This window comes from Haliotis rufescens, unplaced genomic scaffold, assembly GCF_023055435.1.
Source record: "Haliotis rufescens isolate VD_foot unplaced genomic scaffold, xgHalRufe1.0.p SCAF_4, whole genome shotgun sequence".
Lineage (NCBI taxonomy): Eukaryota > Metazoa > Mollusca > Gastropoda > Lepetellida > Haliotidae > Haliotis > Haliotis rufescens.
In genome coordinates, this window is record NW_025964112.1 from 51200429 (window position 1) to 51344607 (window position 144179).

General features: G+C 40.3%; 1 protein-coding gene and 1 long non-coding RNA gene across 2 annotated transcripts; both read right to left on the reverse strand.

The window, feature by feature from the left end:
* Window positions 1–44283: 44283 nt before the first annotated feature.
* On the reverse strand, window positions 44284–103124 carry LOC124150925. The gene is made up of 5 exons (XM_046523128.2): window positions 103050–103124; window positions 54837–55194; window positions 49519–49635; window positions 48469–48607; window positions 44284–44430 (listed from the first exon to the last, which is right to left on the reverse strand). The coding sequence occupies exons 2-4, from the start codon at window positions 55183–55185 to the stop codon at window positions 48474–48476; spliced, it is 600 nt and encodes a 199-aa protein (XP_046379084.2). The 5' UTR covers window positions 55186–55194; window positions 103050–103124; the 3' UTR covers window positions 44284–44430; window positions 48469–48473.
* A 12506-nt stretch (window positions 103125–115630) lies between these two features.
* Window positions 115631–125641, reverse strand: LOC124152718. The gene is made up of 4 exons (XR_006863543.2): window positions 125459–125641; window positions 120484–120579; window positions 118647–118880; window positions 115631–118130 (listed from the first exon to the last, which is right to left on the reverse strand). It is a non-coding gene; the product is annotated as an uncharacterized LOC124152718 (long non-coding RNA).
* Between the last annotated feature and the right edge of the window lie 18538 nt (window positions 125642–144179).

Genomic DNA, 144179 nt, shown 5'->3' on the forward strand with positions numbered 1-144179 from the left:
GGCACATGAGAAACGTGATTTCACGTAACTATAGATTTCATCTTCTAAGTATGAGTATATCCCCATTGACACCCTCTGGAAAATGGGACTTTTTCCGAGCAGCCTCTGTAGTTTGTCCAAGAGAGTTGCACAAACGCACTTCACTATGTCAAAGTCATGTTAATAAGGATGAAAGAGTACAGGAAGCAGGACTACTCACTTTACCGCTACGCTGGTCCAGTTAATGAAGCCTTGTGGACACACGACACCACAGAGGTCAGCACCTGTCAGTCTCATTGGTCAAGCAGGACATTGATCTCAGATATTTTCATTTTCCTCTTTCGATCTCTTCTCTACATTTTACGCCCCGCTAATTCTCTGATATGTTCACGATTATGGTGGAGTGTCATTAATTGTCGCATTAGCGTCGTGTTAGGGTAGGGGGAATATCATTGACATGGTTACATAGAAACAAGGTGAGGTGAGGTGAAATCGGGTTCCACGTGGCGTTCAAGATTATTGAACTAATGTAGAGATCTGTGTGTGCGTGCGTGCGTGCGTGCGCTAAAAATAGTAGTCCGGAATTGGGTCGGTTGTACTGCATGGGTATTATCCCCCTCTCAGACACAGTATGCTGATAATGAGCCAACCAATACTTGTTATATTTTATACCATCGAGCGCAGGCATAAAGTAAAGTAACATAAAGTAAATTTTAATTATTTAAGACCCCCCGCTCTCTATTCACTAGAGCTCGGAGGCGGTCACATGGAAATAACGCGACAAAACCATCACCACACGTCTCCACAATGTCCATTGTACGGTTCCGTTAATACCATTAGCATGTCTTCGCGAATCACTATCAAATAGTAATGCTACCAGGTGAATCGATTGTACGATTCAGACTGTACCATGAACACGTGTTAATAAATCACTATCACATACTGTGATCCCAGGTGTTCAAACACACGGGAATGTATGGTTCAAGTCAAAACAAGGAATTGCATTGGATATCTTTTTTGTCACTGAAGTGTCAAACTTAAAAATGTCAAGTTAAGAAACAGTGTAAAATATTAGAAATATCCAAGCAGAGAGGGCACTAGGTGAGTAGTGCGGCCTCTTCTCCCACATCTTCCATTAAGGACATACTTAAGTGTTCCATGTCGTACTGTAAAAGTCCACGGTAACCGTGGTGGACTGTCATTAATTGAAACTTTTTTTCAAAAAACAAATCTCTGGTCTTCCTGCAAGTAATTACCAGTCAGTGACAATCATGCTGACATGTGGTAATATATGAAAGAAAAGAAGAGGTTTGCGTGACAAATAGGTCATCAGTACCTAGGCTTGTCAGACGAGCCGACTTATGTGAAGCGGTTTGCAAAAATGTTTGACCTGCCTTTGGATGCTTGAGCGTGCTTTCGTCATTGATTTTCCTGGCCCAGACCGGGTTCATTTTACAGGCGGTAATTGAGGGTAGATTGTTATTTTTTTTTTTTTTTTTTTTAACACCGCACTCAGCAATATTCCAGCTACATGACGGTGGTCTGGAAATAATCGAGTCTGAACCAGACAATCCAGTGATTCCACGCAATTGGGATACGATGACATGCATCAACCAAGTCAGCGAGTCTGACAACCCGGGCCAGAAGAGGTCTTCAGCAACCCATGCTTGGCGTAAAAGGTGACTATACTTGTCGTAAGAGGCGACTAATGGGATTGGATGGTCAGGCTCGTTGACTTGGTTGATGCAATTCATCGATCCCAATTGCGTGGATCGATGCTCATGAGGTCAATCACTGGATTGTCTGGTCAAGACTCGATTATTTACAGACCGCCGTCATATAGCCGGAATATTGCTGAGTGCGGCGTTAAACAACAAACAATACCCACTAACCAGGACTGTAGTCGTGTGAAAAATGAGGTGTACTTTAAGAGAATTATTTCATTTTAGTCGTGTAGGTGAATTTGGTCTTGATACGATATAAAAACTAGACACAACTCAACTAAGCTGGAACCTGTTTTTTAATTTTTTACAAATGACATAAAACGTCAGTTCTTTAGACTGTCGATGCTCATATCTCTATCTCAGAAAAGGTATAGTCCCTGACAAACAGGAATGGAACTTCTAAACGAAATATCCTCACGAATCGCCTTAAGTTAGAAGTAAAAGTAGTTTCTGCTGTAGTAAAACAAGAGTGAACGTCTTACTTACCCTCATCTCCCGTCGTCGCGGTGAGGAGGTCAAGGTTACGTCCTACGTCAATCAGTTATTGTAGTTCTGTCGCATGTTATGTGTGTCTGACTGTTTTGTCGCACTTAGCGTGTACATGTTTGCAGAAGGGTACACCCCGTGCATATAACGGCGCACAATGGATCCGAGGTACCCAATGCCTGCTGCAAGATCCGGTTAATGTGGATCCTGTGTTGTTAACATATGTGGTCCGGCTGATTCGGTGTCAACGTGCCCCGACGTCGGGATTCTTGGCGTGTAATCAACTTCCGTTAACCTGACCAAGACTTGAGTATTTGATGTATCTGAGGATACGGCTTGAATACTGATAAAATGATAAATGGATCCAGTTGCCTGAAGGAATGTGACTTCGAAAGGGATTACAGTTGATATAAATACGTTCAGATGTGTTGATGCATCTGTCGCAGAAATAGAACCGAGACCGAATAGAATTTGACAAAACGTACCGTCACGAATCGCCAGTCGGGCTTCTAAGATCCAGTAATCAGTTTATCATCTACGACCAGTTGGTTGTTTGGTTGGTTTGCTGTTTGACGCCGCACTCGGCAATATTACAGCTATATGACGACGGTCTGTAAATAATCGAGTCTGGGGCAGACAACCCAGTGATTGATATCATGAGCATCGATCCTCGCAATGTGGGATCGATGACATGCATCAACCAAGTCAGCGAGCCTTACCACCCGATCCCGTTAGTCGCATTTTACGACAAGCATAGTCGCGTTTTACCGGCAAGCATGAGTTGCTGAAGACCTATTCTACCCCGGATCTTCACGGGTCTAGTAATGTCCTTGACACTGAGGTGTGTTAAAGTAGATCCCATCTTCTTTATCATTAATCAGAATAATTGGGTGATTATGCTGTCGACATGAATCCTAGAAGGGGCATTGTCGAATTGTCGCCCCTACAAAATCAAGCAAAAGTCAAAACTAACCAAAGCGCCACTAATTGTCGCATTGCCGTATTGTCGCACTTTGGTGATGTCCCTTCTAAGATTCCATAAGTAGCTGATGTCTGACAATATCAGTCGCAGATGTATATAAGCCATACTGGTAATACTATGGTATTATATTGCACACGTATTGAAAAAAACAGTTCTGCAGGTGATTGCTTCTAGGGAGAGTCTGAAGACTTGAAGCAGAAGTTATAAATATTTTCAAATTATAAGAGTAATATTTTTGTTATAGTGGTACGATATCCTATTATCCTACAAACATGCGACACTTACACGCCACCATGATCAGGAACATTTAAAAGAATTAGCATACATGGGTACAATGAGGGCGTCGCATGAGGAGAAGGCGTCAATCACAGATTAATGGCTGACCGGTGATGACCTCTGAGGTCTGTGTACCAACATCGGCTTCATTAACTGGACCAGAGAAGGAGTAGAACGAGTAATCCATCTTCCTTAACGTCATCCTCATTGATATTGGCATGAGTCATGGAAATGTGTTTTTGTTGTCCCCCAGTTTCTGTAATCCTCTTTGGATAGCGTACAATGACTGATCGGAAAAAGACACATTTTCCACCGAGAGTCAATGGGGATATATCCACACTTAGAGTATTAAACCAACAGTTACGTGGATTCGGGATTCAAGGATATGGGTTAGTCATCTCTTGAAGGGCGGAATCAAATCATTTGTAGGTCGCAGTCAATGACCTCAAAGTAAAGTTCTAAACAATCCAGGGGGCACGGGGGGCCAGTCGTCTAAGGCGACGCGATTCGCTGTGCAGAGTTGCGTCCCTTGGGCACGCCACGAACCTATGATCGTGGGTTCGAATCCCGGTTCTCCCCGATTATGTTTCTTGGTTTGTCAGCACCAAACCCGTGCTCGTGGGTTTCACCGAAGTGGTAAACGTCTGAGGCTTGCATCACTTCGGGCTTTCCTCCCACATTAAGCTGACACGCCGTGATATAACTGGAATAATGGCAAAAGCGGCGTTAAACCCAACTCACTCACTCACTCTAAACAAACTGTGATCAACTATCAACGTCGTCGGGATACGATGACACGCAATCAACGAAGTCACCGAGCCTGACCACCCGATCCATTGTGTACGTAGTTCTTAAAACTAAGACATTTTTCATCTGATGACGTAATATTTAAATCTCTCTGCTGTTACCATACTACACCATGTTTTACTGTTGAACAATTTGAACAGTTTATTCCACGGTACATCTGGTTGTTGTGTGGCTGTTCGTGTAAACATGAAGACACCCGTACTATGTGAAATTGTGTCTTAGTCCTACATGGTAGAAAAGGGGATATTTCAGAATATTTTTTAAAATAAACAGTTTGTCTTTAATGGACAGACACATTGCTTTATAAGTATGCGCCTTAAACCTTAATACAATGGACATAATATTACAAAATGACACAAATAATGAGTGAGTGAGTGAGTTGTATTTAACGCCGCTTTTAACAGTATTCCAGTTACATCACGGCGTGTCAGCTTAATGTGGGAGGAAAGCCCGAAGCTCAGACGTTTACCACTTCGGTGAAACCCAGGAACATGGGTATGGTGCTGACAAACCTAGAAACATAATCGGGGCGAACCGGGATTCGAACCCACAATCATAGGTTCCTGGCGTGCCCAAGGGACGCAACTCTGCACAGCGAATCGCGTCGCCTTAGACGACTGGGCCACCCGTGCCCCAAAACAAATAATGAACCCGACGACAACCATCGTGCTCTAAGCCATTCTAGGTTTGAGCCTCAATGATGAGAAGTTTGAGATTGAAAGATTGTCCACCAGATCCCCATCTTGAGGTAATCATCCTGTATGGCGACCATACATAAGGCGGTGTACGGGTACAGAGATGCCTAATTGTTGAATATAAACTCCTGGGCAAAAGAAAGTGAACACCCATTGTCTGTTTGATGATGGCTGCAAATGAAACCCACAAAAATGTTTTTTCGATGGTGATGTATTTGATACGGGAATCGTAGTTGTGTTTTGAGTCGCGTTTCGGCGACTCTTTTCAACCCAGTAACGGTTTTGGTTATAACGTTTGTATTTTTGGTGTAATTTTCTTAAGGATTGACTGTGTAAATTTTTAGGTTCATTGAGGTATGAATCCGCGTAGCTGTTTCATTCATTCTCGGCCTTCGGTTTCAAAGGTTTGTTTGGACAATGAATATGCATGACAGTCGCTAACTGCCCTGTGAATGACGAAACACTTGAGGAGAAAGGGAATTCCCTCGACTGTAATATTGGGATTCCCCGACATTCCGAAGTAATAAAAGTAGTGCGCATCGATGGGTGTGGCTTAATTGTTTACATTCATTGGGAAATGAATGCAATAACACGTGACCAATTCAGTTAATCAGAATACAGGAATTTCAATGAACACAACGAAAATGTAATTATAAGTGTATACTTTTGGGGGCCAGTCACCTTAGCGCTTTGACCTTTCTCAAAAAACACTCAACTGATGACATTTTCTAAAGGTATACCTCTAAAGAAATTGATTATGATTAATTGGTTGAAAATAGCTCTTTGACATTTCCAATGGAACACCTAATTTGTAACAGATGAGATAGTTTAAAATTATACCTATAACGACTTTGATTAAAACGGACATCATCCTCGTCAGCTAAATTCCTTAATGTGCCACATTAGTATGATTAGGAATAAGGAATTTATTAATTTGGACCATTAACTTCATTGCCTTTCACTGAAGTACAGCAGTGTGCAGCACCAGATTTATCAATAATCTCGAATGTTATGGTGGTATATTAACCTTATTATTGTGTGACAATAGCCCATTAGCTTGCTAAGTAAAATCCAATCAAGAGAAAAGTGTAAATGAGTGAGTTGGGTTTTAACGCCGCTTTTAACAGTATTCCAGAGTTATATCGCGGCGTGTCAGCTTAATGTGGGAGGAAAGCCCGAAGTTTACCACTTCGGTGAAACCAACGAGCACGGGTGTGGTGCTGACAAACCTAGAAACATAATCGGGGCGAACCGGGATTCGAACCCACAATCATAAGTGTCTGGGGTGCCCAAGGGACGCAACTCTGCACAGACGACTGGGCCACCCGTGCCCCCCTCAAGAGAAAAGACAAGACAACCCTCTCATGTCTGAAGCATCGGAGATTGTCTTAATGAAACGGCGACGCGAGGAGCATTGGTTATAAACACACTAATGTCCCTCGCTTTTATTGCTATCATTGTGATACGCGAACATGTTGGAATTTGAAACTGTTATTCTGATGCCACCAGAAATATCTGCATGACGTCCATTCTGGCAACGGACCAAGGGAGATTATTCTATATTACCATGACTGCATGTGGATATGTTTGAAGAGTTTGAATGTGATAAAATGCAACGTGTCGCTTGTTTAAAAGAACAGATCTTCATCACATACTGGCGAGGTGAGGTGAAGTGGGGTTTAAGGTCGCGTCCATGACTATTACTATTATCACATACTGAAACGAAGATTTCGAAGGTAAAGAACAAAAAGAAACCGTCTTTTGTCGTGAATAGTGCTAATACGCTGTGTGACCGTCCTCGGTTGTGTCTGATAACGCTGTGTGTTTAGGTTACAAACAGATCCTTACTTTTGTATGCAACATGTGTGGATGATGGGTGCTTCCGGTGGGGCAGGAAATGCTTAACCTTTTACAGTAAATAGACTATAATATGCTGTGTGGCCGTCCTAGGTTGTGAACAGACTTTAATACGCTGTGTGACCATCCTATGGTGTCAATTGAGTCCAATACGCTGTTTGGCCGTCCTAGGTTGTGAATAGAGTCCAAGTGACCATCCTATGGTGTCAATTGAGTCTAATGCGCTGTGTGGCCGTCCTATGTTGTGAATAGTTTCTTATACGCTGTGTGACCGGCCTGAGTTGTGAATAGACTTTAATACGCTGTGTGACCGTCCTATGTGTGAATAGAGTCCAATACGCTGTGTGACCATCCTATGGTGTCAATTGCGTCTAATGCGCTGTGTGGCCGTCCTATGTTGTGAATAGTTTCTTATACGCTGTGTGACCGGACTGTGTTGTGAATAGACTCTAATACGCTGTGTGCCCGTCCTATGGTGTGAATTGAGTCCTATACGCTGTGTGGCCGTCCTATGTTGTGAATAGTTTCTTATACGCTGTGTGACCGGACTATATTGTGAATAGACTCCTATACGCTGTGTGACCGGCCTATGTTGTGAATAGACTTCTATACGCTGTGTGGCCGTCCTATGTTGTGAATAGTTTCTTATACGCTGTGTGACCGGCCTATGTTGTGAAAAGACTCATATACGCTGTGTGACCGGCCTATGTTGTGAATAGTTTCTTATACGCTGTGTGGCCGTCCTATGTTGTGAATAGTTTCTTATACGCTGTGTGACCGGACTATGTTGTGAATAGACTCCTATACGCTATGTGACCGGCCTATGTTGTGAATAGACTCTTATACGCTGTGTGGCCGTCCTATGTTTTGAATAGTTTCTTATACGCTGTGTGACCGGACTACGTTGTGAATACACTCTTATACGCTGTGTGACCGGCCTATGTTGTGAATAGACTCCTATACGCTGTGTGACCGGCCTATGTTGTGAATAGACTCCTATACGCTGTGTGACCGGCCTATGTTGTGAATAGACTCTCATACGTTGTGTGATCGTCCTATGATGTGAATAGTTTTTTATACGCTGTGTGACCGGCCTATGTTGTGAATATTTTCTTATACGCTGTGTGGCCGTCCTATGTTGTGAATAGTTTCTTATACGCTGTGTGGGTGTCCTATGTTGTGAATAGTTTCTTATACGCTGTGTGGTCGTCTTATGTTGTGAATAGTTTCTTATACGCTGTGTTGGTGTCCTATGTTGTGAATAGTTTCTTATACGCTGTGTGGGTGTCCTATGTTGTGAATAGTTTCTTATACGCTGTGTGGGTGTCCTATGTTGTGAATAGTTTCTTATACGCTGTGTGGTCGTCTTATGTTGTGAATAGTTTCTTATACGCTGTGTTGGTGTCCTATGTTGTGAATAGTTTCTTATACGCTGTGTGGGTGTCCTATGTTGTGAATAGTTTCTTATACGCTGTGTGGGTGTCCTATGTTGTGAATAGTTTCTTATACGCTGTGTGGCCGTCCTATGTTGTGAATAGTTTCTTATACGCTGTGTGACCGGCCTATGTTGTGAATAGACTCCTATACGCTGTGTGGCCGTCCTATGATGTGCATTGAGTCCAATACGCCGTGTGGCCGTCCTAGGTTGTGAATAGAGTCTAAAACGGCGGCAAGGGGACAACGCAACATTTTTCAAGGTCATACAATTTCATCGAATCGACCCGCTTATCTTAAATTACTGAGTATTTAAAAACAAACAAAGTATGATCTGTAATTATAGATAAATAAGCCCAGAATTGAACTCAGTCACAACAATTACAAACCCGCATGCATATACGTCCGTAACGAAGGAGTAACGCCGGTTATATGAAGGTTGTTATATTAAGTACATGTATGTAAACATCGTTAATTTACCAAGCTTCTTAAATGTATTTTCGTAAACAAGGATACCATGAATGCTTAACGCAGTTTAGTTATTTCACGGCGGCATGGTCAATTTGATGTATGTGTGTGGAGGGGGGGAGAGAGAGACCGAGGTGATGCAGTGACTTAAGCACTTTGGTGAAACCCACACGCATGGGGTGCTGACAAACCTAGAGATTCGAACCAGCAACCATAGGTTTCTGGCACGGCTAGGGGACGCATCTTTTCACAGACAAGACGACTGAGTCAGTCGTGCCCCAATTACTTTGAAACGTTGTTGGTGGCCGGGATTAAATGAAATTGAAAAAAAAGAGTTGTTTCTATCTGTCGAAACATTTTAGTTGCTGATACTTTTGTTTTAGAATCGATGGAACTGAAAAAGACCAGCGGACTATGAAAGGCGTTTACTCGTAGACGTACCACACATTAATGGAAAAGGACGACAGTGCGACATTATTTATATATCGCCTTATCGCGCCTTTTAGCGCTTTTTCACATTTTAGACACAGCATAGCTTTACCTTGAAAACATTCGCGTTGTCGCATTGATGCCCTTTGGCAAAACCAAACTTATTTTTCAAAGCAAGACCAGGCGATCATTGGTCAAAGTTCGCGTTGTGGTATTGTCTGGATATCGCGCTGTTTAATTTTGACAGTGTACGCTTGTATTGTAAGGGGGGACAATGCGACAATGTCCTTTCTGGGATTCCTTTGTAGCTGATGTCTGACAATACCAACACAAGGCGAAATTCCAATATATACAAAATATACAATTTTGTATATATGGTATATCCAAAAATATACAATTTTGTATATTTGGTATTTCCAAAAATATACAATTTTGTATATATGGATTGATTTTACCTCTGCTTCATTCAGTTTCTTTACATTGCAGACATTAATGCTCACAATATGTGGTTGCTATTGAATATATTACTAAGAATACCGGACAGTATTATTGTATGTGACAAGTGTATACTATTGGCATTATGACAACTCTATTTGGAGTGTTATGAAATAATTTGTATTTATTTATGTTGACAGCATTTTACGTAATAAAGAAATAGAACACTTGAGCAGACAGTTACATCAATAATATATATAATAAGTGCGCCATCTGTTTACAAATAAGAAGATCTATACATACAAGTCGTTCAGAGTAGTTTCAAACAATGACGGTAAAATTAATATATCATGAATATCGGCAAATATGAATATATACAATTTAATATATATGTTTCTGTTATGTCATGGTATGGTGATTCTAAAATTAATCTAAAAAGTTGCTTGATATTGTTTTGACAAACAGTTGTATGCACTGTCCAATGTGATACTCATACGTAAGTATATAAAAAAGGATGTTCGTTTAGTCAATTGACATATTAGTGGGATTAGTGTGACAGGATAACTAAGTTTGTCATCTGGTATAATGCACTTCCTCGATTAGCATAATTAGAACAGAGTTTGTAAATAGTTATATGCGGACTCCAGTTAGCTAAGGCAGCCAGCATCAGTGGAGAGTGTGAGCAGCTCGAGAAGAGGCGAGCAACTCAATGTGATTTATGAATTTGTGGAATTTTAATAAATAAACGAACGCCTGTCACAAAAATGTAGTTGAACATAGAACACACAGAATCGCAGATTTTTCTATCGTACATTTGAGGGTGAACGAAGCCGTGCAGGGTGCCTTACATCGATTTTACTTCAGAACACACAGTGAGCTCAGGTAAGTTTATTAATGATGTCATTGATATTTTCATTCATTCGTGCAATAGATATGGCAATCATGAGCGCTGACTCTGTATGTGTTCGCAATAGAACATTTGGAAGAAATAAAAAAATGACTTACAAGTCTAGTACACAACAAAGCCATTAAGTGAATATCAAATAAATTGATTCACAATGTGACAACCTCTCATCCAAAATTTGTTTAATGCAACAGGTTTAAAGCATTCAGAAATGTACAATCATTATTATAAAATACAGCATGTTTATATATATGTGTCGCTACCTTTCTCATGTTAAATACATAAATGTATAAAAAAAATTTAATATAATTTAATATTACTATTAGTTTTCAATATGAGTAACATTATGGACCCTAGCATGTCGAGCCAAGAAACAATTGTATATATTATTCACCTTGGAATGTCTGTTTACTGTGTTTGCGGCGGGGTCCAGGCAATTCCCTAAGTGGACAATTCCAACTACTACTGCGTAAAATATTAATGCCGATTTGGAGAAAATTACTAAATGGATGAAAGCAAGTAAAGTATAATCTAAAGAAAACAGAAACTATTCAATTTCACGTTAAAGTCAATCTAAATGCAATACCTAACCGTAAAATGAAAAGATTTTTTATCAATGATTTTTGGTTAAATGTTTCAGTCAGATTGTTAATAGCATTCTGATAATGTCGATTAGTTAAAAAGATTGTGGGTATATGTGTAGGTAATTCTCTCACGCTGATGGCAGAAAGTCACTCAACCAGTTCATGTATTCTACGTCAAAGAAGATCAGAACCCGTGTATAATTACAACATCCTCAGAATACCAATAACAACGAAATGTAGAAATTAACAAACATGACCAACATTATTATTTCATGTTAATCTTTGTGCCATGCATGTAGCTAGATAAACATATGTATACTTTTTCAGTCTGTGTGAAGTCGTGCATAAATACAGTTGATTTTTAAGGGTGTGTTTATGTACTGTCATCCCTAAACAAAAGTTTCACTTTTATCCTCAAAAGCGCAATAATATTCATGTTATAACCTTTTAAATCAACTTTTGATTTAATACGAATTACGTAACATTCATGTTACTTTGATTTTATAATGTTGTTACAAACCCATGGACTGACTAGGTTCATTAAGTGTCATAACATTGCCGGGACATAATGTGGTGGCAATACATTCTCTAATTAACACCTGTCACAAAGGGACAGGCCATTTGGGTTTGTGCTCTGTGTTACGCAATATGTGTATTCACGAAATAACATTCAACGAACTATGTATGAACATGTAAGTAGATACAACGCGGGCGGATTGATGCATTCGTACTTGGTATGAATAAATGAATTACACTTCGTTCTTAACAGTGTGCGAAATACGCATAATGTCGGAAAGCGCAAGTTAAATTCCCAATTTCTGACTTCGTTCTTAAATCAATCACAACCATTGATAGTTGTATCACTGTGTAGATTCTTTTATATTTTAACGATGTAAATCACGCCACTTTTAATGTAAAATATGTCACTAAACCAGTTCATGTACTCAACCATTTCCACTATTATTTTCACAAAAGATCAAAGATTAAAAACAGTTATCAAGATATATTGTACAAATCTTTAGAAAATGTAATACATAATCTTTAAAGGGAAACTGCCATCTTGATCTACTATTCTGTATTGTATGACATTATATATATATATGCTCATGTACCGCCGCTGGTGGTTTAATTTATGACAAATAAACATAATTTGGTTTGAACCCAACCATGCGTGTTCTGAATTATACAGCGCCAAGCGTTCTGAGCGCCAACGAAGTTTTTCAAAGTAGAAATTAAGCAAAACGAATATTTATCAAATTTCTTATTGCTAGAACATATGCATGAACAACAAGTACCATGATCGGAAATATAGTACATGTTATATAGGCACCCGGATGCTCAAAATCACAATACAATGCTAATATCCAATATTTGTGTTTCAGCGAGTGAATACCAAATAGACAAGGACCAAACCAGTTCTACAGACACAGACTCTCTCAAAGGCAGCAAGGTGCATTATACAGTTAAATGAAAATTGGTCTGTATCGCATCCGCTCGTGACTTGATAAAAATGTTGTATAACTATAACATACATTAAGGTGTATCGTCTGTTATTTCAAAAGACATGATTTTATTCTACCAAAACATGATGTGTCAGTTGTGATGCATCTCATTCGTGGCAGGCTATATAATGCAGGGACGGCCCTTTATGTATCATTCAATCTTTAAAAAATACGAAACGAGCCATAACACCATGTTTTATGAACCTAGAAAACTAAACAGTTGATACTAAACTGTTCACTCGTTTCCAAGAAATCGTACGGCACGGGGGATCATTTAGTATCCTATTTACGAAATGAGCGATACTGTTGTTCTCTCATCTAAACTGACGTCCACAAGAAACTTTACCAACTGAAAATATAAATTTCAGACAAAGTATAATTTTTTTTCCATGAAGTCTATCAAAAACACATACAACAATAGTGTATGCAGAAAATGTTAATCGTCTGTTACAGGTTTGCGAGATAACACGCGAAAAAGTGAAAAACACGTGCAACACGGACAACTGCAAATGCACGTGTGGGTAAGGGTATAAAACGATTGCAACGGCAAGTCAGACATCCACAGTGATAAAAAAACACAAAAGAAATGCCACGACTCACAGTCGAACAACGTGAACGAGCCTTGGATATGGTACAGATGGGAGCCACCCACGCCCATAATGCACGAACCTTCGGTTGCTCCCGTGTTGCCGTTACCAACTTGATGCAACGTTACAGACAGACAGGGCGGACCGCTGACAGGCCAAGAACAGGCAGACCCAGGGTGACCACGCCCCATGATGACCGGTACTTGCGTACCTTGCACCTCCGAAATCGTTTCCTGACAGTGACGTCATCGGCGACAAATGCCTTAGGTCACAGGGTTAGTCGACAGACAGTGGTCAGGAGACTCAGGGTTCATTGAATCAGGGCTTTTAGACCATATAGAGGACAGCTATTGACAGCGCAACATCGTCGTCTGCGATTAAGATAGGCCCGGACTGTACGACGTTGGCAACAACTGGCAGGGGGTTGTCGTCACTGACGAAAGTCGATTCTGTATGTTTAGGGCTGATGGAAGACAACGTGTTTACCGCCGAAGGGGTGAACGAACGGCGGCGTGTTGCGTGCAGGAGGTCGTACCATATGGTGGAGGGAGTGTCATGGTGTGGGGAGGGATCTGTGGGCAGGAGAGGACACCGCTGGTCATCGTTGACGGAAACTTGACAGCTCAGCGGTACACGGATAACATTCTTCGTCCAGTTGTCCTACCATTTCTCCAACAGCAACCACATGGGGTCATTTATCAGCATGACAACGCTAGAGCCCATACAGCCAGAATTGTCACTAACTTCAGACGACTGACTTTTTCTTTGCTTTGAAGAGTTTTTTGCGTGTATTGAGGCATTTGGTGGTCACACACGCTACTAATGACTTGTTATTGAACGTGAACGATTGTTTATGTACTCTGCCTATTGTCCATGATTCTGAAAGCTCGAGTTTTGTACCACACCCAACTTTGGGGGGCTCTGACGTCATTCTCGGTCGCGGTATGATTGTCACTTTCAGTGTTGATTATGTTGATATATTGATCTTCTCCATACTCTTTACTTCATGCATGTATGTTTTGTTGTTTTTGAGCAAGAGTGATTTCAAACTCTGGTAAAGTTTCTTTTGGATGTCGGTTTATTTTAATCATACACAATACATCTCATTTAATATCTTGAAGCTGCCAATGAAAGCATGAACTCAATTACTGTGCAAATATAAGAGTTCATTTTGTATAAGTATAAGTATGAAGTTTTCATTTTTTAACTTCAAAAACTACGATGTGCCCACTGATACCGTCATTATGTTGACGGTCTGATTATTAACAACCATGAGTTGCAATATGTTATATGAAATCATTGCTTTGTAAAACATCGGGTCATGGATGCTGTTCACTTTCATTGGTACTGGATTCTTCTTTGCGCAATAACCAGAGTATCTCATTGACTGATTATTTCTTTTAAATTTAAGCAAGTTTTGTGCTTTGTGGAATTGTAGATGAAGAAACAAACAAAAAAACAATTCGCATTGACATAAGTAAAGAAAATATCAATTAAATCTGAATACGTCAATGTGTCAATTTCTTTTCCTAAAAAGTACAGGTATTAGTACTCATATTCCACTTGTTAATAATTTGTATTTGTAACATTTTTTTTATTTTCTTGCATCGGTTGTACAATACATTTACAGTCGTAGTCTGTTGACTTTGCAAACGATATTAGGCTGAGCCCCCAGACATTTTTTTAAACATTGCATATTTAGCAATTTCGTGCCGTTTGGACAATATTCATATCAACAAATGTAACAAGTCAGTGGCAAAAGTAAATAAGTCAAAGATGGCGGATGCAGTAAAATTTCAAAGTTAAATCAGTACTTTTAAAAAATTGGGAATAGCTTCAGGTCTGGGAGCAATACTGCTACAAACGTGCAATGTCTGACTCTTTTCCCATGTTGAAGCATATTGAGAAAAGCTTACCTTGTACTTACTTACCTTTTGTAAAACATAAGACATTAATTGCAACATATATCCCCGTGTTATGAGTTTTGGATGCTGAATAAACATTCATGGTGTTTTCATATGAACAACTGTAAAACATCTCATTGACTTATAAAAGACAACGTTATCATAAAAACAAGCCATCATCAGAATACTTCTGTGTGATGCCACACCCCTCGTTATAGTGCAAGTATTCGTGATAGAAAATGTATGATGTCCGAAAACTTAAGATCAGACAATAATAGTATTGTGTTATGAATAATAATAAATGCATGTTTGATGCTGAAAGCTCTGATCGCAAAACAGAACAATCCGCGACGGTTGTCCGGAAACACGATATTTTTCGAACTATTTTCTTTTAAATCTTTGATTATATTTTTACGCGGAAGATGATTTTTCCAAGGACTACTGTTTTAAAAAACGCGATTTTCCGCGTTTCCGCGGATATTTCACATCATATCAATGTATACCGTTCAGTTCAACCGTACAAACCAAATTCAACACTTTTAAGTAATAATGATTAGCTTTCATCCTCTGTGTAATCTGTTGGCTAATCTACTATGCGCACGAGAGCATGTTACAAATCACATCGCGGCATCCCGTACAAACCAATCCAAGCTCAGCACAAATCGATTTCAACACTTTCAGGTGATTATAATAAAGAAGTCACCGCCAATGCAATCACCTCCGACTGCTAATCCGCTCTGTATATTTGACAATAAAGTCTACCCAAATACCAAGCGCCGCGCCAGGAAAAGTACCAGACGCCTCAATCGCTTACCCGTTAATATCATTGCAAGGAGAGTATGTACTCCCGCTAACAGTGTGGAGTACTAATTAAACATCCCAATAATGTTACATGACACTATATCAGTTTTATTTGTAACTTGCTAATAATATTGATCGGCATTTGCACATACAAAACAATTATAGAACAATACCCAGCAGTTACCCCCCTTTATCAACATTAACAAAGAAACACAGTGCTCAACTTAAAATACTTCATTTTGCACATATACAATAATTATACACGAATACATTACAATTATCTCCCTTTACTAATATATACAAAGAAAATAAATTTTGGATACATCATATATACAAAATTGTATATTTTTGTATATGTCATAAATACAAACTTGTATATATTGTATATCTCATCATTCCAAACTTGTATATGCTTTGGATATACCATCTTCTCAAAGCATATACAAGCTTGTATATGTGGATTTTTTTTGCAGTGCAATCGTGGTTGGTTTGGTTTGGTTTGTTGTTTAACGCTTGAGATCGTTGGAGATGTTAAAATCTGATAACGTCGTGTGACCATCCGATAATGTGAATAGTGTCTAATAGCTGTATGTATCTGAGCGAGTGATTCCAGATCTATATTTGTCAGAATATATATGATTTTGTTTGGTTTGGTTTGTTGTTTAACGCCGCACTCAGCAATATTCCAGCTATATGACGACGGTCTGTGAATAATCGAGTCTGGACCAGACAATCCAGTGATTGATATCATGAGCATTGATCCACGCAATTGAGATCGATGACATGCATCAAACACGTCAGCGAGCCTGACCACCCGATCCAGTTAGTCGCCTTTTACGACAAGCATAGTCGCCTTTTACGGCAAGCATTGGTTGCTGAAGACCTATTCTACCCCGGATCTTCACGGGTATTATATAAGCCATACCGGTAATACTGTGGTTTTATAATCTGTGGTCATATAATCGAGGCTGATAAATCTCGGGCATTGACGTTTGGACTAAAATAATCAGCGACAGGGATTATTTTGTTTTAGCGTGGGTATGCGCAAGGATACACGTCTGTGTGCGCTCCTGCTTGACGCTCTCCGCTGCACTGAACGCGACCAACCACCCAACTCTTAAACTAAAGGTTTTACAGGTTTATTTCTAGTGAGTTATTGTACATTTAAAGGAGAAAGTTTTATGTCGTGTATTTACCATGTTTTATGTCAGTTAAATAAAACTGACCCTTTCCCCGAAAACCGTGATCATTATTTACATGTGCTTGAGATCGTTGGAGATGTTAAAATCTGATAACGTCGTGTGACCATCCGATAATGTGAATAGTGTCTAATAGCTGTATGTATCTGAGCGAGTGATTCCAGATCTATATTTGTCAGAATATATATGATTTTGTTTGGTTTGTTTGTTGTTTAACGCCGCACTCAGCAATATGACAGCTATATGACGGCTGTCTGTAAAAAAATCGAGTCTGGACCAAACAATCCAGTGATTAATATCATGAGCATCGACCCACGCAATTGGGATCGATGACATGCATCAACCAAGTCAGCGAGCCTGACCGCCCGATCCCGTTAGTCGCCTCTTACGACAGGCATAGTCGCCTTTTACGGCAAGCATGGGTTGTTGAAGACCTATTCTTCACGGGCCAGAATAAATATGACAATGTGAGTGATCAAGTTTTCAACTCCACTTTCAAATATAAACGGCGTGGCAGCTTTATGTCATGGAAAGCCCGAAGTAACACTGGTCGTAGACGAAACCAACGCCAACAGCAGCGGATCCTGTATAACCAAGGTACCCAACTCAACGAATTGCGGTTGCCTTAGACCACTGGACGTCCATACATATATATATAGTCTTTCATTTTATGCAAATACAGAGGTAACAGACATTTCAGCAAGAACGGTGTGTGTGTGTGTGTGTGTGTGTGTGTGTGTGTGTGTGTGTGTGATCGTACAAGACTCGGGTTTGTAACCACCATATCCATCCTCAGTTCAGAAACATGACTTCGTGAATTTGCGCCTTCTGAGTCAAATCTGTTGTTGTTTATCATTTTTATTGTGTATTTTGGGTTTTTTAATTTCATTAAGTTTGTTTTGAAATAATTTTTAATTTTATCTCAGTACATTTTATTTGAAAAACATGGATGGAAGGGAGATCATTTCTAAATACGATTTGCGTGGTGTACCCCTAAAAAGAATTGATAAATTCAAAAATGATATGAGTTTCCGTGTTGATAACGATTGCATTCGAGGAGTAATTGGAAGAGGACTTGGGTACTATTTAGAATGTGAATTTGTAGTGAATAAATCACTGATCGTGACTGACTTTCGAACTAAAGAAATTGGTAAATACCTTATAGACACTAACGAAGGGACCAATCGAATTATTAACCAAAATTCTTACATCTGTGGCAATTGTTCCTCAACTAGTGTCCAAAAGAAACGATACCAACTTATTTTCAAAATTGTTTTTTACTAAGTGAATTGTCTAGTATGAAAACATGCCAATTCGTATTGCACATCCCAAACACAGCATAGTCGATAAAAAATACCGGGAACACGTGATCACTTCCGGGAAAAAACGTAAATTTCGTGAAAGTGACATTTCCCTCTCTAGCATGTTCTGCACGTGCAGAAAAACTGTATAAAACGGCTGATCAGACACGTTGATATCACAGCAACAAAAAGAACACAAGATATGCCACGTTTGACAGCCATCGAGAGAGGGAGAGCCGTTGGAATGGTCCAACAAGGAGCGTCACACGTCGACGTCGCCAGAAGGTTGGGCTGCGCACGCATCACTATCACCAGGTTGATGCAGCGGTTACGTCAGACAGGTCAGACGTCAGACAGGCCCAGGAGTGGAAGACCACGAGTAACCACGCCCCGTGAAGATCCGGGTATTACACCTGAGGAACCGCACCGTAACAGCGACGTCCACGGCGGCTACAGCACTGGGACACAGGATCAGTCGACAGACCGTCTACAGGAGACTACGGCAGTATGGTATCCGGCCACGTCATCCCTACCGCGGACCGCTCCTGACGCCTCGACACCGGAACAACAGACTGATCTGGGCCAGGCGAGTTCGACGTTGGCAACGGCGGGACTGGGCACGTGTTATGTTCTCTGATGAGAGCAGATTCCTCATCTTCAGAAACGATGGACGGCAGCTTGTATACCGACGATTCGGTGAACGTTTGGCGCCTAACTGTATCCAACAGGTCCGGCCGTTTGGAGGTGGAGGGTTAATGGTTTGGGGTGGCATATGTGGTGACGTCAAAACGATGCTTGTCGTAATTCGTGGAAACCTGAATGCACAGCGTTATATTGATGACATCCTACGGCCTGTTGTGGTGCCCTTTATTCAGCAACAGCCTCGTGGACTCCTTTTCCAACATGGCAATGCAAGGCCACACACAGCAAGATTGACACAGACCTTCCTTGCCAACGCCAACGTACAGGTTTTGCCATGGCCCGCATGTTCACCGGACATGAATCCCATCGAGCACTTATGGGACCACCTCGATCGGCAAATCGGACGTCGCCGTGTGCCTCCAGTCAACGTCCAGGACTTGGAACGATGTCTCCTCGAGGAATGGCAACGCATCACTCCCAACGTCATCAGACGTTTGACGTCATCAGTCCGTAGGCGTGTTCTGGCATGTATTGATGCTCACGGTGGACATACCCGCTACTGACTTGACTTTGAGACGTGTGGTGTGACATTTCCCGTTGTTTCTGTGATCATTGCTCTAACGAAATGTTCATTTTTCGACCCCACCCATCTTTAAAGGCTTGTCATATTGGTTGTACAGATTTTATTGAAATGAAATTTTTGTACAGATGTTGTGAAAGGATTTCTCAAAAGCATAACACCAATCCTAAACTTCTGCATTGTTTAGTTTTTCTTTTATGTCGTTGCAAACAGGTGGTATCGTTTCTTTTGGACACTAGTTTATATATAAGAAAATTCAAGACTTCCTCGACAATAATGTAAACAACATCAGCAATCGACAGTTATAGAACATTATGGGAAACATGTGATGGATCCAGGGACTTAAAAGTGTCACATCATATTTGGAGAGCGGGATTTTCACCATGAGATGAAGGTAAGACATTTTATTGTTCAATTATACAAACAAAATCTTTGCTTCTTACTATAGAAGTTTATTAGACTATTGTAGGATAATCCGATTCTGTTGCTAAGCCATTTGAACCAAAAAACAATAACGTTTCTCGTGTCTATTTTCATTGTACGACACGCCTTTTGAGATAATACTTTCCTTCAAACAAGTGTTTGATATGAACCAAACATTTCTTACACATTTATGTCACTAAAATCTGATTAAATAATCTTCGTTTTTTAATTTTAGTTATTGAAAGCATCAAACATTAGAAAAGAATACCATTACAAATACAACTGTAATTAAATCTTCATTTTAAATAGTGGTAAGGGAAATAGTCTTATCAATAGACCATCGCTCACACTCCGGCGCAGTGGTGACTCAGCATAACACCACTGCCACAGCCTAATTGGTATATCACGTGATCGGACTTTTCTCTTGTTTGTAAACAAACATGCTTTTTCAGAAATCAGTATAGAACGGGATTGCCTCAAAGTCGGGCCAAGAAAAGTCGGGCCGGGCCAGCGGGTAATACTAAAAATGGATTGCAGAATAATAAAACGAAACGTGCATATCTATGCAGATCTCAAACGTATAGTTTTGCTCATTTAATTGAGTTTGAATCAAAATGCATCTTTAACAATGTAATCAACTGATAAGTATGACTACATACAGTGAGTCCTCGTAAAAGTCAGCGTCTTGACCGTGTGTTTTCTTTGATGAGAAGGTTTTTCACCGACCTTAGCGTGTAGGGGTCTGATGTGCTGGGCGGAAAACGACAGTGTTTTGACTACTCATCTTTCATTAATTAACGTGTTGGGCATCCCTAATTAACCTTTACTAATTCATGTTAAACCAACACAGGATGTTTTCTGGAAGTGGATATTCGCGAATGTCATAGGGCTGCTGTGACACGTGTTAATAACTTTCCTAGAGACTAGTATTATATGTTGTTGTTGTTGTTGTTGCATTAGGTGTTTAAGAGGTCGCCTTCTGCCTAGGCAATTTCGGCTGACCTGTCCCTCTTTGGGACTCCTGTGTGTGAGAAGGGTTCAATTATCTATTGTGAGTTCGGTGTTCACATAATTTCTGTTTTTGCATTGATATGATTTCTATTTTCTTATATTCATATGATTTCATTTTTATCCTTGGCTGCTCTGTTTATATACGTTCGAGCAGCTGTCCATCTCTCAGAAATAGAGTTAGTTTGGCCTTCGCTATTGCATCTCTTGGCTTTAGGAGATCTATGACAGATAGCGGATCTAACTGCAATTCTTGTTTTAACCTAGCCCGGGCTGGGGCATGGTCTTGACATTCTAGTAACACGTGGTCAATGGTTTCAGCCTGATTGCAAGATGAACAAACCTTGTCATAGTGCTTTCTGCGACCAAGTCTGAGGCGTGAGATAGCAATTTCAATTTTCCTTTCATTTGAGTATGAGTTTGGCTTTTGTTGGACCTTGGGTTGAATTTTGTATAGCCATTTGCCGATCTTACTTGCGTCCCATTCGGCTTGCGATCTTTCTGCTATGGAGGCTTTGATTTTGCTTTTTAGTCTAGTTTACTAAAGGGAATAGGCTGTATATCCGCTTTGTCTAGAGCTAACTTCGCCAGTGAGTCTGCTTTTTCATTTCCATGAATATCTATGTGAGAGGGGATCCAACACAGCTCCACCTGTTGCCCTTGGTCCGATAGTTTTGTATATTCGTATAGAATATTGTTGACTGTGTTTGGCCTGGAGTTTGAGTTTCTGCCAGTGATGGCCTGAAGTGCACTTAGCGAGTCTGATAGGACGACTGCCTTTGCTTCCGGGAGTTCCGGTATGAGTTTGAGTGCATGATGAATTGCCTCCAATTCAGCCGTGAATACTGACTGACCATCAGGCAAGCGAACTGAATGTGCTTGGGGTTTGGAGCTGTGGATATGGATCCCGTAACCAACACTGTTGTTGATAGGATTCTTGGATCCATCAGTATATATATGGGCCCAGCTGTCCCAGGTAGTTTGAATTTTAGTGATAGCTACTGATCGTAGTAGGGTTGGGTTTTCTCTTTTAGTGACTTCTGATGTTAAAGCAGTGTCAACTTTGGGAGTTTTTAAAGTCCAGGGAGGGTGTAACCCTTTGTAGTGACTTTCTGGAGGCTGAATGTCATCGCAATTGTGACTTCGAATGAGTTCACGTACTAATATCCCAGATGGTTTTAGTGAGGGATTTTTTCGAGCTAGGGCTTCATCTCGAGTGTTTTTGTCTTGCCATATCTTTTTAACCAAAGGGTTTGATGTTCGTCCCCAGAACGATAATATTGCCTGCTCTCTTCTTAGTTTCAATGGGAGTTCTCCCGTTTCTACTTGTAGTGCTTCTAGTGAGGTGCCTGTGGCTAGCATTAGGGCTTTGTATTGTATTCTGTCTAGGCGCCTCAAGACAGTATTATATCTACCTATATGCCACTTTATAGTGTGCTCAAAGTGAATCAGGAAACCAAATGACTACATCTTGTTCCGGAACCGGGTCGGTTTGGACTTGGCTGGTGTTGAGGGAGGGGCCTGGTGTTGTGGCGGTCTGCGTTTCCGTGGTCTTGCAGGTTGGAGGTGATGGGAGAAGATACTTTTCCTCTTTCTCTTTTTCCTCCCTGGGCCAGTCCCTACCGGCTCGAGAGGAGCGAGTTCCAGTGCAGCTATCGGTGGCGGAGGGGATGGTGGGAAGGCTCTCCTGGATCTCCATGGTGGTGATTGGTGGAGCCTTCTTCACTGTAGGCGGCCTGACCTTCTGTACCGGGCGTGGTGCAACAGGGGTAGGGGCCGGGGTCTTCTTCTCCTTAGGCTTGGTCTTGGCCGGAGCCTTGACCAGAGGCCTTTTCCTTTGGCCTAGGTCAAAGGAGATGGAGAGGGTGGATGAGTTGGACTTGTACGAAGTCCGGAGGGAGTAGTCCCCAACCCTGTAAGCCAGCAAGGGCTCCAGGATGGCAACTAGCTCCCTAGGTAGCGATAGAGCGATATCTCTCATGGTAGAGCGTGGGTTGCGAGCTAGGAAGGACACGTCTGCACGGGGCGAGTGTCCAAGCCGAGATTATCTTCAACAATGTAATAACTCACTTACTTTGGAGATTTATCGTGCGCTTTCCGACTGATGCGTATTTCGTACACGGGCCCGGCCAGGCCATTTAATGTGTTTCCGAAAGGGGCGAAAGTGGTCTGTGCAGCCCAAGAGGGGGCTCTAGGGGTTGCTGATATAGAATTGGGGAATTTTGAGATTTGGAATAGATGCCGATGGGGTTGGGGAGGAGAACTAAGGGAGCTGGGTATGGTGGATGTTTGTTTATGTGGTTTTGATTTGGTAGGTTATTGTGTTTTTAGATGCGTTTTATTAGTTCCGTTTTGATTAAGAATACGCCTAAGGCCTTGAAGTTTTCTAGTTTATTTTGTGGGTTAAGTATTGCTTCTAGAGTGAGAGTCTTGTTTAGATTGAGGGTGGTTTGTAATGCGGTTCGATGTGTTAGGTAGTGTGTGCAGTGGATGATTGCGTGTTCTGGGGTTTCTGGTTGTTTGCAGTGTGGGCAGTTACCTGTAGTGTGTTTTTTTTTAAAAATTAAGTGGTTATTAAGGTTGGTGTGTCCTGTTTGGAGTTTAGTAATTACTCTGTCGATTTTTTTTGATGGATGGAGAATTTTTGGTTTGGTTAGTGGTTTTCTGAGCACTTTTTTAATTTGGCTATTTGAGTTTAGATATAGGTTATGCCATTTTTGTGATTTTTGCTTGTTTACACTTTTAATTTCTGATTTTGAGATGGGTAAGTTTAAGCTAATTTCTGGGATTTTGAAGGATAGTTTAGCTGCTTTATCGGCGTTTTCATTACCGAATATTCCTACGTGGGCGGGTGTCCACAAGAAGGTTATTTGTTTGCCTGCCTTAGTTAGGTCGTTGGAGCTTTTAAGTATTTGATTTATTAATTTAGGTCGGTTTTTGGTATTTTTGTTTTGGAGGGCTTGCAGTCCACTTAGGGAGTCGGTAAGTATTAGGATTTTTTTGTGGTTTTTAGATTCTTGATTATGGAGGGCTGAGGCCATGCCCATTAGTTCTGCCGTGAATATTGATTGGTTGTTTGGGAGTCGGAAGGATTGTGTGGTTTTAGTTGGTTGTGTGGTATGGACTCCGAAACCTGTGTGTTTGGAGGTCGGATCTGAGGATCCGTCCGTGTAAATGTGACACCAATTTGGCCAATTTTCGTGTATGTATGCTAGTGTGGTAGTTTTAGCTATGTTTGGGTCGGTTTGTTTATTTATTTGGCTAGCTAGTGTTGTGTCTTTTTTGGGTATTTTAAGTTTAGGGGTGAAGATATTTGATTGTTTGCAGTTTTGTTTAAGATTTTTAATTTGGTGTTCATTTAGGTAGGTTGTTATTCTTTGGAATATTGGGGTAAGTAAGGGGTGTTTACGAGCTAGAGCTTGGTTTTTGGGGCTGATGTTTTGGTTTATTAAGTTTTGGATGAGAGGGCTTGATTGGGACGCGGCCCAGATATTTAAGCTTAGCTGTTCCCTGCGTAGACTTAGAGGCATTTCTCCTGTTGAGGCCTGAAGTGAGGTGTAGGAGGTGCCATGTTGAGTGCGTGTAATTAGTGTGAGAGCCTGATATTGTATTGAGTTTTTTAGATAGAGAGTTGTTTAGGGTGTTGTATATGGCGCAGCCGTAGTCTAGTTTTGATCTAATTAGTGATATGTAGAGAGAGAGGAGGGTATCTTTGGAGGCTCCCCAGTTAGAGCCAGTTAGGCATCTTAGGGTGTTTAGGTCTTTACTGCATTTAGTTGTTAGGTTTTGGATGTGAACATCCCAGGTGAGATGTTCATCGAAAATAAGTCCTAAGAATTTGGTTTGTTTTTGAAATTTGATTGTTTCATGGTTTAGCTGGAGAATTGGGGAGGCGGGTTTCATGTTTTTATGTTTGAATACTATTCCTGTTGTTTTTTTCTGAGTTAAGGGAGAAGCCCCATTTGTCAGCCCATTGTTGTATTTTATTAAGAGATTTTTGGAGTAAATTTTGGACCATTTTCATGCTTTTAGTGCGAATTTTGATGTGTTTACTTTAGGGATAGGCCCTCGAATAGATCGTTTATCATTATATTGAAGAGGGTGGGGCTGAGTATACTGCCCTGCGGAGTGCCATTTTCTAGGGGACATTGGTCCGATAGAGTTTGGTCTATACCCACGGTTATTTTACGATTGTTTAGGAAGTCCTGGATGTAGTTTATTATCTGACCTTTGAGTCCTATTTTTTTAAGTTTTTGTATTAGCCCATCGTGCCATACCATGTCGAAAGCTTTATAGAAGTCTAAGAAGATGCCTGTGGTATATTGTTTATTTAGTTGTCCTGTCTTAATATCTTGTTCTAGTCGGGCGAGGTTATCTAGGGTTGAGCGGCCAGGAGTGAAACCGCTTTGATCTGGGTTTACGATGTTATTTTGGGTTAAGTAATGTTGTAATCTATTTTTAGCCATTGATTCCATTACTTTACATAAGTTTGAAGTTAGGGATATTGGTCTATATGAGTTAGCTTGATTAGCTGGTTTAGGGATTGGTATGACTAGGGCTTGTTTCCAGGGAGTAGGAACCTGTCCGTTTAGGTAGATGAGATTGTATAGTTTGAGTAGTGCCTGGAGTAGTTTTAGGGGGAGTTTTTAATTATTTGGTAAGAAGTTAGGTCTAATCCTGGGGCTGTGCCCTTTTTCCTGTTTTGGATTACGTAGAGGAGCTCCTCCATTGTGTAGGGTTGATTTATTTCTAGATTGTTATTTTTTGGTTCTTTTGTGTGTTTGTTTTCTGTTTTAAGTTTTATCTTGGAATTTTTGACTGAAGTTCGTGTTACTGCTAACGGCCGAAAAGTGGTTGGCGAGATTATTTGCTTTTTGGGCGGGGTTGGATAAGTTGTCAATGTTAGGGTTTTTTTATGTCGTTTTAAGCCTCTGATGGCGTGGATTTTGTGCCAGACCATTCTGGCATCTGTACGGTTATTTATACCTTCGTAGAAGTTTTTCCAGTCTCTACTTTTGGCTATTTGGACTAGTTTTTGAACCTGGTGGTTTAGTTCGTGGGCTAACTTTAGATGTTTGCAGTCGCGTTTTGCATTATTGAAGGCTGATTTACGTTTTCGTCTAGTCTGTTCAATTTCCTCATTCCACCATCGGTTGGTTTGGATGCCTTAGATGTTTTGAAGGGGATGGAGGTTTTGGCTGCGTTTATTATATAGTCTGTTTTTACAATAGGTTTCTGGATCATTATTTTCTATTTCGTTTTAGTTAGCTTCGTTGCAGATATCTTGGAATTGGTCCCAGTTAGCTTTATTGTAATGGAATTTTGGTTCTTGGTTTTCTGTTTGGATTGGTACGTTGGTATTTCCTATGGTTATGTTTATGGGGAAGTGGTCACTACCTAGCGGGACGTCGTGCACTTCCCATTGAGTACTTTGGGCTAGATCTGCGGTGCATGTGGTTAGGTCGATAGCCGACATTTTTGGGGTTATCTTATCGTACCTCGTGGGTTGGTTGCTATTAAGGAGTACTAGGTCGTTTGTTTCTATCCATTCGGAGATTAATTTGCCATGATTATCTATTTTATCATCTATGCTCCATGTAGGATGGTGAGCGTTAAAGTCTCCTAGGAATATAGTAGATTTATCGCTTATTTGGAGTAGTTTGTTTAGATCCTCAGGTTGGACTTTTTGTTCCGCCCAGTGGTAAATATTTATGATGTTTATGTTTCGGTTATTTAATGTGATTTTTATGCCGTTGGCTTCTAGGTTTGGCGTGTCTATTTTTATTTCTTCGTAATTTATATCTTCCCTGATAAATATGATTAGTCCTCCTGCGGCTCTTCTTGTTTTCGGTTTAGCTCTGTTAGTTCTAACTGAGTTGTAGTTAGGTAGTGTGAATTTGTTGTTTTTTTGAGAATTTGGTTTCCTGTATACTAGCAATGTGAGGGCCTAGTTTAAATTTAGTTTTTAGTTCATGGCCGTGGGAGGTGAGTCCGTTGGCGTTCCACTGAAAAATATTTAGTCCTTCCATTATTGGGTTCAGATGATTGGTGATTTAGTTTTTAGTTTTTAGTTTATTCGGTGAGTTCTTTTAGATGGAGGTTAAAGAGGAAGAAGGGAAGATCGGTTAATTTTAGATTGAAAGCTACTTTGTGGAAGGATTCCATGCCAGTTTTTGGTGAGTTTTGACTATGCATGTATGCTAGGAGTAAGGTGAGGTTATTTAGGTTTTGGGTGTTGGCTGGTTGGGGAGTTTGGTTTGTTTTAGTTGGAGAAGTGTCTATTGTTTCCTCAGTAGTGGAGAAATCTTCGTCATCGGTTAGATTAGGTTTAGCTGATTGAGTTTCCATGGGGGAGGCATGTGATGTGGAGGGTTGTGAAGGTGTTTGCGGGATGGGTGTAGCTGATGATTTCTTAGTGTTTGTGTTTTGTTGTTGTGCTTGCTTGTGGGAGAGTGTTGTTGCCATATGGGCTGTAGGGTGCTTGGATGAGGGTCGTGTTGTGGTGGTCATTTTGAGGTTTGTTATGCATGCGGGGGTTGATGTTTTGGCTGTGTTAGATGTGGGAGGGTTCGTGGTTGGTTGAGTGGCTGCTTGTGTGTGTGAGGTGGGTGCGGTTTCTCGGTAGAGGCCCCAGGCAGAGCTGTCGGTTATGGGTGTGGTGTTTGTTTGTGGGATGGTGTTTGGGTGTGGTGTAGGGAGGAGTGGTTTAGATGCAGGTGTAGCAAATTTTCGTGTTTGGATTTTAGCCGTGTCTATGTTTATGTGTTTGTTGGCCTGCTGGGTGAGTGTGTGTCTCTGTGGGTATTGGTTTGAAAGTGAATGCAGTGGATGCACCAGGGTGTGCATGTGCCTGGGCTGTCTGTTTGTGCGCATTTTTTACATTTAGTTTTACGGTATGTGCATTGGGAGGCAGTGTGGTTGTATTTGAGGCACTTTGAACATTGCTTAACCTGCTTTATATAGGGTTTGACTTCTAAGTTGGTGTGGGCTCCGAAGGATATGTGTTTGGGGGCTTCAGAGAATTTAGCGGTCTTTTTTAAGTTGATTATGACAATGGAGGTTGGGACCGTTTTTCCGTTTCTAGTTGAGGTTATTCTACGCGTGCTGGTGATTAGGGGTTGAGGGTTTTGATCTTGGTTTATGTTAGCTTCTAGAGAGTATAATTGTAAGTCCTCAGTTGTTTCCCTTGGGTCAACCCTAATTACGCCTCGTGTATATTGTTGCCAGTTAGGTGTATGTTTGATTACCGTGACGTGGAATATTTGAGTTATTTTATTTGCTGCGTTGTAAGATTCTCGGTTAGGGAAGAATATCTGGTATCCTTTGTTGGCTTTTTTAATATTGTTGTAATTTATTTTTTCTCTTTTAAACCAAAGTCCTATTTTATCTGCCGAAAGTTCTAGTGAGAGAGTGGTGCCTGAGCCTGCTGAGAAGAAGTAGAGGGCGAAGGTGGTGAGGAATGCGGCCGGGGAGGGTGTGGGAGATGGAGGTGGGGTGGATGTGTTGAGTTTGCGTTTTTTGGTGTTTTGAGGTGGCGAGTTATCTGGTTTGGTGGGGGTGGCGCGTGTCATGTTTTCGCCATACTCGGTCGGGACGATGTTTTCGAGTGACCTCCCGGAAGTGTTGTGCGCTACCGCAGGCGTGGGTGAGTAATGAGCTGGAATGTCTGCGAGTGTGGCGTTGCGGGTGTCAGTCATGTTGTTTGGGTGTTGTGTTGGAGAGTTGGAGAGCGTGTATTGTGGTGAGTGGTGGTGGAGTGGGAGTGGAGTTTTGGGGAGGTGAGTTGGTTTGTTGTTTTTACTGGGTGAGTTGTGTTTAGGAGGCGGAGGAGGTTGCGGTGGTTATTTGTTGTTGGTTTTAGTAGGAGGGTTTGGGAAATGGATTAATTATTAAAGATTTATCTTGTTGCTGGAAGGCTGGGATTAGGTGAGACAAGTGGAAAGCGGGGATTAGGAGATATTTAGTCGAAGGAGTGGAGGTATGTGATTGGTGGGCGTGGGTGGTGAGTAGGAAAGAGCGTGCGTTGTGTTAAGGAGAAGGGGGGATTAGGTGTTTTTTGTTTTTAGGAGTTGGGTCAAAGGGTGTGTTTGAGTGGTGGGCGTGGGTAGTGAGTAAAAATGAGTGCGAGCTGTGTTAGGGAGATGGGGGAGGATAAGGTGTTGGTTATTTATAAGAGTTGAGTGTTGTTGTTTTTAAGAATTTAGGGGTTTTGTGATTAATTCGGTGAGAGTGATTTTAAGAGTATGTGAATAAGGATGAAAAGATAACGGGCCGGGCCCAGCGGGTAATACTAAAAATGGATTGCAGAATAATAAAACGAAACGTGCATATCTAGGCAGATCTCAAACGTATAGTTTTGCTCATTTAATTGAGTTTGAATCAAAATGCATCTTTAACAATGTAATAAACTGATAATTATGACTACATACCGTGGAGTCCTCGTAGAAAAGTCAGTGTCTTGACTGTGTGTTTTCTTTGATGAGAATGTTTCTCACCGACCTTAGCGTGTAGGGGTGTGATGTCCTGGGCAGGAAACGATAGTGTTTTGACTACTCTTCTTTCATTAATTAACGTGTTGGGCATCCCTAATTAACCTTTACTAATTCATGTTAAACCAACACAGGATGTTTTCTGGAAGTGGATATTCGCAAATGTCATAGGGCTGACACGCCATGTGTTAAAAACTGTCCTAGCACTTCTAAAGTTACTAAACATTCTTTATATCTAAAGAGTAGTATTATATCTAATTTTATACCACTTTATTGTCTCATATTGCGGTAGTTAAAGAAAACAAGGTGCTCAAAGTGGAGCCCTTTTCCCTCTACATTCTCAACATAGTCTCTATCAGAAGTGTTTTGTCTGTGTTGGGTCCGACTTGGCCCGGGCTGTCAAAATCAACTTTAAAAACACAAATGTATCATCAAATGTGTTTACATCTATAGATTAGTATTATATCTACCAGGTATACCACTTTATAATGTCACAGTACATCGTTCTTAAAGAAAACAAGGTGCTCAAAGTGAAGCCTCTTTCCCTCTACATTCTCAACATAGTCTCTATCAAAAGTGTTTGTCTTGTGTTGGGTCCGACATGGCCCGGGATGTCACAATCAACTTTAAACAGACAGATGCATCATCAAATGTGTTTACATCCATAGACTAGTATTATATCTACCTATATACCACTTTATAATAATGTCAGACTACGTCGTATTTAAATAAAACTGGTCCGTTAAAGTCAAACACTTTTACTGTATTTTCTTAAGAAAATCTCTGTCAGAAGTGTTTGGTCCGACTTGGCCCGGGCTATCAAATTCAACTTAAACCTCACAGATGTATATTCAAATATATTCACATCTATCAACGAGTATCATATCTACCTATATACCACTTTAAAGTGTCTCAGTTCGCTGTATTTAAAGAAAACAAGGTGCTCAAAGTGAAGCCCTTTTCCCTCTACATTCTCAACACAGTCTCTATCAAAAGTGTTTGGCTTGTGTTGGGTCCGACTTGGTCCGGACTGTTAAAATCAACTTTAAACACACACATGTTTCATCAAATGTGTTTACATCTATAGATTAGTATTTTATCTACCTATATATCACTTTATAATGTCACAGTACATCGTATTTAAAGAAAACTGGTCCGTTAAAGTCAAACACTTTTACTGTATTTTCTTAACTAAATCTCTATCAGAAGTGTTTGGTCCGACTTGGCCCGGGCTGTCAAAATCAACTTAAACCTCACAGATGTATATTCAAATGTATTCACATCTATAAACGAGTATAATATCTACCTATATACCGCTTTAAAGTGTCTCAGTTCGCTGTATTTAAAGAAAACAAGGTGCTCAAAGTGAAGCCCTTTTCCCTCTACATTCTCAACATAGTCTCTATCAAAAGTGTTTGGCTTGTGTTGGGTCCGACTTGGCCCGGGTTGTCAAAATCCACTTTAAACTCACAGATGTATCATCAAATGTGTTTATATCTATACCTTGTTTTCTTTAAATACGATGTACTGTGACGGGAACATAAACATTATAATTATGATGATAGTTGTTTATGATGAGGATGATCACCATATTTTAACGTTTATGGTGTGATTAACAAGGAGGCCTTTCATGATTGAATTTAATCGTGCACTATTGCACATATTTATTTATCTGAAGATCCTCTTGTGAAGCATGTCAAGACTGAAAACAAGTCATTCAATGGATTTTCCTAAACGACCCATTGATGCAGTACTGAATATCAATGTTAATGTTTATTTTGTTGATGGTGCTGGACGGTACAGAAATGAGTGTCAATCAAGCGAAGTGCCATATCAAATCGACCCAGAACCAGTCACTTGCCACTCGAAAACGTCAATGTGTGATTTTATGTCAAAGTTGATGTCCAGCTTGACACAAACACAGTATCTTTGGCATGGTTCGATCCTCTTGTTACCGTAATGTGTGGTTTTGACTCCGAGACCATCAATGGTACGACCCAGAATATGCAGAGGGCGTCGTGGGAAATGATAATTACATATAAAATTCTTTGGAATACCCCCACATACAGAGTCAGACGTATCCAAGCGAACAAACCTGTTATGGTCCTTTTTGATAAATCCAATGAAACCATTGTATGACCGATTTATCTGTTTCTTTTGAAACTAATGAGATTCAGGAGAAACAAGGCAAAGACAGTATGAGGACCGTACTAACGAAATGTCAAGCTAGCCTCCCAAGTTGTTATACTCGCCATTCATGACAAGAAAAATCCCTTTTCCTGACGCTTAAAATAGTGTTTATATTAATTAGAATGCACACATTTCCAAATATTCGAAATATTCCAGTGTCCATACCGTCCACTTTCCTTGAAAGATAATGATGACGTAGATGACAAAAACGACAACGACAACAACGATGTGCTGGATTGACTTTCAGAAAGCATATGATTCTGTCTGTTTGGGAATGTTTGGACATGTGGTAGAAATTTACGTCAGTGTCCACATCGTCCACTATCCTGGAAGGTGTATCTTGCCACATATGTTAGCGGGTAGAGACACAAAACCAAATAAAGACATGACACATGTGTATGCATACAATTTGGAATAATATGGACAGTTTACAATCCTAGACACATTCCACATTAAGCCATGTTAGATCATGTTTTCACTGCTGTTTTATGTATGAGAACACAAGAAAGTACGTATTTGTCATTCAAATCTCGGGTTCAGCAAAAGTTTTCGTATCTATTTTTAGTAAAAATCGTTAGGAGTTTTGCGATCAGGGTGTTAGTTGTCAATTTTAGGTGCTTAAAATGCACTTTAATGAATCCTTGGAGTCTGTAACCTTGAGAAACGTTGTAATGTTATTAATACAAAAATCAGTAAAAGGTAAAGCATATATTTTGTGACCGGAACTAGCATGTTCGAGGTAAAGCTTACGTTTTGTGTACCATCAAAAGCATGACAGTGGTGACACTTCTTTAAAACATGACAAAATCCCTATCATCCACAACATGAGAGATATTTACCACGAATGTGTGTACCGAACTCTCGAACCTATGCTCCGATCACGACCGCCTCACCATAAAAATACATATAGATTTGGACCTGTGAAGATCAGGGTTAGAACAGATCTTCAGCAACCAATGCTTGTATTAAAAGGTGACAACGGTTGTCGTTAGAGGCGACTAACGGGATCGGGTTGGTTGTCAGGCTCGCTGACTTAGTTGATTTGATGCATGTCATCTTATCCCAATTGTGTGGATTGATGCTCGTGATGTCAATCACTGGATTGTCAGGTCCAGACTTGATTATTTGCATGATCTCCGTCATATAGCTGGCATATTGCTGAGTGTGGCGTTAAACACACACACACACAAAAAAACATATAAATTTAACCGCTTATTTCAAATTCGAGATAAAAATACAGAGCGCCATCTCGAACTCCCAATCTGACTTTACAATAGAACTGTGTACCATGATATCGAAGTTTTAATTTGCCACCGTGACAGCTTTAAGAAATCTTGCTTAGAATTTTACTTAACTGTAAACAATTCTCCTCGATACAGTTTGAGGAATCGGTAATGAAGTCAAAGAAGTGATCATTTGCAACATTGTCAAACTTAGTTTTATCCACAGAAACCACGGACCTTTTTCGCAAAACTAAAATTCAACTCAATCCTTCACTTGTTTTTTTGTCACAATGTTTATTGATTATTACCTGCGAAATTAGTCATCGAGATACATTTCAATTAGCCACACCCTGCACCTGTTGTATTCTGAATTGATCGTCTATGCAATCGTATTTCTAAAGATCTATAATACACAATCTGTTACTCAGTTTTACTTCGCTTATTGACTTTCTACATAGGTGAACAGGGACATTTATTTTACATGCAAACAACATGTTATTCAGGAAAATATAATTACATGATAGGGGTTTGTGAACACACAAATAATTATTTATTCAAACACCTCTTCCTTTAAAAAAACATATATATTAACACATACAAATGGTTTTTACAAACAATAGTTGATTTTATGCTTCCAAACAAACCACACGCAAGCTATTGTTGAATTTTAAAATATAGCCAAGGTAAATGTATCCACAATCATATTTAAATATCACAAATATCGTTCTGTTCTATATAAATGTAACAAGTGAACTAACCATTTCAGTGGATCTCAACAAGGACAAAACTGTTGGAGATGTTCAATGAGTGAATGTTTATTTAATGAAGTAAAAACATAGATTCTTTCTTTTGGTAAATACATGTAGCTGTACATCTTATAGATGTTCCAAGAGAAAATAATATAATATCTACCTATATACCACTTTTTAGTGTCTCAGATCGCGGTATGTATCACTTTGAGCACCTTGTTTTCTTTAAATACGATGTACTGTGACATTATAAAGTGGTTTATAGGTAGATAAAATACTAAGCTACAGATATAAACACATTTGATGATACATCTGTGTGTTTAAAGTTGATTTTGACAGCCCGGGCCAAGTCGGACCGAGCACAAGCCAAACACTTCTGATAGAGACTATGTTGAGAATGTAGAGGGAAAAGGGCTTCACTTTGAGCACCTTGTTTTCTTTAAAAACCGCGATCTGAGACACTATAAAGTGATATTTAGGTAGATATAATACTTGGACACTCGCCCTGAGCAGACGTGTCCTTCCCAGCTCTCATAACTCATTAGAAACTATGAGAGACTTCGCTAAGTCTCTGCCGAGGGAGCTTGTCTCCATCCTGGAGCCCTTGCTGGCTTACAGGGTTGGGGACTACTACCTCAGGACTTCCTACAAGTCCAACACCTCTACCCTCTCCATCTCCTTTGACTTAGGTCAAAGGAAGAGGCCTCTGGTCAAAGCTCCGGCCAAGACCAAGCCTAAGGAAAAAAACCCACCCCGGCCCCTACTCCTGCTGCACCACGCCCAGTACAGAAGGCTAGGCCACCGAAAGTCAAGAAGTCTCCGTCATGGAGATCGAGGAGAGCCTTCCCACTACCCCTCCGCCCCCAACAGCAGCATTGGAACTCGCTCCCCTCGAATCCAGAGGGGAGGAGCCCTTCGCACGCCCGAGGGGACATGGGAGGAAGAAGAGAAAGAGGAAAAGTATCTTCTCCCCCGACGCTTCCCCCCTCCCATCTCCAACAGCCAACAAGCCCATCGAGTGCAAGTCCACGGAAACTCAGACCGCCACAACACCAGGCCCCTCCCTCAACACCAGCCAAGTCCAGACTGACCCGGTCCAGGAACCAGTTGTTGAGGAGGATGTCCGTGTGGAACTTAAACAGCAGGCCAGCCTCATCCTGGAGCAGCACAAGATTCATCCGAACCCCTGCTACCAGAACGACAGCGGCAAGGTGTACCCAAGCAACCGCCCGCGATTTACTCCGAAATACCTAATTATGTTTCACGTTTTTGGTTGGTGATTGTTCAGTAATGTCTTGTGTGTATGTTGCATCAATAATATGTAGGTATGATCGCCGATAATGAAGTAATTAGCCAATAACACTTTGGCCCGTCTTGGCCCGGCCCGGCCCGACTTTTACGCAATGCCGTTGAAAACATAGACGATTCCGACTTGCCACTTGTTATTCATGCCAGAGAACTTATTTATGAACTGTTGCTGGATACTAGTAAAAACTTCACGTCAGTGATTTTCTACAATGCAGTGATTAAGGGTGTGTTGGAATCAACAAACAGCAAAACAGTGGAAGACAGTTCTATTTTAGAATTTCTGGAAGTTTTGTCCTGTTTCTGGCGCAATGGACCAGCTTGAACTCCAACTCCATTAGTATTCACTAAAATGAATAAAATTCTTTTTTCATAGTTATTCTGTTCACCAATGTTATGGTTTTGATGGTGCTGAAAATGTCACTGTCGCCTTTATCATGCTGAAGAGCAAGAGGTCCCAGGTTCGAACCCCGTTAGTGTTATTTAGAATAAAGATTTATTACCCCGAGGGAAATTTGGATTATATTTGAAGTGAAAAGAGTATACATACACTCATTACGAACAATACAATTTCAGACCAACACATATATCTACACTCATACATAGCACTCAATGCAAACTTACATAACACTCCATGCATACAAAGATACACACAGAACATACATGCATAACATAAAGCAACAAAATATGCGCTATTAAAGAAGATAAAATATGAATTAACACAAGCACATAAGAATTAAACAATGATTAAGAGACAGGTTGACTTGGTTCGTCATTTAAAAATAAAATACTAACGGGAACAAATGAAGATTTGGCTCTATTTTTTTTAAAGCAAGGTACACGATATCTTCTTCCAGATGGTAAAACGTCATAACAAGGGTATAAAAAGTGATTTGGTTGGTCTAAAATTCTGTTTGCAAGCTGTAAAACACGTTGATTGTAAAGAGAGTCCAGACTGTTGAATTTGCATCCTGAGATTTTGCTAGCCACAGTAGTTATTTTAGTTATTTAACCTAAGGGCTGACTTTAGTACAGGTCCTAAAAGTGTTGTCGCAAGCATAGCCTGCAGTTCACAACCCTGTGCACTAAACAGAATCCGCTCATCAGTTGGTAAATGAACAGGAAACAGTACTCACGTATATATCTTCCACTGAAACACGAGTTGAAAAAATTGCGGCGTCACCTTTGGCAAGTGATCTTGTTCATGCATGCCTCTGTCCACAAACAGTAAATGGGTACCAAAGAGTTAATGTGGTAATGGTAATGTGAATTGGTAATCTTCTAGCGCCTGACAGGCAGCTTTGGTTGCATATTTCACATGTAGCTGGGAAGTTCTGAAATGCAAACTATACGGACTTCTGATCGGGGCAAGAAACTCCATGAGCACGCACAGATATATGCGCTATATACGTTGTAAATATACTTTATAATATACTTGGCAGTGAGCGACTGAGGATTCTCGATGACAGAAAAGTGATATGTCACTGCAACCATGATAAGGAGAACGACTGCCGTTCAAGATTACAGTGCAGACCTGATAGAAATCAACTAGCAAAGTGTGTTTCAACTAGCAATGTGACGTATTGTTACTGAAGACAGTTGGAAGTTTTTAGATTCGTTGATTTACCTCAAATACACAACAACAAAATAAAAAATAAAAAACAACACATACCCTACTAAATAAATATATAATAAATAAAACATTTCATTTCGTCAGTGACAAAAGGCTGAGCTGATCTGTCGAGTGACAGATCCGCCATATCTCACTGTCGAAATGAACTATCCTCTATTTATTAAGATTAAGAATGTATGGCGCAAACAAACACAAGATTTTAATCATGGTTTCTCTTGTAAGTTACTCCATCAGCCAACTGTACATCTAGGTACTTTTGATAATAGACATATATTTAATCATGGGGGAAATCTGACTCCAAAGCGGAAAATTGGCTATATAGTGTGTTTTCCGGGTGGGACATATGGCCATATAGTGTGCTTTCCGGGGGAAGTATGGCTATATAGCCAGTTTTCCGGGGGAAATTTGGCTATATAGCCCCTTTTCCGAGGGGAAATTTGGCTATATAGCCCTTTTTCCGGGGGGAAATTAGGCTAGGGGGGAAATTCCACTCTCTGACACCGAGTCTTTTATAAGCGCCGGGTCTCTCCCTAATAAGCAATTTGAATAGTGTTTGTGTCCGTTTTAATTAGATGCTGTTTCACAAAGCCGTCATAATGCTACGACAACATGATAAACTATGTCAATGGGCCAATGAATTCGGCTTACAAATACCAAACTTGTTATTAACTGTGCACTTTTAAAATAAGAACAAGTTCGATTTTAGCATTTGTAAACCAGACCCATTGACCCAATATATAATAATACGTCCTTATTACATTGGAAGGTGTCTGTAGTTGTCACAGAAACATAAAAAAGGAGGGGGAGTATATTTTTCCTGTGCACACCAAGTAAAATCATATCTCACCATACAGTTTACACGAAAAGTGAGTAGCAATTTGCGAAACTGCTTGTAACCTCGCTATTACCCTCACTATAAGACGCTTAGCATTAATTTCAGAGGTGTTAGCTGGAAACCTCGTCTCTGTGCGTTATAACAAAATCAAGTGGGAAACATGATATTCGGTGGGAGAATACAGTGTTTTTGCACGAGAAATTAAAGTCGGAGAGAGGATGTCTTCCAAAGTATGTGTCTATTAATGTTTGATTCAGAGTATTTGTAATTAAAGGAGAAACCAATGACTATTTCACGAGTTGAAATTCGAGCATTTTACTTCAAACACTGCCCGAATGCACCTGACCCTTGACCTACTTACAGTATGAGTGTATATTCGTGTTAATGTGCAGTTATAAGAATAATTTTTACCAAATCAAAACTTCTTAAGTTTATTGATACCAATTATTGTATATGTTTTCTATTATTTCACCATGTCACATCACCATGTGTTCATCACCTTTAACTCGCAACCTCTTGCAGCGAATATCACAAGGTTTATTGACTGTTTTGTATCAGGTTTTGGTATATGTTAAAAAAAATTAAAAAATGACAAAGCACTCATGATCATATCAAGAATATTTATTCGTTGCATGTATAAAAACGTGATAAAACAATAATATTTAACACTAAACAGTTTTACAAAGATTCCAATTTTCTAAAGTCTCCGGCACGCAAGATTCTCATTTAAATATAGTTTCAAAAGTTTAACCCCTTGAGCTGTACATTTGTTCGTTTTAACAATCAAATTTCTGCGTAAATAGGCTATTGAAAACCTATCCTGTGACAATTTGTTGAAAAGAGCTCTTTTTTGTAAGTGCTGACGTCAGAGCACCTCGAATGAGGTGGGATACTTATTCAATACCAAGGATCTATGATGTGAATCTGTACGGAGGGGCGGTCAGGTAGCCTAGTGGTTAAAGCGTTCGCTCGTCACGCCGAAGACCCGGGTTCGATTCCCGACATGGGTACAATGTGTGAAGCCCATTTGTGGTGTCCCCCGCCGTGATATTGCTGGAATATTGCTAAAAGCGGCTTAAAGCCATACTCACTCACTCACTCACTCATTGTAGGTTCACGGTTCTCGTTGAATTGAAGTGTTAACAGTGTGATTTTACGACAGACAAGTTCGTATTGGTAAATGTATGATACTAAAAAAAAACACACCAGCAAACTATCGTGTGATCGGCTTGCAGAGATAATTGCTTTCCAGAGGCATATTGACCATATGTATGACATAATAGAAATATGAATTAAAACAAGAACAAAATATAAACTGTAATAAGGGTTTTATTAACAGCACAGGGTGTGTGTCTTTACAAGTGTAGAGTTCGAGTGATTTCAACGATTTTCAACATAATTAATAACCTTGACGGTTCAATGATTTTAGAAAAGTTTAAAGCGTTTATTCTCAACATGAAATACACCACTCGGATGCACCTGATGGAGACGACCATCTTTGTGACATTTATAGATGTTTGCGTACCGGAGGTCCCAACTTGACCGGTCTCCTGATGTATACGACCAGGAGTTTCTTTGACGCCAGGAAGCTGTCATTTAGAGAAATCTGTTTTGACGTAATGACAGATCGTGTTTTTAATACATGGATAAGTCCAAATCTTCTTCTTTTACCTCGACTTGGTGACCGATTCTTCCGCGTCATTGCTGCGGGTAACACAAAATCTCGACTGAAGGGTTGTAACACGAGAACAAGGTTTTTATTCTTGCTCGCTCTGCTCGTCATCGCAATCATCGGCAGCTGAGATAGATTCAGTGTCACTTTCTGCTTCGGGTATGTCTACACGAGTCAGAATGTCTTTCATCACAGTTTTCGTGAAACGAGCGATCTTGTTTTTGATAATAGATTGATCAGTGCCAGGATCCATATCGCTCAGGCTGTCTAGGATTGGTTGAAATAGAGGCGTGTTACGACATAAATTGTAATAAAAAGGTAAATTGTAATACTTGCAGCAAATTGTAATAATTTTGACGTAAATTGTAATAACAACGTAAATTGTAATAATATTTGACGTAAATCGTAATACGCAAATTGTAATAAAAATTGACGTAAATTGTAATAATATCTACTTGCGGTAAAATGTAATAAATTCTTACGTAAATTGTAATAACTTTACTACCGTAGTGTCCAAGACGCCAATTGACTAGAAATGATCTTTGTCAGTTGAGCTTGCGTTTCACATGTACATTTCGAGAAAACAAACGATAACAAACGTAACTGTTAAGTTAGGGATGGTTGGTATAGGCTATATCGTACAATCGTCATTAAAGGGTGGTGTCAACATAGTGAAAGACATTTATTGGAAGTGATGTGATGAGTGTGGCATGCTATCATTTACGTAGAAGATACTACCATCTACCTAGAAGATACTTTCATCTACGTATATGGTAGTATCTTCTACGTAGATGATAGTATGCCATCTAGATACTATCGTCCACTTACATACTTTCATCTGCATGATACTGTCATCTAGAGTATGTAGAAGTGCAGTCATATATGTGATACCGATGACATAGAGCTCACATTTACTGTCATTTTATACACACCTACATGCGCGCACGCACACACACACACACACACACACACACACACACACACACACACACACATGTATACACACATATAGTGTTTGTGTGTGGGTGTTTTTGTATGGGTATGTAGTGTGTGCAACACGTGTTTGTTTCTGTATATATGTGTGTGTGTGTGTGTGTGTGTGTGTGTGTGTGTGTGTGTGTGTGTGTGTGTGTGTGTGTGTGTGTGTGTGTGCTGATGAGGGCATAGTATCGGAGATAAATATAATTTGGTTTCTTAGTTAGTCACTATTCTTTTCATTGGAATGTTAAGAAGGTATGCTATAATTTCAATATTTTATTACAGTGCTTGATGTTAGCTGGAATCATTTTAATCCTCTTAAACCCCCAGAGAAGATTATCCTCTGAGTTAGTTTTTGTCCGTATATATGTCACAAATTAGTGATAACTTATGAAAAACGTAATTATCTGTTTCGAAAAGTATGTACCGCATTATACGTGAGGTACCAAATTTGGTATCAAGGTTGCTTGGCGCAATCCACCAACGATTGCCGAGTTTAATGATCTTAGAATACTCTTCGTATAAGGTCAAAGAGAATATTTACGTTAGTGACAAAACCCTTTTCATCATAGATTTTCCATCCTTTCAATTCTGATCAAAACAGATATATTTCAGCAATAATTGATGGCAACAAATTTATTATACATTCTGATGCTCTTTGAAACTCAACAAGACATGCCCGAAGATACCGGATATTATTTGTGTATGCTTTGAATTATGATTTCGTGCCGTTATCATGAGTTATAATGTTTTTGTTGTTGGGGCAAGGAGTTATTATCCCAGCAAAAGTTGTCAGTAAGTTGTTGTTAGTTCTTCATGACATATGAAAGGAATCCAGACAGTTACATTTATTCATTTATTTCATCAAATATACTTCTTCCTATGAAAGGAAATATTTTATATTATATTAATGATCCATATGTTAATCATACATTGCTACAAATATTGCAAAAGTTAACATGGTTTGCATTTATTTTTTATTATTTCTTTATCTGTGAGAAGTTCACAGAGATCGAGAATACACAATATCTAATAGTATATGCAATGCAGGTAAAGAATATCCACGCCTCTCTTTTGATATTAATAAAAACATAGTATATAATATTATGTATTAAGTATTCTCCATTCCCTTGTATGGGAAATCTATGCTGCATTTGCTGACGACTGTTTCTTTTCCTTTGACATTGCACAGGAGATCTGTCACCCATTTGTTGTATTTGAAATCTTCGTCAAAATATAATACAAAACACACAGAGTATTTCTCAAATAAATAAGAAAACTAAGTTCATTCTAGTTATTAATCCTCTTCTGGACAACCATAGAAATGAAATTCCAATGCGTTTATATATGCATATAATTATACAACAATGTACGATAACGACCTCAATCCTCCCCAACACTCATACTTTAATGACGATTGTACGATAAACCCTGTACCAACCCTGATAAGGATAGGTTCTAGTCATTTAAAGCCTTTGACACATAACTTATAAGGTTATTACAATTTACGTAAAAAGTTATTACATTTTACCGCAAGTTGAGATTATTACAATAAACGTCAATTTTTATTACAATTTGCGTATTACAATTTACGTCAAATTTTATTACAATTTACGTTGTTATTACAATTTACGTCAAAATTATTACAATTTGCTGCAAGTATTACAATTTACTTTTTTATTACAATTTACGTCGTAACAAGGCGCCTGTCTAAAATATTGGGCGAACTCTATGACACTTTTGAGGCTGTCGGTCAATTCACTTTCCCGCATCTGTTTCATTTTTCTGTCAATTCATTCTTCTGTTCGACCCTGTTGTCTGTACTTTTTCCTCTTGAGTTTCATCGCGTCGTGCTTGATGTTGTTCACACGATGCGTTGTAAACTAACATTTTGCCACTCCTCCACATCCACGTCGGTCTTTGGCGGCTTCCTGCGACGATTTTTGACAGTGAGACCTCTTCCTTTCTGTTCAGGAAGTCGTTCCTCATCGTCGTCACTGTTGTTGTCACTCTCGTATCTGAGACGTTTTCTTTTGCATTTCAAGTCGTCGTTTGCTGGACACCACGATCTGATATGTCGCTGTAGATCGTGCATATTGTTTATCAATACACCGCAGTCAGTACACGCAGTGGCCATGGTAAAAGGTCCTGTGTCGTCCCCTCGAGATGGATGCTGTTTCAACGTCGTCGTCATCAAAGCCGTGATCAGGTTGATTGTCGTTGGTTGTCAAGACGTTGACATGTAATCTATTCTTCTCACTTGTGCCGGGTTTGAGATCCACTGTGAGGTGTCCGTAAGGGGGTTTCAACAGCCCTTTCAGAAAGAGTAAATTTACCAATGTCTTCAGGAAATATTCTTCTGGCGAATAACTTCACCTGCTGTCTGTCCACTGGCGAATTGAAAAGTGTGACATAATGAGAATTTAGAGCAATGTCCCTAGATTCCTTCAGACAAAAAGTCATCCAACACCATCATGTTCTGGTTACAGGCATCGAAGAGTTTTCAGATTGTAAGGTATTCCTTTAACAAACCATACTTGGGTTAAAGTTTGAAGAATGCTATCGTAAAGAGGTTGCCACGCAGTATAACACCAGACAATACAGTCGGGCAGGGGTTGGACGAATCCACGACGTAATAGGTTGAAGACAAACACCGACTTTCCGCATCCACTGGGTCCAACAACGATGCTATTGGAGGGTATAAGGAACTTGAATCGTTTGTGTCGCTGGTGCTCCCGAGATGAAAGCAAACGAGGAGATATATTTCCTGATGAGAAGGAGGAGGAGGGTGTTTATCCGGAGGAGGAGGAGGAGTAAGGTGTTTATCCAGAGGAGGGAGAAGAGAAGGCGAGTCTTGAGTTTACCTATGCACCTGCTCTTGATGTCTCTGTAGATTATCTTTTCACGTAAAACTCTTGCCACAGTCTGGACAATTTTCCATATAAGGACTTTCATTGCTACATTGTTAGATTTTGTTGTTGACAAGGTTAATGTTTGAAATATCAGTCCTCGTGTTACAAATATGTAATGAAATTAGAAAAAGACACACAAGCACAAAAAAAACACTTTCATTTTGAACAATAACCTCACTGTTTTTTCAAAGTTGAGTTAATAGTACGAGACTTCCTTATATGTGAGATTGGGGGCGTTAACTCATTCGCCTTTCAGTTGTGTAAACAAACCCATACACTTATTTCCGGGCTGATAATCTCAGCAGACGCAGCCCCGAAATGCGCATGGAGAAAAGGCCAAAAAAGGAGGCCAAAATGCAGTCGCAATAACATTCCATTTCGCGTGCATATAAGGATATTCATTACTATCCATTGTTCCAATGGTCCAGTAATTAGTTGCATGATTACATCTGGCCAGTTGACCCTGTATTCATCTAATTAACCTGATACATCGCTTATACATTTACATATTAATGAGTATTCTTGCCTATTAATGAGGGATTGGTGACCTTAGTTTCCATATAAGGATATTCATTACTATCCATTGTTCTTTGTTAATGAATGCTCGAGTAATTAGTTACATGATTGCATTTGGTCAGTTGACCCTGTATTCATCTAATTAACCTGATACATCACTTATACATTTACATATTAATGAGTTATCTTGCATATTAATGAGGCATTGACGTGGACAACACCCAACACATCCTCCCCCACCACACGTTTCAAAAACGCCCTCGTTTATTTAAGTATTTCCTTTCAAAACAATCTCATGTTTACACAAGTGTTTTGCCTTTCAACTGTCCGGAAACGCTTTGTTGATACAACTGTTATACGAGGTTATTGGTCAAGGTTATACGAGGTCATTGATCGCATGACAACCCCCCACCCCTCAAGGTCAAGGTTATGTGACGTCATCAGTCACGTGAGGTTACTAGGAGCACTTGTGACGTCATCAAATGTGGATGTGTGGATGGATACATCTTAAATATCTACTACTAACGTACATCACACTGGCTACATAATGATGTACGAAAAGTTTGTTACTATTTTTCATGATATCTACACTTTAAGAACAGCACGTCATGAACCCTTAGAAACCTCAGCTGCAATGCTAATGTATCATACTTCATCTGTTTGTCATCCGAACCAAATGTTCTAAATGATACATATATTATCAGAGAACAAGTCAGATACAAGAAACGTAAGACCGTCTTGATTTATTTTATTGTTTTGAAGACAGAAAGCAAATTGCTCCACGATCAATTTATTTTCATTTCGAAGGTTTGAAAATACATATTAGTCAATTGATATATGATCTTTGACAAGCAACCATTTTGTCTTAATTGTACACTTTTTTGATATGGTGGAGTTCAGGATCCCCTGTTGATATGTCCTCTGAAAATCAAAATAAATATTTTATATACAAGCATCAGGGTGGCACTGTAGCTCACCTGGATTGAGTTGAAATATTTGGGCCATGTTAAATTCGGTGAGGATTTTGTGAGCAGTTTTAGATACACCATAGGTGGGATCATTCATACAAAGTTTCATCACCGTTTTCAGCCTTGTAGTTTCAGTGGGAATGTAACACAATAAAAAGTGTGAATTTATCGAAAAAAATAAATTGACCCCGAAAATTCTTTAATAAAACAATTATGCTTCAGACTGTTGAAAAAAAAGAAAGAAACTTCCCCCACCAAATATACATTGTTGCAAGGCGTTTTTCTTTAAAACAATTCACTGGTTTTGTTCGTAGCTGTAGCTGTAAACGATCTAATGTCGATACAAAATCACAGGCAAAGCGCCCAATGGATGCTTTCATGTCAACTGTAGGCGTTTTGACCCATTCACTTCTATGTCTCATTTTGGACTGTGCACCTTAAATACGTTTTCAAAGGGGTGAGAAATCTGTTTCAACCTTATCCTTATCATGGTTATCCTTCTAATTGTCAAGCCGTTGACAGTTCTGATGAGTCACCGGATGAATTAAACTATTAGAAACCTCTTCATGGTCACGGGAATGTAATTGTGTATGGTTAATTCCATTTTAGTTTGTTACACCTTAGAAGATAGACAGAACTCCGTCATTCCGCATAAGGATTCTCTTCTTTTTTGTGTTCGTCTTCTTTGAGTGTAGTCACTTACTATAAATGTATAGGTCTTATGATTTCCTCTAGATTGTCATGGTCTATGGCATGGTAAGTTTGCCTAAAACAAGGCAGTCCTTGGTGAAACAGGACGTAGTGATCTTTTTGTAGCCAGCCAATTAAGGTTAGTTAAGTATTGGCTTAAGTTACTTAGAATGGTGCCTGGTATATAACTATATCAGTGTTACAAAATGGTTTCAGATGTGAGAAATCTATTATGTATAAGGCTTTTCATATGCATGAATTTCCCAAGAGACCCGCAGTTATTTCTATATTCATTTAAGCAGAGACTAAAGGATAACACTGCTAAACTTCCTGATATGATCTATGATGAGAAGTGTGTAACTTAATTTAACATCCAACCATGTACATCACGTACCAAATTATGCCTATGTATTATGTATTGAATAATCTGTCTAACGCCGCACTCAGCAATATTCAAACTGTATGACGGCGGTCTGTAATAATCGAGTCTGGTCCAGACGGTTTCCTCCCATTAGTAAGACAGCCCAGTTGTGAGACACCTTAAAACAACAATGTCAAACCTGGTTGCACATGTTGTGTACAGTGAAATTTCTAACAAAATTTCCAACTGTTGTACATTTGCCAAGGTCTTAACGGTACATCGCCAATGAGTACCAGTTTGTCTTACTTTGTTCTTGTAGTGGAGATATCCCTGAAAGAGGACCTGGAGAGTACCTCTTTGACTGGTAATGAACTCAACCTGCTGCAAACCTGCCATGATTGTGCATGAAATGTTCACAGACTAGGGGGAATTTATATGTGTAATAAGTAAATTTTAACAAAACATGCATCTCAACATTTTGAGTAAGCTCCTACTAGCTCCTAACTCATTTATTTCCTGAGAATATTCAAACAGAATTACTGGCCTACTCATTAATTAATCCGCTGTGACCATTGTTAAGTGGGTAGACTGGTTGTGTTTGTTTAATTAATCCCACCTACTCCACTGTCTTACAATGGGTGTCTCACTAATGGGATGTCTTACTAATGGGATGTAACCGTCCAGACAATCCAGTGATTTACATCAGTCGTATCAATCCACCCAATTGGGATCGATGACATGCATCAACCAAATCAGCGAGCATGACCGGTCGCCTCTCACGACACACATAGTCAGTCGCCTTTTACGGTAAGCATATGTTGCTGAAGACCTATTCTACCCTGGATCTTCACGTGTCTTCTACATTTTAATAACCTACATTTTAATAAACCATGTACTCCATCATAGTAATTTGAACTATATTAATTGTTCTTTATATATACTCTTAAAAAAGAGAAACTTGACACACTTTCAAAATGTAATATAATGTGATTGTTTCAAAATAGGACACAGAAACCATAATTGAAACACTGTTTGAAGATCAATGTACACAATGTTCAAAACATTAATCGTGTCACCTAGACAGACACACGTATACGATACAGTTAATGTCACAGGGGTACAGTAACTGTCAGTATCGGTTGTGCCCACCACGTGCATTAATCACCACTTTACACCGACGATCAATAGATGCAATCAAGTTGTCAATAACACGCTGTTGGATGTGCTGTCATTCATGCTGAAGTGCATCAAGAAGCGCCGGAAGTGTTTGGGGCGGTGGATTCCTTCTGCGAACGCGTCGATCCAACTCGTCCCACAGATGCTCAATCGGGGACAAATCTGGTGACCGGGCTGGCCAAGGTAATGTCTGGATGTTGTTGTGGTGTAAGAAGTCCTGACAAACACGTGCAATATGCGGTCGAGCCTTATCCTGCTGGAACTGTCCGCCATGAACGTTGACGTGAGGAAGAACGTAAGGCTGTAAGATCAATTCTCTCTGTAACGCACACCTGTCAATGCACCTGCCACATGCACGAGAGGCGTCCTACCACCGTGATAAATTCCGGCCAATACCATGACACCCCCGCCGCCAAATGGGACAACCTGCTGCACACAGTTGGGGGCGTAACGTTCACCCCGACGTCTGTAGACACGTGCGCGCCCATCAGCACGTGTGAGTAGGAAACGGGACTCGTCAGTAAACAGTACATTTCTCCAACTTGCACGTGCCCATCTAACCCTCTGTTGGCACCAAAGCAGACGGTCCGCCAGATGACGTGGGGTCAATACATGACATCGAACAGGTCTTCGTGCAAAAAGTCCAGCCTCCCTCAGTCTGTTGCGTACCGTTTGATCTGATATTCCGTGTACCCCAGGGATCTGTGTGGTTGTAGACGTGGCTGTGGCTGTGCGGTCTCGGAGGTGTCGCAGCCGGATGTATCGATCTTGTACTTGGGTTGTCACCCTTGGTCTTCCTGACCTTGGTCTGTCGTCAACTCTGTTGGTGTTGTTGTATCGGGTCCACAGTGCGGAGATTGTCTGTCTGGATACGCCAAAGTGCCTGGCCACTTCTTGCTGAGTTGCTCCAGCTTGTAATCTCCCAGTGGCGTTGTTCCGTTGAGCTGCATTCAGTCTTGGCATTCTGTCACCGCCTCTACTGCCGTTATAAGGACTGTATGAACAGCCGTTGATGTGGATTTTTCTACCCATTCAGCAGGGGGCCTGCATGCCTAAATGCAGAATCCTGTGCTGCACGATTTTTACAGGCGGTTGCGTTTGGATGAAGCTGTAAAATTGATCCCTAAACGCTACGTTTATGTGCTTTGCATGTGTTTTCGCGAATTATAGACACATCATCTTTCTGTTTGACTTATTTGGTTCTCATTTAGTGTAATTATTTTAGATATTTGGCAAAAAGTGGTTTTACATCTATGTCAAGTTTCTTTTTTTGAAGAGTATATTATATCTTGTGGAAATATTTACTCTAATTGTTATTATAACGAACATGCTTATAACGAACTGACCGATATAACAAACATATATATGCTTATAACGAACTACGGTTATTACGAACTATACGTTCTTTTGAGTTCGTTATAACCGTAGTTTACTGTATTTGAATTCAAAGTGGTTACCAGACCCGCTCTCATTCATGTGTAGTGTTCGGTTAATTCATTGGCGAAATGCGAGTTGAAAGTTGAGAAGCTGCTATAAACAAAACCCAAAATAAAAATAATGTCCCGTACGCTTTAACTGGATTTGCTTTCCAATTCGTTGCTTGACAGGACATGTCAGCAGTGCGAATAGTATGAACATGAGACTGATCCAGAGCCACACTGTCTATCGTCTTTGTCGAATCACAAAAATAGTAAGTCTGATTTACGAAGGGAAATTTGTTAAATGGATCTTACAATAAACCTTTACATGAAGTGTATTCCATACCTGTATTAACCTGTACAGCAGGTGTATTGACCATCTAACGAGGAATCCTCGAGCATGGTACACGCTTCGGGCAGCGTTGAAGCACCGCATACTGAGGCCACTATGTCGTTGCGGACACACCGTTGAGTGCAAGGGGTCCCTGAGAATGAAGACCGTACAAACAATTTTACAACTCTCAGTTTTAACTAAATTAAACTTTCAATCTCCTGACAGTAATATCATTTTATTTGTTTGTTGTTTAACGCCGCACTCAGCAATATTCAAGCTATATGACGGCGGTCTGTAAATAATCGAGTCTGGACCAGACAATCCAGTGATTGACATCATGCGCATCGATCCACGCAATTGGGATACGATGACATGCATCAACCAAGTCAGCGAGCCTGACCACCCGATCCCGTTAGTCGCCTCTAACGACAAACATAGTCGCCTTTCACGGCTAGCATTGATTGCTGAAGATCTATTCTACCCCGGATCGCGACTTAATATCAAGTTACCTCTCAAAGGAAGCACGTTCTATTGTTAAATACATTTACCAATCTACACAGCAGGTTATTTTTGTCTAAAAAACAACCTTCATTGCATTAGACCAAATACACCGAGTTTTTATACTTTAGCAACAACACTCTAGCACTCTTGCACGACACTGGCACTCTATGTGATCCCATATTAAGTGACGCCCGGACCAAAACAGATGGTTTAGGGTACTTGTTACCCTGCCTGGCGTTCGGCATTCAGGGTCTAAAACAAGGACTGGTCGGCTAGGAGTCAGTATACTGAAGCAGAGTGGAGTATTCATGCTTAACTGCGGCATAGTATCTAAGTGGGTAAGCACAAGCAACCATACACACTCACGTGCGTGCACGTCGCTATATAAGTGCAATAATTTTGGACGCGACCCCATTTCACCTCACCTCACATATAATGTGATGTATCGATGACCGGGCAAACACGAGCACGTCCACGTTTCAGAGAATATCTACGATCAAACACGAGCTCTAAATGCACAGAATAGGTAGCGCCAAAAAAGATTTGAAAATAGTCGCATACTGAACGTTTTGGGGGCGACGTCTGGTCCCTGAATTGAAGGCATGGTTGTTGTAGTCGTTGTAAGCACCGTAGTTGTAGTTGCCGTGGGCGTAGTTGCCGTGGGCGCAGTAGGCTCCGCTGAAGGAAAACAACCTTTAACGTTACTTGGTTGTACATTTAGGCATTTACAAATACATAATTGTGTAGAAATTATAAAGTATACATAACCTTGCCATTCGTCACCACTCGCCCCTTTCCGTAACCTGCAAGAAGACTCGTCCCCCTCTCGATGAATGTTATGTGCGAAAATACGCCAAACCAATCAGAATGCGCGTATGATTTCGAGTTCTTTGTCAAATAATCCCTCAGAAATAATTTTTGATTTTACATATGTCTTGCATCTATAAATATACCCAAGACACAGTTATATGTGTTCAATCATACTGTATAATTCCGCACGTCCCGATGTGCTTTAAATTGCATCTGAAATATATATAATATATAGGGAAATATATGTGAACCATTACGCAACGAGTTGATTTTAGGTATGCCCGTTTGCGCTAAGACGGAACCTAGTCGCAAAAAAGGCCATGAGAGGGGCACGAGTCGCTATTCGGCTTGTCCCGGAATAACACGAGTTGGTCACGAATGATAACTTTGCGTACGAGTTTGTAAGATATGGCTGAAGATGGGAAGATGTTTGCCTGATCCTGTTATTGGTCTTGAGCCTAGCACTTCCGAAAGTACTAATAATCTTGAAAAAGAAATTCAATGCATAAGAGTGAGTGAGTATGGTTTTACGCCGCTTTTAGCAATATTCCAGCAATATAACGGCGGGGGACACCATAAATGGGCTTCACACATTGTACCCATGTCGGGAATCGAACCCGGGTCTTCGGCGTGACGAGCGAACGCTTTAACCACTAGGCTACCCGACCGCCCCTCAATACATAAGACCTTTGTGTGTTGTGACTTGTGCTATGTCTGAGCAAAGTTCCTCTGAGAATGATTCCAGTTATGATTTGGCTGGCACTGTTATGGACCTTCTTCGAGGGAGAGTGTAAGGGGCGGTCGGGTAGCCTAGTGGTTAAAGCGTTCGCTCGCCACGCTGAAGACCCGGGTTCGATTCCCGACATAGGTACAATGTGTGAAGCCCATTTCTGGTGTCCCCCGCCGTGATGTTGCTGGAATATTGCTAAAATCGGCGTAAAACCATTCTCACTCACTCACTCACTCGAGGGAGAGTGCAAACATTCTGACAGTTTGGCTGTTGAGGAACCAGTTCTGGGTAGGGAGCTGTAAGTTAAGTTAAACGGGGAGGGCCCATAACTCAAATCTTTTGCCAACAGGGAACTTACTCTCTTTAGAAGAAGCTGACATGGTTCCACTTTGCTATTAATTCCAGGGTATCGTTTTGATGAGGACATGGAGGCCCCAAATGTACGTGCTGATAATGAACGGAAGGTCGTCCATCAAATTGTCCTTCCAAATTCATATCGATAGCATGTTTTGAGTTTGGCACATGAAACTCCTTTGGCAGATAAACAAAACTTGTGACAAAATTCTGTCCCATTTTGGCCTAATTTGCGGCATGATGTGACTGAATTTGCAAAACATGCCATGCGTGTCAAATGTTTGGGAAACCTAATCAGAAAAGATCCCAATAGCATCTTTTGAACCCATTCCAGCCTTTGAAGAACCTTCCAGCAGGGTTATCATTGATTGTATTGGTCCCTTGCCTAAAACTAAGTCAGGAAATGAGTACATGTTTACTATCATGTGTGCTTCCACAAGATTTCCATTGGGAAACTTACAGCTCAGGTTATAATCAAGGCTTGGATAAATTTCTTCACCATGATTGGTTTGCTAAGATTATACAGTCAGATCAGGGCTCTAATTTCATGTTAGGTGTTTTGCAACAAGCTATGCACCAGTTAGGCATAACTCAGGTTAGGCCTCGTGCCTCGTACCAGTGATTGATATCATGAGCATCGATCCACGTAAAAGGCGACTAACGGGATCGGGTGGTCACGCTCGCTGACTTGGTTGCTGCATGTCATCGTATCCCAATTCCAGACTCGATTATTTACAGACCGCCGTCATATAGCTGGAATATTGCTGAGTGCGGCGTAAAACAACAAACCAATCAACCAACCAACCTCACTTGTTCACGGATGTATCTGGCCGTACGGATGTAGTATGTCATGATGTAGATGTAGGTGACGATGTGCCTGTGAAACAACACCCCTACCGGATGAATCCAATCAAGCTTTAAACTCTGTAGAAGGAAATTCAATACATGCTGGACAAAGACAGCCAATCTTCTGGGTGTCAAAGCCTATGCTGACGATAGTATGAACAATTCCATGGGGTGGGACGAACACCTGAAGAGGATCCGTGCTTTCTTCGAGAGACTCACTGCAGACAAGGTGACTATAAGTTTAGTGAAAAGTGAATGTCCATAGGCAAAGGTCAGCCACAGCCCGTACAATCAAAGGTAGAAGCTATTTCAAAATTCCAAGTTCCACAAAAAACAAACAGGAACTTATGAGATTTCTGGGTATGGCTGGTTACTACCATAAATTTTGTCGAAATGTCTCACATGTGGCAGCCCCTCTCACTAACTTGCTGGGCAAAAACGTGAAATTTGTTTGGGACGCATGGAGCGTCATGAGCGTTCATTTGGCGACATCAAATGGATTGTGCATTTGTGTTGATGCAGATTATGAATCCGCGTTTTTCGTTCTGGTTTGCCATCTAAATAATTTTGACGATCTCTTTTCACATGAAAAAGTAATTGATTATTTTCTTGGGTAAAATTCATTTTGCAATGCCTGTCACAATATCAATACAATTCAATAACCACATACTTAAAACATTTATAGTCTTTGCCTTATCCTAAATTACTCATATATGGTATATGATATTCAATTAATATCACATATTCTAAATAAAATTAAACTCTCAGACTAATCTGGACAACTGAGTGAGTGAGTATGGTTTTACGCCTCTTTTAGTAATATTCCAGCAAAATCAGGCGGGGGACACCAGAAAAGTGGCTTTACACATTGTCTGGACAACTGAAAGAAATGGAACACAGCATACTGTATATTTCCATGTGCCATTAAAAACGTATCCTGTATTAATTTTCCAACCAGACACAGTTGTGTTTGCTTGACATACTCATATCACGACACAGAGACACCGAAATCTTTTATGTTATGACATGTTTGGGCAATGTTCTTTGTCAGTAGTTGTGTGTCTACAATTTCAATTACTTGCTCACTGCATCGTACGACACGATTTACCACATGCGACCACGTGGAGAAACAAACATTGTTCTAGTCAGCAGGTAACGTCGGGATATACAGAATATCTGTATCTATAAGTTTACATTTGTGAACCAGTCTTATACATTTGAGATTGGAAAGCACGAGTGATTCTATGTATCACGCAAAGTAAATCTTCCAACAATTTCAGTTTGTAAACAATAACAACCAGTGTGTGGAGTTAAAAATGTAAAGCTAACAAACGCAGGGGCAGAGATGTTAGTGATGTCATTTGATTGTGACGTCGTACTAGGAGACACCGCGTGATCTCAGCAACGCGATATCACCTGTGGTCGTAGCTTTCGTAACGAAGGGTTGCAGCTGGTGCTTAACTTATTTCTAGCTCTGTGTGTGTGTGTGTGTGTGTGTGTGTGTGTGTGTGTGTGTGATTCATGCCATATTAGACATATCTTATCTCAAGTTGTTTGATCAAGTTACAACATTGAAGGCCTCTGCAAAGTTTTCAAAAATTGTATGATAGGACATTTCCATATTTGACGCATCAGTGCAAAAAGTTATGACTGATGCAATTCCCTGTTTTGACTTTTCACCATGTGTCCCAATGTTTTGTTTCAGGTGAACAACTGACTTGCCTTTGCATGTGTTTCTGATTGGTTTGTCTGTTTTTTTGTTTAACGCCGCACTCAGCAATATTCCAGCTATATGACGGCGGTCTGTAAATAATCAAGTCTGGACCAGTCAATCCAGTGATTGACATCATGAGCATCGATCCACGCAATCGGGACACGATGACATGCACCAACCAAGTCAGCGAGCCTGACCACTCGATCCCGTTAGTCGCATCTTACGACAAGCATAGATGCCTTTTATAGCAAACGTGGGTTGCTTGGTAATACAGGTGGGGCAGGATACACTCGCCTTTTCACGTCTGTTTATGTCGTTTTTATTAACCCACTGTCAAGTTCGTTGCAGAAGTAATGGTTTTGATATACGTCCACATCGAGACATTCGCAAGAATACACGACAAGCGTCAAGGGCAATAGAAGGCAATAATAGGGAATGCTCTTTATCACGACTCGAAAATTCCATGCAAATCTAAAATAACAAACACTGGTATTTTGCAATATATAATTATTTCATGTCTGTATTTGTGAACCTTTTCGTCCAAGTTTAACAACAGGAAATCCCTGACACCGACCTAATATAGAGTTTATCAAGTGACTTGTCAACTGGAACGCAGTTCCTTCTTCCGGCCAAACTTACATTTATCGAAGTACGAATTTTGTGCATTCACCGGATTATATGCGCAGGTTTTCATATTCCCACTGCCAATTAGAATTGCTTAAATTTGTGAAACTAATTCATTTCGCAATTATTCACTGTTAAAATGATATATGATACTAATACTAATTCCAGCTTTATGGAGGTGAGCATCGATCCACTCAATATGGATCGATGACATGCATCAACCAAGTCAGCGTGCCTGACCACCCGATCCCGTTAGTCGCCTCTAACGACAAGCATAGTCGCTCTTTACGGGAAGCATGAAGACCTATTGTACCCCGGATGTTCACGGGTTGCATACCTATACGACACGTCCTGGATGCCAAACCGCGGTAAAATTCAACATGGCAGTCCGCGTGTTTATTTTTTTCTCGGTATTTCCTGACCATGAATGGATCGTAACTGTCATAGAGTTGCATGAGATGCATTCCAGTGTCGTATATAACAAAACGAGCAAACACTGTGGCGTACGTACATTGGTCTAATATTCCACATACACAGCATTATCCAGCATGCACTCGTCATCAGGCGAACCAGAACTACAACATTGCCTTTTACGTCAAGCATGGGTTGCTAAGGACCTATTTTACCCGGATCTTCACGGGTCCATAAAGACTAGATGTTACTCTTACATTTATCGAAGTATGAAATCACATTTTCACCGGAGTATTTGCGCAAGTTTTCAGATTTTCTCATGTATAAGGTATCTAAATAAACCAAATATATAAAATATGGGTTTTTTTTAAAGAAATAAATAATACTTACATGTTACAAAGCAGGAAGCAGCCAACTGAGCAATGGGACACACGATCTGATGTACCCTGGTGTTGGGCGCAGAACAAGACTGGCTAAAGAAGGTCCTGATCTTCGAACATGGGAAATCTGAAAGAGCCAGGCTGCAATCACTCGGGCTGTTACGTACTCGGCACAGGTCTTTCACTTTCAAGGAAAAACCGTCTTTCCTCACAGAACACCAGTAACAGGATGTACACTGGCCCTGTGTCCCGACTGCAGCGCAGATGCTGGTGATGTCGTCGTTGGTAAGAGTTTGCGAGGAAGACAGGGTAATGGCACACGTAACCAAGAGTGCACTAAGCATCATCTTCATCGTCATATCGGTTCGCTGGATATAGATATACGTACATATCATTAATAAATATATTTTGAAGGCATCTTAGAAACATGCATTAAAGATCAATTATAAGAATATTTAATGTTTGTTTGTTTCTTGTTTAACGCTGCACTCAGCAATATTACAGCTATATGACGGCGGTCTGTAAATAATCGAGTCTGGACCAGACAATCTCGTGATTGACATTATGAGCATCATCCACACAATTGGGATATGGTGGCATGCATCCACCAAGACAGCGAGCCTGAAGACCCGACCACCCAAACAAGCATAGTCGCCTTTTACGGCAAGCATGGATTGCTGAAGACCTATTCTACCCCGGATCTTCACGGGTCGAATATTGTTCGGTGGTCTTAAATGTGAGTAATTGAGTACGGGTTGCCCAGTTGTCTAAGGTGGCGCAATTCGCTATCCAGAGACCTATGATTATGGGTTCGATTTTCTGTTCGTACAGATTATTTCTTGGTTTGCCTGGGCTTCATAAGTGTAAACATCTTAAAGAAATACATGAATGGTAGTGAGGATATCGTCACTCATTACTCCGCAAGTCTACAAACAATATTATGTTTCGTAGCTCAGCATAGTGTTGTTTTGAAGACTAAATAAGCTGAATTAAGCGGACACCCCATAACATATCCAAAACAAGGTTCCAACGGCGGTAATCCAGTCGCAATCATTCATCCACCCAAGTAGCACACAAAAGTGAGTGATTGTGTGAGTTGAGTTTAACGCCGCTATTAACATTACTCCAGTTATATCACGGCGTGTCAGCTTATTGATGGAGGAACGCCCGAAGTGATGTAGGTCTCAGACGTTTACCACTTCGGTGAAACCCACGAGCACGGGTATGGTGCTGATAAACCTAGAAACATAATCGGGGCGAACCGGAACTCGAACCCACAATCATAGGTTTCTGGCATGCCCAAGGGACGCAACTCTGCCCTACGAATCGCGGCGCCTTAAACGCCACCCGTGCCTTCAGCACACAAAAGACAAAAGGGGAAATGAAACGTATACTAAATAACTGGAGATGCATTATTGCACCAATGTATTGCAATTAACAGAAACGTGAGGTGGGTATTATCCCAGCTTTGAACGGTTTTTCATGGCGTGTGTGTGTAATGTGGGGGAAAATATCAAATTGACGTAGACGTTTATCACAGATATACCCCAATGAGCGCAGAAATGTGTTGACAAACCACGAATCATTACCAAGATGAATCTGGGATTCCAACCAACGATAATCTTGTTCTCTCATACGACTAATGGACGCAACACTACACAGCAAACTCCGAAACATTAAACAAGAAGTCCGTTTATGTCCTGGAATATTGGAACTTGATCTAGACAGTGGCTTCATAACAATGTAGGTTAACGTGCCATAGGGCTTGTGCGCATAGAGCATGCATAGCACGTCTGGTCGAATACCTGATGTGAATGTTATCGCTAGCTAGGTATCTCTCCTGCGCACATTCATACCAAATTCCCTAGTTATGCCCAAAGGCATTCAGATTTAGCCAGAAAATATACAGGTGTAGCGAAGATCGTTGAATATTGCGTTTTATTACCCACGTGGTGAAGATACAGGTGGTAAGACACTAAATCCGTACGTCACACGTGTGTCGTACAAGGTTGACCTTGTTTTATTCGTTTTGATTGGATAACCGTGACCTCTGTCACACCGGGACTACTTTTTTCATTCATAAAAAATCGCGAGACGTCATTCATTTTGCGATTACAAGGCAGAACTGAAGAAATTCATGAGAACTTTCAATTTGATTTAACGTAAAAGGATAGGCGTGGTGAAATGAAGTCTGTTTAAACTATCTGGACAGATATCTAGACTTACTTGGGATGATCCGGTTGTGCCATCGGTGTCCCCCTTGAAGCGTATTTTGTGGCGCTGTTTCGGGAGGTGTTGTTCATGAATGAACGAACACGACAGCACGACCAGATCACTTAAAGTTCACAGTTCCGATACAAATCATTCGAAAACTCCGTGGAAGTGTGCTTGACTTCTGATTTTGTGGCCCCAAACATCCCAAATGTGAACAGTAACATTCCCTATCTCTAGCGTAAAACGCTGTGAGTGGATCGCGGTTGTCTTTTCTTATTCTGGTAGCGACCTTGCCCTTCGATCGTTCGAAGCTGTCACTGACATGCAAGCAGATTTGAGTTTGTTGATTTTCACGTCTTCAGTATATAGGGTGGTACAGTTAACATGAATGTCTTTGGCGAACAGTCTGATTTCCCTCTTCCAAAATGGTACGGACATGATATAAATTCAGCTGATAGATCAAGGAAACCAACCATTTTGATTGAACAGACGGGACCCCGGCAGTGTGATGCGTGTGACTGTTGGTCCGATATTCAAAGCGCGGCGCTAATGTGACATTTCAAATTTTCTTATCGGTGTCCTGCGTACTAACAACATGGCGCTTGAATTACCATAAGTTGAAGACTTTCTTCCAAAAGGATCTTGAGCGTCGGTGCTGGTTTGTTTGCAAACAGAACAGCAGGCGCATGTTGTTAATGCGTATGCATAAACATGTCAACAATGCCCATATTTGGTCATATATCAATATTCATGCGCAACCAGATTTTTCAACCGGTTTCAGTTTGGTCTGTCAACGAACGAAAGTTGTTATGTATTTACACCTAAATATATATTTAACGTGGGTAATAAATAAAATACCACTCTCATTCTCGTTAGATACCAATTTTACGAAACTCGTGAACTTTCTATGGTATCTGACCTCGCTTTCGCTCGGTCAGATACCATAGAAAGTCCACTCGTTTCGTAAAAATGGTATCTAACGAGAATGAGTGTAGTATTCTCTATATATTTAGGAATAGGTTAGGTGAAATGGGGTTTAACGTCGCGTCCAAGATTATTGCACTTATATAGCGACGTGCATGCACGTGAATGTGTGTGTGTGTGGCTGCTTGTACTAGTCCGGACTGATGCCGAGCACACTGAGATACCATGCCGCAGTTTAACATGAACACCCCACTCAGACACAGTATACTGACTCCGAGCCGACCAGTCCTTGTTTGAGCCCCTTAATGCCTAGCGCCAGACAGGGTAACAACAAGTACCATCTTTTAACGTCTTTTGGTATGACGCGGCTTGGGATCGAACTCCGGACCTTCCGCTCTCCGGGCGGACGCTCTACCATTAGACCACGGAGGCGGTCATATTGAGGAATAAAATATGAAAAGAAGCAATTAGTTAATGTAGTTTACACCAGTTGGTCGAGGGAGAATAGACAGCACATCAGTACATGCAAAAAACATTCCTTTACTTGAACGCCTTTATATTGATATTGTCCTGGGTGATCTGATTGGCAACCTGCTCCAATAAATGCAATTAACTTTTCTCGAATTTGCTCGAGGAAGCTGGTTTCTATGGTAACGAAACATTTTAAACATTAACGCCTGATAATGAACTATGCATTAGTTATATTTTGTGACACTTATTACTACACATTGGATGAAATACCGTGTGTGCACATCAAAGGTATTCAACAATAACACAAACAAACTCATAGAGTTGATAGCAGCTGCCCTTATCATTAGGTAACCCACTGCTAAAAACTACCGAAGTCTTGCTCACATGTCCATAGTGTAACAAAAATGCTTCTACAGCTGCCTCACAGCCATTCACAGCCTAAAGTAAACCCCAAACCCATCATTTAAACGCAAATTACAACTTAGCCCCATGACCAATGCAATTCTCTCGAAGCATGCGGGCATTAGCTAAAGGCACGCATAGCCCTAAACAAACACCAGCCACTTATCATAGCACTGCAACAAACCCGCCTACCCTTTAAAAGTGCCCTGAAATTACCAGGCTTCAATTTCATTCGGAAAGACAGCCCCCTTAAAAACCCAGGGCCTCCCCATAGGAGCCTTTGCATATTAGTCAAATCACTCTAAATTATGATATTATTGATATTCCTACCACTAATCTAGAAGTCCTGGCACTAAATAACACTATACATAAAACAAAACTAACTATAATATATATTTATCATACCCAAACCAAACCCTTTAAGGGTGACCTTAACATTCTTACCAACTACATAGAACCAAATACACATTTCCTCGGGGATTTCCACGCGCAACACCCACTCTTGGGCACAACAATTTTCAAACAATTTACCCAACTAGCTATCACAAACATCCAACTGAAGTGAACAGTTCACTAACTACAGTCAAACTTTCCAAAACGACAAGCTGGGAAGTTCATAATGACACCTGGGCCAGTGATGACTGCCCCATCAAAATATCCTCAAATTTACTAAATAAATCTTCCCAAGCTAACGACAAGTTTTTAGACCAAGATACCCTCCTAACACATTTTAATTGTAAAACAAATCAAACTGGCAGCTGTTCATAAAACTCTGCAACCAAACAGACACAACAAAAATACAATATAACAACACAGACACCTTCAATTAAAACTTCACAAATAAAATGAAGCATGAAATTGCCACTTAATGTATCCCCGTCTCTGAAATAAACCACTCACACAACCCAGTACCAGCAACGAAATAATAAAATCTAAGAGAGACCGTTCTAAATTGCCTTTAGTTAATTAACTCAGAAATAATTCCAAACAAATTATCATGGCAGCAAAGAAAAATCACTGGCAAATCTTTTATAAGACCTTAAAAATTGGCAAACGAAATACTAGAACGCCCAAGCAGCTCCACATACCCAGCACAAAAATTATATATATATAACCACAAAAACAAACAAACAAAACAAATTAAAACAAAAATATTAAAAATACTATCTGGAACTAAAGACTAGACCGCACGCACCTACCAATCAACAAAACCGTAACCATACAAGAATTATGAACAACTCTTAAAAAAACAAAACAAAAAACATAGCCACAGCCATAGGCCTACATACCATCAGTTACACTATTCCAATCAAATCCAATGAAAATTCAGACACTATTATTACAACTTTTTAACCAAATACGGAAAACCGGCAAACTACCCCAACAATGGAAAAAGGCTAAGGTGGTACCGGTCCTTAAACCGGGGAAACCCCACAATGAGCCGGACTCCTGACGCCAACATCTCGCTTCCCTCCCACATTTGTAAAATTATGGAATCTATATATATATAATAAATACCAATCAGTCCTGATCGGTTTTACATCCAATAGACAAACTTTAATGAAATAGACATATTTAATTTTACATATAGAACAAGACACCAGAAAGCACAAGCACAAAACACAATACATTCTGGCCATATTTATAGACTTGGCACAATAGCCTCATTCAAAAACTGGAAAAAAAGCCATTTTAAATTCATCCCTCCTTTCTGACAGAAACATAACAGTCAAATCTCATAATACCCTATCTGATGCATTAGAAAATGGCAGCCGTCAAGGTAGCACCCTGTCGCCGACCCTTTTTAACTTCAATCACTCACAAAAGGCAACAAATCCGCTTAAATTACAGGGCTGATGTACTATATAACCCTATCTGCAAACAAATCACAACAAAATACAACACAAGAAAATCTACACTCAAATATTCAAAACCAACCCAAGTAAGCCCCATACGTAAAACATCTCCATAAACTTCTCCAAACACACAACCCGAATAACATACAACATGCCCCCTAGGCAAATGAATGCATTCATGACAAAACTCCTCCTGAAACAGACACCTCGCTTCACAATACACTACAAGCTCCACCTAACGTAACCAAAACAGAAAAACAACAACAGTACTCAGTTTCATAAAAACAAACTGGCCAACACATACCCATATTTATAGCGATGCATCACAAACAAAAAACCAAACCACCGTCATAGGTATCCATGTAGACCAACCTATCTAAATAACCACAAACAACCATAATGAAAAATATAATCACTCTATTACAACACTAGTTACTAGCCATCTAAACAGCACACAAATACAAACAAATACAAATTTCTTATAATTTCACACTCTTTTCGGTCCATAAAAAAAATTCAAAACAAGCATTCAAACATCCGACCTGATTTAATTAATATTCTCGTTCATATAACATCAGTACTAAAATCACTTAATGAATCAGTAACTATTCAGACAAAACAATTTCAAGAATTATCACTGGCTATACAAAACTGATTATACCCTTTTCAAATAAAACAGACATCTTAAATGGCAAATACAATCATTGTAACTCACCAGAGGACCTAGATCCTGTTTTAACCAATGTCTCTTCTATAGCAACTCTCACGCTCAACAATATCAGTCTACTCCTTTCAATATAAAACAAAATATCTCTTCTTTTCAGCCCATACAATCTTCCGACAGTCTTTAACTCAATGTTCAGCTTTATTAAATATACAAACATCCATAAGTAATACCTGGCAGGTAGGGGTTAAGACCATAATAACTGTGGACTAACATATATTATCATCCAAAACTGACTCCCACATGAGATATCGCTTGGATGAGATCAAGCGATATCTACACTGTAGATATCACTTTTGCGATATCTACACTGTAGATATCGCTGCAATAAAATTACATCACAATGCTTTGCAGACCATTGTGACATCACTGGTTACCATGACGTCACAATCAAATGACATCACTAATGGCTCTGCTACTGAAGCTGTTTGCAGTACTTTTTACACTGAAGACACTGCTAATTACTGTCTACAAATTGAAAAAGTTGAAAGAATGATGTTGGATGATAAATAAAATCTCACCCTCGTGTCTTTTGATATCAAATATATCAACACTCGTTGATAAAAGTGGCAAAAATCCTCGGCAAGCCTCGGATTTTTCCACTTTTATTAACTCGTGTTGATATATTTGATATCAAAAGACACTCGGGTGAGATTCTCTATTTCCGCAACCCAATTACCTTTATACCACACAGCTGGCTGCTAAGGTAGGCGAGGTACTACAGCATCACTTTCGTACAAGAAAGGAGATACAGCATGGCAGTGAGCACTAAAGGTTACATTTATTAGTATCTGACAGAGCAGACAAAATTTGAAAGATACATTTGAATTACAAAAAAAATATGTTTATCCCAATCTAGAAAGTCAGAACATGTAACCATAATTTACAGATTGAAACTGGCCGTTGGGATAATGTAAAGAAGAGGATTGTGTATGTGAACTGTGCAACTCTCCTTCAGTTGCACTCGAGTTTCATTATCTGTTAAGATGCCAGGCTCTGGTAAAACATAGATTTGAATACTTACCAATTGCTTACGAGAATAAATGGTCTAATTTGTATACATTTAATAGGTTATTGTTCAGTCAAAAAGCTTAAGATCCAAAGAACCTATCGGGATTTATCGATGAAATATCAAAAGCAGTAAGAAAACACAAAACAGTGCAAGATATAATATATCCATGCATGACATGCTGTCATCTTGTCACATACTAATACTTTATGTGTATATGCTTATTCTTTTGCACTCTTTCATACCACCCCCGGTTGTTTGGAGAGAATAAACTGTTTCTGTTTCTGACAATTAGTTTGTCTGACTAAATAAAGGAGGTAACCTTTACATTTGGCTGATCAGTGTGACAAGACGCGTTCCTTTGACCACTGCAGCGTGCACAATCCTTTCATGTAGGAAACAGTGGCAGCTACTTAATCCGGGATAGACTATTGTTATCAAACGACGTGGAATCTAATCCAAGTCCAATCTCAACGGTAGACCTTAATGCTGGTTAATCGGCGATCTTGAATGAGCTAAAGGACTTAAGAACTTCAATGCAGACTGAAATAGACTCAACAAAAGCCCAGTTGACTGATGCGACAAACAAATGTGATCATTTAGAAACAGTAGTTAAAAGGTGCAGAGTGACATGGAAAAGTGTGCAGCACCTGCAGGATATTATTTTTTATCATATAATGGGCAGGTTTCTCGGCAGGATAAAGCCAACGGATAAAAACGATATCCGTTGGGGTCATATGCGGATAGAGATGCAAATATCAAAGGTCAAGTAGGGACTACTTTCACTGTTTATAAACAAACATGGCGTCGCCCTTGTCATTCGGCGATGGGGTCAGAATTAACCATCGAGAATCTGTGTAAACCACTGGGATAATTGCTATCATTATTAGAAGAACAGTCTAATATACTGAAAATCTGTGTCCAACTGTGACGTAGCGAAGGCATTTTATAAGTTTTGGCAACTTTGGAGAAACAATTTTGCCAGGGCACGAGGCCTAGCCAAGCGGGATCAGTATCCATATCTGTGCTTGTAGACCTCTGCGGCTTAAAACCTTCTCCACAAATTAAAATAGTTGGATTTGGCCGAAATATGTTTGAATTGTTACCTTGTTTCGTTTTGTCGCTGTGTGTACATCTAACTACACTGCTTAACGTTATGACAGGACAGACCGACTGACAACAACGTCTGACTGTGGCCGTGACGTCTCGTAGACTAGGTTTAGAGTAGCTTCCCTTTGTCAAAGGGCAGTTACTCTAGCGGACAGACCGATGGATTGCCGCGAAAGGCAATTAAAAACAATTGTTGTTTTGCGTATATGTTGCTTCGCCACTGTATAAGAAACATATTTCAGTTGGAACTATATTGGCTACTGTCCGACTGACACACCACTTACCCTGTGACGTAATAAATATTAATGCGCGCATTCCAGGAAAACTCGCAATGTTTCGGTAATGTTTATGAGAGAGGGAAAGCGATTTTGAAGCACAGAATTAAAGAATGACATTATATGATAAAGAGGTTATCACGCTTGTGTGTTTAGGGATGGTAAATATCCTGTATTAGGAATAAACACTATGTATTTAGCTCGCCAAGGCTCGCTAAATACAATGTTTATTCCTAATGCAGGATATTTACCATCCCCAAACACACTCGTGTGATAACCTATTTAACTATCACCTAATCCAAACGCCTTGAACGCGAACTAGAAAAAATATAATCATGCACAGACTAGAGTCGTTCAGCCGCAGTGATCATGTTGTATATAATGGCGTTACGGAAAGTAATCAAGAGAATTCTGATTCATGCAAAGATGTTGTTGTATCCTTGACAAACACATTAAAGATAGAGCTTGGACTCGCATATATATTGTACGGGGGTATTATGTAGGCAGGAAACGAGACACTGATGGCCCACGCCCAATTATTGCCAAATTAGTATTGAGTGAGGACACAGTTGAAGTACTGAAGATGAGACCTTACCTTCAGTTGGATTCCGTCAGTGTCTAAGATTACCAAACTAAACGTCAGCGAGACAAACGTTGGAGAACAAACAGAGGGGACTGACAGCTTCAGTGCAAGAACACAACTGAACCAAATGACCGTACTCACGAGAACTTAATAAAACGGTCACAGTACAGACTACTGGAAGAAAAGACTTTCCCGCTCTATTGAAACTCCAGGCTTCATCGACTCCTAAACAAAGTCAGACGAGCAATGCATCCAAATAGGAATATGACCGGACCAAGTCATAAATAAATCATCCCAAAATAAATAATACACTGTAATCAATTTTCTTCTGTCATGAATATGCACATGGAACACAGATGGCGTGATTGATTTTCTAGACAGTATTAGGTAACATGATATTACATGTTTATAAGAAACTTACGTGGTGTATATAGACAAATATTTAGCTAGCCCTCAACTTGCCAAGTGTGGTTGACAGCTGGGGCATATGCTTTTGTGTTAAGAAGTCAATCATGCCTTATTGTACGAGTGTTGTTATGGATATTCTGAATGTAGTTTGCCTGGGGTTAGCCAAGCGTACTGTGAATACATATTTAGATTGCATAAGCTCAATGGTCTTGTTGTCGGAGACAGTGGTGGTTCTTTTAACTACATCTCTGAACAAGGATGTAGAGCCATCGATTATTTCATGTCCTATGTTGTATTTAAGCTCATACCAAAAATAACAGTAGACAACAAAATTGAGAGTAAGCATATGCTTGCAGTCTTACAGTTCAAAGATAATGTAAAGGATGCCGTACCAGTAGAAAATATAGCATGTCCTGTCACCCACGGATGAAATACATCGCATGCTGACATATAGCCAGCATGATTTCACCAAAGCACAATGTAACAGCCCTTGTTAATGATACTGTACTGTTTGCTAAATCTACACCTACATTTCAGGATACTTGAAACTAATTTCGAATTTACTGTGAAATTAAATGCGAACATGCACAAAACAAAAATACTTATCTTTGGGAGCGGTTAATCAGGGAATAGTAAATTATACTTCCACTTTGGAAACTCTGAGCTAGAAATTGTGAACGATACATATCTGGGCTTTTCCTTCAGCAGAAATAGAAATTTTAAGACGGCAATATAAAGTTTGACAGAAAGCGCATCTAAGGCTATGTCCTGCCTCCTTGAAAATCCGAAAATTACAATTTGCCATTTGATTGTCTACTCAAAGCTTTTGATGTTTGACGTTTACCTGTTCGAAACATAGTGATATGGACACATGGATGTTATTGAAAAGATTCACATCAAATTTCTTAAGCTGCATATTTTCAGCACATAAATAGCACTTATGGTAATGTTTGGATCAAGAATGTTAAAACTATTCTCGATAACAGCTTTTTATATATATTAACCGACCAATAGAGTGTATCCAGATAGTGGGTAATCACTCGGGTAGAAAATATTCAGAAAGGTCAATTTTATTGGAGGGCGGACATTGAACGGAGTTCAAAAGGAAATTACTATAAATACCTAAAACATATACTGTCATTTGAAAAAACTACTCCTACTTCCTAAACACATTTACAACCCTATTTTGAAATTCCGAACATGTAACCATCATTTACATATAGAAGTTGGCCGCTGGCTTGGCATAAACAGACAGCTACGGACGTGTTAACTATAGCTATAGCTGGTGAATTTCATTGCCTATTTAGATGTGAAGCATTTAATGAATATGAAACCTCTCTCATGGCCGATAAATGCACATATTATTCTAATATCACTAAATTTAAAAACCTCCTTTCTTCCCAAAAAGTAATAGATCTTAAGAAGCTCGCAAATATTTCCTCAATCATGGAAAGAAATATGAAATAAATACCTAATTTATATATGCTCGTGCATGCCTTTATAGTATACGAACTAGTGTGTTCCCATGTACACTATATTGACTTTTCTTATGATTTATTGTTATACATTGTAAATAATCATGTGGGTGCATTACCATGAGTGAATGATCATTCAACGACATGTATTTAGTGATTTACTCTTGGAGGCATTATAGGCGAGTCTCCATTTGTTGGCATATAAACGAACTGAATCAAGGGAAGACTGTAAGCCCCGTGGGGTTGTAGACAAGAGCGTTGTGTCATCGGCCAATAACACACAGGGTATATAGATGCCATAAACAGAGAGGCCATCGTTTGCTTTCCTTAGTTCACATATAAGGTCATTTATGAAAACGAGAAAGAACCATGCTGACATAACTCGACCTTGCCCAACACCTTGTTTAATGGGAAGCTCATCAGATCTTTCTCCGTTGTAGGATATAAAAGCACAGCTGTCTGTATAGCTATGGAAAAGTAAGTTCCATAATTTACCTTTCACACCAAGGTCATGTAATTTAACAAATAGACCGTCGTGCCAAATACGATCGAAAGCTTTTTCATTATCTAAAAATGCAGCAAACACTTGTGATTCTCTTTCTAGGTAAAAATTAACACATTCTAAAACGGTGAATACAGACATGATTGCTCCGTGTTCTTTTCTGAAACCAAATTGTAAAACATCGGGGAATGATTGGAGATTACTTGGTGTATATTTTTCTATTCTACTTAAAATGATTTTCTCTAGGAGTTTAGATAGACACGATGTAAGAGTTATGCCCCTGTAGTTACGTGGATCATGTTTGTCGTTTTTGCCTTTATAAATAGGTATTATCATACCTTTTCTGAAGGCACATGGATAATACTGGGATGCAAGTACTTGATTAAATAGGTGTTTGAGGGTTACTACAAGCATCTCCAAAGTAAGTAAGTAAGGGACTCTTGCTAATATGTTAAATAAGATTGCAAGATGCAATAAGGTGTGTTAGCACTTACCGTTCCTTCTTTTCTTCATCCCTGATGTAGAAGCGTTCTAGTAGTTCAAAATTCACATGCAGCTTCAATATTTCGAAGTTGAATTCGTTAAGATGGAAGTACAGGTGTCTAAAAAGCTTCCAGTTGATATACATTTCTACTGCGAGATAGCATAGGATTCTGTGTGCAACTGGATACATGAAGGTGCGGTTGAGGAAGCAGATTGCTGCAGATTGCAGCAGATTGCATTGTATGGTGGTAGGCTGGACGGTATTTGCACATAGACCAGTATTGATTTATATAGATTGTTTAGATACGGTTTTATGCAATTAAGCTAGATTTACGCGGTGTGGTTGCATAGAATGCGACTCTATAATTTTGTACTTAGTTAAACTTTATGACACTCACCAGGTGAGAGGAAGTGAAAGGTGCCAGGTAATTAAATTAGCCGCGTGCAGTGTTAAACTGTGCGAGACTGGACATTATGGGCCTAGATGTAAGGACATATTTGCCGTATGTGTTTGGAGAATGACACTGACATGGTAAACCCTTCTGTTAACAGATGCTAAATAAAAAACCGTTGATGGGTTTATGTACATAGGTATATACCAATTTGTTAGCGGGTGGTTCTGTTTAATACTACTTGGGTGCCATGTTTATGGATTAGTGGAGATCAAACGATAATTGGGGTGGCATGTTTATGGATTAGTGAAGATCAAAAGATAACAAAATCAGCATGTGGTAGTTTGATAAATCACTTTTTAATGAGGCAGATGTACAGGGTGATGGGTTACGTAATAGTTCGCTGTAGTGGTAACCTAGCTGGCCATGTTAGATGATATAACCAAAATCCAGGCGCTCCGGCGGGGGACTAACTGGTCTTGTTATTGTGTGGTATGAGCTGTGACGTAAAAATGAGACCAACTCAAGTCTATAATGATTGGGAAAGTCTAGATTTCCACAGCTCTAGTCTGAAATTAAGAATTGTTCTGTGCTCCTTTTTAATTGCATTAGACATGGATAGACCAACCAGGAAAGAAATAGATGGAATATTAATATCACATGTTACCACTGATCCAGTCAAATTCATCACATAATAATATATTAGTATTTGATATTACGACATTTGATTATTAGGGCATGATCATGTACATGTTCACTGTAGTAATGTACATACTAGTCAACTTGATTATAATTTTTATTATAGTGTAGCGCGGCATTAACGATTACTATATCATCCTCACTTGTCATTGATGTATTGACAGCGAACAATGGACGACAATTCGAAATTCTTATTTGAGCTATAAATAGCTTCAATAGGGACAGTGCCGGTGTCACGAAATATATTCGCCCCCAGAATAAAATCTCCCCCCCGCGAATTTATACCGGTACAGTTCCGCCCCTCTCGAAATAAACTCTCCCCCACCCTACGAAATAAAATCTCCCCCCAGAATATTTCCTCCCCCGGTCGTTTTATAAATACTTGCCATGCAGTTGCCAATAGTTTTAATGTTAATTTGTTTATGTGTTTTTTTATTCATTTTTTTTATCTCCTTTATTTTTTCTGAATTATACATTTAGTTACTTGTGTGGGGTGTGGGGTGTGGGGTGTGTGGTGGGGGTTGGGGGATGTCCCACCATTCCTTTCGTTTTTCATAATAATATATTTTTAAGCTGCATATAACGTATGAATCCCTTCTCAGATTACTTTATCTCAGTTCTATATGACGTACTATTTTACTTTTCTGTGTCGTTCTTGTTTTCTCTTCAGTGTGAGGTTAAACTGTATCATTTTTACTATTTTGATATTTTGCAATATGTTGTGGTCATCAGTTATGCAAATCAGTTTCGGTGTGTCTTTTTAACAAGATGTCCTTCATTAATATTCACCGCCAGCCCCATTGTAACAATTACATGTACACTTTGCTTTGACGATGCCGGTTGATGTTGTTCAATACAGGTGTTTTTGAATCTATTCTACATGCTAATCATTTCGGGAAGATGATACACATTATCTATATTTTGGGTTACTTTGCTTATAAAGATTATACATGTAAACGTGCGCAGTCTTAGTAGATTTAATCAGTGCTGATTTAGATAGTTATGATGTTGTATGTTTAACAGAAACCTGGTTGCACCATGATATTCTAGCCCCTGGTATTACACTGATACCATTTTCAAATGGTAGCCTGTATTAAGGAATATATTTTAGATCTTTAATCAGAGTATAACGGCGTGGATATGTTGACAGTTTTTACGTAGTTAGTGTTAAAACCGAATGTTTGCGAGGATTAATAAGATCTCTGAAATCAGTTACATCAGTAGTTCCGGTGTCACGAAATATATTCGCGCCCAGAATACCCCAGAATACAGAATAAAAATCAATGCTGATTAGTCAAACCGCTATGTTGGGCTTACCATGCGGTTCAAGATAATCGAGCACTGTTCGACTTGTTTTTAGCCGAGCGGTCCTAACAGCGCCAATGGAAATACTACACCATAAATGAACTGTTTTCGATTTGCCAATGGAAATACTACACCATAAATGTACTGTTTCGATTTGCGCGGTTTCACCAACCGTTCAAGATAACTAATACTCTCTGTCAATGCGTTCAACGTGTAAATGCATTTCATACCTGATATACTGACATGGTCCCAGCTGGCAAACAAGACTTCTAAGAGCTTACTGTTTCGGCATAACTTCATCTATTCATCGGAGGCAACAGATTTTTGCAAACAATTGCGTCATCACTGATTTTCAGTGATCCATTAATATATTTGTACCGCTATTGTCAACGTTCACGCCAAAAGGAATTTTTTCGTTGGAAAATCGAACTTGGTTATTCTCTAGCATTGATGTTTCACATTTCTATGGTTGTTTACGACATGAGTATTGGTTGATAACAACATCTGGTGTTACATGACATCAAATAAAATGTGTATGCCTGAAGTAGATAATATTTTATTCAGGAAATAATAGCTAGAATTGGTTACCCGAACAGACTAAATGGTTATATTTCCCTTTAATATAACAGTGTTTCAACACACAAAAATGTTAAACAAACACACGTTTGTGTTTACCGTTATACTTGCCCATGTAGCCGTCGTATACATGTAAATATATAAATGTTGTGTACAGTCATGGGTGGAATTGAATACAATATTGAAATAAGGAACGTGTTCATGAGGCGAGACATTTCAAAACAATATACAATCTAAAGTGTTGAATATCTTCTTTGGTTGACTACAAACTACAGTTTTTACACGTGCACATACCTTAGCTACATCATAGATAATATATATTTCATATTTTTTTGTTATCTATAAATACCCACATCTAAAATCAACCAACATCCCAGAAATACAATTTCACGTAGTTAAAATTATAAATCTACTCAATAGAATACAAATGGATCCCAGAACGATGCTTGATTTCAGGACCAGAACTTAGGCAATCTAGACTTGTCAAATCATTCTTTACTTGGAGTCCGTTTCAAATATATTCTCTAGGATCTGGGGACAGATAGAGTAACACATAGTCAATGAAAACATTTCTTTAAAATATATTTTTTTTATTCGGAAGAACCTTTCTCCTTCTGCTGTTATGGAATCAACTAAACTAGACTTGGTTAGTATGATCTAGACTTGCCTAGGAATTTAGTAAAACAGAATACCTAAAAAATATAAATTCCACAGTCATGGCGCAGGACCAGGCCTAGGAGACAGACTACCGCGTGAGTATTGCATTGAGAACTGACGGAATCCCGCTAGGGTCAGCCTGGGCCAAGTGTAATCGGATATGTTGCTAGGTCTCGAGTTTGAACTGTTGGCATAATAGAACAAGCTTGGGCACAGTGGTGCAATAAAGGGGTTAGTTTTCTTCCGGGATTGTTAATGTAGAGATTAAAGCATTATCAACGCACAATTTGTCTGTTTTAAAAAGAAAATGTGCTATTGTGATTTCATATTCATAATAATGCTATGCTGTACCAGTACATGGATATTACTTGCTTGTACTCGAGGTACATTGATAACGTATGCTTGTAAAGGCTGGCATGGGACTCGGTGTAGCCGGTGTTGGTTTACTATCAACTATAATCGCCACGCCTATCGTACTTGACATGGAAATAGCCGCTGGAGTCTCTGGACTGGCAGGAATAGCGATAAAATTTATTTCTCGTAAGTTGCGAAAGAAAGCATTAAAACATGATAATATTCGGATACTCGCCGAATGAGTGAGTGAGTTGGGTTTAACGCCGCTTTTAAAAGTATTCCAGTTACATCACGGCGTGTCAGCTTAATGTGGGAGGAAAGCCCGAAGTGATGCAGGTCTCAGACGTTTAGCACTTCGGTGAAACCCACGAGCACGGGTATGGTGCTGACAAACCTAGAAACATAATCGGGGCGAAGCGGAATTCGAACCCACAATCATAGGTTTCTGGCGTGCCCAAGGGACGCAACTCTGCACAGCGAATCGCGGCGCCTTAGACGACTGGGCCACCCGTGCCCCCGATACTCGCCGAAGCAAAGTTGAACAGCATTGAGGATCATATTTCAACAGCACTGGCTGATTGTAAGATATCCGAGGAGGATTTTCGTTCAGTGTTGTCAGAACTCACCAAATAAAACACAATAAAGCAGGAGATTCGATCTTAATATCGTAAGATCAGTCGTATTAGCGAAGACGAGAAAAAAAGTACATAGAACACGGGACACAAGCGCGTCAATTATTCCGTGCCAAAACCAAAGAACTGGTTGGAGATTAAAAATAGATTGTATCCTATCATTGGATCGCACCGCATAACAAATCATACATTCATTTAAACGAATGCTTACATAAATATATAATAATGGAGAATTACAAACCAACAAAGGAAGAACTCGAAAAAGCTATCGAAGCATTTATGCTCAGGGACAAAATTATCAAATGGAGAGAATTACCACAAGGTATATATTATATCAATGATGTCAGACCAACCAAATACGGTCATCAATTGTTTCTTTCCAATTACCAAGAAGAGTATATAGTCTGGTCTCCTAGTAAAATGAACGAAGAACTGAGTAAAAATGTTGAATATCACTTTGTTAAAAAATTATGGTATGCGTATGAGTAAAAATAATAGAGAATATTTTCATTACAATTTAGTTTAGTCTCATCATCGTTTTTGTGCTAAAAATTCCCTCTCTGGTATCATTGATTGACTCAAGGTAGTGGTGAGCTAGAGTCAATTTAACTTAATCTCATGACGATCGTTGAATCGCATCAGCGTTTACACATAAAAAATTCCCCCTGTAGTAGCAGTATAGGTATATAAATCTGGCTCCAGTGGGGTTGCGGCAGAATCACCATTACCTAAACTACTTTCTGTGACGTTCCTTGTAAGAGCTGAACATTTAATATTGGAAAAAGGCTCAGGGTAGATGAAATGGAAATTTGCAATAACATATTGTGTGATGCATAAATTGGGAGCTTATTGCAATTGCAAATATCGTCTTTCTTTTTTGACAATAAATAACAACAAATTCAATCAAACGAGTCACAGCACGACTGTATGTGCTCATATTTCAACGCCATCATCACTGTTCGTGTGATGATTAACATCATTATTCACTTATCAACACTGACTATTGGGCAATCTTTTTGTTCCAAAGGGAAATAACTCTCCTTTTGAAATGATATAAGCGACGGTCCAAACTGTCACTTCCGGTCTGGTTCCCGGATCAATGCGCGCTGCGACAACTACACTCTCCAACCCAGAGTTCCATGCGGCCGGTGTCATTTATACCGGTACAGTTCCGCCCCTCTCGAAATAAATTCTCCCCCACCCTACGAAATAAAATCTCCCCCAGAATATTTCCTCCCCCGGTCGTTTTATAAATACTTGCCATGCAGTTCAATAGTTGCCAAACACTTCTGATAGAGACGATGTTGAGAATGTGGAGTGAAAAGGGCTTCACTTTGAGCACTGTGTTTTCTTTACTACCGCAATATGAGACAATAAAGTGGTATATAGGTGGATATATATATTAGTCGTTAGATATAAAGAATGTTTAGTAACTTAAGAAGGTCTAGGACAGTTATTAACACATGTCGTGTCAGCCCTATTACATTCGCGATTGTCCACTTCCAGAAAACATCCTGTGTTGGTTTAACATGAATTAGTAAATGTTAATTAGGGATGCCCATAACGTTAATTAATGAAAGACGAGTAGTCAAAACACTGTCATTTCCTGCCCAGGACATCACACCCCTACACGCTAAGGTCGGTGAGAAACATTTTCATAAAAAAACACACACACAGTCAAGACTGTAGATTCCCGTCGTCTAGCTACAAATCCCTGTGATGTATTAAAGGTTGAAGAATTTTGAACTGAACTGTCCGAAAGTTTATAATTATCTAAAATGTTGGAATTGGATACAGTGATAAAGTCTTATATCAATATGTAGACTCATAAATATTGGTTTTATGTTTCAACGGAGATATGATATTTTCTTATGAAATATCGCGTATTAGTGTAATTTGCATGCTTTATTCATTGTACCATTCTAAACCATGTGAATGTTGTAATATCAGGCCATCGGATGGGAAAACAGCCCAATCCTCGCTCTATAAAGGACCATGTCAATCATTTTGTAAGTTGAAATGACCCCTGATACTTTATGAATACTTTATAACAGTTTATTCATAAACTTAATGCTTCGTACTATAGGCCTGTGGCCTCTTCAGTGCTGAATAAAGATTGAAAATACATCAGTCAATCAAAGATGAAGGTAACTTTATACATCAGAGTTCTTTAGAATTAGTTCATGTTTTGTTCTTAGACTAACATTTCAACCATCGACTGTGTTTACATGTAGACTCAAACTGGTATATTAACAAAATGTATACAGACAACAACAACTGTATTAGAAACAACAAGTTCTGTAGAGACTCATGTCTCCCATCCTTTGTTTGGTATGATTGTGTCTTATAATTATTTTAGGATGGAAGGTACAGTTACCAAATAAAATATTCTGAAATATCAATTCATTATGACCATATTTCATAATCTATTTTTTAAAGTAACCCTCCTTACATTAAAGATAACTATTTAAAGAATATAGTACTTAAAGACATTGCAACAAACTGAATAATCAGGGGGGAGACTTTATACTGAGGGGGGCGCGAAATATATCCGCCCGGGGGAGATTTTATTTCAGAACAGATTCGCCGGGGGAGAATCTGTACCGGTATAAAATCTCCGGGGGGAGAATTTGTACGGGGGAGAGTTTATACCGGGACACCGGTATCAGTGCAATTTTCGTAGTTAAAAATATGTATCTACAAAATATAATCTGAAGCAGCCAACAACAATATTTTTTATTAACGCTTACTTTCATGGATAGAATTGAGGCAATCTAGGTCGACAAATAGTTCTAGGCTTGAGTTGGATTCCTTTTAAATTTATTCTCTATGGACTGGGAGACGTACAAGTGCGACAGTATCGCATGGAGAACTGGAGAACTGGGTCAGTGTAATCGGATATGTTGTGGAGTTTCGGGTTTGGGCTGTTTGCTAAATAGAACAAGGGCTCACGAACATGGGCACAATTTAGAGATTAAACCATTAGCACCTCTGTTTATATAAGATATGTTATTGTGATTTGAAATCTCCTTGAACAATTGCGAGTTATTGTATACTCTGTATTCTTTCGTTATGGTAGAATATATATTTTCTATGTTGCTTGTTGAATTATCCACAAATAATGGGAACTATAATGTAAACCTCTCTCTGGAGATATACAATAGTACTACTGAAGGGCATATCTGAGTAATCGACTAAATCTCTTTCTTAAATACTGTCCGTTACAGGAATTATCATCATTATATTATACTTTGTATAGTTTAAAAGTCAAGTAATGGCAAATTGTGTATCTCTCTACATTTTGAATTCATTATAATTTCTGCAATAAAACCTTAACATCAGATAGTGATATAAACGAATATGATCTATACTGTGATAAATGAATTATTAATTTCGTATTATGAATTAAATAAACTGAAATATGATAGTAAAAACAAATTATTTTAATCTGTTCGTGTGAGAAGGTAACGAGAGATCTAGGCAACTCACTTACCTAACCATTTGTGAAAACATCAAATATTCAAAGTTTAGGGGTTTGAACATGTACATTGAATGACAGACAAGAAAGCAACGCAATAATTAAATTATAATCAAATTATGTTATAAATATAACAGAATATATAGAAAATATAAGTTTAATTTCTCATTGTTGGAAGGTGTTTAATGATAGTTTTTGTTTGAGTGTTTGTTGTTAAACGCCGCACTCAGCAATATACCAGCTATATGACGGTGGTGTCTGGACCAGACAATCCAGTTATCATCATCAAGAGCACCGATCTACGCAATTCGGATATGATGACATGCATCAACCAAGTCAGCGAGCCTGACCACCCGATGGTGTGAGTCGCCTTTGTACAAGCATGGGTTGTTGAAGGCCTATATTCAAACCCCGATCTTCACGGGTATTTTTTTAATAATAAGGTACAATGAAATTATGTATATGTATAAGTGTGTATAAGTAGATGGATAATATGTCCATACACGGCAATTAGATGGGTTAGACTGCAAATGGTTCAATAATGGGTTCTGTTACAAGTCCATATTTCAAGACATGTATTTGATATTCATAGCAACTCCACAAAAGCTACACAATGACGACAAAACGGTACCAGCACCACAGATACCAATACTACATTTTTTTAACATGAGATACATATAATTACTTTAAAGTTAAAACATGTATCTAAATAGAAAATTAGAAGGATTAAGAAGAAACACTCCCGACATTTTTCGTATTTTATTTTCGTTTGGAGAGAGAAGTAGTGACTTGAATCTGATGGGTGTAAACAGGTTTTCCCTTCCGCCCTGGCCTCACTGCAATGCTATAGCCCCAAATGAAACAAGCCTAGATGTTCAATAGGTTCAAGCTTAGAATTTCCATCCCACTGCGGCTCCTTTTAAATTTAAATATAGTTTCTCGTTTTAATCAAAATAATATATTTTCAGAGACTAAGCGTTAGTCTAGCCGTGAAGTACAAGTATCCAAAAGATCCCATGCATGTCTATATATCTTCAGACAGACTCTCCATGTTCCTATCGATATGTGTCAAAATACAAATGAATTAAATATTACAGCACTGGTGAATAGGTTATATGCGCATGTCAGCGTCGATCCTACAATATCCTTGTGCGCAAAATACATATATACTGATGAATTAACGTAGTAATACTACGCAAATATATGTCCAGATGTATGTACATCAGTATCATCTCGTGATCTTTTTTCGTGCTTTAAGCTCTTTTTCTACAGGAGATTATGGGGTGTTACATCACACCAGAAAGCCAGTTCCAAATTCAAGTCATTATTTCATGGCCCGTCTTGTATGTTGGAAACCAATATCGCAATATGGCTGAATATTGTTAAACGTGGTATTAACCCGATTACTCACACAATTATTCCATTTTCTTCATGCACGGTCTACAATCATCTACGAACACTATCTATAAGGAGGTATATCTATGTTCATCCAAATGTCCATACATATATGTCCAGATATATATGTATAAAACAAGTCGTCCTGCACTCTTCCTTAAAAGATAAATGCTAAGCATTTCCTCTGTATGTATTAATTTTATATATGTTAATATCGTTTTAATGTCAACGCTGATGCAGTGAACGCTCCACAGACCTGATGCTAGAATAACATCTAATCCCTGAAAGGAACATATTTGACAGAAAAAAAACAGTTATTAAACAATAGTTATAAAATATAATAAAAAAGAGCCGAGAGACCTCCTTCATTTTGCCAATTATTGGGCTATATTGGATATATTTGTTTCGGGGTCTGTATGACAGACAAACCTGATGCTTTTAAGTATAAAGATAAGCAAGTACAGCTGTTGTATATATTCAAATATGTTCGTGATAACCCAACCTTGAAAAATATTGAAAAATGAGTGGTAACTATTTATGTCATTATTTCAAATGAGAATGATAACACATCAGGAAAGCATGGCACTTTAATATACGTATCTTGTTAACCCAATAGTTTTTTTAAGTAAGCGCAGCATGTATATCGAGAGTGTAGGTTTGGTGCGTGACTTATCACACATTACTTTCAGAAAGTGTGCATATTCTGTTTATCGGCAATAAATGACATAAGACGATTCATACGGGTAAATACGATTTACTTCAGAACTAGTATATATTACTTAAGGTTAGGGGAAAATGTAAAAACTATGTAATTAACAGAACTTTGGGCGGGTTTAAAAGATAAGGGTCCTTGCTTGGGCTTTGTGTTGGACGTGTAGACGACATTTCCAAGTTTGACGTATCAATGACCAAAATGATGTCTGATGCAATTCTCTGCCTTTTCGGGTGAACAATTTGCTTGCCTTTGCGGGTGCCACTAGTGGATCGGAATGAGCTCGCGTTTTTACGAGCACCCAGTGTCATTATTTTTATGGTGAATCATGAAACATGCTCCTGGTCTTGTCGTAATTGTGCAGTTGGCGCTACTTTTGGCAATGGTTTCTTATGGTAATGGAAATACTTACGTCTATCAGCCAATACTACATTATATTAATTATTGAAGTGTGAGTCTACGGTGATTTTTGAAAGGCTACTCTCATAAATGTCATGACGCATTTTAAGCCAGGGTTCTATACTCGCATTAATGTGCTGACTTATTATTGCGTTAATTTCACGATTTACAGTATTCATGAAGAACATTTCACTTTGGACTAACAGTGGGAATTATGACTATAGACTTGCTAAATATTTTTGATATTCATGCTAGCTCAAATGATCTATTGGTTTGATTTATTGTTATGGTATCCACAAACTAAGTAGGATTTTTTTTCCGTTTTTGTTGAAATAAAACTCAATTATATTTGCTGTTTACATATCAAAGTTTGCCAAATTGTTAAAAAATGTTTGGCCACAGCAAGGCACCACAACATATTGTGCTAGGCACGGTACAACTGGAATGAGGGAGGGCCGTATTCCTCCTTGTGGGTGACCTGCTTGGCAATATGGAACGGGAAAACTGCAGGGGGTGAGGGCACAATTGATGGTACAGACAGATAAGAGAGATCATTTTACAAATGTGAAACCTAATTCCACAAAGGAAGAGGCGAAAGCTGAAACTTGGTGAGATTTACAGAACAAAGGCAGTTATTTCTTATTTTTTTACTGATACTCGATGATACATTTAATGAAACAATTAGTGTGTGTGTGTGTGTGTGTGTGTGTGTGTGTGTGTGTGTGTGTGTGTGTGTGTGTGTGTGTGTGTGTGTGTGTGTGTGTGTGAAGTAGAAGAATTGTAAGCATAAAAATGGCTACGTAGTTCGAATAGATATGTAGATTGCCCGGTCAGTATGACCTTTGAGACGCTACATTTTCAGTCATTAAAATCCGTAACACATTTTTTTGAGTAAAAGAAAACATGTCCCCCAACCCCAAGTCTGCATGTATCAATACTCATACCTGACACATCCTCACCCACTTAACTTACTTACACAATCATCTCTGAACATGTATCGTATCACAACGCATGCACGCACGCACGCACGCACGCACGCACGCACGCACGCACACACACACACACACACACACGCACAGCATTCTTCTTTCCCAACCATTATATCTACGTCAACCATCATGGATCCATGCGCATGCTTACATACATAATCCATCTTCCCACCATTCCCCAACATCCATCGAACAATAACTATATCCGCCCTCATGTATCGGTATTCGTGCTTACATACATTCACCCTACTAACATTCCCCCTATCCATCGCACTATAACTATAACTATAACCGCCTTCGTGCATCCGCACTTATGTTTACATTGCATTACGAATTACACGTTTAAAATATCGTAAATATTTTACCATATGTACATATTAAATATCAGCAAACAGAGATTATCATAACGCAATAAATTTCATTCGTCAAAACATCACAGAAAGAAGGGCAGCCTGGAATTTTCCAATGGCATCAGAATGCACTAAGAAGTTCAACTGGTCAGAAGGTGAGAGTTGCGGAAGATTACGATAAACTTACAGATCTCCATTTCGAATATCTAAAGTGTGAATAAAGATCACAGCTTGCTATGACGTGTACTGCATTCCTGCAGATTTAGCAATGTCATCAGCTATAAAATTTATGTCTAAATGCTCAAGTAGACAAAGACCCAAATGTTTATAGGCATGACCATATTATATTCTAAGCAAATATCTCCACATTAAAAAAACAAAGCTAGATTGAGTCTTTGAAGGGCATTAAGAAGTGATACACATAAGGAAAAAAATATGAATGTCAACGTCTTTATTATGAGGAACACAACGTTTCGGTGTATATACTCACTCCTTCATCGGGTGAATAAATGCTGTGAGGCAGAGAACATATATATGTACCTGTAAGAACAACAAAAGTAAAAAGATAGCAAAGAAGGAAAAGCAACAAGTGAAGCCAACAGATAATTAGCGCTGATTACCCCGGCCTCCCGTTTGCCCATTGTCCATTGCCTATCACCAATCATTCATAAGTTAAGTTTTGGCTTTAATTTGTCCATCAACGTTTATTATCTCAACCCTAAAAATTACGAGAATATGTAGTTTACTGAGAATGGGTTAGATCGCTGACTTGTGTGCTGGCTGACTCACTCACAGCGTGGGCTCAAATTCCGGACGGGAGTCAACCCAAAAAAGTACGAGAATCTGTACTTTACTAAGAAAGTGCCCAATTATGATATTTGTCGTCAAGAAAGCACAATAAATATATTCGGCTTTGGATGGGTAATAATATCACAGATATTTACGGATATTGATGACGACTTGGAGGAGCTTCGTAAAGCTCGTCTTCTCAATTCAGGGATTGGTAAATCAAAATTCATCTTGGGCGGGATGGTAGTTCGAGTTTGATAAGCATGTTAACTATGATCTTCTTAAGGTAAAGAATGCCGCGCATGTATGTATTAATGAAATTCCCAGGTACATGGGTCCTTTTCGTCACCAGGAATACGCACAATGGAGACTTAAATGGGGATGGGGTGTACACAATGTCATCAAATCAGACAACGTTGGTCTTTGACTGATTATGGCGTACTATGCCGTGCACTGTATACAGCTTACTACACAGTCTTTTCTTTCACGGGGCTACTACAGACTGACAAAGACCTCTATGAGATGAGGATTTTCCGTGAGGTGAACAATGATGTACACATACACACCCAAAATTCTTTCACCGATTTATGGATATAGGTTATGTTCTGATTATACTAAATCGGGACGTTCAAAGTATGTGGGAACCCTTTGCCCCATGACTTAGAAACGTGTTATGAATGTATTTTATAGAAGGTGTAGGTTCATATTTTGTCAACATACAGTAAAGTACGGTTATAACGAACTCAAAGGGACTACTAATTTTAGGTCGTTATAACCGTAGTTCGTTATAAGCACATATACAGCATAACTACAGCAAATAATCGAGACCAAAAAAATAAGTTCGTAATATCCGTAAGTTCGTTATAAGCGTGTTCGTTATAACCGCAGTTTACTTTATTTTGTAACTTCTTTGATAGGCATTGAGAAGTTGGGGCACTGAGTAAGGATAAGAATTTATTAAGAGGAACGTTTCGGTGTAGCTTCTAAGCAAGTGATAACGGTGTTAGAACCTACACAGAAACGTCGCTCTAAATTGTAATAAAGTTGTTGTTTATCCATATATTTTTATTCTTACTTAACATATTTTGTAATGACTTCATATCATCTAACGTAATGTTGTCATTGTAAAGCATGCGTTTGTTTACTTGTAATAAACATGTTCATGTATAGCCTTGCGAACTGACAAGGCAAAAGGGTTGCTGAAGCATACTTTTATGTTAAACATGTTAACATTAAACACATTAATGCATTATCTCTCCCAATTAGAGTAGAAAAGCGTTAATGTGTTTGGTTCAAGTCCATATTTTGTATAAGTAAGAAATAATGACTCGGGTATGGGTACTGATGAAAAAGATCCAGATTTTTAAGTTTTCCAGTGCTCCTGCCATTGCCGTTACATGAACCGTTGGATACGGTTATATTACATATCGCTTTCGCAAAAAAACATAAGTGTCAGCATATATCTATCCAAGTTACCTACATGCAAACATACTACTATATACGGTAATCATACATACATGCAAACACATATAGCGTCATGCAACAGGCATGCAAACACATATAGCGTCATGCTACAGGCATGTAAACATATATACCGCCCAGACACAAGCATGTAAACATATGTACCGTCCAGACACAAGCATGTAAACATATATACCGTCCAGGCACAAGCATGTAAACATATATACCGTCCAGACACAAGTATGTAAACATGTATACCGTCCAGACACAAGCATGTAAACATGTATACCGTCCAGACACAAGCATGTAAACATGTATACCGTCCAGACACAAGCAAAGAAACATATAAACCGTCCAGACACAAGCATGTAAACATATATACCGTCCAGACACAAGTATGTAAACATGTATACCGTCCAGACACAAGCATGTAAACATGTATACCGTCCAGACACAAGCAAAGAAACATATAAACCGTCCAGACACAAGCATGTAAACATGTATGCCGTCCAGACACAAGAATGTAAACATGTATACCGTCCAGACACAAGCATGTAAACATATATACCGTCCAGACACAAGCATGTAAACATGTATACCGTCCAGACACAAGCATGTAAACATGTATACCGTCCAGACACAAGCAAAGAAACATATAAACCGTCCAGACACAAGCATGTAAACATATATACCGTCCAGACACAAGCATGTAAACATGTATACCGTCCAGACACAAGCATGTAAACATGTATACCGTCCAGACACAAGCATGTAAACATATATACCGTCCAGACACAAGCATGTAAACATATATACCATCCAGACACAAGAATGTAAACATATATACCGTCCAGGCACAAGCATGTAAACATATATACCGTCCAGACACAAGCATGTAAACATGTATACCGTCCAGACACAAGCATGTAAACATATATACCGTCCAGACACAAGCATGTAAACATGTATACCGTCCAGAAACAAGCATAGAAACATATATACCGTCCAGACACAAGCATGTAAACATATGTACCGTCCAGACACAAGCATGTAAACATATATACCGTCCAGGCACAAGAATGTAAACACATATACCGTCCAGACACAAGCATGTAAACATGTATACCGTCCAGACACAAGCATGTAAACATGTATACCGTCCAGACACAAGCATGTAAACATGTATACCGTCCAGACACAAGCAAAGAAACATATAAACCGTCCAGACACAAGCATGTAAACATATATACCGTCCAGACACAAGCATGTAAACATGTATACCGTCCAGACACAAGCAAAGAAACATATAAACCGTCCAGACACAAGCATGTAAACATGTATACCGTCCAGACACAAGCATGTAAACATGTATACCGTCCAGACACAAGCATGTAAACATATATACCGTCCAGACACAAGCATGTAAACATGTATACCGTCCAGACACAAGCATGTAAACATATATACCGTCCAGGCACAAGAATGTAAACACATATACCGTCCAGACACAAGCATGTAAACATGTATACCGTCCAGACACAAGCATGTAAACATGTATACCGTCCAGACACAAGCAAAGAAACATATAAACCGTCCAGACACAAGCATGTAAACATGTATACCGTCCAGACACAAGCATGTAAACATGTATACCGTCCAGACACAAGCAAAGAAACATATAAACCGTCCAGACACAAGAATGTAAACATGTATACCGTCCAGACACAAGCATGTAAACATGTATACCGTCCAGACACAAGCATGTAAACATATATACCGTCCAGACACAAGCATGTAAACATATATACCATCCAGAAACAAGCATGTAAACATGTATACCGTCCAGACACAAGCATGTAAACATATATACCGTCCAGACACAAGCATGTAAACATGTATACCGTCCAGACGCAAGCATGTAAACATATATACCGTCCAGACACAAGCATGTAAACATATGTACCGTCCAGACACAAGCATTTAAACATATATACCGTCCAGGCACAAGAATGTAAACACATATACCGTCCAGACACAAGCATGTAAACATGTATACCGTCCAGACACAAGCATGTAAACATGTATACCGTCCAGACACAAGCAAAGAAACATATAAACCGTCCAGACACAAGCATGTAAACATGTATACCGTCCAGACACAAGCATGTAAACATATATACCGTCCAGACACAAGCATGTAAACATATATACCATCTAGACACAAGCATGTAAACATATATACCGTCCAGACACAAGCATGTAAACATGTATACCGTCCAGACACAAGCATGTAAACATATATACCGTCCAGACACAAGCATGTAAACATGTATACCGTCCAGAAACAAGCATAGAAACATATATACCTCCCAGACACAAGCATGTAAACATATGTACCGTCCAGACACAAGCATGTAAACATATATACCGTCCAGGCACAAGAATGTAAACACATATACCGTCCAGACACAAGCATGTAAACATGTATAACGTCCAGACACAAGCATGTAAACATGTATACCGTCCAGACACATGCATGTAAACATATATACCGTCCAGACACAAGCATGTAAACATATATACCGTCCAGACACAAGCATGTAAACATATATACCATCCAGACACAAGCATGTAAACATGTATACCGTCCAGACACAAGCATGTAAACATATATACCGTCCAGACACAAGCATGTAAACATATATACCGACCAGACACAAGCATGTAAACATATATACCATCCAGACACAAGCATGTAAACATGTATACCGTCCAGACACAAGCATGTAAACATGTATACCGTCCACACACAAGCAAAGAAACATATAAACCGTCCAGACACAAGCATGTAAACATGTATACCGTCCAGACACAAGCATGTAAACATGTATACCGTCCAGACACAAGCAAAGAAACATATAAACCGTCCAGACACAAGCATGTAAACATGTATACCGTCCAGACACAAGCATGTAAACATGTATACCGTCCAGACACAAGCATGTAAACATATAAACCGTCCAGACACAAGCATGTAAACATGTATACCGTCAAGACACAAGCATGTAAACATGTATACCGTCCAGAAACAAGCATAGAAACATATATACCGTCCAGACACAAGCATGTAAACATATGTACCGTCCAGACACAAGCATGTAAACATATATACCGTCCAGGCACAAGAATGTAAACACATATACCGTCCAGACACAAGCATGTAAACATTTATACCGTCAAGACACAAGCATGTAAACATGTATACCGTCCAGAAACAAGCATAGAAACATATATACCGTCCAGACACAAGCATGTAAACATATATACCGTCCAGGCACAAGAATGTAAACATATAAACCGTCCAGACACAAGCATGTAAACATGTATACCGTCAAGACACAAGCATGTAAACATGTATACCGTCCAGAAACAAGCATAGAAACATATATACCGTCCAGACACAAGCATGTAAACATATGTACCGTCCAGACACAAGCATGTAAACATATATACCGTCCAGGCACAAGAATGTAAACACATATACCGTCCAGACACAAGCATGTAAACATGTATACCGTCCAGACACAAGCATGTAAACATGTATACCGTCCAGACACAAGCATGTAAACATGTATACCGTCCAGACACAAGCAAAGAAACATATAAACCGTCCAGACACAAGCATGTAAACATATATACCGTCCAGACACAAGCATGTAAACATGTATACCGTCCAGACACAAGCAAAGAAACATATAAACCGTCCAGACACAAGCATGTAAACATGTATACCGTCCAGACACAAGCATGTAAACATGTATACCGTCCAGACACAAGCATGTAAACATATATACCGTCCAGACACAAGCATGTAAACATGTATACCGTCCAGACACAAGCATGTAAACATATATACCGTCCAGGCACAAGAATGTAAACACATATACCGTCCAGACACAAGCATGTAAACATGTATACCGTCCAGACACAAGCATGTAAACATGTATACCGTCCAGACACAAGCAAAGAAACATATAAACCGTCCAGACACAAGCATGTAAACATGTATACCGTCCAGACACAAGCATGTAAACATGTATACCGTCCAGACACAAGCAAAGAAACATATAAACCGTCCAGACACAAGAATGTAAACATGTATACCGTCCAGACACAAGCATGTAAACATGTATACCGTCCAGACACAAGCATGTAAACATATAAACCGTCCAGACACAAGCATGTAAACATGTATACCGTCCAGACACAAGCATGTAAACATATATACCGTCCAGACACAAGCATGTAAACATGTATACCGTCCAGACACAAGCATGTAAACATATATACCGTCCAGACACAAGCATGTAAACATATGTACCGTCCAGACACAAGCATTTAAACATATATACCGTCCAGGCACAAGAATGTAAACATGTATACCGTCCAGACACAAGCATGTAAACATGTATACCGTCCAGACACAAGCATGTAAACATGTATACCGTCCAGACACAAGCAAAGAAACATATAAACCGTCCAGACACAAGCATGTAAACATGTATACCGTCCAGACACAAGCATGTAAACATGTATACCGTCCAGACACAAGCATGTAAACATATATACCGTCCAGACACAAGCATGTAAACATGTATACCGTCCAGACACAAGCATGTAAACATATATACCGTCCAGACACAAGCATGTAAACATATATACCGTCCAGACACAAGCATGTAAACATGTATACCGTCCAGACACAAGCATGTAAACATATATACCGTCCAGACACAAGCATGTAAACATGTATACCGTCCAGAAACAAGCATAGAAACATATATACCGCCCAGACACAAGCATGTAAACATATGTACCGTCCAGACACAAGCATGTAAACATATATACCGTCCAGGCACAAGAATGTAAACACATATACCGTCCAGACACAAGCATGTAAACATGTATACCGTCCAGACACAAGCATGTAAACATGTATACCGTCCAGACACAAGCATGTAAACATATATACCGTCCAGACACAAGCATGTAAACATATATACCATCTAGACACAAGCATGTAAACATATATACCGTCCAGACACAAGCATGTAAACATGTATACCGTCCAGACACAAGCATGTAAACATATATACCGTCCAGACACAAGCATGTAAACATGTATACCGCCCAGAAACAAGCATAGAAACATATATACCGCCCAGACACAAGCATGTAAACATATGTACCGTCCAGACACAAGCATGTAAACATATATACCGTCCAGGCACAAGAATGTAAACACATATACCGTCCAGACACAAGCATGTAAACATGTATACCGTCCAGACACAAGCATGTAAACATGTATACCGTCCAGACACATGCATGTAAACATATATACCGTCCAGACACAAGCATGTAAACATGTATACCGTCCAGACACAAGCATGTAAACATGTATACCATCCAGACACAAGCATGTAAACATGTATACCGTCCAGACACAAGCATGTAAACATGTATACCGTCCAGACACAAGCATGTAAACATATATACCGACCAGACACAAGCATGTAAACATATATACCATCCAGACACAAGCATGTAAACATGTATACCGTCCAGACACAAGCATGTAAACATGTATACCGTCCACACACAAGCAAAGAAACATATAAACCGTCCAGACACAAGCATGTAAACATGTATACCGTCCAGACACAAGCATGTAAACATGTATACCGTCCAGACACAAGCAAAGAAACATATAAACCGTCCAGACACAAGCATGTAAACATGTATACCGTCCAGACACAAGCATGTAAACATGTATACCGTCCAGACACAAGCATGTAAACATATAAACCGTCCAGACACAAGCATGTAAACATGTATACCGTCCAGACACAAGCATGTAAACATGTATACCGTCCAGAAACAAGCATAGAAACATATATACCGTCCAGACACAAGCATGTAAACATATGTACCGTCCAGACACAAGCATGTAAACATATATACCGTCCAGGCACAAGAATGTAAACACATATACCGTCCAGACACAAGCATGTAAACATGTATACCGTCCAGACACAAGCATGTAAACATGTATACCGTCCAGACACAAGCATGTAAACATGTATACCGTCCAGACACAAGCAAAGAAACATATAAACCGTCCAGACACAAGCATGTAAACATATATACCGTCCAGACACAAGCATGTAAACATGTATACCGTCCAGACACAAGCAAAGAAACATATAAACCGTCCAGACACAAGCATGTAAACATGTATACCGTCCAGACACAAGCATGTAAACATGTATACCGTCCAGACACAAGCATGTAAACATATATACCGTCCAGACACAAGCATGTAAACATGTATACCGTCCAGACACAAGCATGTAAACATATATACCGTCCAGGCACAAGAATGTAAACACATATACCGTCCAGACACAAGCATGTAAACATGTATACCGTCCAGACACAAGCATGTAAACATGTATACCGTCCAGACACAAGCAAAGAAACATATAAACCGTCCAGACACAAGCATGTAAACATGTATACCGTCCAGACACAAGCATGTAAACATGTATACCGTCCAGACACAAGCAAAGAAACATATAAACCGTCCAGACACAAGAATGTAGACATGTATACCGTCCAGACACAAGCATGTAAACATGTATACCGTCCAGACACAAGCATGTAAACATATATACCGTCCAGACACAAGCATGTAAACATGTATACCGTCCAGACACAAGCATGTAAACATATATACCGTCCAGACACAAGCATGTAAACATGTATACCGTCCAGACGCAAGCATGTAAACATATATACCGTCCAGACACAAGCATGTAAACATATGTACCGTCCAGACACAAGCATTTAAACATATATACCGTCCAGGCACAAGAATGTAAACACATATACCGTCCAGACACAAGCATGTAAACATGTATACCGTCCAGACACAAGCATGTAAACATGTATACCGTCCAGACACAAGCATGTAAACATATATACCGTCCAGACACAAGCATGTAAACATATATACCGTCCAGACACAAGCATGTAAACATATGTACCGTCCAGACACAAGCATTTAAACATATATACCGTCCAGGCACAAGAATGTAAACACATATACCGTCCAGACACAAGCATGTAAACATGTATACCGTCCAGACACAAGCATGTAAACATGTATACAGTCCAGACACAAGCATGTAAACATATATACCGTCCAGACACAAGCATGTAAACATATATACCGACCAGACACAAGCATGTAAACATGTATACCGTCCAGACACAAGCATGTAAACATGTATACCGTCCAGACACAAGCAAAGAAACATATAAACCGTCCAGACACAAGCATGTAAACATATATACCGTCCAGACACAAGCATGTAAACATGTATACCGTCCAGACACAAGCAAAGAAACATATAAACCGTCCAGACACAAGCATGTAAACATGTATACCGTCCAGACACAAACATGTAAACATGTATACCGTCCAGACACAAGCATGTAAACATATATACCGTCCAGACACAAGCATGTAAACATGTATACCGTCCAGACACAAGCATGTAAACATATATACCGTCCAGGCACAAGAATGTAAACACATATACCGTCCAGACAAAAGCATGTCAACATGTAAACCGTCCAGACACAAGCATGTAAACATGTATACCGTCCAGACACAAGCATGTAAACATGTATACCGTCCAGACACAAGCAAAGAAACATATAAACCGTCCAGACACAAGCATGTAAACATGTATACCGTCCAGACACAAGCATGTAAACATGTATACCGTCCAGACACAAGCAAAGAAACATATAAACCGTCCAGACACAAGAATGTAAACATGTATACCGTCCAGACACAAGCATGTAAACATGTATACCGTCCAGACACAAGCATGTAAACATATATACCGTCCAGACACAAGCATGTAAACATATATACCATCCAGACACAAGCATGTAAACATGTATACCGTCCAGACACAAGCATGTAAACATATATACCGTCCAGACACAAGCATGTAAACATATATACCGTCCAGACACAAGCATGTAAACATATATACCGTCCAGACACAAGCATGTAAACATATTTAACGTCCAGACACAAGCATGTAAACATATATCCCGTCCAGGCACAAGAATGTAAACACATATACCGTCCAGACACAAGCATGTAAACATGTATACCGTCCAGACACAAGCATGTAAACATGTATACCGTCCAGACACAAGCAAAGAAACATATATACCGTCCAGACACAAGCAAAGAAACATACAAACCGTCCAGACACAAGCATGTAAACATGTATACCGTCCAGACACAAGCATGTAAACATGTATACCGTCCAGACACAAGCATGTAAACATATATACCGTCCAGACACAAGCATGTAAACATGTATACCGTCCAGACACAAGCATGTAAACATATATACCGTCCAGGCACAAGAATGTAAACACATATACCGTCCAGACACAAGCATGTAAACATGTATACCGTCCAGACACAAGCATGTAAACATGTATACCGTCCAGACACAAGCATGTAAACATGTATACCGTCCAGACACAAGCATGTAAACATATATACCGTCCAGACACAAGCATGTAAACATGTATACCGTCCAGACACAAGCATGTAAACATATATACCGTCCAGGCACAAGAATGTAAACACATATACCGTCCAGACACAAGCATGTAAACATGTATACCGTCCAGACACAAGCATGTAAACATGTATACCGTCCAGACACAAGCAAAGAAACATATAAACCGTCCAGACACAAGCATGTAAACATGTATACCGTCCAGACACAAGCATGTAAACATGTATACCGTCCAGACACAAGCAAAGAAACATATAAACCGTCCAGACACAAGAATGTAAACATGTATACCGTCCAGACACAAGCATGTAAACATGTATACCGTCCAGACACAAGCATGTAAACATATATACCGTCCAGACACAAGCATGTAAACATATATACCATCCAGAAACAAGCATGTAAACATGTATACCGTCCAGACACAAGCATGTAAACATATATACCGTCCAGACACAAGCATGTAAACATGTATACCGTCCAGACGCAAGCATGTAAACATATATACCGTCCAGACACAAGCATGTAAACATATGTACCGTCCAGACACAAGCATTTAAACACATATACCGTCCAGACACAAGCATGTAAACATGTATACCGTCCAGACACAAGCATGTAAACATGTATACCGTCCAGACACAAGCAAAGAAACATATAAACCGTCCAGACACAAGCATGTAAACATGTATACCGTCCAGACACAAGCATGTAAACATGTATACCGTCCAGACACAAGCATGTAAACATATATACCGTCCAGACACAAGCATGTAAACACATATACCATCTAGACACAAGCATGTAAACATATATACCGTCCAGACACAAGCATGTAAACATGTATACCGTCCAGACACAAGCATGTAAACATATATACCGTCCAGACACAAGCATGTAAACATGTATACCGTCCAGAAACAAGCATAGAAACATATATACCGCCCAGACACAAGCATGTAAACATACAAACCGTCCAGACACAAGCATATAAACATATATACCGTCCAGGCACAAGAATGTAAACACATATACCGTCCAGACACAAGCATGTAAACATGTATACCGTCCAGACACAAGCATGTAAACATGTATACCGTCCAGACACATGCATGTAAACATATATACCGTCCAGACACAAGCATGTAAACATATATACCGTCCAGACACAAGCATGTAAACATATATACCATCCAGACACAAGCATGTAAACATGTATACCGTCCAGACACAAGCATGTAAACATGTATACCGTCCAGACACAAGCATGTAAACATATATACCGACCAGACACAAGCATGTAAACATATATACCATCCAGACACAAGCATGTAAACATGTATACCGTCCAGACACAAGCATGTAAACATGTATACCGTCCACACAAAAGCAAAGAAACATATAAACCGTCCAGACACAAGAATGTAAACATGTATACCGTCCAGACACAAGCATGTAAACATGTATACCGTCCAGACACAAGCAAAGAAACATATAAACCGTCCAGACACAAGCATGTAAACATGTATACCGTCCAGACACAAGCATGTAAACATGTATACCGTCCAGACACAAGCATGTAAACATATAAACCGTCCAGACACAAGCATGTAAACATGTATACCGTCCAGACACAAGCATGTAAACATATATACCGTCCAGGCACAAGAATGTAAACACATATACCGTCCAGACACAAGCATGTAAACATGTATACCGTCCTGACACAAGCATGTAAACATGTATACCGTCCAGACACAAGCATGTAAACATGTATACCGTCCAGACATAAGCAAAGAAACATATAAACCGTCCAGACACAAGCATGTAAACATGTATACCGTCCAGACAGAAGCAAAGAAACATATAAACCGTCCAGACACAAGCATGTAAACATGTATACCGTCCAGACACAAGCATGTAAACATGTATACCGTCCAGACACATACATGTAAACATGTATACCGTCCAGACACAAGCATGTAAACATATATACCGTCCAGACACAAGCATGTAAACATGTATACCGTCCAGACACAAGCATGTAAACATATATACCGTCCAGGCACAAGAATGTAAACACATATACCGTCCAGACACAAGCATGTAAACATGTATACCGTCCAGACACAAGCATGTAAACATGTATACCGTCCAGACACAAGCATGTAAACATGTATACCGTCCACACACAAGCAAAGAAACATATAAACCGTCCAGACACAAGCATGTAAACATGTATACCGTCCAGACACAAGCATGTAAACATGTATACCGTCCAGACACAAGCAAAGAAACATATAAACCGTCCAGACACAAGAATGTAAACATCTATACCGTCCAGACACAAGCATGTAAACATGTATACCGTCCAGACACAAGCATGTAAACATATATACCGTCCAGACACAAGCATGTAAACATATATACCATCCAGACACAAGCATGTAAACATGTATACCGTCCAGACACAAGCATGTAAACATGTATACCGTCCAGACACAAGCATGTAAACATATATACCGTCCAGACACAAGCATGTAAACATATGTACCGTCCAGACACAAGCATTTAAACATATATACCGTCCAGGCACAAGAATGTAAACACATATACCGTCCAGACACAAGCATGTAAACATGTATACCGTCCAGACACAAGCATGTAAACATGTATACAGTCCAGACACAAGCATGTAAACATATATACCGTCCAGACACAAGCATGTAAACATAAATACCGACCAGACACAAGCATGTAAACATGTATACCGTCCAGACACAAGCATGTAAACATGTATACCGTCCAGACACAAGCAAAGAAACATATAAACCGTCCAGACACAAGCATGTAAACATATATACCGTCCAGACACAAGCATGTAAACATGTATACCGTCCAGACACAAGCAAAGAAACATATAAACCGTCCAGACACAAGCATGTAAACATGTATACCGTCCAGACACAAGCATGTAAACATGTATACCGTCCAGACACAAGCATGTAAACACATATACCGTCCAGACACAAGCATGTAAACATGTATACCGTCCAGACACAAGCATGTAAACATATATACCGTCCAGGCACAAGAATGTAAACACATATACCGTCCAGACACAAGCATGTAAACATGTATACCGTCCAGACACAAGCATGTAAACATGTATACCGTCCAGACACAAGCATGTAAACATGTATACCGTCCAGACACAAGCAAAGAAACATATAAACCGTCCAGACACAAGCATGTAAACATGTATACCGTCCAGACACAAGCATGTAAACATGTATACCGTCCAGACAGAAGCAAAGAAACATATAAACCGTCCAGACACAAGAATGTAAACATGTATACCGTCCAGACACAAGCATGTAAACATGTATACCGTCCAGACACAAGCATGTAAACATATATACCGTCCAGACACAAGCATGTAAACATATATACCATCCAGACACAAGCATGTAAACATGTATACCGTCCAGACACAAGCATGTAAACATATATACCGTCCAGACACAAGCATGTAAACATATATACCGTCCAGACACAAGCATGTAAACATATTTAACGTCCAGACACAAGCATGTAAACATATATCCCGTCCAGGCACAAGAATGTAAACACATATACCGTCCAGACACAAGCATGTAAACATGTATACCGTCCAGACACAAGCATGTAAACATGTATACCGTCCAGACACAAGCAAAGAAACATATATACCGTCCAGACACAAGCAAAGAAACATACAAACCGTCCAGACACAAGCATGTAAACATGTATACCGTCCAGACACAAGCATCTAAACATGTATACCGTCCAGACACAAGCATGTAAACATATATACCGTCCAGACACAAGCATGTAAACATGTATACCGTCCAGACACAAGCATGTAAACATATATACCGTCCAGGCACAAGAATGTAAACACATATACCGTCCAGACACAAGCATGTAAACATGTATACCGTCCAGACACAAGCATGTAAACATGTATACCGTCCAGACACAAGCATGTAAACATGTATACCGTCCAGACACAAGCATGTAAACATATATACCGTCCAGACACAAGCATGTAAACATGTATACCGTCCAGACACAAGCATGTCAACATATATACCGTCCAGGCACAAGAATGTAAACACATATACCGTCCAGACACAAGCATGTAAACATGTATACCGTCCAGACACAAGCATGTAAACATGTATACCGTCCAGACACAAGCAAAGAAACATATAAACCGTCCAGACACAAGCATGTAAACATGTATACCGTCCAGACACAAGCATGTAAACATGTATACCGTCCAGACACAAGCAAAGAAACATATAAACCGTCCAGACACAAGAATGTAAACATGTATACCGTCCAGACACAAGCATGTAAACATGTATACCGTCCAGACACAAGCATGTAAACATATATACCGTCCAGACACAAGCATGTAAACATGTATACCGTCCAGACACAAGCATGTAAACATGTATACAGTCCAGACACAAGCATGTAAACATGTATACCGTCCAGACACAAGCATGTAAACATATATACCGTCCAGACACAAGCATGTAAACATATGTACCGTCCAGACACAAGCATTTAAACATATATACCGTCCAGGCACAAGAATGTAAACACATATACCGTCCAGACACAAGCATGTAAACATGTATACCGTCCAGACACAAGCATGTAAACATGTATACCGTCCAGACACAAGCAAAGAAACATATAAACCGTCCAGACACAAGCATGTAAACATGTATACCGTCCAGACACAAGCATGTAAACATGTATACCGTCCAGACACAAGCATGTAAACATATATACCGTCCAGACACAAGCATGTAAACATATATACCATCTAGACACAAGCATGTAAACATATATACCATCCAGACACAAGCATGTAAGCATGTATACCGTCCAGACACAAGCATGTAAACATATATACCGTCCAGACACAAGCATGTAAACATGTATACCGTCCAGACGCAAGCATGTAAACATATATACCGTCCAGACACAAGCATGTAAACATATGTACCGTCCAGACACAAGCATTTAAACATATATACCGTCCAGGCACAAGAATGTAAACACATATACCGTCCAGACACAAGCATGTAAACATGTATACCGTCCAGACACAAGCATGTAAACATGTATACCGTCCAGACACAAGCAAAGAAACATATAAACCGTCCAGACACAAGCATGTAAACATGTATACCGTCCAGACACAAGCATGTAAACATGTATACCGTCCAGACACAAGCATGTAAACATATATACCGTCCAGACACAAGCATGTAAACATATATACCATCTAGACACAAGCATGTAAACATATATACCGTCCAGACACAAGCATGTAAACATGTATACAGTCCAGACACAAGCATGTAAACATATATACCGTCCAGACACAAGCATGTAAACATGTATACCGTCCAGAAACAAGCATAGAAACATATATACCGCCCAGACACAAGCATGTAAACATATGTACCGTCCAGACAGAAGCATGTAAACATATATACCGTCCAGGCACAAGAATGTAAACACATATACCGTCCAGACACAAGCATGTAAACATGTATACCGTCCAGACACAAGCATGTAAACATGTATACCGTCCAGACACATGCATGTAAACATATATACCGTCCAGACACAAGCATGTAAACATATATACCGTCCAGACACAAGCATGTAAACATATATACCATCCAGACACAAGCATGTAAACATGTATACCGTCCAGACACAAGCATGTAAACATGTATACCGTCCAGACACAAGCATGTAAACATATATACCGACCAGACACAAGCATGTAAACATATATACCATCCAGACACAAGCATGTAAACATGTATACCGTCCAGACACAAGCATGTAAACATGTATACCGTCCACACACAAGCAAAGAAACATATAAACCGTCCAGACACAAGCATGTAAACATGTATACCGTCCAGACACAAGCATGTTAACATGTATACCGTCCAGACACAAGCAAAGAAACATATAAACCGTCCAGACACAAGCATGTAAACATGTATACCGTCCAGACACAAGCATGTAAACATGTATACCGTCCAGACACAAGCATGTAAACATATAAACCGTCCAGACACAAGCATGTAAACATGTATACCGTCCAGACACAAGCATGTAAACATATATACCGTCCAGGCACAAGAATGTAAACACATATACCGTCCAGACAAAAGCATGTAAACATGTATACCGTCCTGACACAAGCATGTAAACATGTATACCGTCCAGACACAAGCATGTAAACATGTATACCGTCCAGACACAAGCACAGAAACATATAAACCGTCCAGACACAAGCATGTAAACATGTATACCGTCCAGACACAAGCATGTAAACATGTATACCGTCCAGACACAAGCAAAGAAACATATAAACCGTCCAGACACAAGCATGTAAACATGTATACCGTCCAGACACAAGCATGTAAACATGTATACCGTCCAGACACAAGCATGTAAACATATATACCGTCCAGACACAAGCATGTAAACATGTATACCGTCCAGACACAAGCATGTAAACATATATACCGTCCAGGCAAAAGAATGTAAACACATATACCGTCCAGACACAAGCATGTAAACATGTATACCGTCCAGACACAAGCATGTAAACATGTATACCGTCCAGACACAAGCATGTAAACATGTATACCGTCCAGACACAAGCAAAGAAACATATAAACCGTCCAGACACAAGCATGTAAACATGTATACCGTCCAGACACAAGCATGTAAACATGTATACCGTCCAGACACAAGCAAAGAAACATATAAACCGTCCAGGCACAAGAATGTAAACATGTATACCGTCCAGACACAAGCATGTAAACATGTATACCGTCCAGACACATGCATGTAAACATATATACCGTCCAGACACAAGCATGTAAACATATATACCATCCAGACACAAGCATGTAAACATGTATACCGTCCAGACACAAGCATGTAAACATATATACCGTCCAGACACAAGCATGTAAACATATATACCGTCCAGACACAAGCATGTAAACATATGTACCGTCCAGACACAAGCATTTAAACATATATACCGTCCAGGCACAAGAATGTAAACACATATACCGTCCAGACACAAGCATGTAAACATGTATACCGTCCAGACACAAGCATGTAAACATGTATACAGTCCAGACACAAGCATGTAAACATATATACCGTCCAGACACAAGCATGTAAACATATATACCATCTAGACACAAGCATGTAAACATGTATACCGTCCAGACACAAGCATGTAAACATGTATACCGTCCAGACACAAGCAAAGAAACATATAAACCGTCCAGACACAAGCATGTAAACATATATACCGTCCAGACACAAGCATGTAAACATGTATACCGTCCAGACACAAGCAAAGAAACATATAAACCGTCCAGACACAAGCATGTAAACATGTATACCGTCCAGACACAAGCATGTAAACATGTATACCGTCCAGACACAAGCATGTAAACATATATACCGTCCAGACACAAGCATGTAAACATGTATACCGTCCAGACACAAGCATGTAAACATGTATACCGTCCAGACACAAGCAAAGAAACATATATACCGTCCAGACACAAGCATGTAAACATGTATACCGTCCAGACACAAGCATGTAAACATGTATACCGTCCAGACACAAGCAAAGAAACATATAAACCGTCCAGACACAAGAATGTAAACATGTATACCGTCCAGACACAAGCATGTAAACATGTATACCGTCCAGACACAAGCATGTAAACATATATACCGTCCAGACACAAGCATGTAAACATATATACCGTCCAGACACAAGCATGTAAACATGTATACCGTCCAGACACAAGCATGTAAACATATATACCGTCCAGACACAAGCATGTAAACATATATACCGTCCAGACACAAGCATGTAAACATATATACCTTCCAGACACAAGCATGTAAACATATTTACCGTCCAGACACAAGCATGTAAACATATATCCCGTCCAGGCACAAGAATGTAAACACATTTACCGTCCAGACACAAGCATGTAAACATGTATACCGTCCAGACACAAGCATGTAAACATGCATACCGTCCAGACACAAGCAAAGAAACATATATACCGTCCAGACACAAGCAAAGAAACATACAAACCGTCCAGACACAAGCATGTAAACATGTATACCGTCCAGACACAAGCATGTAAACATGTATACCGTCCAGACACAAGCAAAGAAACATATAAACCGTCCAGACACAAGAATGTAAACATATATACCGTCCAGACACAAGCATGTAAACATGTATACCGTCCAGACACAAGCATGTAAACATATATACCGTCCAGACACAAGCATGTAAACATGTATACCGTCCAGACACAAGCATGTAAACATGTATACCGTCCAGAAACAAGAATGTAAACATGTATACCGTCCAGACACAAGCATGTAAACATGTATACCGTCCAGACACAAGCATGTAAACATATATACCGTCCAGACACAAGCATGTAAACATGTATACCGTCCAGACACAAGCATGTAAACATGTATACCGTCCAGACACAAGCAAAGAAACATATATACCGTCCAGACACAAGCATGTAAACATATATACCATCCAGACACAAGCATGTAAACATGTATACCGTCCAGACACAAGCATGTAAACATGTATACCGTCCAGACACAAGCATGTAAACATGTATACCGTCCAGACACAAGCATGTAAACATATATACCGTCCAGACACAAGCATGTAAACATGTATACCGTCCAGAAACAAGCATAGAAATATATATACCGTCCAGACACAAGCATGTAAACATATATACCGTCCAGACACAAGCATGTAAACATGTATACCGTCCAGACACAAGCATGTAAACATGTATACCGTCCAGACACAAGCATGTAAACATATATACCGTCCAGACACAAGCATGTAAACATATGTACCGTCCAGACACAAGCATGTAAACATATGTACCGTCCAGACACAAGCATGTAAACATATATACCGTCCAGACACAAGCATGTAAACATGTATACCGTCCAGACACAAGCATGTAAACATATATACCGTCCAGACACAAGCATGTAAACATATATACCATCCAGACACAAGCATGTAAACATATATACCGTCCAGACACAAGCATGTAAACATGTATACCGTCCAGACACAAGCACGTAAACATGTCTACCGTCCAGACACAAGCATGTAAACATATATACCGTCCAGACACAAGCATGTAAACATATATACCATCCAGACACAAGCATGTAAACATGTATACCGTCCAGACACAAGCACAGAAACATGTATACCGTCCAGACACAAGCATGTAAACATATATACCGTCCAGACACAAGCATGTAAACATGTATACCGTCCAGAAACAAGCATAGAAATATATAAACCGTCCAGACACAAGCATGTAAACATGTATACCGTCCAGACACAAGCATGTAAACATGTATACCGTCCAGACACAAGCAAAGAAACATATAAACCGTCCAGACACAAGAATGTAAACATGTATACCGTCCAGACACAAGCATGTAAACATGTATACCGTCCAGACACAAGCATGTAAACATGTATACCGTCCAGACACAAGCAAAGAAACATATAAACCGTCCAGACACAAGCATGTAAACACATATACCGTCCAGACACAAGCATGTAAACATGTATACCGTCCAGACACAAGCATGTAAACATGTATACCGTCCAGACACAAGCAAAGACACATATAAACCGTCCAGACACAAGCATGTAAACATGTATACCGTCCAGACACAAGCATGTAAACATGTATACCGTCCAGACACAAGCAAAGAAACATATAAACCGTCCAGACACAAGAATGTAAACATGTATACCGTCCAGACACAAGCATGTAAACATGTATACCGTCCAGACACAAGCATGTAAACATATATACCGTCCAGACACAAGCATGTAAACATGTATACCGTCCAGACACAAGCATGTAAACATGTATACCGTCCAGACACAAGCATGTAAACATATATACCGTCCAGACACAAGCATGTAAACATATATACCATCCAGACACAAGCATGTAAACATGTATACCGTCCAGACACAAGCATGTAAACATGTATACCGTCCAGACACAAGCATGTAAACATGTATACCGTCCAGACACAAGCATGTAAACATATATACCGTCCAGACACAAGCATGTAAACATGTATACCGTCCAGAAACAAGCATAGAAATATATATACCGTCCAGACACAAGCATGTAAACATGTATACCGTCCAGACACAAGCACGTAAACATGTATACCGTCCAGACACAAGCATGTAAACATATATACCGTCCAGACACAATCATGTAAACATATATACCGTCATGCTACAGGCATGTAAACATACATACCATCCAGACACAAGCAAAGAAACATATATACCGTCCAGACACAAGCATAGAAACATATATACCGTCATGCTACAGGCATGTAAACATACATACCGTCCAGACACAAGCAAAGAAACATATATACCGTCCAGGCACAAGCATGTAAACATATGTACCGTCCAGACACAAGCATGTAAACATATATACCGTCCAGGCACAAGCATGTAAACATATATACCGTCCAGACACAAGCATGTAAACATATATACCGTCCAGACACAAGCAAAGAAACATATATACCGTCCAGGCACAAGAATGTGAACATATATACCGTCATGCTACAGGCATGTAAACATATATACCGTTCAGGCACAAGAATGTAAACACATATACCGTCATGCTACAGGCATGTAAACATATATACCGTCCAGACACAATCATGTAAACATATATACCGTCCAGACACATGCATGTAAACATATATACCATCCAAACACAAGCAAAGAAACATATATACCGTCCAGACACAAGCAAGTAAACATATATACCGTCCAGACACATGCATGTAAACATATATACCGTCCAGACACAAGCAAAGAAACATATATACCGTCCAGGCACAAGCATGTAAACATATATACCGTCCAGACACAAGCATGTAAACATATATACCGTCCAGACACAAGCATAGAAACATATATACCGTCATGCTACAGGGATGTAAACATACATACCGTCTAGACACAAGCATGTCAACATATATACCGTCCAGACGCAAGCATGTAATCATATATACCATCCAGACACAAGCTAAGAAACATATATATACCTTCCAGACACAAGCATGTAAACATATATACCGTCCAGACACAAGGATGTAAACATATATACCGTCCAGACACAAGCAAAGAAACATATATACCGTCCAGACACAAGCTAAGAAACATATATACCGTCATGCTACAGGCATGTAAACATACATACTGTCTAGACACAAGCATTTAAACATGTCTACCACTATGATCCAAACTTGTAAACAGTTTTCTCACATCCATGTATATATACATTTCGAGATCTGATTGACTCACGTGATCTATGTATCCCGCCGGGTAGGGAAATAAATGTGTGAGCGAGAGAACATATCTCTTTTCCCCTTTTAACTGTGTGTAGGTTACGCATTAATGAATGTCATGTGACACAGCACAAGTTGACCAGCTGTTTCTATCAATTTTCAATATTTAGGGCTTTTTTTACAATTTTCGATTGAAACATTCGTTATACCAGTATCACTCGGGGTATGTGTGTTTTTATGTGTCCTAGGTTAGGTTTCATATCACGAGCCGAAGGTGAGTGCTATAATCTGACGATGGAAGAATAAAACAACATACACCCTGCCGCAGGTGATACCGCTTGAACTTATAATATACTGTCCTTACATTAGCATGTAAACATATATGCTGTTATGATACAAGCGTGAAAATAATGTACTGATACAATACCTTACGGACACAAGCATATAAAAATATATACCTCGTGATACAAACATGTAAATATATGTATCGTCCTGATACAAACATATATACCATCCTGATACACACATACACACATACATTGTATATACCGTCGTGATACTAGCACGTAAAATTGGACACTAAAATGACGTTATGATACAAACATGCAAACATATATACCGTCTTGATGCAAACATGCAATCATGTATACAGTCGTGACACAAACATGCAAACATATATACTGTCTTGATACAAACATGTACACTTATATACGGCTCTGATACAAGCATGTGAAAATAAAACCGGTCATGATACAAACATGTACACTTATATACCGTCCTGATACAAACATGTACACTTATATACCGTCCTGATACAAACATGCAAACATATATACCGTCTTGATGCAAACATGCAATCATGTATACAGTCGTGACACAAACATGCAAACATATATACCGTCTTGATACAAACATGCAATCATGTATACAGTCGTGACACAAACATGCAAACATATATACCGTCTGGATACAAACATGTACACTTATATACGGCCCTGATACAAGCATGTGAAAACAAAACCGGTCATGATACAAACATGTACACTTATATACCGTCCTGATACAAACATGTACACTTATATACCGTCCTGATACAAACATGTACACTTATATACCGTCCTGATACAAACATGTAATACTATACTTATATACCGTCCTGATACAAACATTTACACTTATATACCGTCCTGATACAAACATGCAAACATAATACCGTCGTGATAGAAACATGCAAACATGTATAGTTGACCATATTTACAATGACGCTGCTGCAAATTATTCAAATTGAGTTATTAAAGCAGTGAAAATGCAATTGGTTGCGTATTTCATTCCGGAATTCTGAGTCCTTCTATTCGCAACCACCGTGCCTATATAACGTACCTGAACAGGCAGGAGGACACCGAAGTACGCACGAGAGACGCGTGGTTCCAAGTAGTAGACAGTCTCAGTGTGGTGACTCTTTTCAACCAAACATATACAAGGGCGTATAACATCTTTATCAGCCACCTCTTTCTATTGATGGGCCCTCACTTTGCCTACAGTCATAACACAGATGAATACATCTTTGTTAGCAATCTAACCTTAAGGCAAGATGAGGGACCATATTATAACCATTGCATTGCATCTTCTTTATAACGAGTCAATTTACTAAGTCTTTATGTTGAGCAATATTCCAGCAGCTCCAGCCTTTGGTGTCTACATTTCACAACGTTTTAGGTGCAATCGAGCATGCTCTTTTTACCAATATTTCAAACAACGTCATACGAGTCTTACAAAAAGATTGGTTGATCAGGGCTAGAGCAGTCAAGACAGCAGTAAAGATTTCAAATAGCTTTATGGTAGACATGTGGAGAACATTTCCGGATGTGGCGCATCAGTGACAAAAATTATGTCGGATGCAATTCCCTATTTTGACTTGTACCCTATTTGTTTTTGCCTCGACCACCTGGTATCTTCAATATTTGAGAGTGATGTATAAGCAGATGTTCATGATATAGCCGGAATCGTACATTGAACTCTGCTTGAAGTGGAGATTTCTTATGATATTCGCATTTATTTACCAATTGATGGTGGTAGGTTACCCACTATACTTATGGATCATCAGCTCAGTTAAACGTACCACCCAAACATGTACATAATCAAGGCATCATTGTGTATCAGTTGAATCCATCGTTAGTTGTCTTTGTTGATAGAAACTAAAACGTAACTATGAACAACATTTACTACACGTTATAGGGTTTCCCAGTCATAATAAGTTGAAGGTCAGTGATCTACTCAGCCTAGTGAATCTGGGTTATCGAGATGTGCCGCTCCCGTCTTACGCCCCATTAACCTAGCCTCGGGTATGTGATCCCGCATTACGAATGTCTAAACACGGACGTTTTCCGCAAAGAAATCCGAAACAATGTTTTCTACTTGTAATCAAATTTGTATTTATATATTATGAACCATGATATTTATTTTTCTCTTTTTATTTGAATATTATTTATAAAAACAGATGCAGATGTAAGTTGCATCATTTCTTGAACATGTGTCTTTTAGGAGCACTGCTATGTTAGTTAAATAAACCTTCATCTGGCTTAATTAGAACAGGTCCACCCCCTTGTATAGCCCTAACAACTGCGAAAGGAGGCATGTGATGTCTTAGAGTAATGAAGGAAGTCAAGAAAGAATCATGTGTCTGCAAAGTAGGATTTCCTAACTTCAAAACATATAAACAATATTAGTTTCAATGTGTGTGTGTGTGTGTGTGTGTGTGCGTGCGTGCGTGCGTGCGTGCGTGCGTGTGTGTGTGTGTGTGTGTGTGTGTGTGTGTGTGTGTGTGTTTGTGTGTGTGTGTGTGTGTGTGTGAGTGTGTGTGTACGCTTTTGTGAGCAATCCGTTGACAATGAAAGGGGGTTAGATATACGCACTGACATATTATTGACATGTGAACTCGCTGGCTTTTATTGGCAACATTAATTTCGAACAAATATGAATAGAGACGCGCAACACTGAATCAGTATTCTATACGAATAGGCGTTGCCACCAACATAGCAAGCGCTAATTTATGAAAGCCTTTATGTTTTCAATACATGTTGTTTTATGGGTTTCATTGGGGCTAAAGGGATTATGAATGAAAACTTATGTACACATATATTTTTTAGAAAATGTAGTTTTAATCATTATGCAGAGGAATGCCGTATATTAGGTATGTATTTAATAAACCTGCACACATATAAAAGTCGCGGTCCGAATACTATCTACCGTGGGACATATTTTGCAATAAATCACTTCGGTTTGTAGGTACCAGTTCGCGATGACAACGATGAGTAACAGGGTGTTTAAGGGGTTGTACCCCTTCACATACATTCTAAAACACGGGAGCCGAAGCGTCATCGACGCATGCAAATAACGGGTATATTAAGGACATATTACTTATCAATTAATGCATTATTCTTCAGACAAAAACGTCGAAAGAGCAGGATGAAATGTTTTGCGTCGATTATTTTGGCTGCAGGAAACTGTCCTGGAACTTCACCCAAGACGCTTTCACTCGCTACATTTGTTCAGCACACCAATTGACCATTTTTGTTTGTTTGTTCTTTAACGCCACAATATTCCAGCTTTACGCCGGCGGTCTGTAAATAATTGAGTCTGGACCAGACGATCCAGTGACTGACATAATGAGCATCAATCCACACAATTGGGATACGATGACATACATCAACCAAGTCAGCGAGCCTGACCACCCGATCCCGTTAGTCGACTCTTACGATAAGCATAGTCGCCTTTTACGGCAAACATTGGTTGCTGAGGACGTAGTCTAACCTGGATCTTCATGGGTCTCAAGCGATAATGTAACTTACCACAATTTGAAGAGGTCTGACGCATAGAGCCGTTTTGATCAGTTCGCGACACTCGGTATCATGTAGATGACGGAACGTGATGAGTGTGTTAAATGGCATCGGGATCACTCGTTGGTTGACCAAAGTTCTATTCTTACCCGCAATCTTCAAAAGTGTCCGTCACGACTTCCGCTTAGTCTGACAGTGTGGAACAGTGTCGGGCTAACAATCCGACGGATTCTCACAAAAACCTGGTTGCTTGTCTTAGAGACATGTAATCTTCGGTGCTAAATTCTAAAGGTGTTCCTGTAGAATCATGACAATCCAGACTACACAAGCCAGAGTTATCTGTATAATTTTAAGGTATTTCATTAAGAAGGTATTTCACTGACATTGTATCTTAAGTGTCTAATGGTTGGTCCAGACATCTATACTATACACATACGAGGTTGTTTAAAGAAACAAAGTACGTCTTATCTTGTAGTGTCTTGAGTGTCATCAAGAGTTCTGTGGTGTGGAAAGTAGTTTGTATTTTAGTGGAAATATTGCAAGAGGACTAGCAACCTAGTATATAAACTGACCACCAAAAGAACCACAAAAGATAGATGCATGAAGTAAAATGTAGAAATAGTGGGGCAACCGGAAGACGTCATCCATCTATTGCTGAGCTGTCAAATTTCTGTTAATGATGACCATTGGTGTTCTCTCCTGCCCACAAATTCCTCCCCACCCCATAACACCCCCTCCACCATATGGCACGACCCCCTGAAGTTAACATGCCGCCGGTCGTTCTCCCCTTCGTTTGTAAACACGCTGTCTTCCATCAACTCTGGAAAGACAGAATTGGATTTCATCAGTGAAGACAATTCTCTACCAGTCACAGCGCTGACAACAACGTACAGTCATCTGACGACGATGTTGCGCTGTCTATAACTGTCCTCTGTAAGGTCTGTAAGCCCTAATTCCTTTGAGCCATGAGTCGCCTGGTCACTGTCCGCCGACTAACCATATGCCCTAAGGCATTCGTCGCTGATGACCTCACTGTCAGGAATCAATTCCGGAGATGCAAAGCACGCAAGTACCGGTCGTTATTGGGCGTAGTTACCCTGGGTCTGCCTACTGGCCTGTCTGATGTCTGCCCAGTCTGTCTGTAACTTTGCATCATATTAGTTACAGCAACAAGGGAGCAGCCAAGATTCTAGCAATGTGGTCATGGTTGGCTCCCATGTGGATCATATCCAGGGCCCGCTCGTATTTCTGTGGTTATATATTTTTTATCAGTGTGAGTGTCGTACGTACCTTCCGTATCATTTATATACCCTTATTGCATGTGTAGTTTCGGTTGCCCAAGCGGCACATAATTGTCATTTTCTTTTGCATTTTCTGCAAAAATACGTTACGTGGACGTGTATCACTTTCTGACCAGTGCATAGTTTTATGATATGTGTACAGTGTAGTGTGCAAACAAGCATGTCAAGCATGTAGAGAAACAGTCTCTACGTTCCACAAAGCAGTTATTGTTGTGTATGTAATTAAACATCCGGATGTTGGGGTCGGTGTTCGTTTTCTGATCCATTACGTTGCCACGTCAGATGGGCAAGGAGAAGTTTGTGGTCGGTATACTACGATACATTAAAGACATATTTCACTCTGGAATTTGAAAACTCCATGATTTTTTGTAAAAGCGGGCTGTCGTATAGTCTAGTGGTTAGAGCGTTCGATCGTCACCGACGTTGGGAAATGCGTGAAGCCCATTTCTGTTATCCAGCGCCGTGATAATGGTAGTACATTGCTAAAAGCGCCGTGTTAAGTTAAAACCTGACTCACTGTTGTCAAACAACCGTCAGAAGTCTCTAAGACACGTGAAGATCCGAGTTAGAATTGATCTTCAGCAACCCATGTTTGCCGTAAAAAGCGTCTATGCTTGTCGTAAGAGGCGACTTACGGGATCGGGTGGTCAGGCTCGCTGACTTGGTTGATACATGTCATTGTATCCCAACTGTGTAGATTGATGATCAAGATGTCAATCACTGAATCGTCTCGTCCAGACTTGATTATATACAGCTCGCCGTCACATAGCATTAATATTGCTGAGTGCGGCATTAAACAAATACCCACCTTACCCGGTCTAAATGCACGTAATGACACACATTCTGAAACACTAGACAATGACATATTTGTCGAGAACACATCCCACATAAATAATCTACAACAATATCCCTTATGTCTTTTTGATTTTCTTGTTATGTAAAGTGTTTTCATAACATTTTAGGTTAATATGTAACTTCAGGTCTCATTTTGGGGTAGACCTGCGTCGAGAATCCAGCTTGTCAGGACAGTCTTTACATGGCAACCACGCGTCTACAATCAGCAGACTACAGGGGGTACTGTCGGTAAGTCACAGACCTAGTCACAACTGTCTACAGTCTACAGACTACATGTATATTCGATACTGTCGGTGAGTCACAGACCTAGCCACAACTGTCCACAGTCAGCAGACTATATTCGATACTGTCGGTAAGTCACAGACATACCCACAACTGTCCACAGTCTACAGGCTATATTCGATACTGTCGGTAAGTCACAGACCTAGCCACAACTGTCTACAGTCTACAGACAATATTCAATACTGTCGGTAAGTCACAGACCCAGCCACAACTGTCCACGGTCTACAGACAATATTCGATACTGTCGGTAGGTCACAGACCTAGCCATAACTGTCCACAGTCTACAGACAATATTCGATACTGTCGGTAAGTCACAGACCAAGCCACAACTGTCCACAGTCTACAGACTATATTCGATACTGTCGGTAAGTCACAGACCTAGCCACAACTGTCTACAGTCTACAGACAATATTCAATACTGTCGGTAAGTCACAGACCCAGCCACAACTGTCCACGGTCTACAGGCTATATTCGATACTGTCGGTAAGTCACAGACCCAGCCACAACTGTCCACAGTCTACAGGCTATATTCGATACTGTCGGTAAGTCACAGACCTAGCCACAACTGTCTACAGTCTACAGACAATATTCGATACTGTCGGTAAGTCACAGACCTAGTCTACAGTCAGAAGATTATTTGAAGTCCATCTTTAGCATATACTCACATCTATTTGTAGTGTTGGGGTATGTACATAAAATCTAACTTCTCAAGTGAGCTTTTCATTTGTTGGCATGTCAAAGTAAGATACATAATCATGCATATGACTAATATTCCCCAGACGTGATAAACCTGTGATGTTTATTTTAGGACATGGAGGCACGACGTCTTGCTTACGTTAATATCCTTTCTACCCCACGTGTCGCCAGCTGTTGTTTACTTTCTCTCATTTCAGCCACTCGGAGACGTATGTATTGTGTTTGGAAGCGGCTCTCACTGGCTGTAACACAACAACCCCAAACTTACTCAACCACACCCGAAACACACAAGCTGTTTACTGCGCCAGTGGTACGTATATCAGGAGTGGACAACCCTCAACACAAAGATATGCAAGACTATGTAATACATGGCCTGTATGTAAGATGAGTGTGAGTGCTTGTAAAAAGCTGTAGACTTTCACCACTTTGGTGAAACCCACGAGCACTGGTATTGTGATGGCAAACCTAGAAACACAATCAGGGTAATTTTCTATTAGAACCCACAATCATTGTGTCCGCACGACTAAGGGAAAGCAAGCCTGTGCAGCGAATGGTGGTCTCAAGACTACCTGGTCCCCCGTGTCTCACATTTTATACCGTTGCATACACACCGTCTCAAGACCACTTACTGCACCAGTACAGCATATATCGCAATTCTTCATTACCGGACGAACAGGTTTGGACGTAAACGCATGCCTTTAAATCAGTCCTTATATGTTTGCGGGGGCACGGGTGGCCCAGTCGACTAAGGCGCCGCGATTCAATGTGCAGAGTTGCGTCTCTTGGGCTCGCCAGAAACCTATATATGATTGTGGGTTCGACTCCCGGTTCACCCCGATTATACATATATACGAGATCCATCAAATGAATACACCTTCCAGTATCAGAGGCGATATATATATAAGTACACAACGTCGTAATCGACTATTCGAGTTAAAGGAGTTAACAACGTTTCGGTGTACGTGTACACACACATACGCAGACGAAGACGTAGACGCAGACGCACGCGCACGCGCACACACATCGAAACGTTAACTCCTTCACCTCGAATAGTCGATTATGACGTTGTAAGTTGACGGTCCCGGCAGAATCCTTACCAGTTGTCCGCTTGTCTAGATCCACAGATAACCCAGGTTATGTTCTCGAACGTCGAGTTAACGGCGTTTCACTGTATATATGTATCTTTGTGAAGAGTGGTTGGGTGTGGTATGAGCAATATTCCAGCACTATAAAGCAGGGTACACCAGAAATGGGCTTCACATTTTGTACCCATGTAGCGAATCGAACTAGGGACTAAGGATTGACAAGGGAACGCCTTAACCACAACGTTAGATTGTAATGAACAAACGATAAAAACACACCCACCTCACAGGTACTGTGTCAGTAAGAGCTAAAACAACTGTTGAATAATGGGTCTTTGTATCTTCCAGGAAATAATCCTGACTACCAGCCTGGCGATAGACGACCGGTCCCAGGCAGAAGAGTGAGTGAGTGAGTGAGTGAGTGAGTGAGTGAGTGAGTGAGTGTGAGTGAGTGTTAGCAGTGTTAGCAGTGTTTCAGTTCACGAGGTGTCAGTTTGAAATAGAAGGAATTTTTAAGAGTTTTAAGTAGTAGACATTTATTTCTTTTACGGAATCTACGGCACACACATGTATTGTCATGACCTCGCCAGATGTATATTACATCACACACAACACACACCGTTACAGCCTGATTCATATTATTCTCAACAGCAATCCGGTCAACCAAATCACCATTTATTTCGTTCTGCCATGAAACTGTATTAAATATTCTGCCCTGAACCTGTATTAAGTATTCTGCCATGAAACTGTATTTAGTATTCTACCCTGAAACTGGATAACGTATTCTGCCCTGAAACTGCATTTAGTATTCTTCCCTGACACTGTATTTAGTATTCTGCACTGAAACTGTATAAAGTATTCTGCCCTGAAACGGGATAACGTATTCTGCCCTGAAACTGCATTTAGTATTCTGCCCTGACACTGTATTTAGTATTCTGCACTGAAACTGTATAAAGTATTCTGCCCTGAAACGGGATAACGTATTCTGCCCTGAAACTGCATTTAGTATTCTGCCCTGACACTGTATTTAGTATTCTGCACTGAAACTGTATAAAGTATTCTGCCCTAAAACTGTATTAGTTATTCAGCCCTAAAACTGTATTTAGCAACCTGCACTGAGACTGTATTAAGTATTCTGCGCTGAATCGGTATTCCGTCCTGAAACTGTATTAAGTGTTCTGCCCTGAAACTGTATTATGTATTCCGCCCTGAAACTGTATTAGGTATTCCGACCTTCATATTGAAGTACGGGTTTGGTTTTTATTAGGGTTAGGGTAAGGGTTAAGTTTATATTAGAGTAAGGGTTGGGTTTATACATGTATTAGGTTAAGGGTAGTCGTAAAGTTAAGACACCAGGCTGAAACCTTATTTTAGAACTTGTCGCAATTGTATGATTGATGAAAATATACTTTAATAAGCATACAGAAAACAATATGAAAGTAATCCGGACATAATATGTTATTTCGCCCAAAAGTGATATCCACTTCATATTTTAGTCGATTATAGTATGTTGTCCCTAAACACACAAAAAACAACTTCATGGACCGTTCTTGTATAGAAATGAAGAATTCTTTTGCCCAATTCTTTTGCTTGCTCCGAAGTTTAAACATTTACCGGTCTTATACCTAAAAGTCATTATAGTATCGATGGATCAAACAACGGCAATATATACCATTTCAATTGTAAATGGTGTACAAATCGAGGATGTACACGTGTCATTGCTTCTCCTCCCATGTTGTGATCTTTGTAGAAACTGGGAACACATCGTGCGCTGGCCAGTACATCACGTGCCAGACTACGTCACTCCTGGTCACCCAGAGTTTGGAGGAGAAGAAATGGGATGACTTTTGCAGGTCAGTCTAGACGTGAGGCAACACACGGGCACTTGCTACATTATGAAACTAATGTGAGTGGCAGGAGCTACTGTGGAAGAGGACACGTTTACCCTTTTCGCTGACACCGGGTGTCATTACTGATGTTCAGTGATCCATTCATATCATTTTCATCACTATTTTACGCCCAATTGAATCTGTTTCGGCAGATGCCTGTTTTCTCATAACACAGATATATGTTTCAGGATTGACATGTACACTTAGTCTTGAACATCCAATATCGTTACTTTGTAAGAAAACGGACAGATTTATGGATGACAACTTCTGGTTTATTGTACGTTTTCTTACTAACTCACCAACTGTAAGAATGCCAATCAAACAGATCGCTACTTTGGCACACATCTGATGTCATGAAATAATCCAGATGCTGTGTCTTTCTGAACGTTATTCGTAACATGACGTGATATCATCTTAACAAAAAATAAAAGCGACAAAACCATTAATGTATAAAGGCAACAACATACTCACTTACAACTGTTTGCCTGAAAACACTAAGAAAGTCTGCTAAATTACACCTGAGGGTATAGGAATGAAAGCTATGTTAGCCTCCACCTTTATTCCCACAGTGACCTCACATAGTGGACCGAGTACTTCTGTCATTCGAGGCGCGGAAGGTCATAATGAGCCTGTGGCGAAATCTTGCAAGAGATTAGCCTATAAATAAGCGTCTTTAAATGTGTCTCCGAGTTCTAATGAAACATTTGTAGTGTTGTAATACAGCATCCCTGCTTCTGTCTGGGGTGATGGTAGCCTATGGGAGTTCAAGTTCATGTCATAGTTTTGGGACCCAGACTCGGCCCCAGCAGTTGACACACTAATGAAACGAGGCCTCTGAAGGGTCTGACCCGTGTTGGCTGATGTGTGCTCCATCGTATTCCCGGCCTCTGATACTTCAGTCAGATCAGGATTCCATTCCTCTGAAATGTCAGCGTGTATCTGGGCTTCGGAGATAAACTGCCGGACAAAAAGTACGCTTTTAAAAATTAGATTTGACCCAACAATAACAAACGTTATCTAATGTTATAAGCTGAAAACAGTCACGGAAACACTGCAAACTCAAGGTCCGAAACACGACTATGATACTCGTATCAAAATGGGTGCATACTTTCTTTTGTCTGGTGGTTTACATTGTGTTTCTATGTATTTCTATACCAGGGGCGCCACATGTGTGCTGAATTGGTAGGGCGAATACATGACTGTGAGGTTTCATCAAATATGTGGTTCCCCGAGGTCATTCCGTAGGGGAGAAAGTGTGCATGCATTTCTTAGATATTTGCCGGGAGTGATTGTTAGCATGCATTTCTTGGGTATTTCTCTTAGGAAAATTTGTGCATGCATTTCTTGGATATTTTCCAGAGGTGAGTGTATGCGTGCATTTCTTGGGTATTTCTCTTAGGAAAATTTGTGCATGCATTTCTTGGATATTTTCCAGAGGTGAGTGTATGCGTGCATTTCTTGGATATTTTCCAGAGATGGGTGTGCATGCATTTCTTGGATATTTTCAAGAGGTGAGTTTATGCTTGCATTTCAAGGATATTTTCCAGAGGTGAGTGTATGCGTGCATTTCTTGGATATTTTCCAGAGAAGGGTGTGCATGCATTTCTTGGATATTTTCAAGAGGTGAGTTTATGCTTGCATTTCAAGGATATTTTCCAGAGGTGAGTGTATGCGTGCATTTCTTGGATATTTTCCAGAGATGGGTGTGCATGCATTTCTTGGATATTTACAAAAGGTGAGTTTATGCTTGCATTTCAAGGATATTTCCCAGAGATGAATGTGCATCCATTTCTTGGATAATTTCCAGAGGTGAGTGTGCATGCATTTCCTGGGTATTTCCCAGAGATGAGTGTGCATGCATTTCCTGGGTATTTTCCAGAGATGAGTGTGCATGCATTTCCTGGGTAATTTCCAGAGGTGAGTGTGCATGCATTTCCTGGGTATTTCCCAGTGATGAGTGTGCATGCATTTCTTGGGTATTTTCCAGAGATGAGTGTGCATGCATTTCCTGGATATTTCCCAGAGATGAGTGTGTATGCATTACTGGATATTTTCAAGAGGTGAGTGTATGCGTGCATTTCCTGGATATTTCCCAGAGATGAGTGTGCATGCATTTCTTGGATATTTTCCAGAGATGAATGTGCATCCATTTCTTGGATATTTTCCAGAGGTGAGTGTGCATGCATTTCTTGGATATTTCCCAGAGGTGAGTGTGCATGCATTTCCTGGATATTTCCCAGAGATGAGTGTGCATGCATTTCCTGGGTATTTTCCAGAGATGAGTGTGCATGCATTTCCTGGGTAATTTCCAGAGGTGAGTGTGCATGCATTTCCTGGGTATTTCCCAGAGATGAGTGTGCATGCATTTCCTGGGTATTTTCCAGAGATGAGTGTGCATGCATTTCCTGGATATTTCCCAGAGATGAGTGTGTATGCATTACTGGATATTTTCAAGAGGTGAGTGTATGCGTGCATTTCCTGGATATTTCCCAGAGATGAGTGTGCATGCATTTCCTGGGTATTTCCCAGAGATGAGTGTGCATGCATTTCCTGGGTATTTTCCAGAGATGAGTGTGCATGCATTTCCTGGGTAATTTCCAGAGGTGAGTGTGCATGCATTTCCTGGGTATTTCCCAGACATGAGTGTGCATGCATTTCCTGGGTATTTTCCAGAGATGAGTGTGCATGCATTTCCTGGATATTTCCCAGAGATGAGTGTGTATGCATTACTGGATATTTTCAAGAGGTGAGTGTATGCGTGCATTTCCTGGATATTTCCCAGAGATGAGTGTGCATGCATTTCTTGTATATTTTCCAGAGATGAATGTGCATCCATTTCTTGGATATTTTCCAGAGGTGAGTGTGCATGCATTTCTTGGATATTTCCCAGAGGTGAGTGTGCATGCATTTCCTGGATATTTCCCAGAGATGAGTGTGCATGCATTTCCTGGGTATTTTCCAGAGATGAGTGTGCATGCATTTCCTGGGTAATTTCCAGAGGTGAGTGTGCATGCATTTCCTGGGTATTTCCCAGAGATGAATGTGCATGCATTTCCTGGGTATTTTCCAGAGATGAGTGTGCATGCATTTCCTGGATATTTCCCAGAGATGAGTGTGTATGCATTACTGGATATTTTCAAGAGGTGAGTGTATGCGTGCATTTCCTGGATATTTCCCAGAGATGAGTGTGCATGCATTTTTTGGATATTTTCCAGAGATGAATGTGCATCCATTTCTTGGATATTTTCCAGAGGTGAGTGTGCATGCATTTCTTGGATATTTCCCAGAGGTGAGTGTGCATGCATTTCCTGGATATTTCCCAGAGATGAGTGTGCATGCATTTCCTGGATATTTCCCAGAGATGAGTGTGTATGCATTTCTTGGATATTTCCCAGAGAAGAGTGTGCATGCATTTCCTGGGTATTTTCCAGAGATGAGTGTGTATGCATTACTGGATATTTTCAAGAGGTGAGTGTATGCGTGCATTTCCTGGATATTTCCCAGAGATGAGTGTGCATGCATTTTTTGGATATTTTCCAGAGATGAATGTGCATCCATTTCTTGGATATTTTCCAGAGGTGAGTGTGCATGCATTTCTTGGATATTTCCCAGAGGTGAGTGTGCATGCATTTCCTGGATATTTCCCAGAGATGAGTGTGCATGCATTTCCTGGATATTTCCCAGAGATGAGTGTGCATGCATTTCTTGGATATTTTCCAGAGGTGAGTGTATGCGTGCATTTCCTGGATATTTCCCAGAGATGAGTGTGCATGCATTTCTTGGATATTTTCCAGAGATGAGTGTGCATCCATTTCTTGGATATTTTCCAGAGGTGAGTGTGCATGCATTTCTTGGATATTTCCCAGAGGTGAGTGTGCATGCATTTCCTGGATATTTCCCAGAGATGAGTGTGCATGCATTTCTTGGATATTTCCTAGAGAAGAGTGTGCATGCATTTCTTGGGTATTTCCTAGAGGCGAGTGTGCATGCATTTCCTGGGTATTTCCCAGTGATGGCGTTTTCCTTGAGTGAATGTGTGCATGCATTTTTGGTGTTTTCCTCGAAGGTGAGTGTGTGTTTGGTATGTCCCCTGGTTGAATGTGTGCATGGATTTCTTGGGCATTTTCCTGGGTTAAATGTGTCCATGCGTTTCTTGGGCATATCCCAGGGTTTAATGTGTGCATGCATTTCCTGGGTATTTCCCAGAGGTGAGAGTGAATGCATTTCTTTGGTATTCCTAAGGGTTGGGTGTGTGCATGCATTTCTTGGGTATTTCCCAGGGTTTAATGTGTGCATGCATTTCTTGGGTATTTCCCAGAGGTGAGAGTGCATGCATTTCCTGGGTATTTCCCAGGGATCAATGTGTGCTTGCATTTCCTGGGTATTTCCCACTGTTGAATGTGTTTATGTGTTTCTTGGGTATTTCCCAGTGATAAAATTGTGAATGTATTTCTTGGGTATTTCCCAGGGATGAATGTGTGCTTGCATTTCCTGGGTATTTGCCAGGGTTTCATGTGTGCATGCATTTCTTGGTTATTTCCCAGATGTGAGTGTACATGTTTTTTCTGGGTATTTACCAGAGGTGAGTGTGCATGCATTTCTTTGGTATTTCCCAAGGTTTCGTGTGTGCATGCATTTCGTGAGTATTTCCCAGTGATAAATGTGTGCATGCATTTCTTGGGTATTTCCCAAGGTTTCGTGTGTTTATGCATTTCCTGGGTATTTCCCAAGGTTGAATGTGTGCATGCATTTTAGGGGCAATATCCAAGGGGTTAATGTGTTTTGCAGCGGTGACAATGTGCGTATATATTCTTTGAAACGAAAGTTGAATTATCTTCGAGGAACAATGTACAAGTGTGTCCTAAGGCGATACTCAGCTTGTATTTTTGCTTGTAGAAGTATTTTCCTCAGATGGCAATGTACACATATACCCAGTGGTAACAATGAAAATGTACACAAGGATAACACACCAGCACACGAGGAACAAATCATATCAACACAAATACGACACATCGGCGCCAACACAACGCGCCAACACAAGTAAAACACATCAGGAATAACACAACGCGCCAACACAAATACGACACTTCAGGACGAACACAACGCGCCAACACAAGTAAAACAGCAGCGCCAAAACAAATACGACACTTCAGGACGAACACAACGCGCCAACACAAGTAAAACAGCAGCGCCAAAACAAATATGACACATCAGGACTAACGCAACGCGGCATCATAAATACGACACATCAGGACTAACGCAACGCGCCAAAACAAATACGACACATCAGGACAAACGCAACGCGCCAACACAAATACGACACATCAGGACAAACACGACGCGCCAACACAAATATGACACATCAAGACTAACACAACGCGCCAACACAAATACGATATATCAGGACTAACACAACGCGCCAACACAAATACGACATATCAGGACTTACACAACGCGGCAACACAAATACGACACAACAGGACTAACCCAACGCGCCAACTCAAATAACACAGCAGCGCCAACACAAATATGACATATCAGGACTAACATAACTCACTATATTTGTCAAATAATACAAAGTTGTACAAATACATCGCAGATGTAATTACACAACATGGCAACATGTGTGCGTATTGAGTGCAATATATCAGCACACCACGGGAACATCAACACAAACTGGGCAATGGTAATAACTGGACACGGAGACTGTTGCACGCATAACATATAATAGCTTATACAAGCGTTACTAACTGGCCACTGTGAGTGGGAGGCACCACAGCGCCAATCTGACCTTTTGTTCAAATAACAGGAGATGATATGAAAGTTTAATGTCTTTTTTAACTTTCGGTATCGTGCCATGTGGGAATATTCAGATCTGTCATCATTGCTTGTAAAGTGTGTTTTTTTTCTATATCCCATGGTGTTATCTGTTTCCTCACAAAACGTGTCCATTATCTTCAGAACCTCCGTACCAATATTCAATCTCCATTAGAAAGATGTGTAGACAGAGTCTCGTCTAAAGGTGTCATCTGACTGATCACTTCCTCGTGAATGCGTTATTTCGTTTATGCGATTATACCTTGACCGTTCGGTATGGATGAATACACAACCTTTCATTGTGCACCATTGACAGTATGCCATGTTCTTTTTCAGCGATCTTTTTCAGAATGTTGACCACTTCGTTTCCAAATATACTACACGTGTTAGTTTCTTATATATCATTCGCCTTGAAAAACCGTGAATACAAGCACTCATGGCAGCTACTTATGTGTATTGTGGGCATGCGTCTCCAGACACACTGTCAATGCGAATACTCTTCACAGTCTTTTACTTAACACATTATTTCAAACCTTTTCACACATGCCTTGTTAAACAGACATGGAAATTCCTTGTGCGAGTGTTGCGTGCCATGAATTCGTGTTTGGGAATTTCAAGTGCAATGGTTCGGATAGCACACTGGAGTGTTATAAGGGTAGTGTGGCCACATTCTTTGCTGTGCCTCACTTCATCAACTTCGGATCTGGAATTATAACGTAGGAATCTTCAAAGCAATTATGTTCACATTAAGAGGTATCACCATGTGAATGCTAAGTATAATTAATATTCTTGATTTACGACAATGAGCAGAGGGCGAGGGAGGGGGGGGGGGGGATGTCACAGCTTCAGAAGTGAGGGGGTATGGAAATGCACAAAAGGTTTTGAATAATTGATTCATGGAAATAACATGTGACAGTTATTTGTTCGTGAATTTAGACTTGTGGTTCTTCAGCTGTGAACGTGCATGTAAATGAAACACTCATAAAATATACCCTCTCTCTCTCTCTATCTACCTCTCTCCCTCTCTCTCTCTCTCTCTCTCTCTCTCTCTCTCTCTCTCACACACACATACACACATCACTATACCGGACCACACACCACATGCACACACACACACGTCACTATACCGGACCACACACCACATGCACACACACACGTATATTTATACACACACACCACGTACACGTGTTTGTGGGACTTCAGAGTTGACCATTCTTACCTACGAGATCATTAACGGCGTGTGGGGGCGTGACGTCAGGGTGGTCGTCCTTGCCAACGTCACCACTGACATCGCGCGGCGGTGTGACGTCAGGGTGGTCAATACGGCCGACTAAATCCGAAGCGTCGATAACAAGTTTACCGTCGTTGTAATGTTGCTGTATGATGACGCTGGCAAGGAACGTCAGATCTCCCTCCTTCTCGTGACCGTCTCGGATTTCAATAAAAATATGTCCTGAAATAAACATGTACAGCTACAATTTGACTGCAGTAACGATAATACAAGTGGTAGAAATGACACCAAGTAAAGCAACAATAATCTTATCTTTTTCAGATATTCCCCAATGAATGAATGAGAGTATTCGCGTCTTTGCGGTATTATAGTTCACCGTGAGACAGATTATCATGGCACATTGAAGACGCAAAGACCACTCCAAAGAACATAACACATTTAGTCTTTTTTAAACTGCGCACATCCCACCTCCCGATGTTTTATGTTCTTGTATGCAAAACAAATCCCAGTGTTCGAAATACCTGCCTGCCCGACCGTCCGAGACGGGTTGATTTCAACTCGGGCTGCCAGATTTTCAAATCCCCCTGCCCGACGGTCGGGTTATATTTCATATGTGAAAATATTCAAAATATTTCCCGATGATAAGCATTAATTCACATGTAAAGATGAATGATAAAATGTAACCAAAAAGAAACCCCGTTAGCTTATCCTAAGAAACATATGATTATAGTGGGCAGGCAGGTTTTGGTCAGGGCTGGCAAGTATTTCAGCTAGCCAGTCCTGTGGCCTGGCTGAAATTTTTCTGGAGTTTCATACCCTGCAAATCCATTGGTTTAACCAAAAGGAATAGTGAGTGGGTGAGTGGGTGGGTGAGATGGATTTAACGCCGCTTTTAATAGTATTCCAGTTATATCACGGCGTGTCAGCTTAACGTGGGGGGAAAGCCTAAGTGACGCAGGCCTCAGACCTTTACCACTTAGTTGGAAACAAGAGTATGGCGCTGACAGACCTAGAAACATAATCGGGACGAACGGGGATTCGAACCTACGCTCCTAGGTTTTTGGCAACTCTGAACAGCGAGGGGTTTTTTTTCTCAAGTGCGTGAATACAGAAGATACGGTCCGCTATTTACCAGGAATGTGGTGATGTTAGAAATGTACATGAACGTTCACTCAAATGTCAGTTAAATATGTCGGGTGTCGGTTGACGAGTCGCAACCAGTTCCAACGCGTGACGTTTCGGGATGTCTGACAGCCGACACGCGATTGAGTGACACATCGGGAAGTGTTAAATTAACCCCCACATTGCAACAGAGCGTTTTGCCATGGGTTTTGAAGATAAACACATTTTATTATAAACCACGCAGGGCCGACTCAAACTGAGAAAACACTACGTGTTGCACAAACCAATGTTTTGTCAAATTATAAAAATGGAGATCTAGAGGTATTTCAAATTGTGGGACATCCGTACTTCTCGGCCCCCGTCAACATTATTTTTGACCGAAAGAGTTTTAATGACTGTAAAAATCCTAACCCCGGATAGTCAAGCTTTCTGCCAACATCTTAAAACAGTAATTGACCGACAACCGATAGTTTAATGCATTTCAATTTTTGATAGGGGCATTTCTATCATTCCACGATTCAACAATGTGATTAATTCTAATTTAGAGTGAGTGAGTGAGTTGGGTTTAACGCCGCTTTGAACAGTATTCCAGTTATTGCACGAGTACTAATTTGGGAGCGTTTGCCCGAGAAAGATTCCCATTGTTCAGTACCCCTGTCAAATGTTGAGCGGTATATTTTTGCAGGATTACGCAGTGTTGCACCTTGTTTCCACCGGTACCAGACATAACACGTTGTCCAGAGAATGACCAGCACCAACAGGACCTTGACCCCTGTGTTCATGCCTCGTCAGTTGATATCTGGAAGCATTGTAAAGATATCAGCAATGTCGGATTATTGATCAGTTATTGTATACATCGGCATACACTTGTATACATGATACATTCATTTGGGGCAGTAGTAGTTTGCTTGTTGTTGCTTGGTTAACGCCGCACACTATATGCAATATATGACGCCTGTAAGTAAATAATAGAGTCTGGATCAGACAATCCAGTGATTGACATTATGAGCATCGTTCCACGCAATTGGAGCACGATGACATGCATCAACCAAGTTACCAAGGCCAAACCTAATCTATTTCGTCGCCTCTTACGAGGTTTCTTGGGACCTATATTCTTACTCATATTCCCACGGGTCTTTGGGGCAGTCAGTCTTCTTAAATTGATGATTTTTAGTTGTTATTTTATGTGTCGTGCGCAAATAGATCTTCCTGAAGACGACACCGCCCTGTTTTATTGTCAATGAAAGAAACAATATTTACAGTGATGCAATACTGTGTTTCCACTGCTAGACATGAACTGTCCCGTGCTTGTCGTAAGAGGTGACTAACCGGATCGGATGGTCAGGCTCGCTGACTTGGTAGATGCATGTCATCGATCCAAATTGCGTGGAACGATGCTTATGATGTCAATCACTGGATTGTCTGATCCAGACTCGATTATTTACAGACCGCCGTCATATAGCTGGAATACTGCAGAGTGCCGATCCCGTTACTCGCCTCTTACGGGAAGCATGGGATGTTGAAGCCCTATTCTACCCCGGATCTTCACGGGTCTCTATTCTGTCCCGGATCTTCACGGGTCTCTATTCTATCCCGGATCTTCACGGGTCTCTATCCTGGTGAGAGAACCCCGTGAGTGGGTGAAAGGCTACAGAAGCGCTGATAAATCACAATGATTTTTTAAAATCTCTTTTTCATGACATGAACGCCAGCAAGAGATATATTACGTCCGTTTCTTAAGTGTGTTGAAAACATTAAAAAAAATAAAATGTTTCCTTTTTTCTTTCGTTATATAAGACAGATAAAACATTCCTCGAGTTTAGTACATTTTTTCTACGTTGTCGAGGCAATCCCTCGGCCTTCGGGCCTCGAGTTTGTCCCTCTCCATCACATCTTCAACCAAACTCTCCGGAGCTTCAATTACCCTTTACTTGTTTGTTTATTTCTTGTTTAACGCCGCACTCACCAATATTCCAGCTATATGACGGCGGTCTGTAAATAATCAAGTCTGGACCAGACAATCCAGTGATTGATATTATGAGCATAGATCCACGCAATTGGGATCGATGACGTGCAACAACCAAGTCAGCGGGCTTGACCACCCGATCCCGTTAGTCGCCTTTTACGACAAGCATAGTCACCTTTTATGACAAGCATGGGTTGCTGAAGACCTATTCTACCCTCACATCCATCGTCCTGTGGGTAGACTAATCCATTTGCTGAACTGTTTTTGCTCATAATAGTTTGCAAGTCATGTATTTGGGTGTCACCACCCCTACCGCTTCCCACTGGACCCCCCACCCCCACCCCCAAAAATACATAACTGGCTCTTTCTACACTGACGAATTACCGCGTGTTTCCTCGTTTTGAGTTGCGATATGTGAGGTGGTGAGGTGAAATGGGGTCTAACGTCGCGTCCAATATTATTGCACTTATATAGCGACGTGCATGTACGTGTGTGTTTGTGTGGCTGCTTGTACTAGTCCGGACTGATGCCTATTTATAGTGACATACACTGAGATAACACTGATATACCATGCCGCAGTTTAACATGAATACCCCACTCAGACACAGTATACTGACTCCGAGCCGACCAGTCCTTGTTTTAGCCCCTTAATGCTGAGCGCCAGACAGGGTAACAACAAGTACCATATTTTAACGTCTTTTGGTATGACGCGGTCCGGGATCGAACCCGGACCTTCCGCTCTCCGGGCGGACGCTTTACCACTAGACCACGGAGGCGGTCAGTTGCGATATGTATATTTAAGCGACACCTCAAAGGTAATACGGATTTTAACACTCGGGGGGGGGGGGGGTCGCTACCCTTCTTTCACCACCACGTGTACATAGAGGGAAAATAAGAAAAACACCCTGCTAAAACAATGGACATGACACACCCTACATTGTCGTGGTGTGGGGCGGTAGGGTAGCCTAGTGGTTAAAGCGTTCGCTCGTCACGCCGAAGACCCGGGTTCGATTCCCGACATGGGTACAATGTGTGAAGCCCATTTGTGGTGTCCCCTGCCGTGATGTTGCTGGAAAATTGCTAAAAGCGGCGTAAAACTATACTCACTCACTCACTTGTCGTTGTGTTAAGGTGAAATGTTGATGAAGTGTCGTGTGTGTGTGTGTGTGTGTGTGTGTGTGTGTGTGTGCGTGTGCGTGTGCGTGTGCGTGGCTACTTGTACTAGTCGGAACTAAAAATACTCACGGAAATGAAAAAAAACTTTTTTCGATCTCAGATTTTAAATAAATGCAGTTAACATACAAAATATATAAATATTCAAACAACTCAATTAGTACTAATTGGGCCTTGGCACAAATACAGCGTATCAAATGTGTTTATGTCTTTTGACACGTAAAAGTGTGTAAAAATATGAACAAAACAGACTATTGTGAAACTGAGCATAACCAGGTGTTAGTAGATCAAGGTGAATGTCCATGACCTATGACACCTTGACGACAGGTGAAAACAGGTGCTTGAAACCGACGTGCATGTGATTTGTCAGTGGTTAGTGATTTGTCAGTGGCATTGTGGGATAGTGAATCATCGTCAAAATATCAGAACGTAAAAGGAACATATTCCCTTCTCAAACAACAACTTACATGTCATTATTATTATGTACATAAACATAGCTGTTTTTTTTATTGCTGTTTTGATAAAAAAAAATTCCAGGCTAATTTCCAGAATGCCTATAGCCTGTTTCTGCCACGTCAATTTGGAACTAGTTTTATTTTTGAATGTTGAAAGTGCCTACAAATTTGCTCCTGTAAAGTACATTTTGTATTGAGCACTGAGATAAAAATAGCAAATCCAGACTAGTACTTTTCCAGTTGTTTTGTTATTTCGTATTTACATCTACGTAATGCTTTGTGTCGATTATTAAATCCAGCAAAACAGGTTTTTTTCTCCATTTCCATGAGTACTTTAATGCTGAGTTTATAGTTCTAGCCCACTGAGACATCCTGTCGCAGTTGAACATGAAAACCCCACTCCGACACAGTACACTGACTCCGACACACCAGTCGTTGTTTTATCCCTTAATGCCGAGCACCAGGCAGGAAACAACAAGTACCATCTATTAAAGTCTTTTGGTATGACGCGGCAGGGAACGAACCCCGGACCTTCCGCTGACGCTCTACCACTAGACCACGGAGGCAGTCCAACAACATTGTACTCTCACCGAATGAACTCACTATAACACCAGCGCTTTTCACTGCATGTGGCGAACAACAATCGTTAGCTCCAACTGTGTGTGTATATGTATTGACATTTGTCGACAAACGCTGTAAGCGGAAGGAAGTGGGAAACATCAGCGGTAACGGGACTTCATTGAAGCTTAAGATCTCATCCCCGTTATACCGCGCATAACGTTTACATACATCGACCTGGGCTTTCTTGAAGAATAGTTTGTGAAAGAGAAAGTTAACGTGATATTACGTCATAAATTTTAGAATTATAAATTCAAAACAAGACACTGTATCGACCTCATTTCAACCTTCGGCGTCATTCGTAAAACGGCTGACAACATATGGTTGATTATAGTGAGTTGGGTTTTTATTATATTTTCGTAAAGTTATCTTAAATAAATGTAGCCCTTAATCTGTAAATGACCTGCGTCGTCGATGTTTGAGTTAGGACATTTCTCCGCCAACGACCGCATATATGGCATTTCACCAAAAAAACAGAAGGCGGCGTTCTATAAACAGCTGTACCTTTGATAGACAATGACCCTTATTGACAGACGGGTCATGGTTCGAAGAAATTTAAAATTTAAATGGACAATTTAAGTACCCCTTAAGGTTCTTATCCAGATAGTGAGTGAGTGAGTATGGTTTTACGCCGCTTTTAGCAATATTCCAGAAATATCACGGCGGGGGACTTATCCAGATAGAGATCGCGTGCTGATTACGAGCGGTGTGAGTACACCATTACCGCTGATACATTATGAAGGTTGTTTGGTGAACGTGTTTTCTATTCATTTCGTTAAATTTGGCTTCGCTCTAAGACTTAAACATTATTTATGTCACATCGGCATGATGATTGAGACACGTCTTGCAGTGTTGAATCACATAGGCATGGGGAATGTCAAACCAAAGAATCTAGTTGAATCTGGGATCCGAACCCGTGATCACAGGATTCTGACATGCCAAAGGGACGCAACTCTTAACATATAAGGCGAAGAAGCAGCAGAAGAAGCAATGGAAAGAGTAGTCAATAAAATATCGCCATGGAATATAACTTTGTAAACACAAACAAATGTTATTCATCAGAAAATACATACAGAATACGATTTTTAAAGAAATGTTATTTCATAAGGAATTATTTTTTTCCATGTATAGATATAATTCGATATGTATCGTCACCCCATCGGTAACATGGATCCCGTGGGGTGTCGGGGTTCGGGCCCAGGCAACCTATGGTCAGATTCAGTGACTTGGTTGATGTGTTATTGAGCCCCAGACGTTGTGGATCGTTGCTTGGAATATCTATCACTGGATTGTCTGAACCAGACTCGACTTATTTACAGACCGCCGCCATAAAGCTGGATTATTGCTGATGTGGCGTTAAACAATAAACAAAACAAAACTAAAACGGTAACATCTGAACATGGGCATATCTATACAGGTAAACATTCTATCGAAACGTACATGTACTGTTATGGTGTCAAACTCACCCCAGTATTGTATTGACACAAAGACGACCACCACGAACGCAGCTCCCGTGTTATCTGTCTGTCAACCTTTATCCAGTGGATATCAAAGATAAACATATTAAACAGCTTAGAGTAACCCATCCGTGTGTTGAGACAGGCAATATAACAAGACCGGTGATCTTCAAACGGGCTGTGACCAGGTCACCGGCTCCAGCTGGGCGTCACAGCTTCACGACAGTCATGCTAAGCAGTGAAATGTCATGCACACCATGTCACACACATGCAGGCAGTCGCCTAGAGGCAATGTTACATTGCAAGGTTGGAAATAAAACGTTTTGTTGCATTTCCGCTTCGTTAGAAGTGAACATGTAGGTGCTTGAATGTTGGACCAGAGTTCAACAGGTTGGTTATAAATACGCTTCATGTTGATACATTACCTAACCGGTTTTACCTGATCCGAAATTTGGGCTGACATATCGTTTTTAGTTTCAACAAGATCAGTAAACGCTTTGATGTCACTGGGTTGTCTGGACCATCCCTTGATTGTCTGGTACGTCACTTGATTGTACACAGGTCGCCGTCATGTGGCTGGAGTAGTGCTGTGCGTCGTCAGACAACCAACACATATTTTTTAGGCGTATTGTGTGAGTGGTGGGTTCAGAACTTGCTTGTCATTTTCGCGAAAGCCTGGTGTCAAAACTGATCTTCAGTGATTCATTCACATATATATATATATTTTTAAAACTATTTCGAATTGTACGCCCAATGAACTCGACAGCCTCCGTGGTCTTGTGGTAGAGCGTCCGCCCGGAGAGCGGAAGGTCCGGGGTTCCATTCCCGGCGGCGTCATACCAAAAGGCGTTAAAATATGGTACTTGTTGTTACCCTGTCTGGCGCTCGGCATTTAGGGGCTAAAACAAGGACTGGTCGGCTCAGAGTCAGTATGCTGTGTCTGAGTGGGATATTCATGTTAAACTGCGGAATGGTATCTCAGTGAGCTAGCACTATAAACCGGCATCAGTCCGGACTACTGCAAGCACACACACATACATTCAGATTAACATTAATACTCACTGACATCAAATATGTGATTTCATCATAATCCATGGACGATGTTTTTAAGCCACTCTATCACGAATGCTGTTTTCAGGGCTCTGTTTTATCACGCCAGGTTGCCTAGCAAATAATTTTCTCGTAAAAATGTGCGTTTTTTTAGATTCCGGCAGTTTATCACCTGTCATAAAACATATCAGTATATACATCGTAGCGTTTATCCATACACACTGAATACATATGACCAGACTAATGATACATTAACATGAAGTGTCAACGACCAAAATAGCCCTCGAGCTTTAGACATTTGTCATTTCTCTCACACCGAAATAAACAATACGTCCAGAAAAAAGGTGAGTTCAAACTGTGATAAATAAACTTATTTTATTTGTTCCTAAGTAAGATTAACAGTGAAACTGGCTCCGTTATGCAAGCTGGCTGCTTATATTTAAACCGTGCAAAGCAAACGTTCCCGACTATACACTCGTGTTTTCACTTGTCTCTGTCAAGGCCAACAACGATTTATCATGATTAATGTGTTTGTGGGAGTCTTCTTGTTACTGCGAGGATCCGAGTTCGACACGAGGGCGTCGTGGGACACCCATTCTATTTGCTCCCAGCCAGGGGCCAAACTACCATTGTAGCAGAAAAGCAATAAATTGTTTACACTTTTAGAAAAATGTTGTTTTTTTACACCTAAAAAAACCGATTTTTATATTAGTAAACCTCAATTTATCATCTGTGCAGTAAATTATTAATTCAAACTCTACACGGTTTAACATGATATTTATTGTCTAACATGGTAATCGGAATCCTTACCCACTTTAGGATTTAGTGGAAGATGGATTGTGACGTAAGCAAATCCCGCTCTCACAATTATTTTCATTATAATGATAGGTCGGCTCGCGTCAAAATATGAAAATAATTATAACCATCACATACTACGAATGAACATGTAAAACCACCTAAAAGTAATATTATCGATTTGTTTTAATGTTCAAATTTCATTTGTCATCATAGATGTTTCTTGAATGAAAAGGGTTCTTACCTACATTGTACGTTGGTGCATGTATTACGAGTTGAAGGTTAATAGTCATACCAGGCGCAGTAGCTGATAAGCTGAACTCAAGCAACAGTGAGAGTGACCTCCCTTGGCAAGTTTGACGAATGACAGGTTTTAGGGTTGTGATATCTCCTCGGAAATGCGACTTGAAATTGGTTTCTGTTCACACAATAATGAATGGGAACTCGGAAGGATGAGACAGCTATTTGAATGCACACCTTCTTGCGTCTAACAGACAGGTGTAACTTTTAATACCCAGGAATACAAGAGCACACACTAACCCCTCGTTGTCGAAGTCACAATAGTAGTAGCAGTCGTAGTAGTAGCAGTAGTAGCAGCAGCAGTAGTTATAGTAGTAGTAGAAGTCCTTGCTGTTGTATTTAAGTCTGTAGAGAGGGTGTGTAGTAGCAGTAGTTCTTGCTGTAGTAGTAGTAGTAGTTGTTGTTGTAGTAGTAGTTCTTGCTGTAGTAGTAGTAGTAGTAGTAGTAGTAAGTGGCCTTGCTGTTGTATTTAAGTCTGTAGACAGGGTGTGTAGTAGTAGTTGTTGTTCTTGCTGTAGTAGTAGTAGTAGTAGTAGTAAGAGGCCTTGCTGTTGTATTGGGTGTGTAGTAGTGGTAGTAGTAGTAGTAGTAGTAGTAGTAGCAGTAGTAGTAGTAGCACCAGGCAGCAGCAGCAGTAGTGCTAGCCTTTTTTACTGAAGTATTAAAGGTGTTGAAGGTTTGTAGTAATAGTTGTAGTTGTAGTTGTGTTGCAGCAGTAGTATACTGTCCTTGTTTGGTGTATTCAAGTCTGTAGCGAGGGCGTGTGAAGCACTCGTAAAATACTGCCCGACTACCGCTGTGTGTGTTGTGCATCAGTAAAACTTGCTTGACAATACCCTGCTGAAGGGAGGCGTTCTCCGTGGTGCTAGTAGAACGACTCAGATGCAGGAAAGGTAATAAAGCACATAACAATGGAAATGTTCCCCAGTGTGAAAACAGACTTTATGTCTTCTCTAACATTCAGGGGATACTGGTGGTCCTATAGTCAAGCTGTCTCAGCCGCTGACACTTCTCCTTTGCAGACATGATCCACTGATTGCGATTCGAGTGAGTGAGTTGGGTTTAACGCCGCTTTTAAAAGTATTCCAGTCATATCGTGGCGTGTCAGCTTAATGCGGGAGGAAAGCAAGGAGTGATGCAGGTCTCAGACGTTTACCACTTCGGTGAAACCCACTAGCACCGGTACTGTGGTGCTGATAAACCTAGAAACATAATTGGGGCGAACCAGGATTCGAAACCACAATCATAGGTTTCTGGCGTGCCCAAGGGACGCAACTCTGCACAGCGAATCGCGGCGCCTTAGACGAGTGGGCTACCCGTGCCCCCGATTGCGGTTCGAACCTCCGGACCAACTCGATAATGACCCTCGATCTGTTACACCTTTATCGAGCTCGTTTATTGCATCAAAATCTGTATAACACTTGTAAGCAGTAAGTTATCGTGAATTCTGACTTTTTTCCACATCACGCGCGAGTGTCCAAGTCGTCTAAGGCGCCCCAATTCGTTGTGCAGAGTTGTGTTCATTGGGCACGCCAGAAACCTATTATCGTGGGTTCGAATACTGGTTCGCCTCGATTAATATGTTTCAAGTTTTGTCAGCACCATACCCGTGCTCGTGGGTTTCACCGAAGTGGTAAACGCCCGAGACCTGCATCACTTCTGGCTTTCCTCCCACATTGTGTGAGTGAATTGAGCTTAACGCCGCTTTTAACAGTAGTCCAGTTATATCACGGCGTGTCAGCTTAATGTGGGAGGAAAGCCCGAAGTGATGCAGGTCTTAGACGTTTACCACTTCGGTGAAACCCACGAGCACGGGTATGGTGCTGACAAACCTAGAAACATAATCGGGGAGAACCGGGATTCGAACCCACAATCATAGGTTTCTGGCGTGCCCAAGGGACGCAACTCCGCACAGCGAATCGCGGCGCCTCAGACGACTGGGCCACCCGTGCCCCGCTTAAGCTGATACAACTGGAATACTAAAAGCGGTGTTAAACCCAACTCACATATGACAAAGTTTTAAAAGCCGAACGCACTCACTCACACTAGAGTGAAGGTGAATTACAGCTGCATACAGTAAACTACGTTTATTACGAACACGGATATAACGAACTAGTGTTTTTTTGTCTCAGCCATTTGCTGTGTATATGCTGAGTGTATATATGCAGCTTAATGGATCTGGTGGTCAGGCTCGGTGACTTGGTAGATTGCGTGTTTATAGACTTTATTCATTAGGTATTGTAGGCCACCGGCCCATTATACATTATAGAGTATACTGTGAGAGAGAAACATTATAATACAAAAGTAAATTTTAAGTGATTTACACAAGACGTAATTGCATTGCTTTATAGATGAATACGGATAGATTTTGCATGATTCATACATTATTTGATGCCATTAAAATATTAAACGTATACTCAACAACAAAAGTTCCTGTGACACCAATATTTTAGTGTAACAAGTAAAGTTTGGTTTTCAAAATTGTAGTACATGTATGGAATCAACTGCTACAGAAAAGCATGCATTCCCTGCAAAAAATGACTTTTATGCAATCCCCATGTATTTCACTACCCAAGAATGGGTATAAAAACATGTGCGTCAACGGGATTCCATATGCATTGTTTAACATCGTGCTGACAACAACCACTCAGAAAAACAACAAAATTACGCAATTATTCAACATTACGAAATGCCACGCCTGTCCGAAAATGAGCGTCTGCGAGCCATTGGTATGCTTGAAGCAGGATCGAGTTAACGTGATGATGCAAGACAATTTAACGTCCACAGCAACACTATTTGGTGTTTAGGGCAACGTTGGCAACAGACGAATGCAGTCAGAGACCATCCTCGGAGTGGTAGGCCACGCGTAACCAATAATCGACAAGACAACTGGATTCGAACAACACACCTACTAAATCGATTCCAGCCAGTAACAGTGACTGCAAGAAGCATCCCTGGCCTTCGACGAATATCTTCACAAACCGTACGTCGTCGCCTCAGATGTGCAGGGATTGTCGCCAAAAGACCCGCCACACGTCCCATTTTGACAGGAAACCACCGTCAAACACGTCTACAGTGGTGCAGACAGCGTCTACGCTGGACGGTCATGCATTGGGAACAAGTTCTAAGAGTCTCGTTTTCACCTCAGCCACAGCGATGGACGGATTCGAGTGTACCGACGTCGAGGTGAACGTTACGTCAATCATTGTGTCATGGAAGAAGATCGGTTCGGGGACGGCAGCGTTATGGTATGGGGTGGGATTACAGCAAGACAGAGGACCCGTTTGATAGTGGTAGAGGGAAATCTCAATGACAGTGCTACCGTTACGAGATCATCGGCCCTGTTGTTCTACCGTTTTTGCGTCGACATGACCCAGGCATTACCTTTCAACATGACAACGCCCGACCTCATATTGCTCGACTTGTTCAGGATTCTCCTCAACAAAACAACGTGAATGTCATGCCCTGGCCGGGTCGCTCCCATGATCTCTCACCAGTCGAGCACATGTGGGATAAGATGGATCGGCGCCTTCTACGTCAACCACGTGTTCCACCGAAAATCCAGGAACTTCGAAACATGCTCCAGCAGATATCGACAGATATCCCACAGGACTTTGTGCGACCCCAGGTCCATTCCATGAGACGAAGTGTTGCTTGCATCGAAACCAGAGGTGGACACACACGATATTGATTTGTAAATTGACATTTTGGCATGTTCATAAAGGTTTTTTTTTATGAAATCACGCATTTTCTGAAGTCAGTATGGCAAATTAAACCATTTGAACACTCACAGGAGTCTTTTATCTGTTGCAAACCGAAATTGTTTCAGATTTGGTACAAAACATAACTTTGCATTAAATCTTATTCAATGTCACTGGAACTTTTGTTTTTCAGTATATGTATGGAGGGGTACAGGTAAAACTTTTTGGTATATATTTCGGTCTTAAATGTACATATCGATCACAAATTATTATAAAATGAAATTCATCTTCAATTTGATTTTGATTGCAAGCCAGACACAACCTTTCAGCTTTTAACTTTTGTTTATACCTCCCAGTCTCAATTCGGAGCTGGTGGGAACAGCATCTAAATTGCGCAAGGGCACGTCTATATTTAAAACTTGTATTTGTTTTGAATAAACTGTAAAGAGTTGATTTTGAGCTTGATCAAACAAGGACTGGTCGGCTTGGAGTCAGTATACTGTGTCTGAGTGGGGTATTCATGTTAAACTGCGGCATGGTATCTCAGTGTGCTAGCACTATAAATCGGCATCAGTCCGGACTAGTACAAGCAGCCACACACACACACACGTGCATGCACGTCGCTATATAAGTGCAATAATCTTGGACACGAAGTTAAACCCCATTTCACCTCACCTCACCTGATGGCGTGGATCGTCAAATCTCAATCACTGGATTGTGTGATCCAGACGCGATTATTTACAGGCCGCCGTCATATCGCTGGAATATTGCCGAGTGCAGTGTAATCAAGGCTTCATCAAGTAAATTATCAACATTCAGAGATGCTTATCAAATATTTGATCGCAAAGATTTACTCTTTGTTATCATACGCATCAGAACTAATATTATTCACCCGTTAAGAACGGTTGGTTTCCCGAAGCGAAATGCAATTATGAGTGACAGATGAGAAACGGCTTTCAAAGATGGTTGGGTTTAATCACTCGACAAGATCTCTCTTTGCTAAGTTTAGATTGAATTCCCTTGGAAGTGAATCATTATTTCAGGAATGGTAACTGTCTGTTAACTGTAGCAATAACATACGTGTACAATGGGGACAGACACACCAACCTCTATCACATCATCACAATCATCATTACAGCCAAACAACCTGTTTTCCCTGTCTACTAATTAAAGACAGGAATTCATATGGTATCTTACAATGTTTTATTCAACAGTGTTAATAATCCACAAATAGTCTTATCGTTTCCTGCAGTTCTCATACATATGGTAGTTATCAAAGCTTAAGACGCATGACCGGAAGTAGAAACTTTACGGCACTTCCGGTGGAAGCCATTGAAGCAGGAGTTTGAGGTTTTTTAAATATTTGGGCTGTTTGGATCCGATGAATATGTTGGTCCAGGCGGTTGATTTCGTTAGAGCTGCCATTAAAGGCTTGTCGGGGTTTATTGATGCAAGCTAAGAAAAGCCAGACAGTGTCAGAGTGAAATCGCATTTATAAACCTCCCTTACGGCAAAAATGCAATAAATATAAGAAAATTGTCGGTCGATACTTTTCCCTTTCGCTTTGATTGACTTGAGAAACACCACTGTACACAACATCAACAACCATTTTAGAACATTTTGTTTGGAAAGTAGCATCGCCTTTTGAAACCTGCGTCTCTATCAAAACATGACTTCATACGTCCTAAAACCATCACTGGACAAAGAAGCTCTCATTCCAGACAACTTTCTTCAGTCACGTTAGATATGTATAACTTGATACTCCTCGGTGCACAATCCATGGCAATCTCAAACAACCCAGTGCAGTCATTTGCAGTTCAACTTAATCAGTAATTTGGACATATTCTTGGAAAGGAAATTATTGATATTATGTAATTAACGTCCACATAGCGCAAGGAAAGTATGAAATTAGTGGCCATTCAAAACAGCTATTTTATATTGTGAATCCACGTGCAATACACGTTGCAGAATGTGCAACCAAAGTGCAAAGCACGGTAGGAACAAAAGCGAAATAAACCTTAAGACTTATGAAGTTTTGTGCAAACACATTCACTTTGTTTGTTTGCTTGTTGTTTAACGCCGCACTCCAACTATAAAACAGCGGTCTGTAAATAATCGAGTCTGGACCAGACAATCTAGTGATTGACATCATGCCCATCGATCTAGTCAATGCAGATACGATTGCATGCATCAACCAAGTCAGCTTGCCTAACTTTCGGATCCACGTACGCCACGTACGACACACTTGGGTTGCTGAAGACCAGAAATAACCCGGATCTTCCCGTTGTAAAACACGTATGAAACAAGAATGTAAAGCAATGAGTACGCAATCACGTGCAATAATGGTAAGACATTGTGCGACCCAAGTGCAACACATACTAGATATCGCGCACCAAAAGCGCACTGCATATACATTATTTGACAGAAGAGCAACACACGTTAGATCTTAAGCAGTCTCTTACAATACACATCAGAGATCTTGAAACCCAAAGACGTAACTAAAGATTGCGCTTAATACGCGTGTACAATGCAATACAATTCTGTACAGTACACATGAGATATTGTCCATCCGAATCATTTTTCATGTGGTGATGTGCAACTAAAGCGCAACACGTCAAGGTGTGCAACTACGGCTCAACACGTCAGAAAGTGTGCAACTAAACCGCAACACGTCAGAAAGTGTGTGACTAATGCGCAACACGTCAGAAAGTGTGTGACTAATGCGCAACACGTCAGAAAGTGTGCAAGTGTGCAACTAGAGCGTGACACATGTCAGAAATACGCACATGGGCGCTTACATTTATTCGCCCATGTAAAACACAAACTGCGTTCTCTACCCAAGTGGGAATGAAAACTACAACATTAAGAGTGACCTATCAGCATTTGTAAACGCCGGGTTCTATAATGATCACAGCAGTAGGGCATTAATGTTTTACGAATAACACCAAAATCCACTCAGAAAAAAATAGATATAACTGTAAGAAATCCAATAATTGCCTCAACTCAACCCTTTAGCTTTTAACGTTGAGAATTGATTGACTTTTGCCAATAAGGCTGCGTTTCATCTTTGCTAGGGTCTAGTGGATGCGTGAAGCCGCTGTTATCATATAGACGTATCTTCATCCCGTCGGAGTCCAACTAAATTGTGTATCTATGTCTGGTAAATATTGATTTATACAAATAATTAAACCAAATACATTGTATAATGAGAGCAAGACACGTAGATGTATTTCTTACGAAGAGAAAGGACGCATTGTATGATCATTGCTGTCAGGGTGTCTATAGACCGCCTCCGTGGTCTAGTGGTAGAGCGTCCCCGGCCGTGTCATACCAAAAGACGTTAAAAGATGGTACTTGTTGTTACCCCGTCAGACCCGGCATTAAGGGGATAAAACAAGTACTGGTCGGCTCGGAGTCAGTATACTGTGTCTGAGTGGGGTATTCATGTTAAGCTGCGGCATGGTATCTCAGTAAGCTAGCACTATAAATCGGCATCAGTCCGGACAAGCAGCGACACAAATACACACACGTGCATGCACGTCGCATTATATGTGCAATATTCTTGGACGCGACGTTAAACCCAATTTCACCTCACCTTAGGGTGCCTATATGAGAACTATCTTTGTACAGTTTCCCTGTTAATATTGATAGCTATGATCCCGTTTAAACATATTTTGCCTCGTTTTAGCTCAACTGGTTCTTGGACGGGGAGGTTTTAGTACAGTGAGCCTGCGTCCTCTTAACATACATTTATGTAGTTTTCAGCTTATAAACCATATAAATAAATTTGACTTCAAGAAATACCATGTAATGGCCAGGCCAAGGACGACAACCAGTCATATTGATTCACATCAGGAAGATCAAAGGCCTGAAGCTAAAACAGTTAAGAGACTTTATCTGTTTGACAAGTTTAACAAATATTGATCGACTTGAAACAAATATATAAAACTACAGGGCAGGCTAAGGGTTACCGCATAAAGATGGCTGAAAAGCGTGGAACACTGAATACGGTTTGTGGAAATGTCATGTTTGAATGTAATATTCAACAACCAGCCAACGAGCCAGTATCAATTATATTCAAGGCAACGTATGACAATCACAACCACAGTGCATTTTCTGCGCTGACTTTAAACAGAATAATTAGGGTTCCAAGCCTTCAAGGCAAGGCCCCTATTGTAATCGTTGTGAGTAGTAGTAGTAGTAGTAGTAGTAGTAGTAGTAGTAGTAGTAGTAGAATGTACATTACGCTTGAATGTATTCCCTATCGCACTTTCTGTGATTCTAATAAGGCTGAACATTAAGGAGATAAATTTAATGTGGTTTCAATGTAGAGGTAGCTACAAATAAATAATAAGGTTTCAATGTAGAGCTAGCTGCAAATAAATAATAAGGTTTCAAGGTAGAGCCAGCTACAAATAAATAATAAGGTTTCAATGTAGAGCCAGCTAAAACTAAATAATAAAAATATAAGGTTTCAATGTAGAGCCAGCTAAAAATAAATAATAAAAATATAAGGTTTCAATGTAGAGCCAGCTACAAATAAAGAATAAGGTTTCAATGTAGAGCCAGCTGTACATTGAAACCACGTTATATTTATCTCCATTCTGCAATGACATAATTTAACGCGAACTCTTAGCGTAGATATTGAGTTGAGCAGCATGGAGTCCAATGCATTGAGTTCATTGTTTTGAGTGGGTTGAGGATCGAAATAAAGGGCTTTCTCTCACGTTCCCAACCTCTGGAGCCGTGTAACGGGTTTAGAGGATTAAAGGATTACAGACAATCTCATATTTATGTAGGGGGTGCAGCCAGGCTATATATAATATATATATCCCAGCTGTCTCACCATCAAGAAAACAAACAGAAATCAGATGACTCTATTAATTTTGTATTTATTTTATCCACACGCTGCACATGAAATGCTCATACATATTCAATGTTACGGCACTATTGCTTGATAAACAATTAATACATCCACATGAATTAATCCTTTTCTTTGATTAAAATTGTATATTTCACTTTCGTTGATTTTATCGGGCATATTACGCAGTAGGGGATATTGTGCCATCGATGAGTCGATGCACTTTTTTTTCGATTTCAAATTGTTTTGGCACACATACTTTGAACCACAAAGTCTGCATTTTGTAACTTATACATATGTCGATTTCAAAAAGCCTTCCGACCCTAACTGAGAAAGAATTGCCTTTCTGTAAATGTAAGCATCCCCGCTGATAGCCCTTGAAATCGGCTGTTTAAATCAGAGGTGGACAAAGTGATTTGATACCTCTGATTGACCAATTAGAATCGAGTAGCTTCCAAACTCATAGAAGAACTTACCTTTAACAATAGCGTACTTTTGCAGATGATATAAATTAATACGACTAATATATCGACCATTTAGACTTGTGACGTAAGCCATGACATTTGGGTAATCCATATGATATGATACGAATGCAGTCAGGTTGTTGCCTACTCCCTCTCACATATGTTTTGATGGAAAAGAAAGCTTATCCAAAATAGGATCGATAACGCATAAACATATTTGCTTTTCATCGTGTGCTTTCAGAAAATATTGATGTGGTGAAATGCTATCCATATTCGTGTCATCTCCACAGAAATAATGATATATGTGCCAAGAAGTCATTATCTGGCCTTGTGAGTTCAAGCTACAGTTAAAGGCCTGTATCTTCTAATGACGTCAGTGATGCAAAATATTGCATGGATATTGCTCTCTGAGCATACATATAAGCGCTATTGAAGCATTAATATTATGTATCAATTAAATTTTAAAATGCAGCAAAGAGGCTTTGGGTGATCGTGGCACAATCAGGCTGGTCAGTGCGTGAGTGAGTGAGTTGGATTTAACGCCGCTTTTAACAGTATTCCAGTTATGTCGAGGCGTGTCAGCTTAATGTGGGAAGAAAGCCCGAAGTGATGCAGGTCTCAGACGTTTACCACTTCGGTGAAACCCACGAGCACGGGTATGGTGCTGACAAACCTAGAAACATAATCGGGGCGAAACGGGATTCGAACCCACAATCATAGGTTTCTGGCGTGCCCAAGGGACGCAACTCTGCACAGCGAATCGCGGCGCCTTAGAAGACCCGTGCCCCCTCAGGCTGGTCAGGCTCATCACCAGCTCAGGGCCCTTGACTCCTCTACACGTGCACGCAGCCCAGGCAGCGAATGGGACTTCTTGACGAACCCACCCAAAACGTTTCAGAGAATGTAACTCCCCAACACTGAAGCCTTCTGTATTACCTAGATTGTCAGAAGGGCTGTATTCCTGGCAGAAAACCCGACAGCCACTCCATAATGTCGCTTACGGTGTGTGTTTGTCCCAAAGCTGGGCATCCGCTGACAATGTGTTGGACAGTCTCATTAAATTCATTGCATAATCTACATTTCATATTTACATTTTGATGCAAAATCACACATTGACGGTTTCGAGTGGGAAGTGACTGGCCCTGAGCAGCAGAAATCCTTCTGTTACACTTTTCAAGCCAGCCGACTTCATCTAAACGAAGGATTATGCAGGGTTGCTGATCTTCTCAACACACTGCACATAAACTCGAACCAGTGGTCGTTCAGATAGCCTCTCCTTAAACTTCTGAGTCTGGGCCGGCATTTGGTTGGTTCACACTCATTTCTGTACCGCCCAGTAGTACAGAACCATAAACAAAATCAACACTGACATTGATATTATGTCCCACATCCTCGGCTCGTTTGCCTTGTTTTCATCATGCGTTTTGACATGCTTCACAAGAGGATCATCAGATATATAAATGTGTGCAAACGTGCACAATGCAACTCTAACATAAAGAGCGTCCTCGTTTATCAAACCAAGTCATCCCATTATGATTGGTTATTATTATCATGTACAGATTAAAATATAAAATGAAGCAAAGAGGGATTTGGTGATCCTGGCACAGTCAGGCTGCTTAGGCTCATCAGCAGCAGCCCAGACAGTGAATGGGACTTCTTCCAGGAAGCGCTGCCTGGTCAAACCAACCCAGAACTTTTCGGAGAATGTGAAGACTCCCCAACACTGCAGCCTTCTGCATTACCCAGATTGTCAGAAGGACTGTATACCTGGTAGCAAACCCGGGTACTCTCCCAATGTCAGTCAACAGATTGGGAGGTACCAAACCTAAGACACCGAGAAGAATGGGGAGTGGGATGCAAGCGTGACATTTCGAAAGCGAGGTCTGCATATTTTCCATGTTTTTCCTCAATGTTCTCAATCAAATTAGTGTCAAAAGGGACAGAAAAAAATTCAATGATATAAATGATTTCATTGGATTTATCAAAAAGGACAAGATCAGGTTTGTTGGCCTGGATTCGTCTGAGGCTGTAAACGGGCCTATTCCAAAGAATTTTGTATTGATCATTTTCCATGACGCCCTCTACATATTCCGGGTCGTACCATGGATGGACCTCTGTGTCAAAACCACAAGCACGCGTACGGGTACTTTCAGCCCACAGACGGCCAGTGAGGTCGCTTATAATGTCAACCACCGGTTTGTCATAATGTCATAATGTCAGGCCACCGTGGTAAACCTGGAATAATATAAATACAAATTGTTTTCAATGTAGCTGGAGCTATTAAAGGAATTTGGAACCGAACACGAGAATTATGGTTTTGCGCAACGTTTAGCGTAATATAGCGATGGGGGAAATTTTGGGACTCAAACCCGGGTCTTCGGTGTGATAAGCGAACACTTTAACCTACCCCCACCGGTAAATATTTAATTTACGGCCTTTCCATTGGACGAGAGCCCGGTCACATGATGGTGAAACTGGAGTTTATAAGAGCATGAACGACGGATTTTGACGTTCATACGTTTTTTCACGAGACCGTATTCTTGAAATGACATAAACATTAACGGACTACTTCAAGAATCCTTGGGAAACACCTGGAAATTCCCCAGCATGAACAAATACAGACCCTTTTATCTGGAATGTACCATTTAGGCATAAATTGGGAAATGTCAGAGTGGTTGACTGAGTGCACGTTGACAAATATCCTCTCTGTGGCCAGAGTGAACAAAACAAAGATATGCACAACTGTATATCGACTCGATCCGTGTCTAGCCCGACAGTGTCAATCTACAGCAATCTATGATTTTTTCCTCAGTATCTATTTGACACACATTCATAATCCCCTTTCAATGATCGGCTATTGATCAATGATGACTAACACTCGTTCATTAACAACGTCGGAAATCTCTCCCGAAGCGTCACGCCATTTTGATGTCCTGTGCTTGATGTAAATGTATAACGGCGCGCTGTCACTGTGGCTGGGTTACTGAAGTTGGTCTTGCCAGACCTTTCTAATCTAATGATGTTACTGGAGCGCAATTTGAACATGCATACGCTCATGCCATCTCTCCTTTTGAGGAACTATTATATTCTGTGATACAGCCTACATCCTTTGAGGTATAGAAATAGTGATATAAAAAATGTAAGAATTGAAAAGTCATTCACTTTGTGTGAGTTCATTGGAGTATGCAAGCTCCGACGTTAATACAGTTTTGCCTTCACTCTATTTGTAAGTGAGCGTGTTATGCTTCAGGCCGCTTTGAACACTATTCCAGTTATATCGCGGCGTGTCAGCCTAATGTGGGAGGAAAGACCGAAGTGATGCAGGTCTCAGACGTTTACCACTTTGGTGAAACCCACGAGCACGGGTATGGTGCTGACAAACCTAGAAACATAATGGGGCCAAAGCAGGATCCGAACTCACGATCATAGGTTTCTGGTGTGTCCAAGGTACGCAACTCTGCACAGCGAAATGCGGCGCCTCAGACGACTGGGTCACTATTCCCCCAAACCACTCTATGAAATGTCATACTCCAAAGAATTCACACAAAAGTGAAAGACAATTCTTATATTTAATATATCACTATTTTATACCTCGAAGGATGTAGGCTGTCTCCTATTCTTAAAGACCGCCTCCGTGGTCTAATGGTAAAGCGTCCGCCCGGAGTGCGGAAGGTCCGGGGTTCGATCCCCGACCACGTCATACCAAAAGACGTTAAAAGATGGTACTTGTTGTCGCCCTGTCTTGCGCTTGGCATTAAGGGGCTCAAACAAGGACTGGTCGGCTCGGAGTCAGTATACTGTGTCCGATTTGGGTATTCATGTTAAACTGCGGAATGGTATCTCAGTGAGCTAGCACTATAAATCGGCATCAGTCCGGACTAGTACAAGCAGCCACATACACACACGTGCATGCACGTCGCTATATAAGTGCAATAATCTTGGACGCGACGTTAAACCCCATTTCTACTCACCTCACCTATTCTTAAATGAACATCGTTAAGGACAACATAATTAACACAACATTCTACAAATTATTTTCCATGCCCCTAAAGTCCATATATTTGAAAATATTTGATGGTTAACTTGACACCATGTGTCGATGTAGCTGATGTAGATTGTTACACGACCTTACATCATGATATACGGGTTTGAGCCTTTCTGGAGCCATGTTTTCCAACATAATATGACATTATTCACTGGAGTGTCAATTCCATATGTACATTAATCGCTGTGTGAGTTCAAATTCTGAATAATTGACAACAACTTGTCCATTAGTGAAACATAATTGATCATGTAAGCAATAGAGTGACGTCACAGATGTGTTTTAACAGATATTATGTTTCTAGGTTTGTCAGCACCATAACCGTGCTCATGGGATTCATCAACGTGGTGAACGTCTCACCACTACACCACTTTGGGCATTTCCCCACATCAAGCTGACACGCCGTGATGTGAATGAAATAATGTTCCAAGCGGGGTTAAATCAATATCTTTCACTTCCATACATGCACTTTACAATACTGACATGAGAATATTATCACATTTACATGATAAATGCTTTTAATAGTTTAAACAGAACCTTTAGACGGTATGGGGTGCTTTCACCAAGGCTGAATAGTGTCTACTGCCTCATCAAACGTTATTGACAAAAATATAAAAACTTGTGCACACAATAATGTGTTTTGTGGTTACACTGAATAAACCTGAAGTACCTCGCAAAATTGTAAATACTTTAAAACTTTCTTCACTTGGAAATCATAATAGTCTTAAGTTGTTAACGCGATTCAATATATCAACCTTTGTACTAAGAAAGAGAGTCGCTTTTAATTGTCTTAAATGACCAAGGAACATTTAATGATCTCATGCCACTTTGACTTATTAACTTTTGTTTCATTGATTTTCCATCTTCGAGCTAATTTTATCGTCGAACCCTATTCCAGACGGCAGATAATCACTTGCGTAGTCGTCAAACTGCCAGACTTAAGAATCGCATGTACCCTCTTTGACACAGCGCACGCCCCCTTGTGGAGATCGATGAAGACTGGTCAATCTAGATGTTGCGAAAACTGTCAGGCTCAAACGACGCATGCGCACTCTTCGACGACCTGCACGCCCCCTGGCGGGGATCAATGTAGACAAGTCATCCTTGATGCTCAAGATTCCATCAAACCATGACTATAAACGGCAAAGGTGATTAAGCGCACAAGATCGATTGCTAATTGAGGTAGATAGCCAGTTTGGTCAATTAATTGCTTTCTTGTCGTTCGTTAGACAGACGGGACTTCATCAGACTGAGAAGTAATTCACCATTGTAACAAATAGGAGAGCTTGACATGTAGCCAATGCTTCCATTAATTTATTTAAAACCGTGTGTGTTTGGAACCTAATGTGGTATTGGGTACTTAGTCAGTTATTGGGTACTTTTAACCAAAGGGGGCATTGGTCCCAGTCGTCAGAGGCGCCTCAATTCGGAAAATTATTATTGTAGGTTCGAATCCTGGTTCACCCAATTATGCTTCTAGGTTTGTCAGCACCATACCCGTGCTCGTGGGTTTCACCAAAGTGGTAAACGTCTGAGACCTGCATCACTTCGGGCTTTCCTCCCACATTAAGCTGACAGGCCGCGATATAACTGGATTACTGTTTAAAGCGGCGTTAAACCCAACTCACTCACTCACAAGTAACCAATGGGATGTGGAGATTCGGTGTACATGACCCGTGGGAACAGCTTCAGCTGGGAGTAGTCTCCATGTTTTATGATAAACCTGTCTCGAAAAAACTATTTGAGTAAACATTGTATAGCGCCCTTTGGTTTTATCAAACAATACCGATGATTACCTATAAGTGCTCTTTGTTGACTAAAAGATAAAAATCTGAAAAACATAGGCTTTGTAGTTCTATTTGGTCTTCACTCTATGAAGGTTCATACTCCAATGAACTCATACATTGGAGTGACAAGTGAATGTCAATTCTTGTATAATAATATCACAATTTTATACCTAGAAGTATGTGTTACACAATTTATTTTAATACATGGGACTCGCACTAACCAGCAGTATCGCGGAATAAAAAGGAGAGGTGGCATGAACGTATGTATGCTCAAACTGCTGTACAGTAACGTTTTTAGCAGTTTAGTTACATCAAATATATTCAACATTCTCATCATTAGATAAAAAAAAAGGTCTATCAAGAGCTACCTCAGTAAATCAATCACAATGTCATCGCGTCGTGGGGGCATGGTTGGTCCAGTCGTCTAAGGCGCCGCGATTCGCTTTGCAGAGTTGCGTCCCTTGAACACACCAGAAACCTATGATTATGGGTTCGAATCCCGGTTCGCCCCGATTATGTTTCTAGTTTGTCAGCACCATACTCGTACTTGTGGGTTTCACCTAAGTGGTAAACGTCTGAGACCTGCATCACTTCGGGCTTTCCTCCACATTAAGCTGACATGCCGTGATATAACTTGAATAATGTTAAAAGCGGCGTTGAACCCAACTCACTCACACATTCACTCATCGCGTCGTAATACATTTACATGAAGTACAGGAAGAAACGATGAACGTGGCGGGATAGATTTCCGAAGTTGTTTATTAACCTGTGGCGATTACAAGTTTGATTAAATGGTCTGCAATATTGTTACTGAGGCAAAAATTCAAAGATTGCTGCAGACTGTCACTGTCAGTCTAGATACGGATCGGGAATAGTTTGGATGTGCATTTCTTTGTTTAGTTTACTGGGGTCGTAGTGAGGATATTCGTCAACGTGCGTGCACTCAAACCCTCTGACTTTTCCAATGTCTGCTAAAATGCTGAGGTCAAGATTCAAGGATCTAAATGATCACAAACATCGCTACTGTATGCATTCCTACTTGGAAATTCCGAGGGGTAGTCCGTCAGTGTTTACGTCATTTCAAGAATACGGTCTCGTGAAAAACGTATGAACGTCAAAGTGTGTCGTTCGTACGCTTAGGAACGTCAGTTTCGCCGTCGTGATTAACCTCGAGTGGAAATCAGAATAACGTGTAAATTTGAAATTAAAAATTTAAGCATTGACGTTCACTTTGTGCGAGTTCATTATAGTATGAACCTTCATAGAGTGAGGGGGCGGTCGGGTAGCCTAGTGGTTAAAGCGGTCGCTCGTCACGCCGAAGACCCGGGTTCGATTCCCGACATGGGTACAATGTGTGAAGCCCATTTCTGGTGTCCCCCGCCGTGATATTGCTGGAATATTGCTAAAAGCGGCGTAAAACCAAACTCACTCACTCACTCACTCACTCATAGAGTGAGGGTCAAACTGTATGAACATCTGAGCTTGTGACGACATTATAACGCGTTCTTTGATTTCACATGGCAGTGAAAATGAAGTAAAGCGCCTGGCAAAAGATGCTATACATCCATGTTTGATAGTGGCTAAAATAGCTAATAATTGATGATGTATTTGATACGGGTATCATAGCTGTGTTTTTGGATCTTAAGTTTGTAGTGTTTCGGCGACTGTTTTCAGTGTTAAAAAGTGTACGTTAAGAAGCCGATTGCACCTCAGATCGGTCCATAATGCTC

Bases quoted from the DNA above. Each gene is read 5' to 3' on its own strand.
- LOC124150925 (XM_046523128.2), bottom strand. From the start codon at position 55,185: ATGACGATGAAGATGATGCTTAGTGCACTCTTGGTTACGTGTGCCATT. The intron at 49,636-54,836 runs GTAAGTATTATT...GTTTTCCTTCAG, and splicing joins TGCTTCCTGCTTTGTAACAT to CGGAGCCTACTGCGCCCACG. The intron at 48,608-49,518 runs GTATGCGACTAT...CTTCATTCTCAG, and splicing joins CGTCGCCCCCAAAACGTTCA to GGACCCCTTGCACTCAACGG.